Source organism: Mustela putorius, unplaced genomic scaffold, assembly GCF_011764305.1.
Source record: "Mustela putorius furo isolate JIRA1106 unplaced genomic scaffold, ASM1176430v1.1 tig00000281_pilon_pilon_pilon, whole genome shotgun sequence".
Lineage (NCBI taxonomy): Eukaryota > Metazoa > Chordata > Mammalia > Carnivora > Mustelidae > Mustela > Mustela putorius.
The window spans coordinates 5,065,326-5,209,504 of NW_025421343.1; the positions used below are offsets into that span (position 1 = coordinate 5,065,326).

The 144,179-nt window shown below is 44.6% G+C and overlaps 2 protein-coding genes and 2 long non-coding RNA genes across 7 annotated transcripts in view; 1 reads left to right on the forward strand and 3 right to left on the reverse strand.

Moving 5' to 3' along the window:
* The window catches only part of LOC106004788, a 13,809-nt gene extending 5,764 nt beyond the window's left edge, over positions 1 to 8,045 (reverse strand). For both annotated transcript variants that reach the window (XR_001177831.1, XR_001177830.2), the window contains exons 1-2: positions 7,782 to 8,045; positions 6,416 to 6,552 (exon numbers count right to left, since the gene is read on the reverse strand). This is a non-coding gene — a long non-coding RNA (uncharacterized LOC106004788). The remainder of the gene's footprint in view (positions 1 to 6,415; positions 6,553 to 7,781) is intronic.
* A 15,482-nt stretch (positions 8,046 to 23,527) lies between these two features.
* Positions 23,528 to 46,732, forward strand: LOC123391750. The gene is made up of 3 exons (XR_006606449.1): positions 23,528 to 23,651; positions 32,708 to 32,772; positions 46,606 to 46,732. It is a non-coding gene; the product is annotated as an uncharacterized LOC123391750 (long non-coding RNA).
* Positions 29,194 to 30,567, reverse strand: LOC101686984 (vacuolar protein sorting-associated protein 26A-like). Its single transcript, XM_045079075.1, has one exon. The coding sequence runs from the start codon at positions 30,491 to 30,493 to the stop codon at positions 29,501 to 29,503; it is 993 nt and encodes a 330-aa protein (XP_044935010.1). The 5' UTR covers positions 30,494 to 30,567; the 3' UTR covers positions 29,194 to 29,500.
* EVA1A (eva-1 homolog A, regulator of programmed cell death) lies at positions 39,399 to 89,392 on the reverse strand. 3 transcript variants are annotated; one of them, XM_013051196.2, is made up of 5 exons: positions 89,191 to 89,392; positions 88,736 to 88,969; positions 64,955 to 65,077; positions 57,516 to 57,629; positions 40,549 to 40,684 (listed from the first exon to the last, which is right to left on the reverse strand). In XM_013051196.2, the coding sequence occupies exons 1-4, from the start codon at positions 89,342 to 89,344 to the stop codon at positions 57,523 to 57,525; spliced, it is 618 nt and encodes a 205-aa protein (XP_012906650.1). In that variant the 5' UTR covers positions 89,345 to 89,392; the 3' UTR covers positions 40,549 to 40,684; positions 57,516 to 57,522. The 3 variants fall into 3 exon arrangements, with proteins under 3 accessions (XP_012906649.1, XP_012906650.1, XP_044935011.1); XM_045079076.1 differs by lacking the exon at positions 40,549 to 40,684 and having other exon boundaries at positions 57,460 to 57,629; positions 89,191 to 89,391; XM_013051195.2 differs by lacking the exons at positions 57,516 to 57,629; positions 64,955 to 65,077 and having other exon boundaries at positions 39,399 to 40,684; positions 89,191 to 89,390.
* Positions 89,393 to 144,179: the final 54,787 nt, after the last annotated feature.

Sequence of the window (144,179 nt, forward strand, 5' to 3'; positions counted from 1 at the left end):
TTATCCTCAGTGTTGTTATTTATATTTAAAACTCATATTTTCAGGGATCATTCCCCTGCCCCAAACAATTTTGATAACAGGTCTGGGTGAGATGGATGAGTGTACCCTTGTACTATGCTTTCTTTCTTTCTTTCTTTTTTTTTTAAGATTTTATTTATTTATGTGACAGAGAGAGAGAGAGAGATCACAAGCAGGCAGAGAGGCAAGCCGAAGGCAGAGGATTAACCCACTGAGCCACCCAGGCACCCCTGTAATATGCTTTCTTAATTATTCTTATGACCACTCACATCTGAGAACCACTGACCAGTGCACTCCTTCCCTGAGCTCTCCTTTCTTACTACTCAGCCCCTTGCTACTCATCTATCTCAGTCTCAGTATTGTTCCAAGAGCCATAACTTGGGCAATGAAACCAAATATGCCAGATGTATTTTCAGCAACTCCCACTCTTCCCCCCCAAAAAAGGTGTAAAGGAAGAACCCAAAGGTGCAGAGTACAATTTCATCATGGTATGGATTTCACCAGGTTAAAAAGTCACTTTATCTTTAGCCATTAAAAGTAGATGCAGAAGGTCCCCCTACAATGGGCATGCCTAAGTTCTGCATTACTGTAGAACTGAACTCCTGTGCCTTCCTCTTCTTGTGTGTTTCTCATCTTCTGTGTCTGACTGAAACCACCCAGCGAGAACCTCCAGGAGAATGCAATCACCAACTATTCATGGTGCCCTGGATCACAACAAGGAGCGGTTTTTTGAGTGGCACCTTCCTTTGACGCAGAGAGATGCTTCAGTACATAGTAGTGAATGCCTCCAAGCTGACTGGCATTAGGCCCCCCGACCGTGCCCTCACCCACAGCTTTGAAGTCTCTCGGGCTCGAGATGCAGCCCATGAGAAGCGTGCAGGTGCACATTCAATCGGGGCTTGTGGGGGACAATAGCTTCTGATTGGGAGGCGATCCCACCCATGTCGGAAATCGATGGTAGCATAATCAACTTTGTATTAAATGACAGCACCACTCCACCATTACCTTCCGTTCTGAAGGGATCAGTTTAATATGGAAAACACAAGCCAAAAAGCTTGAGAAGCCGAAATGTTCTGCCTGACTCTCAAAGAGGGGCTGAAGTCAGAAAACAGCTATATCTCCAAACATAGCCTGACAAGGAAGTCTCTGGATCAGGGATGCACGTTAACCTGGCCAGCAACTCAAGCTGCCAGCCTGCATTCAATACATGTCACGATGTGCCCACCGTGTATATAGACTTGCCGATCACACAGCTCAGTGGATTGGTACCAGGCGTGGCAGGCAATGCCGAGACCACAAGTCATTGTTGCTATGATTTACTGAGCACTGGTTCTATGCTAAGCAGAGCCTTTTACAAGCACCTTATCTCATTTAATAACCATCATGACAACTTCATGAGGTAGGTATTGCCATCATTATATAATCGGTAAGACCCAGAAAAGTTATGTAACATGGCCCAAATCACAAAGTTAGAACAGAGACTCTAGGTCCAGCTGGCTCCAGAATCATAGCTCTGTTTTAAGGAGATGGCTCAAAATGGAATGAAACAAACACACAACAACAACAAAAACGAATAGCTCTGCAGTATGTATTCCAGCATATAGATGGAGAAAGCATCAAACATACAAGGTACAAATGGTGGGAGTCGGTTTTGGAAAGGGCAGAGCACAAATTCTGCAGAAAGGGGAGAATCAGAGTGAGGGTGTAATCTGTACAGGTAGGAGTTGCCTACCCCAGCCTCACACTGACTTCAGCTCCCCGTTCCTGGATTTCCTATTTACATTCCTCCAACCACGTAATGTTCAAATTGATCAGTCAGTATTGAAGGTGAGACTTGAACCTTTCCCAAAAGTCAGATGTCGAACAATAGTAGAGAAGGACCAACTTCTGAAGGGAAGAATCTATGGTAGAAAAACGTTGTATATCTCCTTCTAAGCTAAAGGGGGTTGGGGGGATTGTTTGTTCATTTTATTTGTTTTGGACTGGTAGCTAATATATAACATAGCTGGGAACGGCATGTTAATCATGGCAAAAGTCTCATGACTACAAAATCCTTTTTAAAATGACACCCCAGGGGTTGCTCCAGACTTCTCTCTTTGTTTATGGACTTAAAATTTTTACTTGATATATTTCTAGACATTTGAGGATTTTTTTTAGAAGTTTATATTACCTTTAAAATTAAAACAATAAAATGAAAAATAAAAGCAAAGGATATTATTTAGCAAGTTCACCATTATATAATATATATACCACAGCTGCATTGGGCAAAGCTGTAAGACAGATAGAAATGGAAATGAGACGTATACTCTTCCTTTAAGGAACTTGATAATATTTACAATGTGTGATGAAGCAAAAATTCAATATTTTGTCCAAAGAAGCAATTAAATAATCTGAGTAGATATGAAGATTTGATGGTTATTTGAGGTCCTAATACTAATATTCTCGAAGTGCTTTTAAGCTATTCTGATAAGTGGATCTTAGGAATTGCCAATACTCTCCAGCTGTTTTTTACTGTTTCGTTTTATTAGAGCAATAAATTCTCTGCTATTGGTCTTGAAACATAGCTGCTCTTGAACAAAGAAGGCAGCAAAGAACTATTGAAAGCTCTTAGTTTAAATTCTTTGAAGTATGGCAAGACAGAACTCACTTTCTGATGTCTTACTGCTTTTTATAACCTAATCAGCAACAATAAGCCATCTTGCCCTCTGGTGATCAATTTAACACTGGGTGAGATCTATATGGTAACCAAAAAAAAAAAAAAAAAAAAAAGAGAGAGAGAGAGAGAGAGAGAGAAAGCTGACGTGCACATCACGATGGAGATGATTCCCCTAGCTAGTTCATACAATCTGTAACCAAAGTCAGGGTGAGCTTCTGCTAAGTTTAGGCGCTGGGAAGAGACTCCCTCATTTATATAAGGACCTTATTTATGAGTCCTTATTGTCTTATAGACAATCATTAAGAAGACTGCTTTGCTCTCAAATTATCTTCTGAATAGCTGCTGGAAATTTCACTATCAGCAATTTCTCCCCCTTTACATCTTTCCCCTCTGTTAAATTCAGGAATGTGAGAGCTGCAGGCAGAAAATCACAATCAACTCATTTTGGGTCAATAAACATGTATTGAATGACTCCTGTAGACCAACACTATGCTAAGCCTAGGAGATAAAGCTGAGTAAAATACATTTCTTTATTTAAGACCATATAGCCTAAGCAAAGATGTCTTAAAGCCAGCCCAAAGGGTTGCAAACAATTGCAACTCAGGTCCTTATTAAATAAAAATAAAAGTCTCCAGGCTCCATCCCGGAGATTCTGATTCAATAAAAGTTCTCCAGGAGATTTTGTCATGTCATCTGAGTTGGGATTCACTAGTCTAGGAACAAGATAAACATCCATAAAAGAAGTAATAATTCAGGGTTGTACATTCTACAGTAGAAGCATCTATAAAGTGCAGTGGAGGCAAGCAATTAATACTGAATGGGAGGGTGAGTGAGAAATCCATAGGTTAGACCCAGTATTTAGACTGGGCAGTGATGGATAAGTGGAGTTCATTGGCAGACAAAGGGTTTGGGAGAGAAGGGCATTCCAGACGGAGGGAAAAGCTTGAGTGTGAATGCTAAAGAGGGAAAATACTAGCATCAGTGGGCAATTCATTGCTTGCTGTGATTTCAACACAGAACAGTGGGGTATGGTGGAGATATAGACAAAGGGGATAAAACTAAGGGAGAATTAACTGAGAAGTCACAGAGAGAAAGGAAAATGCATTACGCTATTACTTTAAAGGTGGAATTATCTGGGGGCCAGGTGGCTCAGTCAGTTAGGTGTCTGACTCTTGACTTCGGCTTAGGTCATGATCTCAGGATCCTGAGACCAAGCTTTGTCTCAGCCTCCAAATTGGGCATGGAGTCTGCTTAAGATATGTGCATGCTATCTCTCTCTCCTCTCTCTCTCCCTCTGCCTCTACCATGCCCCTGCACATGGATGTGTGCCTGCTCTCTTGCTCTCTGTAAAAATAAAATAAAATAAATATAGAAATATTCATGTGTTTATTCATTCACTTATTCACACAACAAATATTTATCAACCCACTGTTCTCATACTGAGCATTTTGTCAAATAAACACCTCAGGTCAGTAGAGGGGAGAATAGAGTCTTTTAACACAGGAAGAGAACATAGGATGCTCAAAGATGACCCACTTCAGCATTTAAATTCAAATTATTAAAAATATTGAGATTAGAGACTCAAGACTGGAGATTCCTGAGATGTGGCTACTTTGCACTAGAATTTAGGAATTGAAATTATGTAATGCATGTGAAAATCATGCTACATAAACATTAAGGTGGTTACATTTTCATATAAGAGCAGAGTGATGTGTGACGTGTGAGGGAAGGTTGGTCCCAAGACAAGTTACTTGCTAAAGTGTTTATCTGTTCCTTGTGAGGCAGTTTAGAACCATGAACTTAGAGGAGCAGGAGTTGCCAGTATACATTGTCAGAAAAAGAAGAAGCTTCAGGTATGACTTTTGGTTCTTTAATTAATTATCACAGAAGTCTTCCATTGAGGGTCCCAAGTCATAGCACTAACTGCCCAGAAAATCTCATTTGCTCCCAAGTAAGAGACTTCAGCCAGGGTATTTATGCTCCTAACCATCTACGATTCTTTCTTTTTCTTTTTTCTTATTTGTATTCTGTTTTCTGATTAGAACTTTTCGGGGGTACTTTGTTTTGTTTCTTTCTTGCCTTTGTTTTGTTTTGTCTTAGCTTGCTTCGTTGAACTTTTTTTTTTTTTCTTTGTGAGGAGACAGTGTATAGACTTGATTAATGTGACTGATGATCTGGACAAGTGAGGTCTCTATAAGCCCTTCCTCTTCTTCAGGAGACTTGGGATGGAAATATTTCAAGGAGGAGAGATTCTCAGTGATTAAGGAATAGAGCTGTGCCAGTGTCTTTGTCACTTTGGGCTACCAAAACAAAATACCATAGACTAGATGGCTTAAACAATAGAAATTTATTTATTTATTTATTTATTTTTTATCGTTCTGGAGGCTGGAAGCCCAAGATCAAGATGTCATCTTGGTTGGTTACTAGTGAGAGCTCTCTTCCTGGCTTATAAACAGTGGCCTTCTCCTTTGTGTCTTCTTAGAAGGACACTGATCCCATCATGGGAGCCCCACCCTTATGACCTCATCTGACCCTAACCACCTCCAAAGGCCCCATCTCCAAATACCACCACGTTGGGGTTAAAGCTTCAGTGTATGAATCTGGGGGTGGGAGGGACATAATTCAGTCCATAGCAGCCAGTAAAACCCTTCACTAAAGTCCACTCTTATGCTGCTGCTATGGCTGATGGTCCAGGGTGCTTATTATATAGAGGTCATCTGGGCTGTGAGTCTATCACAGAGATGCTATAACCAAATTCACCATTATATTAGAAAATAAGCTTATAAGGCAGTTGTGAGGGCAATTACAGACCCAACACCAGAGGTGGAAGAGTAAGCATCGCTATAAAACTTCATTGTTACCTGGAACACCCCTCTGACGCTTGCTTTAGCACTTTCTTAATGTTGTCATATTTTGCAGCTTTCTGCAGAGGTCAGGTCAGATCCATGACAGTCAAGGGGTAGGAACTTGAAAGATCACGCCAGTGTTTCCTGTTCAACATAGTGAGGTCCTTCCCACAGCCTTGGCAGGGCCCATGGATGTAAAGATGGTGTCCCAGGCAGTATCCCAGCCATCATGATAATTTTCCAAAGGAGGTAGCTAAAGCTTTCTATATGGCAGTAATAGCATGAATATGGTTACCATCCTCCCACAATGCCGATGTTGTCATGGCAGCATCAGCAGAAGGGGCAGAGATGATAGCCCTTTGGAGTCTATCCCTGAGGTGAGCCCCAGCTTTCTATAAGGTAGTAAAGACACCAGTGGACCCCTAAAGACACTAGTGGACCCCTAAAACTATTTAGCACCAGCATCATCCCCATTTGATATTATAAGGTGGAGGCATACTTCCCATTGATCTCCAGCTTCGCAGTCCCCACTTAGACAATGGCATTGAATTTGCATGCATACAAGAGCTACAGATCATGTGGTTGAGGCCAAAGAGAGTGACCATGTTGCTTTGTCAATGTTGAATGCAGCTCTCTCTGGTGATCCACGGCCAAATCTGCTTATTCTGACCTTCATTACCATGTCTTAGGGATGCATTTGGCACTACATAAAAAGGCACAGCTGACTGTTGAATGAGAACGTTTTTTCTTAAGGAGGCAAGATGGCAACATGATTCCATGCACCTAATCTCTCCTCTGTCACATTCTCAATGACATAACAAGAGAGGAAATCATCTGGTTCAGCACTGAAGCCCAGCGGTGTGTGCCCACAGTGCTAGACACCTGAAGTACTTACTCAGACGTACTCTGCAGGAGTCGTCCTTGGGGACTGACATGAGGCCCTCAGAGCAAAATGTGGTGCAGTTCCCTCAGGAACTGAGCAAGCAGCTCATAAGAAGAGTGTTCCACTTGTCCATGGAGGCCGCTGAAAGGCTTTAACCAAAAGAGCGATAAATTGGGTTCCTGTTCTTCAGAGATTAAGAGACTGGTTAAAGAACTGAACTCGAATGGTGACAGTAGAAATGGCATAAAGGGAAAGATTTTCCAAATGCATTAAAGGCACAATGATAGGATTTGTTGTTGGAATGGGCGGTAAAAGCAGCTGTCTCCAGGTGGTGGAACTGAAGGATTATTGTTAGTCACCTTTTTTTTTCTTTTTATAAATTTTATCATTTTCTACAGAAAACATTGATTATACCAATAACTTGTAAAAAACTAAAAAAAGAAAGAAAAGAAATCTTCCTGAATCCACTAAAAAGCAATAACTAGATTATGTACTAGGTAGCTCCTGGAGAATTAACTTCCAAATAAGAAACGTCCTCAAGAGAAAAGCAAAACAGATGAAACCGGAATAAGACTGCTGGCATGCACAGGTGGTAGGACTCTCGGTGTCTCTGTGTTTGGCTGGGGAGTGGTTGTCACATTTTTTTTTCCAGCATTAGAATCCTTTCTTCTCAGAAAATCTACACAGAGGCCTTGTATATAGCAGAGATCACAGGAGCATTGCTCTGATTGAAGGGGTAGGAGGTCCTGAGCATTTCCGCCTGAGGTCCCTCTTCCTTATCTCTCTCCCTCCTCAGGAACAAAGGCCAAGGCACCTCTGAGAGTGAGAGCCACTACTATTTGGCTTTTTCTTTTCATTTCCTTGGCTTTAGGGATTTAAGCGGAGGCAGCTCTGTTGGACTCATGTGATATGAGGTGACAGACAAGGCTGAGTGGCAGCGGGCTTCAGCCCATAGCTGATCACAACAGCCATATTGTGCACCGGCTAGAATAAATGTTATTTTGAAGGCCGTTCAACACTGGTTAGAAAGATGCCGTAAATGGGAAACAATAAGAAACCTTTTATCTTTCAAAGACAGCAAAGACAAATGAGAGATGAGAACCTGACTCGCAAGCAAAACGTCTGCCTCAGGTTGGGCTCAAACTCTTTTCCTTTCATCTTCCGTTTGAATCCTTACCATTGCTAAGGACATCCAACAGGTCACGGTGCTGAGAGAGGAGGGCCAGTGCAGAGAAGGTGAATGGGCTGAGCCATGCACCCCGTGGGGAATCACTACCTGTCTGTCACCACCCAGACGATGAAGGGACATAGTCGTTCCCACCACATGGAGTTTGTGACTCCCTCTGAAAGCTTATGAATTAAGGCTGGGGAACCATACCTTTTAGACCGATGTATCAGGAACATGGCGAAGAACAAGTTCGTGGGAGAACAAGTTAGGAATGTCTTATTTCTCTACCACTCACTCTTCTCCCTCCATTCCCAGGGCTTCCATGGTGACTGTCCTACTCCTGGCCAGAGATGATGATGCCCCAGGGAGGCAGAGCACAGACCCCAGCAGCTGGCCGGCCGATCCTAACATCTTACCCCCACGCTGGCTCCTGTCTCCAGAAATGGCAATCTAACCGGTGCCGGGCCTCCGAGTGCCTCACACTCGGACACACTTACATTCTTATCATAAATTCTTTTGTACTTCAGTTTCTGGACTTGAAACCACAAACATCAGCTAATCTTTTCCAGGCAGCTAAAGAGGTAAGTGTTGAGACTTTTATCTTGTTCTTCAATAGATGGATGGATAAACAAGTCCTGGTACATCCGTGCGATGGAACACTGTACAGCTATAAAAAGGAAGACACTACTGATGAGCACATTCACTCAAGTTCATCTCAAAGACATCATGCCGATGGAGGGAAGCCAGGCCCAGAAAGTTGCATACTGTAGGATTCTATTTATACAATGTTCTCAAAAAGACAAACTACAGTGATGGAGGTTGCCGGGGCTTCTTGCGGGTGGAGGTAGGGCATGGCTACAAAGCAAGAGCACAAGGCAGTTGCGAAGGCTAGGAAGAGGCTTGTGTTCTGATTGTGCTCATTCTTACACAAATTTATATGTGTACTGAAACTTGCAAAATTCAAAAAGAAAAAAGTCAGTCTGTATGGTACTTTTTAAAATAAAATTTTTAAAAAAGATTTTATTATTTTTATTTATTTGACAGACAGAGATCATAACTAGGCAGAGAGAAAGAGGGGGAAGCAGGCTTCCCGCTGAGCAGAGAACCTGATGCAGGACTCAATCCCAGGACCCTGAGATCATGACCTGAGCTGAAGGCAGAGGCTTAACCCATTGAGCCACCCAGGCGCCCCTAAAATAAAAAATTTAACCACTAAAAAGACAAACTTTCTCGTTTGCCAGGAGAGATGGCTGATTCACCAAAGGTAGAAAGTAGAAAACATTAAAACAGCTCAGAGGCAAAAAGGTAGAAGAAAGAAACCAGAGTCCTTTGGGGTCCAGTTCTTCTGGCTTATTCTTTTTCTTGGCTTCCATGAGACACACTTACATTCTTATCATAAATTCTTTTGTACTTCAGCTCGTTGAGTTAGGCTGTTCCATTAGTAACCCGGAATCCTAACTCATTTAGTCAGGCTCACTGGTTCCATGTCGCATTCCTTGTTCTGGAGCTGGAGGTTAGCATCTGTCTCTACAAACGTCACAGTAAACGGATGCCTGCCTTACAGAGAATGTCCCCTCAGAGAATAGGTTTTACTACATGAATCATAAAACCCACATTCCAAATTGCTGACTCATGAAGCCCTAGCCCTTGCCCAAAAGCCTCTCTCCCTAAGGTTACCACATAATGCTGTGAGTGCTCATTAAATCTGAGACATTTTTAAGTGACGTTTATTGTTATACACAGTTAGCTGACCTTATAGGGGGTAGTTTCCACCAAGCATGCCAGAAAAAGTCCCATGTTACTAGCTTGCTGATGAAGTTTCCTTCCAGGGAGATGGTGGGGTGAGGGAAGCCCAGTGTTCATACAGACCAACTGTTTTTCTTTTCTGATACCCAGAAGTGACAGTGATCTGGGGTACCCAACTAGCTTATGTTATTCCTCATGGAGATCTATTCTATCCTGGCTTTAATTCCACTGGAGCCAGATGCAGTGAACTATCCCTTATTCAGGACTACAGTAATTCAAAGGAGAAATGGGTTTTAAAGGGTGAGTAGGAGTTTGGCATGCTTCCAAGTGAGGAAGGGCTCTCTAGACCGAGGGGACACACACTTCAGTGGTGTTGGGAAACTCATGGAATCTGGGACACGCAGGGGTGCAGGAGAGGCAGGAGTCCCAGCAGGAGCTGGAACTTTTTCCTGCTGGGAATGCGCAGCCAAGTGCAGTTTTGCACACTTTTGCATTCCTCCCACTGGCGCCAATGTCGATGACTGATGAAAGATGGGCTGAATCTAACAGGAAGAAGGTCTACTAGGAGCCCGAGGCTGTAAACCAGGTGAAAGAATGAGGAAGGGCCAAGTTGGAAAGACATATTTGGAAGAGAGAATTGAATAGGTGGTGACCAATGGGGTCTGTGGTTTAAAGAAGAGACCAGGATGCTGCTCCCCTTTATGATTTGGGATCACGGGTGGATGGGGTATGATGTGTCAAGGAGCAAGAGGGAAGACAGGTAGAGGAACAAGTTTGGGTAAGGTCAAGTGGGGATGAGAAATACTGAATTCAAAAGGGAAGCTGTTTCCTCTATGGAGACAAAACAAATAAATCAGTAGGGAGGTCTGTCATTGTGGGAATATTTATATTCATAAGATTTATATTACAGTAGAAGCTCTCTTAAACAATCTCAACGAATCAATAGCTAGACCAATATTCCCCATTCTCTTTGTAAAATAATCTGACCCATGCTCAGACTGTCCCATTACTTTGTAAAATGCCCCCCACCCATTGAGTTGTGAACTTACCATGCATCTTTGTTCCTCACCTAACTCTACTTGTTATTTTATATCCACTGTAATGAAATATTCCATAATCTGATAAAATGTCATTGCAAAAAGAAAAAGCTGAATGTTTTAGAAAGATTCAATAAAGAAAAATGGCTTTAAAAAAATGAACGAGGTTGACTGAGACAACCATAAATTACCATAAGGAAAAGTGAACATCTAGAGGGAATGCATACAAAGGTTTTTTGCAAGCATTTCTTGGTTTTCATTCCCCTCTGTAGAAACTGAAACTGGAAATCCCAGGTGGTGCATTCGAAGTGTGATCTAAGCAAAAAGACCAGGTAGAATTCTAATCACTGGACCCAAGTTGTTTTAAAAATCATCATTTATTTATTTTTTTTTTTTTAAATGAGCTCCACACCCAATGTGGGGCTTGAACTCACCACCGTGAGATCAAGAGTTACATGCTCCGCAGACTGAGCCAGGAGCCCCTAAAAGCCATAATTTTATATTGAATATTGCCATGTGAATATTTTTACATTTGAAGTCAACCTAAAATGTTTGAGCCCGCATCGGGCTCTCTGCTTGGCAGGGAGCCTGCTTCCTCCTCTCCCTCTTTGCCTGCCTCTCTGCCTACTTGTGATTTCTCTCTGTCAAATAAATAAATAAAATCTTTAAAAAAAAAAAAAAAAAGAACCCCTCACATCTACGTCATTTTTCTCTAGCCGCACTGCCCTTCTCCCACTTCAGGCCACTGTCAGCTCTCTCCTGGATTACAGCAACAGGCTCCTAATTGATCCCTCTGCTTCAAGTCTGCTCCAGTTCAATACTTCCCCTTCCCTCAAAGTAACCTTTCTAAAATCTAAGTGTGATCATGTGAATCCCTTGATGAGTTTCTTGATTAAATTTCTATGGTTTCCCTTTGTTCTTATGTAAAAGTCCAAACTCCTTACCATGGTTACAAGGCCCTGTGGGGTCTCTCCTCTAATTATGGCTCCAGAATGAGATATTGCCACTTCACTTTCTACTTTAAACTCCAACTAGAATAAACTTCTTTCCTTTCTAGGGACATACTAAGCTTGCTTTCTCCTCCTGGGATTTGAGTAAACTCTTTTTGGAACTCTCCCCTGCCCATCCTACTCCAGCCCCCAAAGAAGTATCTTCTCCTGGATTATTTTCAGTCATCTACTAATTATCCACACAGGCATCACGTCCACAAAACACCCTCAGGACCCCCATCCTGTGTTCCTAAGAGTTCCTCAAACACCCTGCACCTTCCTTCCCACGCACTTGTCACTCTGTGTTGTGATTATCTGCTTATGAGAGCCAGAGTGATGTCTTTTTCACACTCTGCTCCCAGCACCCGTTAAAGAGTACTTTCTCCACAAAGGATGTTGAATGAGTGATTGAAGAAAAGTGGGCTGGCCTAACAGTGGAACCTCCATTTTTGGAGGACAATCTCCCTCACTTTCCTTGGAAGCTTTACTTTCTTTAGTGCTGTTAATACTTATGACTCTAGTACTTAGTACTCTAGTACTGAAAAAGCTATTCCCAACAGCCTACAAAAGCTACATATCCTGAAATTTACCCTCATCGTTTACCATTTTTTCTCCCATAAAAATAAGGGGCTTCAGCACCCTCTTTTGGTATATAACCAAGTCAGCCATGAGCTGGAAATGACAAGTTTTTATTTTATAACCCTATAATAAAGCCGTCTGCCATCGATTGGCCTATGGAAGGCATAGGATTTCTTCTAATCCAGGGAACTGTATTTTCTGTGAGAGGAACGGAAACATTCTTGCATGCATTTATGTATTTAGTGTGAACTAAGCACTTACTGTGTGCACAGTCATTGATCCAGTCATCTAATAAATGGGTCTGTCATAAACAGTAAACTTACTTCTGTGAGTTAGACAAGGCATATTGTGGAAAGCTGAATAGCTTTTTGCCAGGGTAGGAATTCAACCCGCATCTTTCTGAGAATTTGCTGTAAAGAGAACTAGCCGGATAATGACGACTCCACATACAAAACCACAGAGATGGGTTTGTTCTCGCTGACCTAATCTTGTCCAGACTATCATCACTTCTCTGTTCCATGATCTTACTAACTGGTTTAACAAGACAGCCTAAATTAAGGGTTTTTAAAAATTAATTGCCAAACTTTTCTATTTTTCATGATCCTGGGATTTGGGGATCATGACCTGAGCTGAAGGTGCCCAACCAACTGAGCTACCCAGGCGCCAACTGCCAAACTTTTCAAGTACAGATTAACTTGGGCGGGGCGGGGGTGGTGGTGGTGAGGGGGTGGGGATCACTTGCACATGGCAACCATTGGCTGGAAAAATTGTAGTTGTCTTCTCTGAATGCGTCAGTTTCTCTCCTGTTCCCACTCAGCTGTTTCAGTGACTTTCAGATCTACCTATCCCCTGAAGGTTTTTAAGATTATGATCCTTTGTCTCAGGATAAAATCTAAAGTCGACATCACAGACCTATTCAACCTCTCCCCAGCTCCAGCTCACCGCTCCAGCAACATTACATCTGCATCCTAGTGTTCTAGTTTCTCTGAGTTCATAGAAAACAGCCACAATAGACCCTGCTTTTCCTATCTCTCAACCCATGAACATGCTGCCTTGCCTGCCGCCACCTGGGTGGCTCAGTGAGTTAAAGCCTCTGCCTTCTGCTGGGGTCATGATCCCAGAGTTCTGGGATCAAGTCCTACGTTGCGCTTGCTGCTCAGTTGGGAGCCTGCTTCTCCCTCTCTCTCTCTGCCTACCTCTCTGCTTACTTGTGATCTCTATCTGTCAAATAAATAAATAAAATCTTAGAAAGAAAAATGAATGAACAAGCGGGGGCTGGGTGGCTCAGTCAGTTGAGCATCTGACTCTTGGTTTTGGCTCAGATCATGATCCCAGGGTTGTGGGATTGAGCCCTGCATCAAGCTCCACAAATGGCAGAGGGTTTGCTTAGGATTCTGTCCCCAGCCCTTCTGCCCCTCCCCCGAACTCATTTGCTCTAAATAAATAATAAATAAATAAAATCTTAAAGAAAGGAAAAAAGAATGAACAAAGGATTTGCGAGAGCAGGGTTGGGGGAAGAAGCTCTGAGAACCAGCTGCAGAAAGGCTGCAGAATTTCTCCCCAGACAAGGCATTAGAAACACTACCCTGCATTAAGAAGCCTCGGAACTTAGTGCCTATCTGTGTCAAACCTGTGTATACACAGATACAAATCTGTGTATAGCCCGAGTCTACCATAGAATTGGCTTTAAAATAAACTTCTCCAATACAGGACCAAGTTAAAAGTACTTTGGTTTTGCCTGCTGGCTTTACATCAGTTTTTCACATTACTGCAGTGAAAAAGCCGACGAACAGCCTGGTGGTGTTTCAGTCATTACCATGACAGGTCACAGCAACACACATTCAGCTGCTTTGCGCAAAGGGCAGAGGAAAGCAGAAGGGGCAGAGACTTGGTGACAATTCCTCTTAGGTCAAACTAGGTCAAGATCAACTGCGTTATTAAACTTTTTTTTTAAACCAAAGATAAAAATTATTTTCTTTTTCAGTATATAATATGAAGATTAGTATTTCTCATCCTAAGTCTGGGCAGCAGTTGTACATCTGCCCAGTAGAGGGAGGTCTCTCACCAGCTTACGAAGACAATATTCATTACTTAGTAATGCTCAGATTTACGGGACGGGGCGGGGGGTTGGGGGATGAGAATAAGAACTTATAAAATGGTTTGATATAAAATCATGCCAACCAGGGTTATGGGTGGTTTGAAATCTGCCTAAATATAACAGACAGAAAAAGGGAACCAGAGCAACAGAGCAACTAATCTGGAGATTCTTACAAAGTTCTCTTCAGTCCAGGCTGTCTGGATTGTAGAAGGATGTTAACACATAGCCCCATCTGAGAGTTGAATGGTTAGCAAAGGACTCAGGGAATCTACCCTAAGAAGTTCAGGCTAGTTAGTTGTAGAGGATTTCTTACTTTCAGGGTTGGTGTGGCCAATCGTATTATTTTAATATAGAATATATCTTATGAATAAACAGTTTTAAGTAATGATGTCTTGGCTAACACCCAGGATTTTGAACCCATGCAACCTACAGCACACCACATCCAATACAAAGAAGAGGTCCGACAAAGGCAGGTTCTCCTCTACCCTCATCAGCTGACCCCTTTAACACTGTCTCCTGATGAGTTAAGCTAACTTCATGAAGTCCCAGACTGAGGTTTAGAACCAAAACAGGCTTCGTGGTTTTCCTGGTCCTTTCCCCCAAAGGGCTTAACCCTAAGTTTAGCCTTCTAGGCCTTGCTTCTCTAATGGCAAATAAAGGTAGGCCAGACAAAAGCTAAGCCCAAGGAAAAGGCACACCCAGAAATAGCAGGGACTGGCTCGTCCCTAAAGATGGGCGTGACTTGTCTAAATCATTAAGAGCTATAGGGATAGTATCTGAGGCCTGATGGATGTCCAACTGCTTATTCCTCTTAAAAGTGCTTGTGAGTCAACTTAAAATGATACAGCCTATGAAGTATGAAAAGAAAACTACAAAATAAAACAGCAATATCAACAAACACCTATCTAGTACTTGCTATGCCCCAGGTTCTGTTCTGAGCACTTCTCTCATGTTAACTAATGTGTTGCCCAGCACCCCTGTGGTACTATTTCCATTTCACGCTACAGCTGAGGAGACTGAAACACATAGTGGTCACTCTGCTAGTGAGCCGTAGGACCAGGATTTGAACCCAAGCATCTGTTCCTGAGCCCTTGATTCTGGGTCTCTAAGCCAGGACACCTCTCTAAAGAATGCATCTTTAATTTTAATATCTACAAACTGTATCATCCTATCAACTAGAAAATTGCTTTCCAACTCTAGAATTGGACATAAAGTACTGTTATTGAGGGATGTACAGGTGACTCTTGAACAACACAGATCTGAATGGCATAGGTCCACTTATACTTGGTTTTTTTGTAGTACAGTACCGTAAATGTATTTTCTTTTCTCTATGATTTTCTTAACATTTTCTTTCCTCTAGCTTACTTTATTGGAAGAATACAGCATATAATCTAGATAACATACAAAATATGTGTTACTTGACTACGTTATCAGTAAGGCTTTTGGTCAGCAGTAGGCTAATCTGCAGTTAAGTTTTCATGGAGTCAAAATTTGTATGTGGATTTTCTACTGTGTGGAGAGTCAGCACCCGTATCCCCTGCATCGTTCAAGAGTCAACTGAAGTACATTTTAGTAAAGTTTGATGTAGTAGAGAAGGAGGGGCTAAAACATTCACAGGTCTTAAAGGGGCTCTGACCCCAGGTCTTCAAAGCCCCACCTGCCGCAGTGGAGCCCTGGAGAATAAAGTGGCAGAGAGTCATGGGACAGAACTCACTGCCCACACTCGGGGCCTCTGCTCCCTGGCCCAGTAACAGCCTTGCTGATCGCCCTAAACTAAGGATTGACAAATTATTTCTGCAAAAGGCCAGACAGCAAATACTTGAGTCTCTAACAAGAAAGGCAGAAACAATTCTGAAGAGGAAAAACCTGAAGATATTTCTCTACCAGACCTCAAAACTGATCATAAAACTATGTCAATTAAGACTGTGTAGGGTTAGACAAATCGATCAATGGGATAAAATAAGAGGAAAAGACATTCCTGAAAAGTAACATAGGTGGCTTTGCAGAGCAGGGGGAGAACAAATGAACTAGTTAATAAGTGATACCAGGACAATTGGTTGTCCCTGGGGGGAAAAATGAAGTTAGATCTCTAGCTCATCTCAATGATAAAAATCAATTCTAACATGAGGAAAGCATAAAGAACAAAATTTTTCAACTTTTAGAAGAAAATGTAAAAGAATATATTTTTGTTCTCCAAGTAGGAAAGGAATCTTAAATAAGACACGAATAAAGCACAAATCATAAAGGGAAAGACTGATAAAACTGACTCCAGTAAAATAAAAATTTACATGCAACAGGAGACACCAACAAAATTAAAATTCAAGCCACAGACAAGGAGATTTACAAAACATATAACCAACGAAGGATTATATCCAGAATTTATAAAGAACTACCACAACTCAGCAAAAGTAAAATAGCCCAGTGGGGGGAAAGGGCAAGGAATATGAGTGAGTGTTTCACAGAAGAGAAACCCTAAATGGCTAATAGATATGTGAAAAGAATCCAGCATCACTAATTATCAGGGACATGCAATTTAAAATAACCAAGTACTATTTCAAATGCCAAAGTGATTAATTTAATAGAGTTGATAATATCATGTGTTATTGGCAAGGTTGGGGCAAAAGGGGAGCTTTTCTGAGCAGATTTAGAGAGTCTAAGCTGGTACAATCACTTTAGAAAAAAATTTAGCAATATCTGCTAAGGTTGAAGAGGCACAAAACTATGACCCCAAATTCAACCTCTAGGAATACACTTCAGAAAAACTCTCATACATGTTCCAAAAGAAAATATATAGGAGAATTTTTATAACAGTATTGTTTGTAACAGCAAAAAATTTTCATGTACATAAATGTACATGAATAGAAGAATGGATACCTAAATCATGGTCTGCTAGAATGGACTTTTTACACGGTGTTTAAAGTGAATGAAGTAGAGTGAGATGTCTCTAAAACGTAATGTTAATGAGAACGGGCAACTTGTGGAATAACAGTTTTAAAATAGAACAGTGATGTCTGGCTGGCTCAGTCAGCCCAAACTCTTGATTTGGGCTCAGATTATGATCTCAGGGTCCTAAGAATGAGCCCCACGTCAAACTCTGTACTGCGCATGCGGTCTGCTCAAGATTCTCTCTCTTCTTCTCCCTCTGCTTCTCCCCATCCCCTACTTGCACGAGTGCACTCTCTCCCTCTCTCTCTCTGTCTCTCTCTCTCTCTCAAAAAATAAATAAAATAGGGAGAACAATGCCAGACATTATTTGTGGGGTCGTCCTATGTGGTAAAGTGAAAAAACATACAGATGAATAATAAATTCAGGAATGCCAATTCAAGATGGTTGTTTTCCTGGTGAAGGAAAGAGGGATGGCCAGGAGAAGGGAATCCGAGGAGTCCTACCTCTTTCTGTTGGACGTCTGATACGGTTGGGTGCGATTTATCATGTCATTCTATGTACTTTTGTGTATAAGACAAATATGTTGTAATGAAAAGGATTTAAAAGAAGCCTAGGGTTTGATGTAAGGCTGCAAACCTTCAATCAAAGGCTTAGAAGGTCCAAAGTTTTGTAGCGATTGGAGGAAAAAGAAGTTCCAGATGGTTTTTGTCATGAATCAGCAGATTCAAGGATCAATGGTAGGAGCTTAGTGAAAAATAAGTCCTGACCCATGTCAGGGTTTGTCTCAGACAGTCCCACTTTATGCCCATTGTCTAGAGTGATTATTAATAGTTCCCCATTTCACTTTCAAAAGATCACTGATAGGGTCACCTAATAATAAAGCACCTTCAGCTGCTGTGCCTGGCAGATGGGTACCAGATATGGGACTTCCCTGGTAAGGCCAGAGGGGCTCATTAGATGAACGAAGAGCTGGACAGAAGAGAAATTCAAAAGAACAATAGTAGTAGCCAGTCTTCAATGGATCTTTTTTTTTTTTTTAAGATTTTATTTATTTATCCGGCAGAGAGAGATCACAAGTAGGCAGAGAGGCAGGCAGAGAGAGAGAGGAGGAAGCAGGCTCCCTGCTGAGCAGAGAGCCCGACACGGGGCTCCATCCCAGGACCCTGGGATCATGACCTGAGCCAAAGGCAGCGGCTCAACCCACTGAGCCAACCAGGCGCCCCTTCAATGGATCTTTTATCTGAAAACTGAAGACCTCAAGGTTTTCTCCTTTTTCTTTAGAATGATATCAGATTAGAACATTGGTCTTCAGCCTTCTAATCTTCTCAGAGACATAGCTGATAGAGTAAAAAGGCCTATAGAGTTAGCTCACAAACCAGGCATGAGCAAAATTATCTGAATAGCTTTGAAAAACAAAGGTATCTTGGTTCCAACACCACATTACCGATTTGAGATCTATATAGTTATGGCCACAGAATCCATATTTTCTCCACTCTTCCGGTAATTCTGGTACACATATCCATAGAATTTTGTCATGGATACCAGAGCTCTAACAGTTGTGCTACTTTAAATAGCAACTTATTACTGATAGCTAGTCTTTTATCAATTTAAATTTGCAGGTATCTGTCATAACCCATCCTCATCTCTTGCCTCAATGTAATGATTTTCCCATCTCGTTATTATACAGCTTGCAATGGGTGCCTTCTTGTGGATGGGTCTCTACCATTCAGAATTTAAAAGGGCTGGGACCCAGGGTCAGGAACATGGTGGCCGTGATCTCTCCTAGCCTTGATGAGGAGGCATGCAGGAGTACCTTGGGGACAATGCCAGGTCAAGGAACCCCTCCTCATTACTGGAGTCCAAACCCTCATGTCAAATTCCAGCCTTGGTCATTGGGTAGGGATTTCCTGCTGTCTGTATGAGGCAGGCCAAAATAGACTCCTTTCCCAAGGCCTCATGTCAGTTCTTAACTGGGTTTCTAAGAGGGTAAGCCAAAAATTACAGAGAGAAAATTCACCCACACTGCAGAAAAACTTATTAAGAAGTACTAAATAATTTTTAATGTTTTTTTGCTTTTGATTTTTTGGTTTGGTTTGGTTTCATTTTTTTTTTTAATTTAGTTTGATTTATCTCTTTGAAAAGCATCCTCAGATTTTGCCAAGGGTTTCCAGATTCCTTATTGCATATATTGAAGTCTATCTGAAAATAAGAAGAATGTGGTCATTAGTTGAATGTGCTACAGTCAGCAATGGAAGGTGCAGACCACTGGGGCATCAGCTGAGCCTGAGTGGTGGCCTTTTCAGTTTGAATTTTTAATTCATTGGCATTGGATTCTTGAGGAACTAGATGATATGGTGTAAGATACCTGGACTCTTAGAAATTATTCTTATCTAACTGTCTGGGGAATTGAAGAGCAATGTCAGGTGTATTCCTATGATGATTTTAGATATTTGACTTTGTTGGATAGTCTCATTTCCCTGTTTGGCACCTTTTTATTGTTTGAGGATTGGAAGGATGCTAAACCATGAGTGACTTATTTCTCAAAGGCCTCTGAGAAATTGTGTCAGGCTAGAAGCCTATTAGAAGACACATCATGTCCTAAGAGAAGCTTTTTTTCACTGGCCTGATCCAAACTGACTGATAATCCCTTAGAGGTATGGTTTTCATACCTCTAAGTATGATGCTCACCTTTACTGAGCATCAGAATCACATTATGAAACACTTGAACAACAGTGATGCCCAGCCCCACCCCAGTCCAATTAAAAGATATTGTCTGCAGAGGGGCCTTCAACATTAGTGTTGGTTGTTTTTTTTTTTTTTTTTTTTTTTTTTTTTTTTTTTTTTATAAAGTTCCCAAGTATCGTGGGGTAACTAACTGTCCTGGTATGCCTGAGATTGAGGGATTTCAGTATTAAGTCCAAGGTAGTCCTGGGCAAACCCTGATGAAAGTCACCTTAGTGAAACTAAAACTGCCACATGACCTTAGGTTCTTAGTATCTGTCCTGCTGTACCCGAGACAGACCTTTCAGATCTTTCTCACTAATGGGATTCAGAACTCCAGAGGATGGAGATTAGGACCTGGAACCTTCTGATGCTGTTAACCGTAGCCTAGATGTGAACAAGATGTTGAAAGAGGGAGTAAAGCTGGCCTAAGGAGATGGAGAAAACAAAGTGGGTCTACACTGCCTGAGCCAAGAGACAGAGGAGTGGCAAATTATCTGAGATTATGTGAAAAGAAAAGTGGTAAGGAGGGACTTTTCAAATAATATTTTTTCCTTCTTCTTTTTTTTCTAATTGCTTTTTATGAAGAGATTAGGGACCCCCTTCGCAGATCTGATATTTTGGGCTGTTTCCCATCTTGGGAGAGTCGGGTGTGTTTTGTTTCTGGTGTTCTGTGTGAGTCCGCCAGTGGGAACATCAGCTTGCGTGTGTGGTAGAGCCCCCGCCATCATCACATCCACCATCTGTGCCGAACTGTGGTTCACTGTGGTCTTCCCTGAAGCCCAGTCGGAGTGTTTGGAATTCATTGCACTTTGTTGTAAAGGCCATTTGGACATGTAGAAGAGGAAGCCTAAATCTTTTATTACGAAAACAAACTGTGAGTGTTAGGTAGATTTATAGAAAATGCAAATGTACGTGGGGTGAAGGTGAGCTAGATTAGGTATGTGCATCGAGACCCGAAGCTTCTGCCCCTGACAGCTAACGCCGGCAGAGGACTGCATCCCTCTGCCGCTTAGAACAGAGCCTTCCTTCCTGATGGCTGGTTTGCCATGCGCCGTGTGCTGCTCTTGCGATGTAGATAGATTTTTCTAATACTGCTATTAGCTAGGCACTGGGAAAGGAATCTCCTTGGTAGCGAGACATTAGAATCCACCACATGGATTTCCCAGGGCTCCTGAGCAGGTTCTCTATACCGCAGAATACCAGAATTACACCCCTGAGGGCAAGCAATTCTGAATCAGGACAAAGACTGCATTTATAGACACAACTCCGGCTTTTCCTGAAAATGCCTCTTCCCCTTATTAAGGGATATGAGTTGTTAGCCATTCTGGAATTAAAATTAAAAACAATAAAAGGAGACTTTTAAAAAAGTAAAGGGATACAAGTTGTTAGTGATAGGCAAAGATTAAACTGGGGGGGAGGGCTGGGCAGTGGGGAGGGACATTGTAAGTTACACAAGCTTCTGTGCAAATGTCCTTTGGTCTGGGCTTGAGACATCACATTGCTTGCTCTTATGATAAGTGCAGGCATCTGTAAAGCTTCCTCTTGTTCTGCGAACATGGCCCATCTCTGCCCTCCACCTTCAAGGTTCTGTGTCTGGAAGCCTACACTCCTTAGTGAAAGGAGTCCTGGAAATACTAAAGGAGATGATCAACAATATTTCTTGAGTTTGTATCATATTCTCGGCTCTTTTTATTTTCCTATGCATTAACTTACTTGACTCTCATAATAACCCTACAAAGTAAATGATAACACCCTCATTTTACGAAGGAAGCTGAAGCACAGAGAAGAATTTTTGTTTGTTGGTTTGGTTTGGTTTGGTTTGGTGCTAAATAGCCAAGAAGCAGAAGGGCCCAGGTTCAGAGCCAGGCAGCTCCTACTTCTGATCTCTGCTGGCTCCTGCTAGATTCCAGGGCCCTACCTCACATGCAGCACAAACTCAACTGCTGGGAGTGAAGGGAGGCAGGTTGCCCAGGCTGGTAAATGTCTGAAAGGTTGAACTTGGAGAACTGAGAGAGAGAGACAGCTAGTGGCAATCTCAGGGCAGCACTAAGGAACCACGCTTAGCCCAAGCACCATTCTGCACACTTGGATGATTTTCAATTGCATCGGGGCCCATATGTTAGAACAGTAAGATAGACAGTTGGGTTTCTTCAGACTGGTACAGTACACAGCAGACGGCATATACCTGGAAGGTGATACGACTTCTTCTTTCCTGCCCAGCACTTCATGGAACTTGGGGGAACAAACAGCCTCCATCCCAGAGGCCTGCAGCCTCGACAAATAGATAGAAGTCAGGTTTCCATTAAAACAAGATGTGAAGAAAACCCTCAGGAAAGAAATGGATAATATAGGATAATCTTTTTTATTTTTTATTTTTTTAACCTTATAATGAGGTATCCGCAGGGCAGCGTAGAAAGGTCTGGAAGGGAGAGTAAAGAAAGCAAGGAGTGTGCAGGATCCAGAGGCCAGGAGAGGGCAGCCCACCCAAGGGCTTGCCTCACAAGCTTGAGAGTATCTGGTGCCCTACAGATGCCCTGGGACTCTGGAGCACGGTTTCGTCCTGACCAGCTTAGACTGAAGTTCCAGGTGCTGGCATCCGGCCTGCAAAAGCTGAGGTGGGGACTGGTCGGGAGCCCAGGGGACACTTCTGTCCCTCATTGCCAACGTGCCTTCTTCCCAAGAACTGCAGGAAGGGTGAGGGTGAGACAGGGAAATTGTGGGAGGCAGAGAAAGCCCTGGGGAGAATGGTGCCTTTGGGCTGCCTACCCACATGCCTCAGTCCCAAAGAATGTAAACAGCAAGAAAACAGATTTGCCCTCTACTCAGTGCCATGCATATAGGAGTAAAAAGCTGACAACTGAGCCAATCTGAGACAATCTTGTAGGGACAGCCTCGCCTCTCGGTAAAACACGGCCCAGGCCTCTTTCCATGTCCCCCCAGAGCCTTCTCTGATACTGGGTTCTTTGGGCCTGCAAAAGGGGTGGTGCCGGCCGGGCTTTAATTAGTGCCTCCGAGCAGGACGGCCGTGCTGTGCTCATCTAGGGCAGAAGTCAGCCACTCTTTCACCTGTGATAAAAGACAGCCTCACCTGCTTTTGTTGTTTTTTTTAAACGGTTCCACAAATTGGTCCTCTGTTGAGAATGTCACTTTTGACCGGACCACCGTGGAACCTGACCCCATTCATCAATATTCTGCTCTCAAGTTTCCGCCACCAGAAGGCCGGGCAAGACGGCTCCAAGTGTGGTCTGAGGACCACCCACAGGAGACAGCCCCTGTTCCACGCCAGCCTTGCACTCCCTAGAGCTGGGCTGGGAATCTCCCTGTTGATCAGTGCACTCTCAGGCACATTCCAGTTTGAGAATCACTGTCGGAATGTCCTGACCCCTTTCCTGGCTCTTTAATTGACGGCTCCTTATTTCCTCCATAACGTAAGTCATTCGTTTACCAAAACCCATGAGAATGTAAGATCTAAAGGAGAGGGGGGGGATTTGTCTCTCTGTTGACTGGCGTATCCCAGATTCTTAGAGGAGTGGCACTTGCGTAGTAGTTGCTTAATAAATATTTCTTTGAATAAATAAAATGTTTTTTGAACATTCACTTTGTGTCAAGCAACAAACAGATCAGGGACTAAACAAGCGATTACAAAAAGTAAGGAGTATTATGATCAGGGGTGGTGAGAATAATACCAGACTTTGTGGATATGACTCAGGAAGCCACAGAAAGGAGGGCAAGATCAACACCCCTTCTTTATCTTTCAGGCACAGATGGCTCCCTCCCCCTCCCCAGCACAGATGCCTGAGACCTCACGCAGCCCAGAAGATCTGAGGGACTCAGAGGACAGGGATGGTGGGAGGCAGGCGGGAGGGGTGCCCCCTGTGGGAATAAAAGAAGGATCCAGTAGGGTATGGAAGGGCTCTACCTGGTCCAGGGAATGCATTGGTGATGGCAGAAGTCTGTTTCAATGGCAGCAGGAGGTGGGAGACTGTCCCAGTCTCTGTGGCATCTGAAGCCTCACCTTTGGGTGAGTAATAGTATTGGGGGCATAGTAAATGCCAGAAAGTGAAAGAGGGGGTGGGCTTGTTCAGAGCATGGCAAAGACGGGGTGAGAGGCTTATATTCATTCCCTGGTGCCACAAGCAGCTAGGCAGGTGGAAAGCAGACAGACGGTGGGTGAGAAGCTTAAGGCCAGAAGTCAGTGGGGGTAGGGAGCCAGCATGAGAGGGAAAAGGGACTCAAGCCGCAAGCGGCAGACCTGGTGTGGTCCCGACCCCCTCGTCCTCAGTTTTTCCCTCTGCCTTTTATTTGGTTCGCCATCTCTTCCTACAGGCGGGTTCTGTTCTTCTGTTCTGTTCTTTTATTTAAAAAATAAAAAAATAAAAATTAAAAAAAATAAAACAACCAGATTTGTCCTCGGCATTTAGTAAATTTGTTTCCTGTTACTTCTCCTTTCCAAAAAATATTTCTCTATTCTATTTTAACAGCTGCACTGCAATTGTTTCTATTCTTGAAGGCTGTCTTAAAATTTTTGGAAGTTTTATGCAGGCATAAATCATGAATAAATCAAGCCCATGTGTCCATTTTCTCCCACACAGCAATCCCTTAACATGCACTCCGACTACATTCATTGCCTCTTCTCCGACCTTTCCCTAGTCTTCATAATAATCCTTAGTTACTAGTCACCGCAGGCCCCCGCAGGCCCCTGGAACCTCTCATTCCCTTCATATTCGCCTTGATTTCCACTTGCTGGTCTTGCTTCTGGCTTCCACCTCTGCCCTGACCTCTAAGGTTAACGTTCATTGCTCTTCCCTGGCTCCGATGCCTCACTCTGCCTCCAGGATCCTCACCACACCAACACCCCTTCCCCCTGGAGAGGGATCAGACCCACTTTCCTTTCCACAAAGGATTCCCCCAAGGAAATTGAGCATTCACTTGGGGGACCTACGTGGGACTTGGTTCAGGGATTCTAAAGCTCTGGCCCCAAATCCCAAGCAAGGAAATCGCTTAAGCAAGGTCTCCCTTTGTGGATTTCCATCCTGCTGTTTGGTAAATGCCTGCTCGCTCATTCGCAACCAAGGCTTTCGAGCCCAGCACGCTCATCCCACTGTTTGACAGTTGTGTTTCCCAAACCCTTTGAATCTTAAATTAGTGTCACTACAATGTTATGATTCATTGCTCTAACTCTCGCTCAAGGTTGTGACTGTTTCTTTCAAGCAGCTCTTCCGTTAAAGTGGAAGACCCCCCCCCCCCCCAGAACACACGCATATGTCAGCGCAAAGCCCCAGCTCTGTGGGTGGTCCCAGCCTTGGGTTCCAGATACAGCTCTGAGAAGGGGAGGAAAGGAAGGTCACGCTTATTTATCTTTTCTGAAAACTCAACTTTCGGTGGATGTCTGTGCTTGTACACATGGGTTAGAAGGATTCTACTCTCCTTTCCTTTCACCAGGAGACTGTAAAAAATTTGAAAGCGTTACAACTGTCTGCATGTGATAGTCTCTCTGAGTTCTCCAGTCCCCAAAATGAACTTTATCTTAGTCCAGTTTGACTGACACGGAGCATGAAAACCATTCATTCACTCAGTAAATACTTGTTGAGGAGACTGTTTTGGGAGCGGGGAATACAGCAGTGAGATCCTTGTGGAACTTGTAATTCAGTGAGGAGAAAATAGACAATTCAATAGGTAAAAATGATATGATATTGGATTGTGCTAAGTGTTATAAAGAAAAATAAGAAGATACTTTTAGATAGAATAATCAAGGAAAATCCCTCTGAGGTATCATCTGAGCAGAGATCTGAATAAAATAGAGATTCCGACCCCCCCCCCGGCCCCGCCTCTGCTTTCCTTGCCCATGCAGACATCAATAATCAATCAGAGCCATCAACTCTTTTCCCTGGAGCCATACAATCCTCTTAGCAATCCAAACTATCAGTGCTTTTTGGTTGGTGTTAACATACATGATTAGGCCTGTTTTCCATCCTGTTCCAAAATCTCTTCCTTTTCTAGAGCACGGAGGAAAAATGTAAAATAGAGAATGAATCTGGAGACAGGTTTTGCCCATCTTTGTGAGCCTAATGATGTAAGATCGATTACCTTCCTCCATTTTCTTGTCATACACAGAAGATGTTTCTGTCCTTTTGCAATGCTTACTTTGTATATTTGAGTTTATAACTCAAGACTGTGGTATTTTGTGACCCATTTACGTCATAGGGCTCTGCAGCTACTTAGGCTGGTTCGTCCTATGTTCCAGCCTTAAATTGCGGATGCTGTTGTGCTAGAGGCACATTCTCAGACTTCAGACTTGAAGTACATTGTAAAAGACGTGTTTTCCCTGACAGAAATCCATTTCCTAAATAAAAACACTCCTTACATACATTGGCCAATTTTCTTTTTATTCGTTCACTTATTGAGCACCAACTGGCTGTCAGGCACAGAGTGTTAAAGGTGGGTAAGACACGTAATGTCTTACTGAAATCTTCTACAGACTCCAATGGAGGATAAAGTCAAGGCCTCTATAGGGGGAAATCCAAATCTTATCCTCTCATAACCTATAAATCCTCTCATCTCCTCTCGTAATTTTTTTTTAAGATTTTATTTATTTATTTGACAGAGAGAAATCACAAGTAGACGGAGAGGCAGGCAGAGAGAGAGAGAGGGAAGCAGGCTCCCTGCTGGGCAGAGGGCCCGATGCGGGACTCGATCCCAGGACCCTGAGATCATGACCTGAGCAGAAGGCAGCGGCTTAACCCACTGAGCCACCCAGGCACCCTCCTCTCGTAATTTTTAACACCCATGACCTTATAGATCACTACCTAATGAGAGCCAGTGACTGCTAGTTGCCAGCCCAGTGACAATCTTCATTCTATTTAATCTCTTCTTAACCCTGAGGACCATTTCTTTTTCTTCTCTCCAATTGTGTCTCTCAGTTCCCATGACTAAGCATTGTTCTGCCCTCTGTTCCCTCCCATCTTTCTCTACATTCTTTCTCTTGGGGACCTCAGTCCCTCCCAGAGATTTTTTTTTTTTTCCTCCCAGAGATTTAACATTGCTTTCATGCAGGTAAGTTTCAAATATGTATCCCTGGTTACAGCTTCTCTTCGGAGTTACAATCCACTAAGACACCATTCTGGAAACAGATTCTATATGTTTGAAGTCAAACACATCATTGCTGCATTCACCAGGGTCTTGGGTGCTGCAAATGACAGAAATCCAACTTAAAGTAGCTGAAATGGGGGAAAGAGGAATGTATCTCCCTACGTAGCCATAAGAGTCCTGAGCTAGATCCAGGAACTCAGTGTTGTCAAGAATAGAATTTCATCCTCTTGTCTTTTCTTTTCTTTCCCTTCCCTTCCCTTCCCTTTCTCTGTCTCTGTCTCTCTGTACTTGTCTCTCTCTTGTTTATGTCTGTGTTCACTCCCTTCTTTCTAAGTCAGGGTCTCTCTATTAGAATATGTTCATTTTAGTTACCATAAGCACCAGACTTACTTTCACTGCTTTAGTAAACCTAGAGAAAGAAAGAACTTCTCTTTCCCAATAATTCTAACGAAAGTCCTACAATTGAATTTCACTGGGCTAACTTGGGACACTGACCATCCTGTAAGCACTCATATGACGGAAATATACAGTTATGTTCACTATTGACCTAAGTCCTTGCAAGCAATGGATTGGATTCAATCACATGAACTGTAGTCTTTTATAGAAAAAGCGAGAAAAAGAAGAAAGAATGCTGGATAGGCAAAAGCAACAGATGTCAACTATAATCTACTCCCCTCAAAAACAAGTTTTTCCACTGACTCACTTTTTCTTTTTAAAGATATAATTATGTAAAAACGTTATTTAAACTAAACTGTATTCCTTAAGTGCTATTAATCTTACTATTTTATTGATATGGCAAGTTTATATCATTCAGATTTCAGCTTCAGACCCCCTTGGACTTCATCTTTTTCTTCCTTGTCCCCCACCAACAATCAGTCAGTTGTCGGATCTTCTTGATTCTGTAACCAAATTATTAGCCTTTCCACAAGACTCTGCCTTCTCCAATACAAATTCAATTTTTTGAAGCATGTGCTGATCATATAACCTCTGGTTCATAAATCTTTCCTTGCCTTCCATTGCCCAAAGACAAATGGCCAGTCTTATTAGCCAGCTCTCAAAGCCCAACCCTCCAGAAACTAGATCTAACCTACCTTTTAGGACTGAATCCCCACCACTTCCCTAAGTATGTGTCGTGCCTCTAGCTAACTGCAGCCTCTCACTGTCCCTCATTCTGCCTCAAGCTCTCCCTGGCTGTTGCCTATAAACAGGTTGTTGTCCTCCCTCTCTTTTGTCAGTGTCCTCACCATTTTTCAGGCTCAACTCCAGGACCTCCGTGGGTGTTCAGAAAGGAATTGTTATGTAATCATTTTAAATCATTTTGAATAGACAGAAGCCTGGATTAGATGGTCAGTTTCTGCTAATCTTGAATGATTGATTTCTGACCTATAAGATTCTCTCATATATGAGAACACCTCATGTATCCACAAAAGTCTTTGTTAAATAAGAAATAACGCAGAACTCTGGTGCATGAGACACCAACAAGGTGTAGGGGTAAGCATTACTGCTAACTGGGATGTAAAGATAAGGCTGCCCTTCCTACGGAAGAAGGCAAACACTATGTGTATATGTTGTTTCCCAAAAGCTAGGTGCTCTGCTTGAAGGAAAAATGGCTAATGAATATGTCCAACAAAGTATCTACTTGAAATGTGTATTCAGTTCTCCTTGTGTCATTGAGTCTTCATTCTCCCTCAGACTGAATGCTTCAGAGAAACAGGGGCAGCTCCAGGGCTATTTTCCCCAGCTGCTAGAATTTTCTAGCACTTTGTCTTTCAATCTTATTTCTATCATATATTCTTTGCAAGGCAGCCATTATATACTTTCTCACCTCCTCTGCAGACTCAATAGAGGACACAGTTCTCTTGGTATCTTGAACATAGTTAGTACCAGTAAACACTTGGCTGAAATGATACCAGTGGAAAGTCCAGAATCTATGCCAAGGAATCTCAGGGGTAATAAATAAATAAATAAATAAATAAATAAATAAATAAAATTGCTTTATAAACATTCTCCTCTTTCATAGGTTTTCCTCATATTAATAAAATCTTCAGATATAATCAGAGGTTATTTTATTTATTTGTTCATTCTTGCCAAAGAACAAATTTTCCCCTATTGGCAGTTCAAGAGCCTGGCAGAAACAATCAACACAATTAGTATTGCCTTCTGGTATAGCAACAGCAGTAACACCAGAATCGCCTCTGAATTACAAAAGAGCTTTTGGATACTAAAAACTTAACATTGAGTCATTCATTCAATGCATACTTACTGACCATAGACTAAGGCATAGCATTGTGCTAGGAATACTGAAAAGACAGATTTAACTGACCTCATAAAACCCAGAAATCTAGGAGGAGAGAGATAATTAAACAAGAAATTACTTGCCAGATACAGTTTAAGCACTGAGTTGTGTTAGAGCTGTTAAACTCAATGAACAAACTGCCTGCCTCTTTTTTTTTTTTCTCACATGAAAATCTTTAATGTTTATGTTTATGCATATCTGGGTGCTTATCATCAGGTCAAAGTATGCAGTTAAAAAAAAAAAAGGAAAGAAAAAAACGGCAGCTTAAGAAAGTTCCAGTGTTTCAAAGAAAGCGCTTTTTTTTTTTAATGTATATACATGAAGAACATTTAGTTGTATCATAAAATAAATGCAGCACTGTAAGATAAAGGAAGACTATTATAAATGGAGTTTTGGCCTTTCCCCCCCAACAAGCTGCAGCCATCTTTAACAAGCTGAACTTCATCTCAATGGACATAGGAGTTTTTTGCTTTTCTTTTTTTCTCCTATTCAGTTCGCATTTCGGGCTGTTCAGCAGATGCCTGTGACTCTGGTGATTCAAATCGCTGGTGAAAGTTTGTTCTCTGTTTCCTCAATTTTTCAGGAGCTTTTCTCCATAAAATGATCTCCTGCTGCTTGAAGTACCTTCTGTCTTCCTCATCAACAAGGACTAGATTCAAAAAGTACCTTACTGAAAATTTTTTGTTCACATCTCGCATTGTAGGGGTTGGATCATATCCTGCTAAAAATAGTCTTATTGGGATTGATTCACCTTTTACTGGTGCGCCATCCATTATTTCATATTTAGCAATTGTTTCTGTTTCTGTGGTGGTACTGGGTCCAATTCCTGTGATCTCTTTTTTGATCAGTTGCAACTCCATATGTTGGATTTTTATTCTTACTAATAAAAAGTAAATTTTTCCAACAATCACATCCTTTAGATGATACTTTGATTTATTATATTCAAATTCTATGTGTAGACAATCTTCAATGCCTACTTCCATCTTAATTGAGTTGTTAACATCAGGATATGTGGCAAGCTGGTGAACAATAAGATCATATTCTTTTATCAAGTCTGTCAGTCTTCTTACTATTGTCACTTTAAGAAAATACCTCAAGCGAACATTGGCACCGATGTAAGATTCATATGGCTTTTCAACTTGCATAAATTCAAAATCATAACTTCTGCTCTGAGTCAATTCTCCAGGCAAGGCTAGTTCTTTCACTAGGTTTACAAATTCATGAGTATTACTCTTGTCATTGAAAAGTTCAATTTGACCTACAAATTCAATTCTAATTCCTTGGTGCTCTAGCCTCTTTCCAGGTTGCTTAAAGGCTAGGTTTACCTTTCCTGAAACGGATTCTCCGTCATAGAAAAGATAGTGTTTTTCTACTTTGCCATCTTCAGTTTTCATTTCAGCCATTTTCCTGGTCTCCCCATCATTAAGGACAACATCAATCTCACAAATGGGTCCAAAAAAGCCTCCAAGAAAACTCATTGTCAGCGCCGCCGCCGCGTCCCCACCACTTCACTCCGCTTCCCTCAGAACTCCCAGTCACTGCCTGCCTCTTTATTTGCTATATGTCAAGGTTGATCCTTGGGGCTCTGTTTCAAATCCAGCCAGGGAACATCAGCATTCTTAAAATTTTCCATACTTTTAGGTTAGACAAAAGGGCAAAGCTGGGCATCCTGCATGTCAAGGGGCACCTTTAGCAACACGTGCTGCCTTCCTGGTCCCTAGAGAAATCTTGTCAGTGGTCCCCTTCACCTAGGAGGAACTGGTGGTGGTTGTGGGCTCCAGGCATCTTGGGAAAGGAGACATTGTGGGTCACTGTACTCACATGCAAGTTGGTTTAGAAAAGTTTTAAAACTCTTAGATATTTGGGGAGACCCTCCAAAAGTAGCTGTGAATTTTCATGCTTTTGTTTTCATATGGTTCACAAAAAAATTTTAATACTAGGGTCAATTTCAGTGTGGACCCAAATTTCTGAGAAAGCTTCAGGAATTCTATGTACTAGTGGCTCTTAGAAGGCCTGGAATACAAGCAGGAGCTCACTCCAAATTTCAGTTTTAATCTGTGCTTTGCATCTAGTTTTATTGATTTAAAGAAGGTGCCTCCCAAAGTGAGTTATACAGACCCCGAGGTCCAAGGACTGATAATTAGTGAACTGCAGAACATAATTTGAGAACAGTTATCTTAACAGATATTGGTGTGTTTAGTGAATAGTATTTTGTTTAGTGAATAGTATTTGAAATAAGGACCTAATTTTGAACTCTAAGGGCTGTATCTGAGACAAATGACTGGTTGCCAAGGATACCCCTGTGTGCAAATTACAGAAAACATAATGAACAGATGGATTCTTGGAGGGAGGAGGATTGATCTGAACCTAAGAGCAGGTGGAGATAAATACTCTGATTGGAAAAGAAGTCACAGATTTATGTGGCTGACATAAAAACACATCCTCATCATTTTAAGAGCCACCATCCTTTATCCCGTTCTGCCAATAGAGACGTCATTAGCCTTCGGATAGGTACTTGGTTGGAGGCTATTTGAAACCTGAGGCTAGCTAATGCAGCTAAGTCTCACCTCTCAGCTCTGCCAATCATTTACCTCTCCTTACTTTAGTCACATTCCCTTAGGCAGTTCTTCCTTCCCTAACTGATTATAATTGAGCTCTTCCTTGAGCGCCTTTGCCAAATGTTCTCCAAAACCATCAGTCGGCAATCAGCTATACATTCTCCACCCTAAACTTCCTCAACTTCACCTCTCTCTCTTACCCAGCTTGTCTATAGGAATTTCCTATCATTTTCTGAGACTCTACGGTGAAGCCTATGATTCTTCTACAGCCCAAGGAACACAGGGTTGATAAACATATTGTTTCTTATTGTTCCTATTGGTGCTGTAACAAACCACCACAAATGTAGTAGCTTAAAACAACACACATTTATTATCATATGTTCTGAAGTTCTGAAGTCCACAATGGGTCTTAGAGCTAAAATCAAGGTGTTGGCAGGGCTGATTCCCTCTGGAGATTCCTGTGGAGAATCGGTTCTTTTCCCAGCATCTAGAGGCTGCTGATGTTTATTGGTTCATGGTCACATCACTGAAAACTCTGCTTCTGTCATCATACCTCTCTGACTCAAACCCTGCTTGTCCCCCTCTTACAAGGACCCTGTGACATCAGGTTTACACAGATAATGCAGAATAATCTCCTATCTCAGTTATCTCCTTAATTTAATCGCATTTATAAAGTCCCTTTCATCATGTAAGGTAACATACTTATGGATTCCAAGGATTTGGACATGGATATCTTTCAGGAGTCATTATTCAGCCTGCCACAGTCCAGATGGGGATAGAATTCTGCATTTATCCTATTCCTTATCAATATTTCTAGCCCGTTCTTCTACAATAGTGTCCGCAAATTTTTTCCATAAAAAGCCAAATGGTAAGTATTTTAGACTTTGTGGGTCAAGGCAACATTGAGGCTATTATGTAGTACTTATGTAACTAACCATTTAAAATGTAACTATTGTAACGTGTAAAAACCATTCTTAACTTGCAAGTGGTACAAAAACAGGTGGTATGCTGGGCTTCGCCCATGAGCTAAAATTTGCAAAATTCTGCTTTATAAGCTCTCAGGAAGTACTTCCTTAGAGGCCCATGCCATTCAGTTAAATCACTTCTACTTTATCTTGCCTCTGTCACTTACAGATATCCTGGTCACTCTTCATTGATGAAGAGTGATGAATTGCCCACCTGGAGAAGTATTCAAAAAGGTAGGAAGAGCCACTTGAGTCGGGATAAGTCTAATTCTGCAAAATAACAGTAATATCCTAAAGAGAAAACATCTTTCTGTTTATATATCTCTCCTTCCTATCAAAAGTTCCTGGTGCAGAAATGCATTCTTCCCATTCAAGGTATGTGTTTATCCACATATCATCCTGAGTGATAACAGTTTTTCCATTTTGAGGACGTATATGAGCCTTGGTGTTATTACACAGTCTAAGGAATCAAATATTCTCTGTGAAAAGACCGGAGACTATGGATGAAAACACAAATTTGGGGGAGTACAAAGGACAGATTTTGGTTCGTCACCTCGTCTTTTTTTTTTTTTTTAAAGATTTTATTTATTTATTTGACAGACAGAGATCACAAGTAGGCAGAGAGGCAGGCAGAGAGAGAGAGAGGAGGAAGCAGGCTCCCTGCTGAGCAGAGAGCCCAATGCAGGGTTCCAGCCCAGGACACTGGGATCATAACCTGAGCCGAAGGCAGAGGCTTTAACCCACCGAGCCACCCAGGCACCCCCATCACCTTTTTGACTATGTGGAGCTGGTGGCAAAATTCTGACTCTGAACAGATTCCCAAATATGGGGCCTGGTCTTGAGCCCAGAGAAGTATTTCTTCTTAGAGTCTCAGAGGTTCCTTGTGTTCTTCAGAAGGGAGTCGGAAGGGAAGGTCATTTTTTATTTCATTGATGCCACTCTTAGGCCCTGATCTCTGACTACTGCTAAAAGGAAGAAAACAAAAAGGAAGAGAGAGCTAGAGAAAGAGACTTTCATATGACAGTTCCCTCTCTCAAGGACTGAACAGTGGTTTTTCCTATGGAAAGGAGATTTTAAAATGCATCTGAGGATTAAGTGCCTCAGATCAAGTGAGGCCAAGATGATCTTGAAAGTAGGAATAATTAAAGGATAGATGATCAAATGACTTTGGAGGCACAAGAAGCACACTCCCAGTGCTTAGACCTAATATAAAAGTTTCCCTTTATTTGGCTCAAGCCTGAGGGACTGGAAAATTGGCCATCAGTGAGGTTAAGAATAGCTATTGCAATTTCAAGAAGGAATACCCCTTCCTTATGAACCTGTAAAAATTGTGTATGACTCTCAGTGCTGGATTAAATGTGGGAAGTGCCCTGAGAGCCCTCCCACCTGGTCACATCTGAGTTAATGTAGAAGAAGAAAGAAGAGATTCTAAATTGGAAAAAGACATGAAAATGTTCACCTGTAGAAGAAGGAATAAAGAAGGCAGGTAAAGCAAACCTTCATAAACTTAAGAGAAATCATCTTTGTTGCAACCACTTAAGGCTTTGAAGCTCTGTAGAACAGGATGCTGCAATTGGCCCTATTTCCCATGCTCTGAGGCTTTGTGTTATTCTATTATTCAAAACTATCTAATGAGAAGCTACTGTGATCCAAGGCCTGCATGCATACTGGGAGTACAGAGGTGAGTAGGGTTATCGTACAACGGCCAGAGGCTTAAAGGCTAGGGCACATCAGCAGGTGCAGAAAAATCACATAAAGTGTGAGTGTGCAAGCAACACAGGGGACACAATGGAAGGTTTGATTCCAGCTGGAAAATGTAAAGAAGATATTCTTATCTCATGGTGAAAGAGCAATTCATATATTTAAAACTTAAAGGAAAACTCATGGATTTTCAAATCTACAATGAGGCTAACGTGAGGTCATGATGCAGATTCCCAAGCAAGACCTAGGGAGACTCTTACACTGAAGCCTAATACTTACCAGTACTAAATTTGTTAAATATTAAATCCAATCTTTAGGGCAAAGAAAGAATATACCCTGACCTATAAAAACTGATTTGGGATGGCAGACAATTAGAAGATTGACACCCTTTTCTGACCACAGTTTTTTTTCAACCACAATTTTTAAGAGGAGCCCATGTGTCAATGTGTGCTATTGCAGTAGAGGTTGAGAAGATGAGAAAAGACATAATAAATGAGCCTCATTTTGCTCTGCCCAAAGCTGATTAGAAGAGTAAGTCTAGCTGTTTTTATCAAAAGAGCCACTCTGTTAAGAATGATGTTGGAACTGTGAAAGCCATGGCAACAGGCAGGAAGTGCTGCCATTTTACTTCAACACAGTGAATATTAGAATGTATACATGTAAATAAAATATTAGGACAAAAGGGAAAAGGTACCATAAGAAATATAAATAAAGGTGAAAATATTTAGCATCAAGAAAGGCAGGAACAAGTTAACTTTGACTCTAACATGAATTATTACAAAGGGAAATGGATGAAAATGCTCAATGAATATAAAGTAGGTCTAATTAAAGCATAATACTTAAAAGTATCCTTTTATGGTAACAATTGTCAATAAATACTTAATAAAGGCCACATATGACAAGCCCACAGCTAATAATATACTCAACAGTGAAAGGTCAAAAACTCTTCCTCTGAGATCAGGAACAAGACAAGGGTGCCAATTCTCACCACTCCCATTCAACATAGTACTAGAAGTCCTAGCCAGAAAAATTAGGAAAGAAAAAGAAAAAAATGCATCCAAATAAGAAAGGAAGAAGTATAATTGTTTTTGTTGGTAGGTTGTATGATCTTATATATTGAACACCTAGAAGACTCCACCAAAAAGCTCTTAAAAGTAATAAACAGATGCAACAAAGTTGCAGGATTCAAAATACAAAAATCTGTTCTATTTCTCTACATTAATAATGAACCATCTGAAAAAGAAATAAAGGAAACAATCCCATTTACAATAGCATTGAATACATTAAAAACTTAGGAATAAACTTAACCAGGTTGGTGAAAGATCTATTCCTAGAAAACTATAAGACTTCAATGAATGATATTGAAAAAGACACAAGTAAATGGAAAGATATCCCATGGATTGGAAAAATAAATATTATTAAAATGTCTGTACTACCCAAAGCCATCTGTAGATTTAGTGCAATCCCTATCAAAATTCCAAAGGCATTTTTTTATAGAAATAGGAAAAAAAATAGTCTCAAAATTCATATGGAGCCACAAAAGACCCCAAATAGTCAAATTAGGCTTGAGCAAAAAGTAGAAAGCTGAAAGCATCACACTTCCTGGTTTCAAATTATATTACAAATCTAGTAATCTAAAGACAATTATCATATGATCTCTCTGATATGAGGAAGTTGGGAGGCAACATGGGAGGTTTGGGGAGTAGGAAAGGAATAAATGAAACAGATGGGATGGGGAAGGAGACAAACCATAAGAGACTCAATCTCACAAAACAAACTGAGGGTGGCCAGGTGGAGGGGATTAGGGAGAGGGTGGTTAGGTTATGGACACTGGGGAAGGTATGTGCTATGGTGAGTGCTGTGAAGTGTGTAAACCTGGCAATTCACAGACCTGTACCCCTGGGGCTAATAATATATTATATGTTAATAAAAAAGAAAAAATTATATAACAAATCTAGTAATCTAGTAGTAATCAAGACAGTCTGGTATTGCACAAAAAACAGACACAAAGACCAAAAGAACAGAACAGAGAGTCTAGAAATAAGCCCACACATATATAGGTAAGTAATATTTGACAAGGGAGCCAAGAATACTCAATAGGAGAAGGATTGTTTCTTCAATAAATAGTGCTGGGAAATTGGGAATTTACAGGCAAAAAAATGAAATTGAACCCCATCATACACCACTTACAAAAATTAACTCAAAATGGGTTAATGACTTAAATGTCGAGGTGCCTGAGTGGCATGGTTGGTTGAGCATCCACCTCTTGGTTTCAGCTCTGCTAGTGATCTCAGGGTCACAGGATTGGCCTTGTATTGGTTCTGCACTTATCACAGAGTCTGCTTGGGATTCTTTCTCCCTCTCCCTCCACTCCTCTCTCTCTTCCTCTCTCAAGTAGGTAAACAAATCCTTTCTAAAAGGACTTAAATGTAATATCTGAAATGGTGAAAATCCTAGAAGGGCACAGTATACAAGCCAGGTCAAGGATTCCTTCCCTGTGATTTGACTTGATTTGATATGATTTGATTTTTTAGATTTGATTTATTTCTTTAAGAGAGAGAGCATGAGAGGGGAGAAGGTCAGAGCAAGAAGCAGACTCTCCGCAGAGCTTGAAGCCTGATGGAGGACTCCATTCCAAGTCTCCGGGATCATGACCTGAGCTGAAGGCAGTGGCTTAACCCACTGAGCCACCCAGGTGTCCCATTTTTTTGTTCTTGTTGTTAGATTTCCTTCCCTGTGATTTTAATTTTCAACCTTGAAGCAAGGTGTTTCTTTCCTTTTGTGTCATTTTGGAATGATGTTAAGTCCAAAAGTGCCTAAGGTACACTTCCTGCCAGTATTGAAGGTTCAGCTGAGAGGGTTCAGATATGCCATGAGTGGATGGTGACCACCTGTGCCTCACAGTGCAGGAAGAGGCCCTCAAAGGAAGTTGGTGGGAGCTTCCTAGGGTAACGGTACTTCTAACAACTTCTCAGATGTTTGACTGTCAGCCAGTGCTTCTCTGAGGAACCATGGAAGACTAGGGAAGTTGGACAGAAGCATACTTTGTATGCTGTCCTCTGAGCTAAGTAAACAGTGAAACTGCCCTCCCCCCGTCCCCCACAACCTGTGAGCTGTATGGAAGCTCAGTGAGTAGCAATGAATCCAATACACTGTAGTGGTACACACAGGACATAGCATCACCTGAAACAGAAAAAAATGAGACCAGCAACAGAGAGAAGCAGAGATTAGAGCTGAGAAAGAAAGAACTTTTGGTAGCATTTCAGCATCTGGACCCCGTCATCCATGACGCCTGATCCAACCCTTCTTTCCCCAGTTATATGAAATAAATGCTCTTAAGTTGGATATTATTCTGTTTCAAATGAAAGTGACCCAAGGAAGAAACTGGAACCAGGAGGGACAGACCTAAATGTAGAACTGCTTGGGTCAAGATAAGGAAGGTAACAGTAGAAGTCTCCCTATCTTTGGCTGAAAAGCTGAAATCCTTGCTGTATGGAAGTGAAGCAGTAGGTCAAACTGTTATCTAGTATTTTGTGACTTAGAGAAATCCCCACCACCCTAAAAATAGGAATTTCATAGACTTGGTAAAGGCATCAGGCTATTGGGGTGAGAAAGCCAAATGACCCAGAACCTTCCCAAACACTTCCATCCTAACAAGGGTCATATCCTTCCCTGTTACCAGCTTTGGATGAATCCTGGGGTTGAAGGCAACACCTCATTCTTTCACTTTTCTAAGAGACAGAGACCAAGATGATGTTAATCTGAAGCCCAGGCAATTATTGCCTAGGACGGAAATCACAAGGGTGGGAACCCAAATTCAAAGATACTGATTTAACAAGATTTTTGGCCGTTGTTACTACCCAATGAGGCAACCCAAATTGATATAATCAGACCATCCACCAAGGTTTCAAGCCAAATGTATTGCCCCCTGGGCACACAGATTTGTGATTGTTCATTTCTTAAGACAGCCTTCCAAGCCCTTAGGGTAGACAGTGAGTTGCTAAAGCAATAGAGACCCCATCAGATCAAGTCTTCTGACCAACATTTCAGGTCCCATGATGACACCGATGGACACCAATGGAAATACTCCCAGTAGGAAGGCTCAGGAGCATCCAGACAGGCTGAATAAGGAACCCACTGCATATCAAGAGAAGGGAGCTGACAGAGATAGAAGGCCAGAGGATACTGCTTCCTTCTCTGTAACCCATTTCTAAGTGGTTCAGCCTCGCTCTCTTTTTTCCCTACTGACCTCCCTTCTCCATAAGAGGTGATCATCATTTATTTAAGTTTGTCACATTTATTTATTTATTTATTTATTTATTTAAGATTTTATTTATTTATTTCACAGAGAGAAATTACAAGTACACTGAGAGGCAGGCAGAGAGAGAGAGAGAGAAGGAAGCAGGCTCCCTGCTGAGCAGAGAGCCCGATGCGGGACTCGATCCCAGGACCCTGAGATCATGACCTGAGCCGAAGGCAGCGGCTTAACCCACTGAGCCACCCAGGCGCCCCACATTTATTTATTTTTAATTGTGTTATGTTAGTCACCATACAGTACATCATTAGTTTTTGATGTAGTGTTCCATGATTCCTTGTTTGCACATCATACCCAGTGCTCCATGCAATCTATACTCTCCTTAATACCCATCACCAGGCTAACCCATCCCTCCTCCCCTCCCTTCTAAAACCCTCTATTAGTCTCCCGGAGTCCATAGTCTCTTATGGTTTTTCTCCCACTCCGACTTCTCCCCCTTCACTTTTCCATTCTCCTAATGTGCTCCACGCTATTCCTTCTGTTCCACAAATAAGTGAAACCATATGCTAATTGACTTCCTCTGAAGGAGATTATGCTTAGTGAAGTAAGTCACAAAGAGGCCACCATCTTATTTCTAGCCTTGGGCACATCTATCCCATGCTTAACAACCACTCAGCCACATTGTAACTATAACACACAACACACAGCAAATGACAGGTCCCTGGTTAGTCACACAGGGGCCATTTCTTTATTCTCCAGTTTTTCCATTCCTCCCAGTTCTCAAGTTGTTGCAAGGGCCTGGCAAAAGACCATAGCCACCTATGAAAAAGGGCTGCCACTTAAAGTAAGTATAAAACAGAGATGGACATGAAACAAACAAACAAACAAAACAAAACAAAACAAAACCCTTTATGTAATATTTATTTATTTTTTTAATCTCATCCTAATTTTGGCTTTATTCCTCATCTCCCACTCTCATTCTTTTCTTGGAAATCCAAACTTGTTTGTTTTTTTTTCTTAACGTTTAAAATCATCATCATCTAGAGTCATAACAAAATTTCTTCTCTCCAAATGAGGGAAAACACAGCTCTTCTTATGCAGCATCTTCAAATATGCACGTTAATATATATTTTATAAACTATTTAAAATAAAACCCTTCATCCTTTGAGGTTATTGATATTTTCTAGCACACTGACACATCTCCCATAATACATTAATTCTACCCATTTTCATGAATGAGGTGGGAACTATACTAAAAAATAGGATTTTAATCCCTGAGGTGCCAGTTAAAATGGACAAGGTTGCCATTGCAACACAAGATTTAAAAATCAGCCTTAAATAATAATCATAAATCATGCTATCTGGATGAGTACCACCTCCATAGCATGGGGTCATTTAAAAAATTGCATTTACTGGGTTAAGTTCACCCTGCTTTTCCTAGCCTTCATGCCATGATAATCTTCCTTTTATAAAGGAATAACTCATAGCACTGAAGTCTGCAGAAACTTCTGAGATCCTCAGAAATCAAGAGAAACCACAGTCCTGTTTCTCTAATCTCCATCCACATTTCTGGAGGGGGTTTTTCAGCACCATTCCACGACCTGGAAAGGTTGATAAACAGGCTTGGTTTTTCTACTTCTCCGTTAATTTAGTCGAAAAGGAAAGCTGAGGTCTCCTGGCTAGAAAACGGGCATGTCCTGTTTATCTCTGCCCCCAGGACTTCAGCAGAACTGCGTTCGGCTCTGTGCCCACCCTCCCTGCGGACTCTGGCCCTCGCCGGCGGCTTCCTGCCCCGCGCGGGCTTCGGCTCCCACCACTAATAGTAGCGGTTCAAGCTCCTGGTCCCCGGAACCTCGGGCTGGCCATTCATCCAGATCTCCCTGATGATGCGCTCCCGCTCCTCCAGCCGCTGCGCGCGCTCCAGCTCCTCCGCCGAGGTGAACACGTTCTTGTTCAAAGTCCTTTCAAAGCGGCGGTGTCTCCTGACCGAGATGTCAGACGCCGTGTCCGAGCTGCCATCCTCGCTGTCGCTGCTGTCGCTGCTGCTCTCTCGGTCCTGCAGGAACTTCTTCCGGGGACGCTGCCGGCAGTCCGTGTGGCAAGAGATCCTCATCACCAAGGCGGCCAGGGTGAGCACCAGCCCGATGCACACGCCCGAGACAAAGTACAGAGCTGCTCGCTCGGGATTTTCTGCAGAAGGAGGAAGAAGAGGCATTTGAGAGATGATGATTCTAGATGCAGGGAGCACCCAGGGCTCCCGGCTGCCTTGCACAGCTCTCATCACACCTCAAAACTCGGATGGTTACAAATACTGCCTTCCCATGGGACAAACTATAGAATGGATTCAAAACATAATTATCAACAAATGGTATAGGGCGTGTGGAATCATTTTCCTATAGTCTTGCAACTTTAAATTTGAAATAATTTCAGAATGAAAAGATAAAAGAAAGAGAAGTATTATTTAGGATGTAGTATAAGCAAGCAACTGTCCTTAGATGTCATTTGCTTAGGAGGTGTGTATGTGTTTAAAACCTATTTTTGCCTATAGGGAAAGATCCTTGGCTTCTGAATTTGTTCCTGCAACCCCTGAAGAACCTTTTAATCACAGATGTAAGCAGCATTTGGGGGGGAGCAACAAATTTATGGGTAAAATCAAGGATCAATGCCTCCTTTATTGTAACTATACCATCACAGGCCCAAGTCAACACATGTAGTTAGCTCCTGAGATGCCCCCCCCCCCACTTCTTAGTATTCCAAATCTTACCCAAGCCCTTCCTTTGAGGGCTGGACCCCATAATCTATTTCTAAAAAACAGAATATGACAAAATTGATGGATGAGTCTAAGATTAGGTTACATAAGACCGACTTCCAACTTGCTTGTGCGTTCTCTCTGGCTTTTCTCACTCCCTTGCTCTGATGAAGCCAGCTGCCATGTTCTGAGCTGTTCTACAGAGGGGCCCACATGGCAAGGAACAAAGAGTAGCCTCTGGCTAACTGCCTGCAAAGAAACGGACCATGCCAACAGCCATGTGCAGGAGTTTGGCAGGGAAGCATGCCCTCCTGGTGCAGGCCTGGCCTGACCCACACAAATAAGATAAGAAATGTGTGTTGTTTTGAGTCACTAAGTTTTGAGGTAATCTGCTGCGCAGTAATTGATAACTTATACGATCACAGTTGGAAAACCAGTGTCGGTATTTTGTGATGGCCTCATCTGATGACTTTGTTGGGGAGAAATCTGCGGTTTTCTTTGGTAAGAAAAGAAAATAATCATTCTGTTAATGTGCAGTATGCTTCGTGGGCCCACATCTCTGATGTGCTCCACAGGATGAGAGCCTTCGGGTGAATAGCCTTCCCTTTGTGGGTAAGTATAAGAACATAGGGGCATGCCTGGCCGTGGGTCCCAGGGCATGGTCAATCTGACAGGACTCAAATTGGCTTTTCAGCAAATTAGTTTTCCATAATCTCTATTCACTGGTTAGTATGACTCAAAACATACATTGTTTTGTGGGTTTTTAAAGAATATAAGTGGGATTATATATAATAACCTTTTTTTAATATTCATAAAATAGAATATTTCTTAGAGAGATTTCCAGATATGCCAACACCACTCTTTTTGACTGTTGCATAGTCTTCTGTAGTACAGACATATCAAAGTTTATTTAACTATCTCCTTATTACTATCACATAAATGGTTTATAATTTTTCAATATGATGAGCAATGCTAATGTCAAGATGATTGTATCCTTGTACACATCTCTTTATATACATGTAGAATTATTTCTTCAGATTAGTTATCTAGAAATATGGCAAATGCATCAAAGAGCATAGGCATTTTGAAGTTTTATGCATTCTAAATTGTACCCCAAAAAGGTTCTATCAGTCTAAACACAGCATATTGAATGCATGTGTTTATGATACCTCCTTCCCTCTGAAACTCCTACCAAAATGACAGTGATATGAATACAACAGACATAAATTATAGGTACAAAGAGGAGAGGCAAGAAGAAAATAGAAGACACTAATAGCAGATATGAGTAGTCAATAAACAATGTAAATGTGGTGAAAGCAGGGTGACATCAATATCATGGTGGTGTAATATCCCAACTTTTGGTGTCCCTTTTTTTAACAGCTAATTAAACATCCATCTACCAAAAAAAAAAAGTGTCTCTGTGGTAGTCTTCTGACCCAAAAGCATAAGCCAAGAAGCTCAGGAGGAGTCTCACCCAACCGCCTACCAGGTCATCCAGTAATAGACAGACCGCAGACAGACTTCAGTTAGGACTGTGAAATTAGCAACCACAACCCTGATCCTTCCCAGCTGTGTTTGGGGAAAATCTTGATAAGTGTTGACCTGGGCAAATACCCATGGATGAAACAGAATTCCAGCACATCACTGAAGGAAACAAACAAACAAAACAAGTTTGAAGGAACTTTTCCAGCAGTGTCCCTCCCTGCCAAATTGACATAGCACAGAACTGAACTATCCCATGGCACCACTCCGTGGGGGGAAAGGAGAGCAGTATGTGAGTGCCTGGCTACCCTAGCTGTGCTGGATGCTGCATGGGAAACCCATTTCCCTCCAGCAACACACAGAGTGCTAAAGCGGGACCTCCGTGACTGAGGGGAGGGAAGAAATTGGAAAGTGGTAAGTTAGAATATCAAAGGATTATAAAGGGACATGGTTTGTGCTGACTGAGCTCAGGATGTCTGGAGAAAGTCCCACAAGCCTCTGGGAGAACCTCAGCCAAGGATCTTCCTACCAGGCAGACATCCTTAATACCCCAAGTGCTAGACCCATACCTTCCTTCACTTCCCTTACTCCAGCTCCAAGATTGGCCTCAAAAATCTGGTAAACTGGAATGCTATCAGAAAAACAGACCTGGCTCTGTGGGCAGGAGAGAAACTACAAACTTGAACTGTAGCACCACCTTCTGGAAAAAAAAAGAGAGGTTTCCAGGAGCCAGCCAGGTGAGCTGTAAGATCCAGAGAAGACATAAAAGCTTAAGAATTCTGCCACAAGAGGGAGCAAGAAATGTGGAGCAGGTGTATAAAAACAAGGTCTGAGAGAACCCCATATACAATAGGACCAACAAACAATATACCCCATCCGAAAGGTAAAGGTATCCTTTACTTAAAAAGCAAAGCAGCAACACAAAATTACAAGGAACATGAAGAATTAAGAAAATGTGTCATCCATCAACAGACATTTCTGCAAAGAAGACATCCAGATGGCCAACAGACACATGAAAAAGTGCTCCACATCACATGAAAAAGTGCTCCACATCTTTATAAAAAATAAAAAATTTATATATAAAAAAAAAGTGCTCCACATCACTTGGCATCAGGGAAATACAAATCAAAACCACAATGAGATACCACCTCACGCCAGTCAGAATGGCTAAAATTAACAAGTCAGGAAACAACAGATGCTGGTGAGGATGCGGAGAAAGGGGAACCCTCCTAAACTGTTGGTAGGAATGCAAGCTGGTGCAGCCACTCTGGAAAACAGCATGGAGGTTCCTCAAAAAGTTGAAAATAGAGCTGCCCTACAACCCAGCAATCACACCAATGGGTATTTACCCTAAAGATACAAATGTAGTGATCCGAAGGGGTACATGCACCCAACTGTTCATAGCAACAATGCCCACAATAGCCAAACTATGGAAAGAACCTAGATGTCCATCAACAGATGAATGGATAAAGAAGATGTGGTATATGTATACAATGGAATACTATGCAGCCATCAAAAGAAATGAAATCTTGCCATTTGCAATGATGGGGATGGAACTAGAGGGTATTATGCTGAGAGAAATAAGTCAATCAGAGAAAGACAACTATCATATGATCTCCCTGATATGAGGAATTTGAGGCAAAATGGGGGCTTGCGGGGGTAGGGAAGGAAAAAATGAAGCAAGATGGGATTGGGAGGGAGACAAACTATAAGAGACTCTTAATCTCACAAAACAAACTGAGGGTTGCCAGGGGGAGGTGGGTATGAAGAGGGTGTCTGGGTTATGACATTGGGGAGGGTATGTGCTATGGTGAGTGCTGTGAAGTGTGTAAGCCTGATGATTCACAGACCTGTACCCCTGAGGCAAATAATACATTATATGTTAATAAAAAAAAATTCTGATTAGGAAAAAAAAAAAAAAGAAAAAGTGTGATCATCAAAAGAAAATCCTTGAATAAAAATTTCGAAGACATGAAATCTTATGATCTAGCAAATAAAGAATTCAAAGTAACTGTTTTGAAGAAACAATGAGCTACAAAGAAACATAGGAGACAATTCAATGAAATCGGAAAAAAGTACATGAACAAAATGAGATATTTCACAAGATAGAAACCATAAAAAAGAATCAGACAATTCTAGAGCTGAAGAATTCAATGACTGAAATGCAAAATGCAAGAGAGAGAATCTGCAGCACAGTAGGACAAATGGAAGACTAAATAAGTGACCTAGAAGAGAGTGCTTTTCAAATAACCCAGTGCAATGGGATTCAGTCAAATGTACAAATACTAGCATAATCAGGGTTCCAGAAGGAGAAAAGAGGAGGAAGGGTCCAGAAAGTTTATTTAACATATAATAGCAGAGAACATCCCCAAACTGAGGAGAGACTTTGACATCAAAGTTGACAAAGCTAATAGATCACCCTGTTACTGTAATGCAAAAAAACCTCAAAGCCACATTATAATGAAACTGACAACAATCAAAGAAAAAGAGTGCTAAATGTATCTGGAGAAAAAAAAATTATAACTTATAAAGGAGCCCCCACTAGGCTATCAGCGGATTTCTCAACAGAAACCCTACAGGCCAGGAGAGAGTAGAATGACATAGTGAAAATGTGGAAAAAAAAAAGTGAAAAGAAAAAAGTACCAGCCACGAACACTCTATATGGCAGTTATTCTGCAGATACAAAGCAGAAATAAAGACTTTCTCCATGAAACAAAAGCTGAAGGTATCCTGCCTTATAAGAAATGCTGAAAAGAGTTCATCAAGCTGAAGTGAAAAGATGCTAATTAGTGCCATGAAAACCTCTGAAAGTGTACAACTGTAAAGTGTATACTGTAGTTAAGTATGCAGTCAGATTTGGAAAACTCTAAATGTGTAATAGAATGGTATGTTAACCACTAAACTATAGTATAAAGGTTAAAGGAAAATAAAAGTAACAGTAACTGTTACAGTCTGTTAATGAACACAATGTATAAAAAGAGGTAAATGGTGTCATCAGAACTAAAGAGGGGAATAAAAGTGTGGAGCTTTTGTATGCAGTTGAGAAGCTCTCAATGTTCTACTAATGAGCATAATGTTAGCTATGGTTTGTCATATATGGTCTTTATTATTTTGAGGTATATGCTCCTTTTATACCCAATTTGATGAGGAATTTAATCATGAAAGGAAGTTGTATTTTGTCAAATGCTTCTCTTTCATCTATTAAGATCATCAAGGAAACATAGGGAGATGAAATCACTGTCTTTAAGAGATAGCTGCACTCCTGTATTCACAGCAGCATTATTTACAATAACCAAGACATGGAAACAACCTAAGTGTACATTAACAGATGAATGCATAAAGAAAATGTGTTATGACCTTAAGTACATTATGCTAATTGAGATTAAGTCAAAGTAAGACAAATACTGTATGATATCACTAACACATGGGATCTAAAAAAGACCTTCTCCTAAAAACAGGGTATAGTGATGATTAATAAAGGCTGGAGAGAGAGAGAATTGGGTATATGTTGTTTAAGGCTACAAATTTGCAACCAGTAGATAAATAAGTCCTGGAGGCTTAATGCACAGCCTACTGAATATAGAAAACAATATTGTATTATAGACTTTCAAGTTGCTAAGACATAAGATCTTAATTGTTCTCACCATGAAAAGAAAGATAATTAGGTGATGTGAAAGTAGTTAATATTACGATGGTAATCATACTGCAATATATAAATGTTTCAAGTCAACACCTTGTCACCTTAAATCTATACAATATTATATGCCAATTATATCTCAATAAAAATTGAGTGCTTGATATAAATAAATAAATAAATAAATAAATAAGCAAGAAAGCAGTGAAAGAGAATAAAACTGAATTCTGTCTCGTTGATATCCAGCAAAGGAAGAGGATTGAGGGAGCTCTTGCCTTGAGGAACTTGACAGTCCAGCAGGGGAGAAGACCCACCCATTCCCATACCAAAAGGAAGAGTTTCTGTAGAAACCTGAAGAGGGATCTCCAGAAACACAAAGGTGAGTGGAAAAGCTCAAGTTCAGATATGTGGGTCTGAGAAGGCTTTCCCCAAAGGATATCCCAATCCGGGCTTTCACCAGGATGGAAAACCACTGGGCAGACCAGCATTAATTTGCAGCCTCATCTCATCATCTTTTAAACACTACTTACCTACCCTGCTCAATTGTGGTAAAGGTTAAAGGGATTGCAGGTGACCAGCATAAAGAGATTATCCAAGATCTTGGCAGAGATAGGCATTCAATAAAAGATAACTCTATTTTTTTTCTTCCTTCCTCCCTTTCTCCCTTTCTTCCTTCCTTCCACGTTCTCTGCCTCCCTTCCATCCAACCCTCCATCCATCTAATCCATTTTCCTCATCCTCACTTCCTTCTCTTCTCATCCCACCCTTTCTTCCCTGTGAGTGTGTCTCCATGTTTTCTGCACCCTGCCCTCACCGCCCCGCTATTACACAGGTTAACCTTGAAGATGGTTACTCAACTTGATCCCGGGAATCACTATTCTCCCTCTAGCTTAACTAGTGCATCCATCCTGCTACGCTAACCAGAAAACATACTCTTTTACCTACAGCTTTCAGACAAAGATCCCCAGAAAAAAAGCCCCATAAAAGCAACGAGAGCGGGCAAGGGAGTTGACTGGGCCTCACTGGTTCCTGAGGAGATGACTCAGGGCTGATTTTCACAGCTGATATAATTTATTTTGTTTTTCTTCATCATGCTTCTGCAAAAATCGAAACTGTAGCTCTATCATGGTTGTTTTTTCTAGTCTCTGCTCCAGGTCACTTCCTTTTGGCCAATGATCCACCCTGGTCTTGGCCAGATCCAGACAGCTGTTAATTGCCCAGGAAGTAGAGTGGGGAGGGCTATTGTCAGTTGTTTTCCCTCAGTAAATAAAAATAAATGTATTGCTGTATCTAGCTTCCTGCAGGGTCATTGTTTTCATGGGCAGGAAGAGGCTCTATGTGGAGGTCCTGAGCTAATTTCATTTGCACCCTTGGAGGTCAGATCATGCCCAGCAGCATCTGTCTAGGCCTGATCAGCTGGTCTCTGTGCTTGTGTAACTGGTTCCCCTGCCTAGACTCTTGACCTCAAAGCTTGCAATCCTCCCCGCCTTTTTTAAAGATTGTATTTATTTATTTGTTTTTATTTTATTTTAAGAGAGAGCGAGAGCAGGTGGCAAGGCAGAGGCAGAAGGAGAGGGAGAAGTCAGGTTCCCTGCTCAGTTCCCCACTGAGCAGGGAACCTGACTTGGGACTCCATCCCAGGACCCTGGGATCATGACCTGAGCTAAAGGCAGACACTTAACCAACTGAGCCACCCAGGTGCCCCAAACTTGCAATCTCTTGATTGGAAAGAAAAATGTTTTGCAAATAGGTTTTAAAGAGAGTACTGGGGCTTTTGTAGAATCAGGAAGCATTCAGCATAATCTCTTCTCTGAACTCTTAAAGCATTGTTAGAATTCCTCTTTATGCGATTCTGCCCCTCCTCATAAAGAAGCAAAAACTCCCACTAACACTTCTGTCCTCTAGGAAATGCTGGAGAAAGCTGCCCTCCTTCTCCCAGCCCTGGCTTGTTCTTCCTCGGGAAGAGGGGCTATGGGAGCATCGCTCCCCCACTAGGCTGGCTCTGGAGGATTCTCTTTCGCTTCCGCCTCTTTCATCTTCTCTTACCACCTGTCCAGGCCATAAACACCCCCAAAAGAGGGCTTCCTTTACCTTACCCATCATCCTAAACCACCCTGCTCACCTTCCTTCATCTACAGCAGGAAAGACCTATGGTCCTATGACCCTAGGACTAAGGGGAGCTTAGAAGCTTGTAGAAGGCCCTGAACATTCTCTGCCCTGGTGTAACCAATGGTGCACTTGATACCTTATTCTGATGCTTTTCTGGTTCCTTGAGTCTGGAAGGGAGGAAGAATATGATTAATTAGCCCCTCTGATCTAGGCAGCACTTTATGTAGTTGCATGATAATTAGTTATATAATGACTATCTTTCCCATACAACAGTGAGAAATTTGAGGGCAGAATCCACCTGATTCACTTTGGATTTCCAGAACATCCAGCACATTGCCTTGCTCATTGTTTGCATCTCACAAATATTTACTGAATTAAATCATGAATATACAATTTCTAAAAGTCCAGTTAATAAACTTATCATATATGGATAAATATGTATATATGTGTATATACGTGTGTATACATATAAATGTATGTGTGTGTGTAATGATACAATATTAAAAGAGTAAGGGATGAAAAAAATTTATAAAATCACCTTAAGCCCACAACCTGAATATAACTACACACTGTGTAATGTAGTGAAGTGAATTTTCCTCTATTCTTTCTTCCTATCCTATAAATATGTACATATTTATTTATATTTACTTGGTTGCATTTTATGTTTTCATCTGCATACCTTTTTTGTTTGTTTGTAAGACTATGTTTAAAAGCATGGGGCACTTGGGTGGCCCAATGTGTTAGGCCTCTGCCTTCAGCTCAGATCATAGTCTCAGGGTCCTGGGATTGAGCCCAGCATTAGGCTCTCTGTTCAGCAGGGAGTCTGCTTCCCCCCTCCCTCTACCTGCTCCTCTGCCTACTTGTGATCTCTCTTTCAAATAAACAAATAAAATAAATAATAATAATAATAAATAAACAAATAAATAAAATCTTAAAAAAAAAAGACTATGTTTAGAAGCAGTCTTAGGTTTACAAGAATATTAAGAGGGAAGTACAGAGATTCCCCATAACCCTCACCCACACATACCCATAGCCTCTCCCCTTAGTAACATCCCCCACCAGAGCAGCACATTTGTTATAACTCAGGAAACTACACATCATACTGACACATCATAATCACACAGCATCTATAGTTTACATTAGGGTTCACTCTAGGTGTTGCACATTGTATGGGTTTGGACAAGTGCAGAGTCAGAGTACTTTTGTGTATAATGCTACTTCCTTTTCTGCTTGTTTCACGTGTTGCCTTGTAGTGCATTCTCAAAAAAGGAATCTTTGTGTTAGAGGGCATACATATTTTTAAACTTCTTGAAACATATTTCCAGTGGCTTTTCAAAAGTCATACATTATACTTTCTTGCCATCAGCTGCGTGTGAAAGTACTACTCTTATCAAACCCTCTCCAGGAGAGTATAGTTCAACTGCTAAAATTTATTCTAATATGATAGGTCAATAAATGGGTTCTTTATTCCACAAAAATTTACTGTTAGTCTACAGTGCCTTTCAGGCTAAAAACACAAAAGTTCTCACTCTCAAAGGATGACCAGTATAAAGGGGAATAACATGAAACAGAAACTACGGTACTTTCTTCAAACCCCAAATTTGTGACTATCAATAGAGTTATGCTGGGTTAGGCTCCCTCACTGCTAAGAGACCACCTCTCTCAAGCCATTCTCATAGGAAAAAGTGATTCCTATTCTAGCTGACTATTACATAGTTCACACCGCTGTACTTACTGTTACACATTCAAAGAATATCAGGCGATAGGCATTAGGAGAGTGCATGATGTGATTAGCACTGGGTGTTATATGCAACTTATGAATTATTGAACACTACATCTGAAATTAATGATGTACTCTATGTTGGCTAATTGAATTTAATTTTTTTTAAAAAGGAATATTGGTTAAACGAAAAAAAAAGTGACCCCCAGCATATCTGCACTGGAAAAAATTACTGTAAACAAAGTTAAAGTTCTTGGCATTTGCCAAAATTATGAAAAATATTTTAAATAAGCCACAGAGACAAAGGGCTAGTATATAAAGAACACCTAGAAAGAGCATTAAGAAAAAAAGACCAACAACCAATAAAGAAAATGGGCAAAAGGTACGGCCAGTTCACAGAAAAAGAAATACAAATGGCCCTTCAATGTATGAAAAGCTGCTCACCCAAAGTAGGATTTAGCACACTGTGGCTCAGGGGCCAAACCTGACCACTATGTGTTTTGTTGTTGGCACACAGCTGCGCCCATTCATATACATTCTGTCTGTGTCTTCTTTCATGCTAACAGCACAGGAGTTCAATAGAACAGAGACTGTATGGCTCACAAAGCCAGAAATATTTATTATCTGACCCTTTACAGAAAACATGTGCTGACCTGTGACCTAGAGGAACAGAAATTAAATGGCATTTTGATGTTATTTTCCATTTATCAGATTGTCAAAAATCCAACAGTTTGAAAATAGTTTGCAGGACCTTCTGATGCATCTTAAAAAGAGTAAATGGGTAAGTAAAACTCCTTAAGTGGCACTTTGGTGATATTGACCTTAACTCATAATTTATACACTCTTTGATCCAACAGTTTCACTTTTGGGAACTTACTCTGCAAATGCATGTGAACATGTATGTCTGCCCACAGGATTTATTGCAACTCTGTTGCCCTGCTGGAAAAGATTTGAACCACTACCTCTGGCCAACAGAGGACTGGTTAAAATTATGGTTCATCTGTACAAAGGAATAGTATATAGTCATCTAAAAGGAGGAAGCCCTCTATACACTGAATACCATCTATAACACATCTTTATGATAATATTTTTCAGTGAAGAAAGCAAAGTACAAAAGAGTACAAAGTACAAAATGCTAGCTGTGAATTAAAAGGGGGTGAGGATGAGATTAGATGTTCATCTTTCTTACCTGCGCACAAAGAACTCTGGAAGGATGCAGAAAGGCCTGATGATGGCTCAAATGTGGGGACTGGATAGAAGGGGCAGCTTTATGACTTCTTACTATATATCCCTTTATATTGCTTGATCATTGAGCCATGTTAATTCACTGATTAGTTGAGCACCTAATAGGTGCCAGATACTATTCTAGAGGCTGAGGAAAGAAAGAAAAATCTAAGTGTTCCTGGAAGCTTATATTCTACTAGAAGAGACAGTAAATAAACAAGACAAACAAATAAAACAGGGTATACGTTAGATGGCAATAAGGTGATAAGGAGAAGAAAACAGTAAAAATAGGAAGGAGGATACAAAGTGTGAGATGTGTGCTGGAGGAGAGCAGGCAGGTGGAGTGACCAAAGGGAATCTAACCAAGAAGGTGACTTTTAAGGAAAAAATGAAAGGAAATGGAAGAGTGACCAGGAGAATGTATTATCAATTCAAAACATTAAATAAAAGAGCAATCATTCCATTTAATCTTTCTAGCAACCCTATTAGAAGTTATTTATGAGGTTATTACTATAAATGATATTTGTATCCTCATCATAAATTATTATATTATGATCCCAAGGGGTTGCTTGTACAGAGTTGAGACAAGAAATGTTAACCCCTCCAATCCCAGTACTGAGATACAGGGAAACAAAACATGTGTGAGGAGTACATGGGTGGCACCTAAGCCAGGGTTGGGGAGTGAGGAGAGAGGATGGCAGACCCTGAAGACTGTGAGGGCAATGGCCCCTCCAGGACTGAAGGGAAGAATACTTGGAAAAGGAAATGGCTGCAAAAAGCAGAGATGAGAAAAGATGCAGCAAGTGGTTTAAAATAATTGGAGTGAGGTCTTGATCAGGGAGCTCTACAACTAAATAAGAGCAGCAAGAAGTCAAGTTCAGACACTAAAAGCCCTGAGAAGCCCCATAAGAAACTGCAGATTGGATAACTCACAGAATCCCCTTCTCTTCTCCCTTACTTGCCTCTACAGCGTGTTTTCCAACCTCAGCACTACTGACCTCTTGGACCAGTTAATTCTTTGTTGTAGCGAGTTGTCTTGTGCATTATAGGCTGTATCTCCACCACTAGATGCCAATAGCAGCACCCCACCCCCCCACCCCAGTTGTGACAACCAAAGGTTTTTCCAGATACTTCCTGCAATCCCCCATAGGGCAAAATCATCCCTGGTTACAAAGCACTGGTCTAAAGGATGAACAAGCTTTGTCATTTTTGTTTTTTTTCAGCTAGATGGTCATGTAACACAGTTTTGGTCAATGAAATATGAGATCTATTGGATTGTCCTTCCTTTTTTCAACCATCTTGAATGAGAGCAAGAGCAACAGCAGCCCTTTGCAGCCATGAGATGATAAAATTAACAGAAAGGACATGAGAATCACAGAGATGGTGGTCCCTACATCTTTAAGCCAACGCACCACGTGCCTCCAGACTTCTTGTTATGAAGGTAAGATAACTCTATGTGTTTAGGCCTCCAAGTTGAGGTTTTCTGTTATTTGCAGCTGAAAGCAATCCTAACTATTAAACCATACAAAAGTATCTGGATTTCATCCCAGAGATAATTAGGATCCACTAAAGTATTCTAAAAAATAAAAAAGAATAAAATCATCAGACCTACAGTTTGGAAAGATCATTTTGCCACAAAACACAATCTTTGCTATGAAGCAAGATGGGAGGCAGATAGATCATGGAAAATGCCATTATGCAAGATAAGCAAAAGCAGAATGGGGCTTGGATCAGATCAATTAATTCAATGATGGTGGGAATAAAATGGAGGGGTCACATTGAGAGACACTGAGAGGCAAAATGGACTGACCCTAAGCAACTAGATATACACAGTGAGTAAGATACATCATACTTCTGGCGTGGGTGATGCCCTACATGGTACGTAAGAGAAAGAGCAACTGACAGAGAAAGACATATTCCATTGCAGCCAGGTTGAATCTGAAATGATTATGGCACACACAAGTGGTAACTTTCAGGGCATTTAGATACACAGGTCTAGAAGTCAGCAAAGAACAAGGGAGTGGTAATTTGTAAAATATATGTAGGATATAATTCTAAATTTTATTTTTTTAAAGATCTTATTTATTTGAGATAATAAGCGGGGGGAGGGGTAGAAGAGAGGGAGAAGCAGACATCCCCCTGAGCAGGGATCCCAGTGCAGGGTTTAATCCAGGACTCCAGGATCATGGCCTGAGCTGAAGGCAGACACTTAACTGACTGAACTATCCAGGCGCCTTAATTCTAAATTTTAAATTTCAGTAAAATAACATTATTTATTACAAAAGTGGTATCAATGAAGTATAGAATATTTAAACATACAACTAAGCAAAAGAAATTTAAAAATACACAGACACATTTATAAAATCCCAGCATCCAGATATAATTTGCAATAAAATGTACTTACATATACGTGTGAATATACAAACATAAATAGCCCTATACTGCACAGGCTATATGGTTTTACTCACTTAAAAACACACCATAAACATCTTTCTACTTCAATTAATATTCACCTATTTTTCTACTTCAATTAATATTCACCTATTTTTCTGATTTTTTATTATATAAACAGTTCTGAGATCAATTGTCCTCATAGTAAAATTTCTGTCCATATCCCCAGTTATTTCCTTAGAATAAATTCCTAATTGTGGAACTTCGGCTAAATGGTATACATGTTTTTAAGGTTTTTGATAGAGGTTCGCAAATCACTCTCTAGAGAGGCTGTAGCAATCTGCGTTCCCATAATACTGTGTGCAAGGACTCATTTCCCCACACTTTCTGTAAAACTGGAATTAAATACATAAGCACTCAAGTCTTAAAAAAAATTATAAGATAAAAATGTTAACCTCGCTGTTGCTTTTATTTGGCGTTTGTTTAATTCTAGAACTCGGGTGGTGTATGTTTTATCAGCAATTTGTAATTTCTCCTTGGCAAACTGCTGATTCTCGTGCCTTCTCTACTATTCTTTGGGACACCGATCTTCTATTGATTGGTAAAAGCTTTTTATATGTTATAAATGTTAACCCTTCTTCATTAAGGCTGCATTTTTCTCTTAGTTTGCATTCGCCATTTAATTTTAGGGTACATTTGGATAAACAGGTATGTAAAATTATTAGAATTGTCAAGGTTTGAAATGGCTGTTGTGAAGAGTGGGAACGAGATGGCAATCAGAGACTGAAGTACTACTTGAAAGGCTCAGCTGAGGTTTGATGCCATGAATTTCTAATGGCTTCAATCTGCAAAGCTGTAGCAGCATTTGGTTACTTCAGCTCCGAGGGCAAAAGGGGAGAAAGTGGGATGTACTTCGAGTTGTTTTAATGAGGAACTGGACAAAGAAGCGAGTTGTGTGCATTAGCAAACACCCTGCTGACTCCAGAAGACTGCTTGAGATCCTCTCTCTCCCTCCCTCGGCCCCTCCCCACTAAAATAAATAAATAAGTCTTAAAAAAAAAAAACAACCACACACTCAAACAAAAAAGATGATATAATTTCTGATATTTGCTTTAAAATAAACAAGTAGGGAAGAGAAAGGCTATTGATGGGTTGATGAGTCCCATGGGGTTCATTATGCTTTCTACCTACTTTTGTTTATGTTTTAAATTTTCTATAATAAAGCATTAATATGCATTTATTAAAAGTATGCTGCTGAAATGATGGACCACGTGGACAAAATAAGAGGCAACTGATGCTCTGGAAGAAATTAGGAGGAATCAGGGGCCTCTGCGTAGTTGAAGACCAGATTCAGCTGAGTGAGAACATGAGAGAGCCACAAGATCAGGACATTTTTCACAATTTTCTTCGAACATATTTATTATTATTGCCTTCAATCCATTTGTTCGATCTTTTTCGTTTAAAACAATTATTTTTCTATCTGTTATATTCACCTTCATATTTTAAATTCTCTTAACTCATTTTCTTTACAGCTAGGATTGTTACCCATCACACTCAGAATTCATTTTCAGCCAGCAAGTCTATTTACTGGATCTAACCCATTTTATTTTCCATTTCCATTTCCTTGAATTCTCTTTCTATTTCATCCCATATTTTTTTAAAAGGAGCATTATCTCCCTGTGTCCCAACCACTATTTAATTCTAGAATATGAGGTGGGAAGGAGAAAGGTTGGAGGAGGGGGCAGAGAAACGGGGCCATGCCCTCTTTCAGCCCTAGCAAGATCACAAGACACACAGTAAACACCAGACCATTCAATGAATTACCACATTCAATGGTCACTACTCAGGGTCATGCCGGCTGAAATGGAAAACTGCCAGGTACTTCCTGTGCCAAGCAGAACTCCAAAGTCCAGGAGCCCGTATGCTCTCACCCAGATATGTTCTTGCAACAGCTGGTTTGCAAGTGTCCTTGGAGGCTTTGGAACCTCCAGGTCCTCCCTGCCACCACTTCATTTTGGGGATATATTCACTAAAGAGTTGAGAGTAAACATTCAATTATTTGTGAAACATGATACCAGTACAGCCTTGAAGAAGGGGCAAAGCTGAGATTCCTCTGATGTGCGGTTGCCCAGGGAAGGAGGCCCCGGAGACCAGACTTCCTAGGGAGGTGAGGAGTTGACTGATGGCCAGGCCTTTGATGACCTAGGAAGGGTGAACCCTGGGCCTTGAGGTCTGTGCAGACGACATGCTGCATCTTGCCACCCCTGAGAAGACCTTTCTAAAATCAGGTTGCATGTCATCTAAGATCCTCTCTCAAAAAGAAGCCATTAGCTTCCTTTATCCTCAACCCTGGCTCAGATTTGCCACTGTAAATAGAAATGTTAGGTTTTATATCTGAACTCTGAGGTCACTACATACCAACCCTGGCTAGAGAGCCAGAGAGGAAAATCAGTCCTCTGATTAGAGGAATTCTAATCAGAACCTCAGCCTCTTCCTTTTTATACAACATCCAGAGACAATAGGCAAAACAAAACACAGTGAAAGCAAACTATAAAAAAAAAATTATAAAAGTACCCCTGGGACTAATATTACATTATATGTTAATAAAAAAATTATTTAAAAAAAAAGTAGTAGGCTCCAAAAGACATCATAGAATTATATGTGGATTTTCCACATAAGCACCATATTTCCACCCAGTTTTGTCATAAACCAGCCCCTGACATCAAGGTTGCAGGAGATGGATTTATACTGTGGGGACCCAAAAACTAAACCCATTTTTAAAAATATATGTCAATCTGTCATCTGAATGTATATTTGCACTATACTCTGATTTTCTATGTATTTAAAAACTCAATCTTTGTTTGAGGAATATCATTTAAATAAATGATAAAACTTGAAGAATGTTTAAAAAAAAAAACTCATTCAAGCAGCAGAAAATCAGTTTGGTCATTGAAACCATTGAGCATTTTCATGTATTTTTTTTTTTAAATTTCAGCTTGATTGAGGGATATTTTCAGGTATTTTTAAATGGCTCCTCTTATATAAACAGCATCTGTTCTCAAAAAAGGATCTTGAAGAGACAATCAGCCATCTTCCTAAGAGCATATATAAGTTTGCATTAAGGAAGGGACAAATAGGCTCTCTCAGACTCACATGTTTTTGTGTCTCCATGTCTCCCAGGAGGTTATCACACATCTCATACAGCCCCACAAACACAGCCCACACACAAGCACACGCACATGCAGGGGAGCGCGCATGCGTGTGTGCACTGGGCAGGACTGAGAACCACTTCACGGAAAGGAGCAGGGGGAGGCTACTCCAAGAGTTTCTCTCACAGGGAGTCAAATACATGACAAACACACAATAGCCAGCCCCAGGCTACCTCATTCACTCACGTGAGCACAAAGGAAACCAAACATCTTTAGCAAGATAAAGTTTTTAGAGTCCTCCCACACCCCACACCACCACCCACTGCCAAATTAGAGAATGCCAAGCTTAACTTTCAGACCAGAAGATCTTTCATCTCAAAATTGGGCACAGCAGAATCCCTCTGCTACAACCACGTAACATTTCTCTCCTGAGAACAAGGCCACTGATGGCCACCCAGGAGATAGCCTCGGCCCTCAGCCCTGGCCCAGCCAAGACTGGACAACTACCTGAGACAAAGGAATAGGCCGCTAGGATGTTGCTGAGCAAAGCCATGTCCACGCACTCGGTAATCAGCAGCTCCGTACGGCGGCAGAAGGGCGGCCTCGACGTGGCATCCAGAGGAAGCCTCCTGGAAATGCTTGAGCCCGATCAAGGCGGCACCTCCCTCTCTTCTCTTCTGTTTGGGAACACAAAGTGAGTGATGAGAACACATTCTGCTTTCCTGAGGCCGTGTTCCAGGTACGCTGGACTCGAGAACAAAGAACCAGTCTCCTAAATGCCAGCCAGCCTTTCCAGACAGGGATCCGGGCGCTTGTCCCTTTTGTTCTAGCCCGCTTCTTGACTTTCAAGGAAGGAGCAGTTCCTTCCATTTATGTTCTTTCCAGACTTTCCCTTTTCTCTTCCCCATCTCCTCCCCAGTTCCCCTTTAACACTTTCCCCTCACCTTCCCTGGAACTTTTTACTGCATTCTGTCTGGCTCGCCTCTTAGGCACAGCCCATCATTCACTTTAATCACTCACTGTAACCCCAAGTGGCAGCGCACTCCTTTCCTGGCTCTGCTTTCTCCAGCACGGACAGCACTGGTGTACTTTGATCACTTTGCCTCATCCCACAGATCACCAGATGGGTGTCTTTGGCAGTGGGTCAGAGCTGGCTGTTCCAGAACTACCAAAGTGGTTCCGGTTCTTAAATGCCCACAGGAACTTGGGAGCTTGAGCCCACTCTCTGCCCCCAGTTCCATGACTCCACTTGTGACCATGATGGGCCAATCACACACACACACACACAGACACACACACACAGACACACACACAGCCTGCAGAACCGTCCCACCAGGGTTCAGAAGAGGGACTTGGTTGCTCCATGTTAAGCGGCTCAGCCTGTGCTTGACGGAGCACCTCCTCTCCCAGCTGCTGCTGCGGCCGCTCAGACCCAGCACTGTCATTACCCAGTTCACCCAGTGAGGCTCTCGCTGAGATGGAGACGGGAAGAAGCAGCAATGACCTCAAGAACTCCTCAGCTCTAAACTAAGGACGGGGAACTAAGTCACAGCGAGTGGACGGATGTCAGGATGTGGAAAGCTAAAGAAGCAGAAGGCTCCAGTCCTTGGAGAAGACACAGGTTCTCAGGTGGGACACGGTCTCAATAACGTGGACCACACAAGAGGGCCAGGGGAACTGCAATTCCGCAAGTGAAGAGACTGGGTCACAACAGAGAAGACAACTCAAGAGGAATGATGGCAAGGTCCTTGGAGCGGCTAGAGGCCCAAGAGTAGCAGGATGGGGGCGCCTGGGTGGCTCAGTGGGTTGAAGCCTCTGCTTTCGGCTCAGGTCGTGGTCTCAGGGTCCTGGGATACGAGCCCCGCATTGGGCTCTCTGCTCGCGGGGAACCTGCTTCCCCCTCTCTTTCTCCCTGCCTGCCTCTCTGCCCACTTCTGGTCTCTGTCTGTCAAATAAATAAATAAAATCTTAAAAAAAAAAAAAAAAAGAGTAGCAGGATGAAGAGCTGGAGCTTCAGGAGCTCTGAAAAGGGGCCCGCTGCTGCTGAGGGACTCTGCTTCTCTGGGCCAGAGCCCCAGGCCTTCTTCAACAAGCATATGAGTTCTTAAAAGGTCACAACTCTGTGATGCAGGTGAAGAGTTGGAACCGCCACTCTGAGTTCAGACACTATTCTGCAGATGTGAGGTCTTTGGGACCAAGGAAGAGAGTGGAGTCACTGGAAAATGTCTGAGGATGTGGTGGTGCAAAGCTACTTCGGATCCATTCCCTTCTATCATTCCCCACTACTTCTATAGCATAGGTCTCACCATTCCATTTCTGGGAGGTTTGCCACAAGGCACACCAAATCCTTCTGTTAACGCCTTCTTCCTGCTCAATCTAGCACACGCTCTCACCAACAGGGTCATCTCCATAAAGTACAAATCTAATTACTTTACTCCACAGCCCAAACGTTCAACTAATCCCCATTATACTTTTTAGCACAAAACACAGCCACCTCCATAATATCTGACCCCTACCTTAGCTCCTAATTCATCTTCTAATCGAGTCTACACCCATACACATATGCACAGAAATGTAGGCATACCTAGTGCTCCAACATTACCAGCTTACTTTTAGTTCCCCAAAGACACCAAGTTCTTTTATCTTTTCATGCATTTGATCACGCTTTTCCTTTTGCTTAAAATGCCCCTGCCTCCCCTTATCGGTTTGGCAACATTTCCTTTAAAGAAATTCAAAAGTCCTATAGCAATCTCAAATCCCAATGACTTTTTTTTTTTTTTTTCAGAAATAGAAAAATCCATACTAAAGTTCATATGGAATCTCAAGGAATCTCAAATACCCAGGAGAATCTTGAAAAAGAACTAAGTTGGAAGTCTCACACTTTGATTTCAAAATTTATTACAAAGCTCCGATAAGCAAAACAGTGTGGTACTGGCATAAAGACGGGCATGTGGACCAATGGAATAGACCAGAGAGCTCAGAAATAAGCCCTTACCCCTTGTCAAATGATTTTCAACAAGGGAGCCAAGACCATTCATTGAGGAAAGACCAGTCCCTTCAACAAATGGTGTTGAGAAAACTGAGCTTCCACATGCAAAAGAATGAAGTTGAACCCTTACCTTGTATCATATTAAAATTTAACTAGAGGAGTGCCTGGGTGGCTCAGTGGGTTAAGCGTTTGCCTTCAGCTCAGGTCATGGTGTCAGGTTCCTGGGATGGAGGCCTGCATCAGGCTCTCTGCTCAGCCGGGAGCTCGCCTCCCCCTCTCTTTCCGCCTGCCTCTCTGCCTACTTGTGATCTCTCTCTCTGTCAAATAAGTAAAATCTTAAAAAAAAATCTTAACTAGAAATGGATCAAAGTTCTAAATGCAAGAGCTAAAATTATAAAACTCTTAGAAGAAAACACATGGGAAGAGCTTTATGACATTGGATTTGACAATGATTCCTTAGATATGACACCAAAAGCACAGGCAACAAATGTTAAAATAAACTGGACTACATCAAAACTTAAAACTTCTATGCGTCAAAAGACACAATTAACAAGGTGAAAAGGCAACCCACAAAATGCAAGAAAATATTTGCAAACCATATATCTGATTGGAGGTTAATATCCAGATTATATAAAGAGCTCCTAGAATCTCAACAACAAAAAACAACCTGATTAAAAAAAATAAGCAATGGACCTGAAAAGACATTTCTTCAAAAAAGATACGCAAATGATCAATAAGCTTACTAAGGAACTACAAATCAAAACCACAACAAGATACCTCCTCACACCCATTAGGATAGCTAGCACCAAAAAAAAAAAAAAAAAGAAAGAAAGAAGGAAGGAAGGAGAGAAAGAAAGGAAAAGGAAATAACAAGTGTTGGAGAAGATTGAGAGGAATTGGAACCCTCATATTTTTGATGGGAGAGTAAAATGGTCGAGGCACGATGGAAAACAGGGTGGCAGTTCCTCAAAAAATGAAACCTAAAATTACCATAAGATCAAGCAATTCTATATCTCGGTACATGTTCAAAAGAACAGAAAGCAGGGACTCAAAAAGATATTTGCACACCAATTATTAATGAAGTATTAGTCACAGCAGCCTAATGGTAGAAGCAACTGACATTCCATCCACAGATGAATGAACAAAATGTGGTGTGTGTATACATATATATGTACACACACACACACACACACAATGGAGTATTATTCACAGCCTTCAAAGAAAGGAATTTGTGACACATGCTACAACATAGATGAACCTCGAGGATACGCAAATGATCATTTGCTAAGACATTAAGCTAAGTGAAATAAGCCAGTCACAAAAGAACTGTAATGAACAGAAACACTGTATGATTCCACGTATGTGAAATACCTACAGTAGTCATATTCAGAGACAGAGAGCAGAATGGTGGTTGTCAGCGACTGGGGAAAGGAGCCATTAAGAAGTTATTGTTTAGTGGGTACAGGGTACAAAGTTCCAGTTTTGCAAGATGAAAAGTATTCTGGAAATGGATGGTTGCACAACAGTGTAAATTCACTTAATGCCACTGAACTGTAAGTTTAAAACGGTTAAGCTAATAAATTTGTGTTGTGTGTATTTCAGCACAATTTTAAAATAATAACAAAAATAAGGTGTTCATGTGGTACAACAGTGAATTTTAAAAGTGTTGCTCCATTTAGGGAATCCTGCAAACCAATTCTGGTTTTAAGTTAACAGAAATGGTGGTAGAATTATTTTATACTGATATTAAAATTGAAGCAAATAAAATTCCAATGTATATCTACACATAAATGTAGTTTAATTTTAAATTAAAAAAGTTATTTCACTTTTAAAATTGGAGAGTAAATAATTGTAATCTACCACATTTAGAGATTAAGAGGAAAAACATATCACACCACCAGATGCAAAAATGTGTTTGTCTAAAATTTGATAAAAATTCATGACTGAGAGGGAAAAAAAGAAAGGTCCACTGCAGTGAAGCTCTACACCACCCAGACCTTTTTCTTTGGCAATCAAAGTATCCAAATACTCTTCTAATATAGCACCCACGATACGGTAATTGAATGATCAGTTTACAGGTTTTTCCCCTAGACTGAAGAGGCATCTGATGTATCCTTGTCACTTGAAAATCTAGCATGGTGCCTGATGAAATGCTGGTTGGCTGAGAAACAAATAGAGCATTCAGGCATGAGCTTTATATGCATAAGTCTCTGAGGGTGTTTCTAAACAGGTCTGAGTGTGATTCACCTAGACGACCAAAGAATACCAAGGCTGACAGGCTCTGAGTGGGGTGCCAGGCAGAACACTTTGTCAGGACAATGAGAAGATCACATACAAGATGGAAAGTTCACTGTGGCACAGAAATTCTTCTGAGTCATGCCCCAGGCACTAACGGGGAGGGCTGCAGGAGCCAGAGGTAAGAAGAAGAGGGATGAAGAAGACAGGCCAAGGGTAAGGAAAGGTAACCTCTGGATGATCCATCCAAAGGAGTGACCAGGAAGATCCTCCATAGTCGGTCCACGTGGCACAAGTCAGCCTAGAGCAGAGGTCAGAGCATCTCTACTATAAGGGCCAGGGAGTACCTATTTCAGGCTTCATGGGCAATGGAGTCTCTGTCTCAACTCCTCAGCTTGGCCATTGCAGTACAAAAGCCACCACAGCCAAAATGTACACGAACAAGTGTGGCTATGTTCCAACAGAACTTTATTTGCAAAAATAGGTAGTGGATCCAGTTTGGTCCATGGGCCATTGTTTTCAGACCTCTGGTCTAAAAGTCTTACTACTTAAAGTATGGTTCAAGGACCAGCATCATTGACATCACTTGGGAGCTTGTTGGACCTACATAATCTTGGACACCACCTGAGATTTTTAGAATCAAATTCCCATTTTATAAAATGCCCAGTAGAGTTTGCAAAGTGCTCTACCTGACCTCTGTGATCCCCTTCAGCCTGAGCACTTAGTGCCTCCTTTATAAAGCTGACCTAGAGTACAAGGGCGAGTCCTCACCAGCCCTGCTGCACAGGCAGTTCTCCAGGTGGTTACAGGACACCTTAGTGAGGAGACCAAGACAGAGGGAGGGCAGGGCTTGGAAGAAGAGATTCTGCTCAGGACAGCATGGTCTTCAGAAGTTAGAAAAGTGATCAACACCAGAGCCAAACTCTAAATCCAAACCTTCTCCTTGACTCTCCCTTAATAGAGATGAGAAGTCCAAGTAGCTCTAGACACCTCCCCCTGGTGATCTGCCCTATCATTAAAACCTTTTTGCATCTCTTACTGTGGTGATGAATTTTATGAGTCAATCTGACAGGCCGTGGGGTGCCCAGATTAAACATTATTTCCGGGTGTGTCTGTGAGGGTGTTTCCAGATGAGGTTAGCATTTGAAATTGTGAACTCACAAAAGCAGACCACCCTCCCCACTGTGGGTGGGCATTATCTAGGCTGCTCAGGGCCCAATGGAAAGAAAGCTGGAGGGAGGAGGAATCTGCCTCCTTTTTCCTATCTTACTGCTTAAGTTGAGACAGCTCATCTCTTCTTCTCCAGCCTCAGTTTAGACTGTCACCTTCGGCTCCCCTCATTCCCAGGCCTTCAGACTCGAACTGAATGATACCACAGGCTCTTCTGGGTCTCCAGCTTGCAGATGGCAGACCCTGGGACTTCTTATGTATCTCCTAGTGGTAGGATATATATTCCCTACTGCTTCTGTTTCTCTGGAGAACAATCACCAATTCACCTACCAATATGAAGGTGAGGGGCATGAAGCACTCGTCCACCCCCAAGTACAATTTTGTGGTCTGTTCCTCAGGGAAGTCCCTTACCGCTGGCTAGCTCCTAGAATCAGTGATTCTCAACTTCGGGCAGTTAGCCCCCCACAGGGGACATTGGCTATGTGCAGTAACATTTTTGGTTGTCACAACTGCAGTGGGTGTTAATACTGGCATCTAGTGGGCAGTAGGGAAGGATAGGCTAAACATTCTACAGCATACAGCCTAGTCCCTCACAACAAAGAACTATCTGGTCCAAAATGTGAATGTATCAAGGTGGAGAAACCCGATTCTAAAACAAACATCATTACTTCATTTACCGGTCTAAGTGACTCTCAGTGTTTGTGAAGCATGTATGCATCACCAGTACTGTTGGGACAGTGTCAGAGAGAGGGCTGGCAGGCCTTGATCAGGACAGGAGTCCAAGCTCTAGGCCAGTAACTCAATATTCCCAGTGACCAGAAGAGCTCACAGTAACAAAGCCCTCAAGGGGAATACATCTACCAGTAGCAGTTTATTAATTCATAACTGGGGAGTCAGCTAGCACCAGAGCTAAAGCAGGTCCTCTTGTAGACAACCGGATCCTGGGGATTATCTTGGCAAGGACAAAATTACAACTATGGAGCTGCGTATTTTCAAAGCTAGGGCTTTCTCCTGGTGATAACCCATTGGATTAACTCCACACTACTTAGGGGAAGTCATGCTTAGAGGACACTCCAGGTCCAGTCAACCAACATCACAGCACATTCTCTTTGGACATAACCCACCAATTCTTACAAATCTTACTCTCCGATGGCCTTCTCTCATTCCTGACTCAAAGCTCCTTCAACTAATTACTGACAAACTGCAACACAATTGAAAAAACACAGCTTCTGTCCATCACTTACATCCCATAATTTTGTGTCCCTAAACACACGCTGGTCTCTTGATGAAGATGACAGCCTATGAGCACCATCTCTTAGATGGAATGGCTAATTATATGCATTGGACATTATTTTCACTGGCTTCCATTTTAGAGGTAACCTCACTCCCAGTGCTGCAAAATCATATTCTCTGGAACTCTGAGTCCACACATTTATCTTGCATGTAATCACTGAGTGTATAAAATGAAATGTGCCCAAGGCTGACAGATTTCATCTTATACTTCAGTAGCAGCAGTGAGTAGGCCCTGGTGCATAAGCTGCTGTGCAAGTGACTATCTCATTACGCAGCATGCAGAGGGGGGTAAAAACTCATTATCCCCTTAGCTACCTGGGGAGGGATGTGCTGTCAGGAACAGAGGATCATCTGGCAAATACAGTTCATCCCTGGTGATTCTGGTGCCAAGCAGTAGAGGTTCTGAAACTTGGTTGGCCCCAATTGGCTTCTCAGGCTCTGAAAGAAAAGAGAAATGGCACACACACACACACACACACACAAATCAGAAAGCCATCACGTGCTCAGAAGATCATGTCATGCCTTAGACCTAACATCGTCATGAACCCAGCAGAGAAACCCAGGCAAGGTTTACTTGGACCTCTGAAAAGATGCAGTAGCATCTCCTGAGAGGGTAAAGCCTGCTGCCAGAGTTTCATACAGAGTTTGAGCCAGACAGCCAGAGACACCAAACTCCCAAGTTCATAGCAGAAAGGGAAGCAAGGGGTAAAAGACCAGCGGTGCAGGCTTCCTCTTCCCTCCCGCAGCCAAAGCCCACAACCACAGCTACCGTGGGATGTGTCCACGTGGCCCCTCATCCGTGAAGTTTTCAGGCCAGTCTCTTTGGAACAGGAAGGGAGGGAATTTGGCTCCCAGACAGCAGTGCCTAGATGGCCATGAAAAGAAGTCTCACGCAGCTCTGTGTAGGCACAAAAAACCCAGAAGTGCTGATGCGTGGAATCCCACAGCCAGAGTCGCAAGGCCTCAAGCTATGTTCAACCCAGCTGGGGAGGCCACCAGGGGCCTCTGAACAACTAGATCTGCACAACTTCTTGATGTTGCCAGCTTCACGGAAAACTGTATAGAAGGAATGAAATCCATCCCGGAGCTCCTGGGGCGCTGAGCAGTCCCCCGGCTCCCCTTATACACATGCGGTCCTTTGGACACACTTCTTGCTGACTCCTGCAGCATCTGACTTCTGCTTGTTTCTCCGTGTCTTACAGATACGTGTCCCAGCTGCCTCAGCCTCACAAAGGAATTGCGGCACCTTGCCATCTCCATTTTCCTGGTGACGAAATTAAGGGCAAGAACGAAAAAAGAAACTTAAAGCACAGGATCGATAGTTCTTTAGAGACTCGAGCACCAAAGCGTGGAAACAGGTCTTGGAGACCCACTCACCCTTCCCTCTACACTAGCGAAAACCACTCAAGAACTGTCCCCAGGGTGGCCACATGGCATCTGAGAGGCAAAGGCTTGAATGGAAAAAGAGCTTCCAGACCACAGGATAGGAAGAGGATACACGTGGTAGAAAGAAACCTGCTTTTCTCCACAGGACTGATAAACACCGGTGAGTGACACATCCAACATACTAGCCTGCCAGCCACTTTGCTTCCTTTGCTGCCTCCAACTTCCCCTCCAACGTAGCAAACCATTTCCAGGGACACATCCTGGACCTCTGACATCGAATAGGGGGTGCGAGCTCCTTAAGGGCAGGGACCATGTCTTCCTTCTGCTCTCTGTTCCCAGGGCCTCCCACAGTTAAAATCACAGAGCCAGTGTTGAGAGACTGTGGGTGACTGACTCACACTCAGAAATCCCACTTTCCAACCAGAACCTTCTATCTTCTACTTCTCTCACCCGTGGAGTCAAAGGAACCTCTCTGAGACCTCAGACTTCTTATTAAGAAAATCTTTGGGATCTAGGACTAGGCAAAGAATTTTTTAGCCGTGACACCAAAATCAAATTCCAAAGCAAGGAAAATTGATAATTTGGATATAATCAAGATAAAAAAAAAATTTCTTCTGTGTTAAGGGGATGAAAAAAACAAACTATAGAAATGGGGGGGGTTGGGAACTAGGTGGCTCAATTGGTTAAGCGACTGCCTTCAGCTCAGGTCATGATCCTGGAGTCCTAGGATCAAGTCCCGCATCAGGCTCCCTGCTTGGCAGGAAGTCTGTTTTTCCCTTGGACCCTCCCCCTTCTCTCTCTCTCCATCTCAAATAAATAAATAAAATCTTTAAAAAAAAAAAAAAAGTGGAGGTGGGGGAAATTATTTGCAAATCATTTATCTACCAAAAAGAATAGTATCTAGAATATGTAAAGAAACTTCAAAAATAGTGACAGCACCAAATGTTGACAAGGGTGTGGAAAAATGGATCACTCATACATTGCTCATGGGAATGTAAAATGGAACAGCCACTATGGAAAAAACAATTTAGCGATTTCTTCAAAAACTAGACATGCAATTATCATACAACCCAGCAACTGCATTGCTCCTGGGCACTTATCTTAGAGACATGAAGACTTAGGTTCCCACAAAACCCATATAGATATTTATAGAAGCTTTATTTGTAATAGCCCCAAATTGGAAACAACCCAAATTTCCTTCAATGGGTGAATGTTTAAACAAACTGGTACATCCATAACATGGAATACTAATTAGAACAAGAAAAAAACAAACCAACTTTTAACTCATGCAACAACCTGGAAGAAACTTCAAAAAATTATGCCAAGTGGAAAAAAAACCTCAATCTTTGATTGAGGTTGTGTATTGTATGACTTCATTTTTATAACATTCTTGCAATGTCAAATTACGGAAGTGAGGAACAAATTGGTTTGGGGAGGGGATGGGGCCAGAAGAGAAGTGAGTGCAGCTGTGCAAGGCAACAGAGGGATCCTGGTGGTGAGGGGAATGTTTTGCTTCTTGACTCTATCACAATGAACATCCCGGCTGTGATATTGTACTACAGTCCTGCAAAATGTTATCATCAGGGAAACTGGTTAAATGGAACACAGGCTCTCCCTGTGATTTCTAACAATAAGCATATATATCTAAAATTGTCTCCAGAGTCATCCTGAACCATAATCTTCACATTAAAGTTTAAGAAGAACTAATCTAAAAGACTCAACCAGGACATCAGGGGAAATTCACAATTCGTTCTTAAGAGCAACAGTTGAAGGGAAAGAGAAGATGGTGAGAGTTTTCTTCTACAATATGAAGGGATTATGTAGGAGAAATTAGATTTGGTTCATGTGGCACCAATAAACAGAACACAGGCTAATGTCAGAGAAGGCGCACAAGCTTCAGGACTGATCAGACCTCAATTTAAAACCAAGCTCCATCCGCCCCTATCTTTAAGACTGGTCAAGTTAGCTGAACCTCCCTGACCCTCTGTTTCCTCCTCATTAAAATGAGGCTGGTTCCTACCTCAATCAGTCAATCAATCAGCATCTAAGCAGAGAAACAGAAACTGTTTCAAGTATTGGCAACAGAAGGAATCGAGTGCAGGGAATGGATTGCAATGATGAAGATAGACGTACAGGTGGAAGGTGATGGAGAAGCTGAGGGATGAAGCCTGACATGATAGATGACAAAGTCAAGAGTTAAAGAACTTCTCAGATGGACATCATTTTAAAAAGATGAAATTAGTTGGCATAAGGATGGGACCGTGAAGCAATCAAGAGATCAGCAACAATGGGCTGCAGGGACAAAGGGAGGAGGCATGTTACCCAGGAGCCAGGGTCACCAGGAAGAATCTGGAATCATAGAAATGTGGGCACTATTAGAAGAGATGCTTGAGGAAGACAGAGAGTGAGGAAATACTCTGGCTTCCTCCATTCTCCTCTAACCTCCCACTGGTGCCTCCATAGGCCAAACCCAGCAGGAAACCAGAGCACCCTGGACTCTGAGAAAGGCGGCCTCCTGGTCAGACCCCGCTATTCAGGGCAGAACAGGGATCAGAAGGCAAATAGGCCCAGGTCTGGTCCCCTCCTGAGGTGTGTATGAGAATACAGAACATGTTGATGCCTGGCACACAGTAGGTGCTCAATAAATGGTATAACTAACTTGTATGCACCAATGTTGTATGATAAACATTTAAAATCACATTTTCTCATCACTTTATATCCAAATACATAGCAACACAAGCCGGGCTATCTGACTCACGCCACGTGCACTCTACCAAGAATGCTTTTTTTTTTTTTTTTCCCTCCAAATGAGCTACATATCTGAGAAATGCAAAAAGCAGCCCTGTCCTAAAGTTTCATTGTATAAAGCAAATGTTGAATTTCCACAGCTGCTGGCTTCAGCCTACCCAGAGGAATAGTTTCAGTGAAATATTAATCTCTGAGAAAGCCACACTGGGGTAAGACTGCACAGTAATTCAAGCAGCATGTGCAAAATTTATTTAGAGTTGGCCAGGAGTGGTTTTAATTATGTGAAGTCTTCAGAATGAGAAGAAAGTGACTGAAGATGTTTGACTAAATCAGTCCCAGAGGCCCTGGACGCTCCCAGATCCCTCCCCAGTTTCAGTTTATTTCTGCAGGCCCAAACCATACACACAGGGGAGGCTCCCAAGAAACCGGATGATGGCTCTGCCAGAACCCGGATGCAGCCAGCAGCAAAACCCACCAAGACAGGAAGCATCAGCACCCACAGGGCGGAGACCTCCCCGCAGCATGAAGGCCAGGTGTCTGGCTGTGGGAGGATAACCAGGGTAGAACAGAGGGAGGGGTGAGAATCCAGAAGGAATTTTCAGACCCCAGGGCACAGTATGAAAGATGCTTTCATCAAAGGTCGCGGGTGGGTGCCAGGCGCCGAGTGTGCTGTGTGCCTGCTGGACACCTCCCGTTTCCTGGAAGTCACTTGCTGAGGTGTGCTATTGGACTTGAAGTAGCACCTAGGAGTGGAGAGAGGGGCAGGACCCAGCTCTAAGGACCATACACGCCCTGAAGGCTGGGCCTTGCAGACAGCAGAAGGGAGCCAGTCATATGGGTCTTTAAAATGGTCACCAACCATTCCAAAAAAGTGGAAGCCACAAGGTGTCCCCTAGACTGGTGGGACAAAGAGAAAACCCAGGAAGTTATCTTTAGAGACTGCCTTTCAGCCTCTGGGTTCTGTCCACAGACACCAGAGCTCTGGCACCAGCCGGGGGGGGGGGGGGGCGGGTAAGGAGGCAGGGGTTTCTGTTAGTAAGAACATTAGTTAGTAAGAACATTAGTTAGTAAGAACATAAGAAAGGGGATAGGCATTTGAGAAGGAAATGAGCAAAGGCTGGTCCTTTGAGGGGCTAGGGATGGACACCAAGCTTCTCATCATCAGCCTGAGGTCAGTCCATCAGGGGGTCAGTATTTGGTGTCAAAGTGGGGCTGGTCATCCTCACCAGGAGGAGAGGGGACAGGAGCCTGACCTCCAAGGAGAATCCAGAGCTGAGGCTGGACTAGGGGAAATGGGAGTCTCCACTTGGATTTGCCAGATATCTCTCCAGCCCAGCACGTCCTAAATCCATCTCCCCGCCCACACGCTTCCTCTTTTCTCTACAGTCTGCATAATCCCCTGAGCCTCCCCGGTCACTCCGGATCAGACTTGGGGGTTATGGTGGGCCCTTCCTCTCCCTTGTCCTGGAAATTCTACCTCCTATCCCTTCTGACTCTCCATGCCATCTGCCACTTGCCTGACTCAGAAAAACCTCCCTTTCCTCCCTCCCCCCCCCCCACCCCAACATCATACACTGGTGCCAGGTTGAGCACCTGGAAGCCGTGTTCTAGCAATGCCGCTCCTCTGTGCTAAAATCACCACCTACACAGTCACATTCCTTCCAACACGGCCCAACGTCCAAGCAAATGGGAGTCATTCCCTCCCTCATATACTTCCCCAGGGGGTCTACCTCTGGGTTTCACTGTGCTGAATGTACTTCTCCACTTACTGCATTTCTGAGTCCTACCCATCCTTGAAGATCGACATCACCTCACCTCCCGTGAGGACTTCCTCTGACCCACCCCTGCATATGTAATTGCTCCCTCTTTGGGACTCCTGTAACCCTGCATGCCAATCTTCTGCATATAGCTGAAGTGTGAGCTTTTAATATTTTGCACTAGGCTACAAGCTCTTTGAAAAGAGGGGCCTTACATCATATTCTCCTTCATGGAGGAGGCACAGGAAGACCCAGGAACACTGAGTTTGGCCAGAAGGTATGAAATGCAGTGTCTGGGGGAATCCCATTGGAAAGGAAGGCTGGAGGCGTGCAGTGATCCTGGAGCGCTAACTGCTGGTGTGTGGGAGTCCTCAGCTGATGTGTGCCCTGACTGAGTAGACCAAATGGAGAGGAGAAGGCTCACTGACAACTCTGGAGGAAAGGAGCCTGCCAGTGTCTGCTGGAAAGAGAAGAAACAGTCACGGGGACTGTCAGGAAGTCATAAGAATCACACTGCGTACCGCACTGGGCAGGAAAAGGATTCCAACCCTGTGGGTCAGCCACACCAGCATGTGCTTGAGTAATTCTGACCAAATCCTGCGTGGCTTTCTCTTCAGAATGGCGAGTAGGACCGGACAGGCTGGCAGACTTGTGGCTCCTTTAAGGAAGCCCATGAAAGAAGGCAATCCACTTGCCACTGTATTCCTAAGCAGTATTCCTCAAGCAGAGACTTTGGTCCACCACCGGTAGGGTCCCCCAAGTCTAGTCTCTCTGAGGCATCCAGAAGTGTGGGGACTCACAGAAATCATGCCCCACCAAGGAGCACGCAAGTGGGAACAAGAAGCATTCCTAGTCCTCTGGTCTCCGCGGGCCTCCTGGCCCCAAGCTGAGTTCTTGGTCCACTACAATGATTAAAACCAGAGCATCAGTCAGAAGGGCGGAGCAAACACCCTGATGGCAGGGAGTCTGGAAGTCCAGTGCCATCCCTCAGGGAGCTGCGGGAAAGAGAAATCCGAGGTGAGGCAACACCAGCCTTCCTCCGCAGGAACCGCGTCGATCCTTGGGGACGCGGGCAGCTTCCCCCTGAGACCCTCCTGATGGCTCTTTGCCAGGGGGAGCTGGTCCCACAGCCACACACGACCTGCTCTGTGACAAATCAAGTCCACACAGACAAACGCTGAGCATCTGGAAGGTGAAAATTCCTGAGCCGGGCAGACATCTCTCTGACTGCAGCAAGGAAGCCTGCCCCAGCCCCACAGCCTCCCTGACGCCCCAGCGGTCTCCCACCTCACTCCAAGATGCTAGGGCTCAACCGAGGAGTTCCAAAGGTTCTACACATGTTTGAGTCCAGCTACATTTTTTTAAATGTTTTTTAAACCATAAGCAAATACAGTTAAGTGTGTGATAGGTCAAATGTGAGAGATCACAGACCTCAGGAGCTGCAGGTTGATATGCCCACTTCGGAAACAAGGTTCTCCTGCCCAAACCGTGCCTATGTTTGAACACATGTAGTTAATCAGGAAAGCCGCAGTTCCAAAAATGTCTTTTAACCATCAGACCCAAGCAAGTCTCCTCATGCTTTAAAATCATGTGTGCAAGGACACTCCCACCACCCTGGCTCATGTGGGCTGTGCACAATTAAATGTCAGGCAAGCCTCAGGGGTATGCAGAGAGTGCACGCTCTAATAAAGATATAATAGTGCACCGTGCAGTAACGAGTGATCGCACAACACGCTGCACCGAGGAATGTGGGTAGCACTGATGCTTGTTTTATTCTTAGAGTGCTTGGCAGGCTTTTAAAGCTCCGACTCAGAGGTGCCTGGGTGGCTCAGTCGGTTAAGCATCTGCCTTCGCCTCAGGTCATGATTCCAGGGTCCTGGGATGGAGTCCCACATCAGGCTCCTTGCTTAGTGGGGAGCCTACTTCTTCTTCTCCCTCTGCCTGCCTCTCCCCCTGCTTGTGCTCTCTTTCTTGCTCTATCTCAAATAAAATCTTAAAAATAAAAATAAAGTGAAACAAAAATTCCAACTCAGTAATGCAGGGACATGCTGTTACCATTCCTTCCTCCTATAGGTGACAAAGTGAAAGTGAGAACTGAAATTTGGGCTCAACATGGCAAATGCATCTTTTTATTTCTTTCTTTTCTTTCCTTTTTTTTTTTTTTTTTTTGCTGTGTTAAAGGCTTTAAATGATACTAGAGAGAAACAGGCACTGAAGCTGTTGAAAATAATTTTAATAACATAATATTTCATAATGATACAACATGTTTTTCTGTCAAACAAAGATATAAATTGGTTGAAGAACCTGTTTATTCCTTTCAGTTAGCTCCTTTATAATTAAGGAATGAAAACAGTTGTCACATAGTGTTTGAGTCAATGTTAAAACCAATTTTTCCTATATTCCTCTTTCAAGGTTCTGGGTCACCTTAATCAGAATAACCTGAATCTGCAAAGTATCCTATTTAAAAGTGTTATTACTTCCAATGTTGGCAGTCACAATTTTCTCAAGGCCTTACAGCTAATACAAAACACAATGATGTATTAATGGCAAGGACACTTTGAGGCCGCAACCGTTATCCCAAACCTTCCATTTCAAATTTTCATGTTCATCCATCATAACAGTCTCATTGCTTTCATTAATTAACTTTATATCGTAAGCTAGAATTATCACATAAAATAACATATACAACAAAATACTGGTTTTTTTTTTTTTTCTGTTTCACTCATGGATAAGCCATTTAAACTCATTTAAAGAGTTTTAATGCTAAAACATTTTTTAAAGTTTTTTTTTTAAAGATTTTATTTATTTATTTGACAGAGTGAGAGAGCACAAGCAGGTGGAGTAGCAGGAAGAGGGAGAGGGAGAAGCAGGCTCCCCGCTGAGCAAGGAGCCCAATGCAGGGCTCACCTCAGGACCCTGGGATCATGACCTGAGCCAAAGGCAGTCGCTTAACCAACTGAGCCACCCAGGTGCCCCTAAAAAATTTTTTTAAGTCACTATGTCAGTCCATATGTAGGAGAAACCCAATATATTCAGCAGGAAGGGGTTAAAGAAACAGATCTTCAGTAGAAGGCAGAACCTAGCGAGTTGGTGTGCTTCTGCAGAGAACCCAGGTACAAATTTGGGGTTCAAAAAGATGATTATTGAATTAATCAGTGTGGCAGAAATGGCCTGTCCCTCACTCCTAATACTGGGAAAGGGAGGCGTTTTGGAAATGGAGACCCAGAAAAGGTCATGGAGGCAGTTTTGCTTGTTCTCGAAGATCCATCTTCCCCAAGGAAAACAGGTCTTTCTTTGTGGGAAGCAGGGCAGACCAGAGATGAGATAGTGAATGGGTATCCACCTGTGGCCACTGACCAACAGGGTCAGCAGAGCTGAAGCGTCGGCATAAGGGAAAGAGCATCAAGAGCCCTGGGCTTGTGGTAGATGAGGTGGTCAGACATATGACTCGGGGGAGAAGGAGTCCAGAGAAAAAGGGCAGCTGGAAGTGAGCAGAAGCAAGACACAGACTAGGAATCATTCACTGGCTCATTCACTTACTCATTCTCTGATTGAGCATCTAGTAACACAAGCAAGCTACTAGAGGCTGGGGTTACACAGATAAATAAGCTTCCAACAGCGTCTCTCTGGGGGAGGGGAGTATTGTTCCCAAAAAGGTCCTCCCAAAAGGGAGCAGAGGGAGCAGAGAGAGGATGGGGGGGCACAGTGAAGAGGCAGCCCCAGATGTGAGTCTCAAAGAAGAAACAGGAGTTAATCAAGCGGCTAATAGTGAGGATGGGGAAGGGGGAGCACATTCCAACAGAGATGGCATTCATGTAGAAAGACGGGATTTGAGACGGAAATCTATGTAGCTGGGGAACAGAGGCGGACCAAAAGGAATGAATCACAAAGTGAAAGGAAAGGAACAGCAAGAGATGATGCTACTGAAGGGGCCTGGCGTGCTCTGCGAGGGGGCTTGGACTCTTTCCTGTAGGCACTAGGGAGCCAAAGGAGATGCTGTGCTGGGGACCGCACAGTGCTCAGAATCTGCACGCACACCGCCCTTCGCAATCGTGTCACCCCATTTGCTTGTGTGGCCTCCCACAAGAACTCCCTGAGAGCAGAACCTGGTCTTTGTCACCTTTTTCATCTTTACATCCTCGGAACCTAGTGTCGTGCCTGGAACGACAACAGCGGAGTGCGGCAGGAACTCAGCATGTGCATCATATGAACCAGTAAACGAATGAGCAAAGGGCAAAGTAGGGAAAGCAGAGCCCAAGAGGACAAATGCAGCTGACTATGGTCTCAAGAACACTGCCAAGGCAAAGGCTGAGACGTCAGAATGGGAAACCATCTGACATATGATAAATGAGGAGACACTAGAGACGAAATCCCTATGCCCCCATTAGCATACAGAGGAGGCATACAGAAAGATGACCATAGGTGAAGAAATCTTGGAGTGGGATCCGTCACCTTGGCCTCGGGAAGCAGTTCTCAACTCCTGAGCTGTGTTAGGGGTTGAACTGTGTCCATCAGAAAATAAATAAATAACTGACATGGTGAAGTCTTTAACTCGGTACCCCAGAATAGGACCTTATTTGGAAATAGGGTCTTTGCAAGGTTTAACTAAGTTAAGATGAGGCCATTAGGGTGGGCCCTCATCCAGTATGACTGGTGTCCTCATAAAAAGGAAAGACAGAAAGAGGGAGACACGCATAAAAAGGGGACACGCACAGAGGGAAGATGATGTGAAGACACAGGTAGAAGACGAAAATGCTACAGGAAGTTACCTGGCTACAAGAAGCCAGGGAGACACCTGGAACAAACGCTTCCCCTGTGGTTTCAGAAGGAGCATGGCACTGCTGATACCCGTCTGGCCTCTAGAACTGTGAGACATTATGTTTCTGTTGTTCTAAGCCATTCACTTTGTAGTGCTTGGACATGGCAGCCCTAGTAAAGTAATACAGGCTGGTGGTCAAAACAGATCAACGCTTGGGGCAGACACCTGTGTTAACCCCCAGAAGGCATCTGCCTCTCCTCCTTGCTAGAGGAGCCCCACTTCTGTTTGTGTCCATCCACTGGGGCCCAAGGCCTGGGTCCTATAATTGACCCACGTCAACCTTGGTGGTCTCTTGCCATTCCACTTACCATGTGACCCAATTCTGGTCACTACATCTCACTAAAAGGACTGCTGTATATACAGGACATAATTCAGCTGTTCGTGGATCTGTCTTCAATGTCCTGTTTAAAATAGTCAAGGCAATGGGACGCCTGGGTGGCTCAGTGGGTTAGGCCGCTGCCTTTGGCTCAGGTCATAATCCCAAGGTCCTGGGATCGAGTCCCGCATTCTGCTCCTTGCTTGGCACGGAGCTTGCTTCTCTCTCTGCCTCTGCCTGCCACTCTGCCTGCTTGTGTGTGCTCGCTCTCTCTGACAAATAAATAAACAAATAAAATCTTTAAAAAAATAAAATAAAATAGTCAAGGCAGAAACAGTGTCTAGCCGAATCTGGACAGATACTAAACTAATGATCAGTGGGGTTTCTAGACAACCTGATGGAGCTGGTAACTGAATTGATTTCCTTGACCACACCTTATCAGGTTTGTCCTTTCAGAGGCTAACCTTGACCTCTTGGGTTTAAACCTGTAGTTTTCCCTTATCTGATACTATTACCTCAATGGGACAAACATCTCCCGGTATCTACATCAGCCAGTGAACCAGATGGTATTTTAACCTAGGCACCTACTTTCAGGGATTTCCTCATCCATAACCTAAGGCCACACCGACTTCTCCACACGGTAACACGCACAGATCATCCGGCTAGACCTGTACGTCTGGGTTTGAGTTTTGCTGCACGGCCTTTTTGGAACACAGAAGCTCACCCCCAGGTTTCTGCAGCTTAAACACACATCCCATCCTTGCCGCGCCAGAGGCTAATAGAAAACCGTAAAAGGCGGAATAGGTCTTCACAGGGACAGAAAGAGGGAGAGGAGGGAGCTGGGAGACTCAGGGAGTAGAGCTTTGTGCCACACCCCGCAAGGAGGGGAGAAGACTACATTTGGAAGGGCACAGGCACATCTGACAGGAGACCTGGGTTCAATCTCCGCTCCACCACGTGCCAGCTCTGTGACTCTGGGCAAGCGACTTCAGATTTCTAAGCTTCACTTTGGAAAACAGGAAATACAACTTAATATCCTAAAGAATTATGCTTAACAATGAGGTCATCTATGTCATGCCCCCAGCACGGTGTCTTGTGACCAGCAGGTGACCTCCCAGGACATATGCCTGCTTCTGAGTCACACACATAGAATGTCTGAGATTTTTTTTTTCTTCACTGGAAGAATTAGTCCACTGAGCATTAAAGAAACAATGAGACATGTTCCCATCAAATGGGCCATGCAATTCTGTCACTTTTACCTCGAAGCATGTCACAAACCATTTCTCCCCAGGATCTCTCATCTAGTTACCCTGAATTAAAGCAATGGCTCCTAACCAGCCTCCCTACCTCCATTGTCTCCCCCTCCTCCAGTCCAACCTCCAGCAGGCCACCAGGATGTCATTCCAGAGCAGGGACTGGTAAACTACAGCTTGCAGGCAAATCCAGCCCGCTGCCTGTTTATGTGTTTCAAGTTTTACTGGAACAGAGTGACGCTCGCTCGTTTATGTCTGTCTATGGCTGTTTTGGCCACTCTGTTGGCAGAGCTGAGTAGCTGTAACACAGACTGTATGACCTGCGAAGTTTAAAATATTTATTCTCTGGTCTTCGACAGAAAAATTTTGCTAGACCCTTGGTAACTTGTTCTAGAACACTCCCCTGGGTAACTCACCGCTCTCTCCAGTCAATTGCCTCCAAGACAAAGTCTATGTGGTGTGAGCTGACCCTTCTCTATTCTCCCAGCTCACCTCTCGTTATTCCCCCCTGCAACCTAATCTCCATCCTCACTGAATGAGCACCCTCCAAACACGCCAGGTCCCCTCCCCAGAGCAACTCTATTCCCTTTCCATTTAGAAAATTTCTAACTACTCCTCGATATTCCTTCCTTTATGAAGCCTTCTAGCATTGCCCCCTCAGCCCTATCCAAAGGCACTCCTTCCTTGGAAATGATATCCCACCGATAAATGGTTGTATACACTATGGGTCTTCCTATCTGTCTTCCTCACTGGTCACCCCCACGCTAAACTTTCTTCTCTCTCTCTCCCCCTCCTGGAGCACTCTGTTCTTTCCCTGCACCGCATTTACCAAAGTTTGTAATCATGCATTTCTTTGTGTCTTTATCGCTTTAATGTCTGTGCCCTAACAACTGTGAGCTCTAAGAAGGCAGCAGCTAGGACTTGGTGGATTCAACACCACATTACCGTTGTGTGGTCTGGAGCCAGCCACACAGTGGTTGTTGAGTTTGCTGAATAAGCAAATGACTAAACAAATAAAAAAAAAAAAAAAAAGATTTTGCTAATAAATCAAATGCAAATGAAAAAACCAAAGACATCAAAACTGTTACTTTCTGAACATGCAGGATCCTGCCTCTCAGACCCTTCAGGTCTCCCGTGGCCCAGAAGGGTGGGTGGGTGACAGCAGCACTGGTAGCTGTGTGGATGTTTGGATCATATGCAAACCCTCATTCCTGGAATCAGCATGCAATGTGTACATGGCCCTTTCCCATATCAGTAAATTCAGATGCTGTACAACTGGAAGAAAGCCATATATAGGATATAGACTGAGTCCACGTTTGCACTGAACTATTCGGAATCCTGGCCATTCCTTCCTGAAGAACGTCCTCTACTCCTTGTCTATTGAGGAAAGATCAGCAAGACTCCGAGAGCTTTTTCCCTCTGTCTCTAGGGAGAGTGACCTATGTGTCCCTCACACTCATACCCAGCCACTGTGTGAGAGACCCAGGTGGGACAGGACGGAGAGGGGGTTAGGCTGGAATGAACCTTCCCTGAATCACTCATACCGCATCTTCTAGAACCAAGGGAACCATCAAAGTTGAAATGTGACTCTTGAAAGACACACTATTCACTTTTCTTGACATTCAAAGCTCAAGTTCAAGAAGTTATTCAGCTGAGTTGCTGCTGCGTGTGGGGAAAAAAAATATCCCAAGGCCATTTCCTGTGTGGCCTTTCTCATTCTGGACAGCGCCTCTCTGAAAGTCCCATCCATAAAGGCCTTCTGTGAAGGTAAGTGCATTTCTCTGAGATGTATCCAAGAAGAGCAAAGACGCCATTTCAACCAAGGCAAATTTATGAAGTTGGCAGCTGAACCCTAATTCTAGCCTTGAGCCTTTGGGATGTCAGCACTGTGAACAAAGGCAGAGCTGAATTTCTTGTTTAAGTCAAGCTTTTAACCCTCTGTGGCATCTACCTCTGGTCTGAACAACAAAAGAATCCTATGTATTAAAACACAGAGATTGTCTTTGGCTCTAGATAAATGTATCTTCTCAGGGCCTGTTGGACCTGTGTCCTCTAAGCCTGGTAAAAAGCATTTATAAGGAAATGTCAGTCTTGTTTATTATTAAGAACTTTAGCGGCAGTAGCCCAATCACCTACAGTCATTCTAAGTGTAGGGTTGTCACCCCAGCAAATCACCTGATAATGCGTCTTCCAATTTCTCTAAGACCCAAGCAGCTCTTTGTCTCCTTCTGCAGATTCACCTCCAGCCCTGATCTCCTTCTCCAGCGCAGTGTGGGAATGGGGAAGGGTACTGGCTTTGAAATGGACGAGAGACACGTGACGTCGGGCCCCAGCGCACTGTGCTCTCTCACAGACTATTTCAAAGACAAATTCAGTAGATGATGTATTACACATGCATCTGATATGATCTGGATCTGACCACACGTGATGACTCACGCTGGGCCCTGTGAAAAACATTTTCTCCACTGCCCCTACCAAAAGCTAAAGATCTGAAACACCTATCAGGAGCTTCATGAGTGATTTCCAGCCATTCACATGGAAGCTTTCCAGAACATGGGGAGAAGTATTAAAAATCTGTGTGAAAAAGAAAAATGACACAGAGATACTGCTGCCGATGTGTATAGTGCATTCACAGCCACTCTGTGGGGCCCACTCTGGCTCTGTCCCTCCCCCTGTATATAGTAACGGGTCTTTCCATCTCTGAAACACTCCCTCTCTCCTGGTACTTCCAAAGCCAAGCTTCTGGAAAGAATTGCCTGTACTTGGTATCACTACCTCCTCACCTCACATTTGTTCCTTAAGCCTCCTCATCTTTCAAACTCCCCTCACCATCACCAATAGCTCCCTAATTCCCAGATCCATGGCTATTCCACTTCTTTTCTTAGTGGACTTCCACGTCACTTGATGTTATAGATTCCTCCCTCCCGGACTCTCTCCTCTTCCACATGGCAGTCTCCCATCTCCTCCTGCCTCTCTGCCCAGCACCTCCCTGTCGCCTGCACTGGGTCCTCCCTTTCCCCTCCCTCAGAGGCCACCCACTCTCGGAGGCAGTCTGGTACAGACAGATAGCACAGGCCCGGATCTGACTGCCTGGGCTAATATCCCAGGTCTATTACTTACAGCTGTATGACCTCGGGCAAGTGACGTACTGTCCCTGTGCCTCCACTTATTCATTTATAAAGCAGGTACAATAATGGCCTTCCCTGGCAATGGCTGTTGAGAGGATTAAGGCACATGAAGTACTTAGAACACACAGTAGAGACTCAATAAGCATTAGCCATCATAATTCCTCTTCCCGTGCTCTCTCTCTCCTTGGGCAACTGAGCCATACCATGACTTCCTCACCTCTTGTTAAAAGTTTGCCCTTGAACCTTCTTTTTTTTTTTTTTTTTTAAAGATTTTATTTTATTTATTTATTTGACAGAGAGAAATCACAAGTAGATGGAGAGGCAGGCAGGCAGAGAGAGAGAGGGAAGCAGGCTCCCTGCTGAGCAGAGAGCCTGATGCGGGACTCGATCCCAGGACCCCGAGATCATGACCTGAGCCGAAGGCAGCGGCTTAACCCACTGAGCCACCCAGGCGCCCACCCTTGAACCTTCTTTAAGACTTCTCTCCTGGGGGCACCTGGGTGGCTCAGTGGGTTAAAGCCTCTGCCTTGGGCTCGGGTCATGATCCCAGGGTCCTGGGATCAAGCCTGGTATCAGGCTCTCTGCTCAGCAGGGAGCCTGCTTCCTTCCCTTCCTCTCTCTGCCTGCCTCTCTGCTTACTTGTGATCCATCTGTCAAATAAATAAATAAACTCTTAAAAAAAAAAAAAAAAAAGACTTCTCTCCTGACCATCAAATCTACAAACCATGTGCCTACTACACATGTCTCCCTGGCCATCCCTAAAATGCTTCAAGTTCAGTTTGTCTGAAACTGAGCTCATCATCTTTCCTGCAAATGCTGCTCTCCCTGTCCACAGCCCCACCTCCCTCTGCTCCACCCCCTCCTCTCTTTCCCCCTGCCCCTCCCCTCCTCACCATGAAGTCTCCTAATGAATAGCACCACTATCTTTCCTCTTGGTTGTCCAGGCCAAAACCCCAGAGTCATCCTAGACTCTGGCCCTTCCCTTACTCCCCCGCGCAATCAGTCACCGAACTCTGTCAACTTCATTGCCAAAGTATTTCTTGAGCCTGTGCCCAATTCCCCACCCTTATGGCCAATGTCTCTAGAGCCTCATTATTTCTCACCTGGATGACAATAAGTAACAATAGTATTAAAAATAACTTCCACCACTATTATCACATACTGATTATGGCTCAGTCACGGAGATAGACACTTCACCTACTTCATCTACATAATCCTGAACATCACCCAACCATGAGGGAGAACTTGGGAGTCCCTGTCTTCAGATGAGAGGACGGAGGCACAGAGAGGTTTAACAGATAGCCTGTTACACAAAGAAGCAAAGACGTTGTGGGGCGGGGACGCAGGCGGAGGTCTGTCTGACTCCATACACCGGGCTTTTCCCCACTCTTGAAAACTGAATGGTGTCCTAACTGGTCTTCCTGCCCTCTATCTTATTCCTCTCCGATGTCTACTCTATGCCAGAGGGGTCTATTTTTACAATGAAACTCTGACTTCTCTCTGTGTGAAATTCTATAGTAGCTCCCCAGTGCATACAGAATAAAATCTCAATTCTTCAGCAAGACTCTTCCTGATGTGGTCCCTTTGCCCGTTTATAGATCTGCCTCCTTTCTCTCCATCCATACTCACTCCCTTGCTTTCTTGGAGCACACCCTGCCTGCTCACCTGGCAGGGCGGTCCTTCTTCCTGGCCTCTCTGACTGTGATGTCCTTCTTTTCTCATCAGCCTGGATCCCTCCGTCTCAGCCTCCTGGACGCATGTCCTCTTGGACTCAGCTGCTATCCAAGCCCGGTGTAGGTGCCCCTCCTCTTGATGGCTATCTCACTCAGTGAGTGAGTCTAGCACAGAATTTTAGAGGCACAACAGTCATTGACCGAGCACCTACTATATGTGAGAGCTCAAGGCAGCCTCCAAGGATTTGGGAATCAAGAAGACATAAGTCCTGCATTCAGAACACTTGCTTTAATGAGAGAGATGGATAGCAAAATACTGTATTCCTATCTCTGAGTGTCCTGTGTCCATGCTGGACTGCTGAGGCTCTTGAGCAAAAAGAGTATCTTGTTCTTCTCTGTGTTCCCAGGCCCTCACACTGGTGCAAAGGGTGTCAGCAAACACTGACAGCTTCAGCTGAGCAGACACAGCAAAGCCACAAAGCTGTCTCTGTGACCAGGCAAGCCTACACCCCCAGGGACAACCTTCACTTTCACGGGCATCTTTTCCAGACTCTAAATGTCCAAGTCACTGTTTTCGGTACCTCTGCAACACCCTCACCCTGTTTTGACACACAGCAGGGTCTAATGCTGGAGAACTTCAGGCTGACCATCCCTGCTCCATGTAACTGACCCATGGAGAGAGTAAGGGACCAGGTCCACGTAGTAGAATAGTGTCAGTACTGACTCCCCTCCCAATGCTCATTCTGTCCACCCACAGGTTCACCAGCACGTCTCACTGGAGCAAGGAGAGGAGCTGCCGTCAGAGCGCGCTCTCCCAAGTGCACAAAGGATAGGAGCTTCCGGAAAATGATGTATGTGTCTTCCAGTAAGAGACCCCCTCCCATCCCTTCCCATGGGCTGCTGTGGCCTGTCTTGACAAGGTGAGCGAGTAAAAGGACCCGTCAGCTGTGTTTGTGGAGGTGCCAGAGGAAGACAGCTTTAGGCAGACCCTTTTGATCAGGGGTCCCTGCGCAGAAACAAGATCCCCCGACATCTGTTCCCTGCGGCTACTGACGGTCAGAATGACACGGGCAGAAGGGCACAGGGCAAAGGGGAAGAAGCTTACGTTACAGCAGGTGTTTTGTAAAAAGCCTTCTTTCCCATACAAGTTTACGGTTACTCTTCTGCTGAGCAGCATTTCCGCCTGCTTTCACCTTAGAGGACAAAGTGCAAGCTGCCTGGATGATCAAAGACGAGGCGGACAGCCGTTTTGATCCCCAGAGCAGAGAGCTTACAACTGCTGCCTCAGACAGCAGGCAGGGGAGAGGAAAGGGGATAAGCAAGAAGGACATGGTCATCCCCACCCCCAACCCACCCCGCACAACCCACACACCTGGTCTTGCCTTCTTGCAAACTAGATTTCCTAACAGCATCTTCAAGGATCACATGACCGTCCCCAAACTGTCTGGGGCCGTGGTGAAGGGCTTGGAGTCTGGGGGCCTGATGGGATCCCAGGTTTGCCTGTCATCTGTGGGTGGGATCCCGATTCCTCCTCCAACACCCATCTCAGAAGGTGGTCGTGAGGGGCAATGCCAGGAAAGCAAGTCAAGTCCTTATCAAGGGGACTGACACCTGCCCCAGTGGTTACTATTGCCATCACCTACCAGCCACTTGCCCTGGGGTGACGCTGCTCCTCACAAGCGACCACTGCCCCTTGGGTTCTGTTCCTTGACCCTATAATAGAGCCTGTTTCTGCGCCCCCGTGCCTTCTCTGTCGCGGCACTAGCACACTGTGCTGTGTTGGCTGGGTTTCTTGTCTGTCTCTCCATTCAGGAAAGGGCGTCTTGCAGGTCAGGATGAGTCTTACATGCTAGGGCATTCATCCACTCGTTTCTCTTTTACTGAGCACCTCCTACATGCTGGGGGCGGGGGTCACTGATGGCGAGTAAATGAGGGATGTCTTGGGATGACCTACAGAAACACTTATATCCAGGGTCCCATCAGCAAGCATATGTACCCATCATCTGTGGTGAGCCTCTTGCAAAAGACTCTGGGGTCCAAGAGCACTGCAACTGTGAAGACAGCTCCCACCCAGGGAACTTGGCAGCCCTGGAGTCTGATCTAGGAGGTCACATGCTGGATTTTATGTAAAACAGAGCTGAGAGACAACCCCCATCACCCTTCTCTCTCCTTTCCTCCTCCCTCCCCGCTAAGTTCAGCAATTGTTTCAGCCTTTTGGATGCTGTAAAGGTAACATTCAAAACCCAGACTCAGGAGGGGCCATCCACACAGTTCATCAGCCAGAGCTTTGAAAAGAAAACAAAACAACCCACAACCACCAATGCAGCTTTGTTTGTGACTGAGGTTTCTTTGCTTACTGGAGACAGTGTCCCTCCCACGGCCCCTGGGCTCTGGTCCCATTGCCCTGAAGGAATCAGGCCAATAGAGACAGGAGGGAGAGCCATCATTCAAAGAGCTCAGTACACCTGAGCTTAAAATTCCCCCTCCACTGTCTCCCAACAAAGAGGAACAGACTCCTGCCCGGCTGAAAAGTTAGTTACCCCCCGACCAAGGCTCCATTACCAGCTCCCATCTCTTCACATACCTTGGCCTCTGTCAGTACCTTCCTTGGCTTTGTACCACATACATGCAGTTTCCTGTCTGTCACACCCATGCTCAATAGTCCCCCCAAACCCAACAAGCTCCTACTTCTCTATTAAGACCCAACTCCAATATCCTCTTCTGTCAGAAATCTCACCTCACTCCATAGTGGTTGTTGCCTTTTGGCCCCCAATTCTCAGCTCTTATCTCTTCTCCACTTGTTGCACACTGATGATCTGTTCGTGTATCCCTCACACATTGCGGACTATGACCATGATGATAAGGACCATGTCCTCTTCATGTTTGTGTCTCTGGCAGCCAGCACCAGCCACTCAGCCCACGTGTAGTCCAAACCCACCCTGACACTTATGATCCCATCTAATTTAGTCCAAACCAAATGCCCCTTACAGCACCAAACAGATTTTCACCTAGAGGCCAACAGTGGAAGTAGATTTCACGGGGAACACAGTCCAAGACCAAAACAGGGAGAGGTAGCTTTCCCTAGAAACAAACCCAAGCAGGAGGGAGCTTCATGAATCTGCCTGCTGGTCAGTGACGAAGGGCTACTCAAGACGGCAGCCGAGATGCGATGTTCTGGGCCTCAGTGAAAATGCAGGGGATGCCCCAAAGATGTTGAGTCTGACCTTACCGCAGTCCTCAGCACCCAGGGGAATCTGTTTCTCAGATCAGCCAGCTGCTGGCCCGAGAGAGGTGCTAATGCCAGGAGACAGTAAGAGTGTGGTGTCTGAAAGGGGGGAGGTAATCTGAGGGGTCTCTAACGGGTTGATGGATAGGAAGATTCTCACCCTGCTGTATCCTAAAAAGCAACTTTATCAGAGTATTTCTGTGACCCCTAACAAAACGCAAGGCCTTGCACATACCAGGTAACCTCATCCCACTGAAGTCTGGGGGACAAGCTGCCAAAACAAGCAAACTCAGGGGGGCCATAGGTAAGGTGAGTGGGTCAGCTGTGGAAGAAGCCAGAACACACAAACATGCGGGTATCTGTGCAAGGCCGTCTGGCCCACAGAGCAAGTATCTAAAGGAACAGTGAGGAAGGGGCTCAGCTTTCAAAGGCAGTGCTGCGTTCACGGCAATACTAGATTCCAAGTCGGTGGAGTGACCACCTGTAAACCTGGTATCCAGGATCACACACAGCACAAATAGGAGGTCAGTGACCAGTTCCAAACCCGGTTCCCCAAAACCCTGTATAGGGCATTAAATTCTCTTAGCAGGTTTTGCCTTTATTATATAAACGGTCCTTATAAAACTTGAAGAGAAAGCGCACTCTGCATCTGATCAGGATAAGGTGGAGAACCCGGAGGGCGCCACGGCCCCCCCCCCCATCACACATTCATTGATGGATTTCACCGTACTTATGTGCTCGCTGCACACCGCTAGGGGTCCGGTCTTGGGAAGGGCAAAGTTGGAGTCCGTTCCTGACCCCAAGTCTAAATCTCTCTCTCCCCCTGGCAGGTGAACTCCACACCCTCCTCCCCCAAGACCTCGTGCTCTTCTGACCCTAACCTACAGCTCACTTACGGCTGCATTTAGCATCAAGTTTATTGGTGATGACCCAGAGGACTGATCCCAAGGTGCTGTCTCTCTGAGGCTAGGCTCCAGGCAAGGAGGAGAGGAAAAGAACAGAAGCCGTGAAAATCATGGCACAGTGGTAGATCACAGGTATGGTAAGGGTGGGAAATCCGACGGACTTCGGCTCTTAATGAACACACACCATAAACCTCAGCCCATCTTTACCGAGCACTTACTCTAGGGGGAGGACCGAGCTAAGGCCTCTACCTACAGAGCGTGAAGCGTGTTGTGTGCCACAGTCCTCACGTCTGTGTGAGTCCTGGCCCTACCACTCATTAGCTGACTTTGTGCCAACAGCTGAGCCTCTCTCTGCCTCTGTTTCTTTGTTGGGAAAATAGGGCAATACCAGTTCTAACTTTAAAGGCTCACTGGGAGGACTGAATGAGTAACAACATAAAATGCTAAACTCGAACCCGGTCCTGGCATGGATGGAGTGGCCGTCAGTATTATCTCATTAGTTCGTCACACCAGTCTGCAGGGGTGACAGATGATTTCTTCCTATTATACCAAAGAAGGCTTTGAGAGACTGAATCAGCTTGCTCAAGGTCACAGAATTAATAAGGGGCAGAGCTGGGATTTGAACGCTGGCAGCCCACAAGCTTCACCACCACCTCAAGTCCAGCCCTGTGCTAGGTTCGAGGCACCCAGAGACCAGTGTGAGGATGAGCAAGGGATCCCTATATAGTCACCCCTACAGGGAAGAAATATTGAAAGATAAAGGCAGAGGAGGGCCTGCGCTGAAGCAGCAGGGAGCGAGGAGACGGGAGCTCTAGTCTCGGGAGCTCCTCTCAGGAGGAGCCTGGAGCTCTAGCCTCAAAGAATGATGAGGAATGTGCCAGGGAGGAGGAAGGGAATTCCAGAAAGTCAGGACCCAGAATACCAAACTCCTAAGTTGGGTGGTATGCCTGGCACCTCCAGATGTGAACTAAGGTAAGGCTGGGAAGGTAAGGTGAGGCCTTACCATGAACAGCCGTGTGAGCCAATGCCGCAGGTCAGATGTTACCCTGCAAGACAGCGATTCTCAAGCCTGGGTGTTTACAAGAGCTGGCTTTGGTGCTTGCAAAACATGCACAGCTTCCCACCCCTTCTGTTAGCCCCGGGGGGCCAACAACAGTATTAAGACAAAGTAGTCCCAGGGCCAGCTGTGGTTTGAGCAACATAATTCTGGCAGTGGACTGAGAGGAGATTTGGGGACGGGGCTGGTGTAATCAACCTAACTGGAGCAGAAAAGAGGCTGAGAGCTGGGCACAAGAGCACCCCTCACGAACCGAGACATGACGCCAGGGTTTCTCCACCTCAGCACTACCGACGCGTGGGGGGCTGGAGAATTCTTGCTGTGGGGGGCTGTCCTGTGCCTTACAGGCTACTCAGCAGCATCCTTGGCCTCTGCCCACCAGATGAACAGCATTCTCCCCCACTTACATGCCGACAGCCAAAAATGCTTCCAGACATTGCCAGATGTCACTTGGGAGGCAAAAATGGAAACCCTGGTTGAGAACAACTGCTTTAAATCCTCCCATCCCCACTCTACAGATGAGGAACTCCGGCTGCAGAAAGAAAGGTACAGGAGGGCCTCAGCCAGACTCCCAGGCTGGTGGTCCAGCTCCAGGGCCTGGGCTTTAGCCGCTGAGCTGAACTGCCTGTCTGGAAATAACTCTGGGGCAGAACTGTGTATTTTTTGAGAGACTGGCTGATGAGAAGAGGATAAAAGAGTGAGGTTCAAAGGTGAAAACTCGGTGCTTGCCGCTGAACTGTGAAGACAGTAGGTACTAAATAAATCATCTGGGTGAAAATAGGCTCGAGATGCATTTGCACAAAAAAGAAAAAGCTTCTCCACGGCATGAGCCAGCGGGAGATGGCCGGTTCCTGCTCACTCTGGATCGAGAAAACCCTCTATACGTCTAGACATGGGATGTGTGGTATAAACCAGCTGGTACCCAGATCCTGGCTGGGCCCCTTCCCAACTGTGTGGCCCTGAACACATTACTTACCCTCTCTGCGTCTCATTTTGCCCGCCTGTAGAACAGGGGGAGTCCCTACTCAGAGGCTAGATGTGAGAACTCAGGTGGTATAATAAGAGCAAGATGGCAAGCTTGCACGACGCGGTTGGCCCTCCTCTCCCTCAGAGAGGCATCATCATCACCTCCCCGCCTCCCTCGCGCCTAGGATCGAGTACTCCCCCAACTCCTTTCAATCCTGGGGAACCGGGGGGAGAGCGGCAAGGAGCTGATTGCGTCGCTCTCCAACAGCAGAGCGTCCCACTTAGGCTTTAGGGGGCGCCAACAGTCTTTCCACTCCCCAGTGCGCGCTGATTTCGGGGTCCTGGGGGTCGCCAAAAGCGCACGGCGAGCTGGGTGCCTCCAAAAGGAGCGAGATCCGTGAGTTTAAACGCGCGCCACAGAAATTTCGGGCAGGTCCGCACCCGGCAGGCCTGGGCTCAAAGGCAGTTACTGCCGTGGGCCGACCCGCTTAGCCCAGGCTCCCGTGGCGGGGGAGGAGAGAAGCGCCGAGATTTGCGCAGGACCCGCTCTCCGAAGCCAAGCTGCAACGGCAGAGAGCTGAGAGTTTGCGGATCGAGAAAAAGAAACGGGGCGGGGGTAGGGCGTGCAGAAGCAACAGGAAAACAGGAGGAAGAGGAGGCAAAAAAAGAAAGCGCTGGGAAGCAGAGTTCCCTGGGGCACCCAGCCTACAACACCTGGGCAGAGGGTTCAGGAACAAAGCAGCGGCTTCAGGTCAGAAGTGCTCTGGGTGTTTCCGAAGAGGGGGCGCTCCGGAGAAACCCAGGTCGGCTGGGGATGCCTGGCGTCCCCTGCGCCCTGGGCGCGCTCTCGGGCGCCGCTTACCTTCGCCGGGGCCGCCGGCGCGCACTTCCGGGGGCTGCGCTCGGGGCGCGCCGGGCCAAGCCGGGGGACCCGGAGCGGATCGCCGAGGGGAGGAAGCAGCAAAGAAGCGCCCCGGACTTGGGACGGCAGTGACGCCTCGGAGAGAAATCCCAGTGAAGGAGCCGCCGGGGCTGGCGCGGGGCGCGGGGTGCTGGCCTCGGCGCTCACGGGCGGTCGCACCGAGTCCCGCAGACGCTGGAGCAGCGCGAGTCAGTGGGAGGAAAAGGTTGTCTCATTTCCTTCGGTCTCCCCCTTCCTCCACCCCCTCGGCTCCGGACCTGCCCTCCCTCTCCCCCGCCCCCTTCCCCAAGCCCGCGGCCCATGTGGGCGCTGGAAAGACGCGAAACCTGAACGGTGGCGGCGTGCGGCGCCTCCCTCCACGCCAAGTTAGTTTATGCTCCTCAACTCATGCCTACCTCCGCGCGCTTCAGACCCTCTCCAGGGCCCCGGAAGGTCCCGGGTCGGCCGGCCGTCTCCACCCTGTCCCGGATTTCTAGCCTTTCCCCCTGCTGGGACGAGTCCAGATTTGAAAGCAGATCTCCGAGCTCTTGCCAGCATCCATCCTCTCATTCCTGTCCCGTCGCCTGCTTTGAGCCCCTATTAAACCACCCAACCCAGACAGGATATAAGTACTTACTTTGTTAATTTTGATCGACTTTGTTTTGTTTTGTTTTGTCTTGTTTTCCAGTGGGGTATTTAAACCTGATGCATAATCTGAAAGGAATGTTCATTTTGATCAGGAAAGCTGCGGAGGTCTTTGTTTGGCCTTGCTCATTCAAAGTTGAGGTTTTGTTTGTTAAATTCAGCAAGTATTTACTGAGAGCCTGATCGACATTGAGCTGGGCGCTGGAAACGCAGAACTGAACCAGAAGGGCAGGTTGTTCCTAGACAGTCGTCGTTGGTGACGAGTAGAAGCACAGAGGAGGTCCAGGGATGCTGTGGTCTCTTAAGAGAGAGGTCGGGGACAGAAAGAGCGTTCTGTGTCATAAAAACAACATGGGTAGAGGAAAGAAGGAATGAGAAAACCCTATGAGGAGGCCGTATGGCAGAGAATGTGGCCAAAGCGGGGAGCGGTGATGGGGAAACAGGAAAGAGAATGTTGAATCAGTCCATCAAGAATGGGTAAGAGCTGCAGGGAGCACTGGGGTGGAACTGACAGGACCTGGTGACAAGAGCTGCCAGGGGCAAATGAGAAGATGAAGGGAAGAGGTAACTTCCAGACCTCAGGCTGGAGTAAACAATGATCAGAATCCGGGATGAACAGAATCCAGGATGCCCTCTGGAGCTACTACCCAAGGGTGTCCCCGAGATTGGCAGTATTAACACCGATTGGGAGCTTAGAAATCAGAACTTGCCAGTCTCATTTGACCTACTGAATCAGAATCTGCATTTTCACAAGATCTCCAGAGATTCAAATATGCACCAGAATTTTGGAAGCTCCTCTCTCTATACCAGTGGCCGTACACTGGAATGACTGTGTATTAGACTGCAAAGCTTTAAAAAACAGTATGAGACCCTTTTCGCAACCCCCACAAATGCTTATTTAACTGGTTCGGGGTGCGGCTCCAACATCAGTATTTCTGGAATGCTTTCCAGATGATCTAATACAGTCAGAGTTGAGAACCACTGTTCCAGACTCATTCGAGAGCTACTTCATTTAACCTTGAAATGCACCTCTTCAGAAAGGAAAAGAACACCCACGTATAAATGAAAATAAAAGGGGCGCCTGGGTGGCTCAGTGGGTTATAGCCTCTGCCTTTGGCTTGGGTCATGATTCCAGGGTTCTGGGATCGAGCCCCGCATCCGGCTCTCTGCTTCGCGGGGAGCCTGCTTCTTCCTCTCTCTCTCTCTCTACCTACTTGTGATCTCTGTCTGTCAAATAAATAAAATAAAACCTTTAAAAAGAAAAGAAAAGAAAATATAAGACTAGTTATCTCACTCTCACACAGAGAGAGGTGACTGGTGTGCTGGAAAGGGCCCTTGTTCCCTAAACTTAATCAGGAAAGCAGATTCTAGCCTCAGATGGTCCCTAAATTACTCTCTGTGCTTGGGCATGTACTCCCCTCTCAGGCCTCAGTGTCCCTATCTGTAAAAGAAACACCTGACTAACTCCAGATTCCACCCCCGCCCCATCCCCTGCTTGCGCGGTGCCAAGAGCTTCTCCTAACTCTCCAGCTTTATCTGTAGGCAAATGGAAGGCGATGTTGACAAGTGGGTTTTCGTGGTTTTCGTCTTATGTACACCGGCCCGTGCACAGCCATGCATGAACACGAGGGATCCAAGGACTGTGTGCTGAGCGCAGGGCCACACACATAATTGGTAATGTGTGCCAAATATACGAATAAATAAGTAAGTGCACTGATGCCAAAAGATGGTATAGACTTACCGTATCTGGCCCTAATCCAGGACCTATTCATTTGTCCCCCTAAACTGGAGGAAGGACATTTGGAAATACTCAGACCCGTGAACCTAGCTTTGGATTTAAAACCACGGCTATAAAGAACTGCTAACATTTGCTGACTACTTCGTGCACACCAGGCCTTGGGCTAAATACCCTGCTTGGGGATCACCTCATTTCATGATAATGAGGAAGGTACTGGGGAGCCCCTGCACCCCAGCTGGTCGTAGGCACCACAGACATAGAGGGACGAGAGCTGCTGTCCGAGGCACCCCCCGCCTCTGGTTGTGCAGCTCAACAGAGGAGGTTCCAGAGCCCTCTTGAGGGTCTTCCATGGGTGATTTTCCAGAACATACGTCCTTACGTAGAGGGCGGCTTTGAAGGAATGGCTTTGGAGTGACTTGGCCCAGGGGCCTACAGAAGTAGTTGCACCCAGAAGCTACCCCAGGCAGCCTGCGGGCTAGGCCTGAGAGTTCTGGAAGCTGCTGGCTTCATGGACAGATGTGCACCTTTGCGTGTGCGTGCGTTTTCCACGGACTAGTGTCTCAGCAGCCAGACCCCGCACCCAGCCTCTTCACCTGTATTTCCTTTTATCGTCACAGCGTCTTGACAGATGAAATTCTCCTGTTTGTTTATTTTATAAACGAGAATACTGAGGCATCATGAAGGGAAGCTCTTTTGGTCCCCGCAGCTCCCCGACTGCCGCTGCTACTGCTGTCCCCATCCCCCCCCCACCCCTCCCCTCCCCTCACTCTGCCCCTTCCAGGGAGAAGAGAGTCCTTCAAGTCCCATTCATTTGTACAGTGACACATCATCAAACCCCTCTATGCCTCATTTTCCCACCTATAAAATAGTTGTCCGTGATTGCCTTTTTACCAAGGCCCTGTGTGTGGCTTGACACCCCACAGCCTGAGGGCAGGTGCGGGGACATAACCTGTAGACTAAGAGAGATTGAAAGTAAGTGGGGCTTCTGTCCCAAGATGAGAAGTTCCAGAGCTTCAGTAACAGCACGACTATCATAAAGGAGGAGCTCTATTTTCCATCTCTAGGAGGACATAAGGAAAGAACAGCATTATACCCGGGCGCCTGGGGGGCTCGGTGGGCAAAGCATCGGCCTTCAGCTCAGGTCATGATCCCAGCGTCCTGGGATCGAGATCCATATTGCTCGGCAACCTGTTTCAACTCTCTCTGCCTCTCCCCCTTTGCTTTCTCCCTCTCTCCCAAATAAATAAATCTTTAAAAGAGAGAGAGAGAGAGAGAAGAGGAAGAGGAGGAGGAAGAGGAAGAGAAGAGTATGAGGCAGCATTTTAGCCTTTAGGTCAGACATGAAGAAGAGGCCTGAAGCCCCTGTGCTAGGCCAGGGCAGATGCTCAGTGGCCGCCTTGCAGAGCTGCTCTCCTGGGTCCCTGAAGGCCTCCTGGACTGGCCTGAAGGGTGGAGGCGGATGAGAGCACAAGACAGGGTTGAGATCCAGAGGACTAGCTGGCCAGAGGCTGAGACAGGAGGGTGTCGTGCACACGCACAGCGTCAGCTCTAGTTCCAGCCAGTAGTGTGCAGTTAGGAAAAGAAAAAGGTTCATCCCGGGAAACCAGAACCCAAAGGAACCACGGTATGGTCCAGCCCTGGGCTGTGAGCCGGGCTCGAGTGTGAGCAGCCTCACTGGTGTGGCTGCCAGCAGGCCTGGCAGGCCTGGCAGGCCTGGCACAGACTCTCCTGGTCCTCCCTGGAGAGTTCACAGGGCCCCCAAGGCCCTGGGCTCAGAGCGGGGCTCCACCACCCCACACCCTGATGCCGTGGGCTACAGCTCACCCCACTCAGGACCAGGTCCCTTCTGTTAGCCCAGAGGAGATGTGGTCATTTCATCCATCAGTGAGGGGGGCTGTGACATTCCTTTGACAACATCGTGATGCCAGGATTGGGTAGGAGGATCCCTATATCTCGGTCCTCGCTGAGCCCCATTCATTCGTTTCTGTTTGGCCAGATCCCCAGACACATTCCTGCTGCTGCCCCTTCCCAGACTCCCATCGGTGTTTCTAGAACAGCAATATGACCGTTTTACACAAAGTTCACTGTGACAAATTTTTACCACTGGTGTTGCCTCAAACAAAAATACAACCTCAGACTTTGATTATCCTCATTTTATTGATAAGGAAACTGAGGCCCAACACCTAAAGGAAGACACCGAATGAAGCTGAGCTACTAGCTGACCTGGTGAGACCTTCAGGCTCCTATGGCTCTACCTGAAAACAAGCTGCAATGAGGTATGTCCTGATAAGTCCTCACCCCAAACCGGTGTCCCCATGTAGCCAATGTACCTATCCATGAGCTCAGTTAACTCAAGTTCCTGGAGACCACTGGCCCTTCACAGGAAATTGCCCAGACACTGTAGGCAACCTACACTTGACACTCAGACCTCAGTTGGCGAGTGTTTTAAAATAACAATCTGGACTTCAGACCAGACCAACTGAATCAGAATCTCGAGAGGTGGGCTTTTTTATTTTTTCTTTAACTTCTACAGGTAACTAAAATATGCAGTCAGTTTTAAGAACCACTTTTGTAGGATATGCAGAGACAAAATCTAGGTCCTCACAGGTGAGAAGTTTGCAAAACAGTAAGTAGCTCAGTTGAGTAGTGGATGGTTTCCAAAAGTCATCAGGAAAAGGAAAATATTGAAATCACTCCCTTGTCTGAAGCATGTTAGGACAATTCCAAACTGACAAAAATCCCTGGATTTATCTCAGCCTTGAGTGAGTGAGGTCATCCCCACATGGTCAAGGGTAGGAAATCTGGTTCTGTCCCAAGAAAGTACAAATGATTGAAACCAGAATCCTTGCCCCTTTTCCTGCGGCACTGCTATTTACAAGAAGCCTTCAGAAGCCCAGCACTTATGAATTCCAGAAGTAGTAAATGTTCTCCAGGAGCGTCAGAGCAAGGCAGTCGTGTAAACCTAACAATGAAAGACAAAGGAAATTGCCTCATGGCCCACTGAGAGGCTAATGGATGTGCAGACAGAGACACCAATGTGTCACCATTAATGATGTCACTCTGGGAAAATCGGGAGGCCGAGATTCTTTTTTTATTTTTAAATGCTCTGCCCTATGGTCATTTCACATTTACTCATCTTACAAAAGTGAGCATGAAAAGAAAAGGTGCACTTGTTTAAAATAATAGTTTAGAGAAGCAGGATGATTTCTTCTTCTTTCTTTCTTTCTTCTTCTTCTTCTTCTTCTTCTTCTTTTTTTTTTTTTTTTTTTTTTTTTTTTTTTTTTTTTTTGAACCTACTGTCTCACTTTTGCCATTACATTCCCTGACAAAGTAATGGGATATCTGTGCAGGTCCATGGATACTCATTTTACCAGATGGCATTTCAATTCATTCATTCCATTCCATAACAGCCTGTCAAGATGAAACCACTCCTTTGATAGTATTAGCTACTAACACCTCCCAGACACCGAATGTCGGAGAATGCAACACCGAACACGTCCAGGCCAACCTTTCACCAGCTTTGTACAAGGTCTGATGGATGCTTTTAATCACCAAATCAGTCAGTGTTGACGGTTATGTTCCCTCTGAAATTCTAGTTTCCAGATGCAGACAACCAAATTATAATATCCACAGTCCTGGGTGCCTGGGTGGCTCAGTGGGTTAAAGCCTCTGCCTTCAGCTCAGGTCATGATCTCAGGACCCTGGGATCGAGCCCCGCATCAGGCTCCTTTCTCAGCAGGGAGCCTGCTTCCTCCTCTCTCTCTGCCTGCCCCTCTGCCTACTTGTGATCTCTCTCTGTCGAATAAATAAATAAAATCTTTAAAAAAAAATCCACATAACTGGCCTTCCTCTTCCTTTTCCCCCAGTGAAGTTTGACCTGTACACAGGCATATGAGGATATGCTGGGCCCACCAGTCATGGTTTCAAAGAAATTTTAATAGAACGAAAAAACCCCAGGGAATATAAGCCGTACAGATGGGTCCCCCTCACTCCTGCCCGCAGCATGCTGATCACCTTGCTTCAAGTGCTTTGTGCTCAGAAGGGATGAGAGCATGAGAAGCGAGCATCAGTGAAGCTTGGTCTCTCTTCTGTTTCAAAGTGGAAGCTTCTCTCCCATTGAATTATTTCCTCCTGGGCCCCAGTCAGAAGATTGGAAGTCTTTAAATACTCTTGGCTCAACCACTATATCTTATTCAGAGTCCTGGAGTAGAAATCAAAATATTTCTCTAGCTAGTGGCTGATGCCCAATACAATCTTACCTCTGATAAATGATGGGTCTTGAATCAAAACATATCCACCAGTTAAACCATAAACCTAGCTAGTATAAATTTTGCATCTTTTTCCTCCCTCCGTTTTCCATAGGGAGATTCTCATGCACAGGCTGACACGTCCTTTCCATTCTTCATCTCGGCCAACAGGGTCAAATAAACATGAACAGAACTTTAATAAATCATCTGTACCAACTCTCTCTCTCTCTCTAACCAATAAGAAGCCACTGTAAAAGTAAGAGTTTTCGATTATAAAAATGTGAAAAGATGGAACTATGAAGCATGCCTAAATGAAATTGCTAATAGTTAATCTCGAAGACAAGGCAAGTTAGATCTTTTGGCCACTATATTTTGGCCGCTATATTTGACCCTAAAAAGTTATCTAGAAAGCAAATATCTTTCTACTTTTCTGTTGAAAATACCATGGACTCATTATGAGACAGAGACATCTTACTATAATTTTAGACTCATGACCTATTAAAAAATTATACTTCAGTTGTGGCAAATAAAAAGTCACATTTTTAGAGGAATAAAAAACAGTAGAGTTCCGAACAAAGTATAAAGTTTAGCTCAGTCAGTTCTGTGTTGGACTCTTGATTTCCTCTCAGGTCATGGTCTCAGGGTCGTGGGATCTAACTCGGCATCATGCTCTACGGCCAGCTTGGAGTCGGCTTGAGTCTCTCTCTACCTCTCCCTCCCCTGCTCGTTTGTGCGCTCGCTCTTGCTCTCTTTCTCTGAAATAAATAAGTAAATGCTTAACATTTTTAAATTAAAGCAGCTCAACCTACCGGCATCACTGAACCGGACACAGAGTCCCCTTACAAGACTGCCTGCAGCGGTTCCAAAATTCCTCCAAGATTTGCTTCCTGTGATCAAAAGGTGTGAGCTTTGGAAATTCAGAGACAAATTAGAGTGAGATGGTCTGAAAGATAAACGGGCAAACACAGGACAGACGACAAGACGTACCAGCTCTTCATTTCCCTGAAGAGATCGCACTAGCCAGGTGGATGGTCAAGGGGTCCCGAACTTCTACACACCCCGCAGCACATCCATTTAATCCCTTCTCTGGTCCATAAATTTCATGGTAACAAGTTCTGGAACACTGTGTCCTTATGCACAGGTGTGTTAGATGCAATCGGACCAAATGGATGGCAGTCTGTTCATTACCCCGGTGCTTAAGTTGGAGTGATTTCTATTATTAAACTGATACTTGCCACCAGTGACCCATCAGTCCTCTGTATCTGGGCACAGCAGATAGAGTTTGAGATCTACTTTGGGTGTGCACGAGGAGTGTAAGACTATGGTCCTAACAGAAGAAGAGATAATAAATGAAAGGCTTGATTCATTTGCTTCACTTAAATGTCCACACCTGGCATTCTTTAAATTAGTGAGTTTGATTAGTGTATTTAACATACAATCCATTTGCTTTATTTTTAGTGGTTTACTGCACTTCTCAGAAGCATAGGGTTTACTTGTGATAAGATGGGCAAGGAAACAGAGCTTGAACCCCCCGGGGCACATGGGAAGTTCAGTCAGGTCACGGGTCTTCGCTGTGCTTTAAGCCCCTGCTTGCCAGAACTTTCTTCCTCACGCTACTTCCTCTTCTCTTGTCTTTGATCTTCCCACTGCCTCCTTCCCTTCAACCCTGAATGTGCCTGAACCTGCTCTATCATTTAAAGCACATTAGTAAATTACTATTAAATGAACCTTCTACATTATATCCCCATGTATTGATACCTTTCCATATATTTCTTTTCATAACCAAATGTCTCAAACAAATGGGTGTGTTTACTTATCATTACTTCCTTAACCTCCATTCAGTCCTCCACTCACTGCCATCTGGTCTGTCCGCAGCCCTCCACTGAAACTGTCCTCACCACACACATCACCAACAGACCCCAAATGTCCAACTCCAGGGGCTGCCCCCAAGCTGGTGTTGCTAACCTCCCTGCAGGGTTGCCCACTCTTGGCCCCTTCCCTCTGCACACTCTTCCCCCCCCCCACTTCCACACTTGTCCCTCTCCTACACCCCCTCCTACCTTCATGATCCTTCCTCCTTTGTGATCTTCCTTAGCTGGTTCTGCTTCCTCAACGAACACATCTTATCCTCATCACTGAAATCCTTCCGGGTCTCCCACCTCTTCCAGGATGATGTCTAGATTCCTTGGGCTGGGATGCAAAGCCCTCTGGGGCAGCCTCTGCCTGCTTCTCCCACTCATCCGGTAACAACCTGTCACGCTTTCACCGGATCAGCCTCTTCACAGACTCCCAAACATGTCATCGCTGTTTCACGCTCCTGTACCTTTGTACAAAATGTTCTCGACTCCACCCCCATCTTCCCCTGAGGAATTCCAACTCATCTTTTAAGACTCAGAACAAAGGTGAGCCATTCTGCGAAGGCTTCCCTGCCCCCCCCCCCCAATAGAGGCAGCTTCCCTCCTGAGAATCTGCAGCCTCGGGGACATGTCTCCCTCGTGAGCTGTGAGCCGTTGCCTCACCGGGATCCCGGTCCCACCAGCACGGTGTGTGCTTGTCCCTCTGGCTCCAGAGTTGGGCACCGTGCCCAGCACCTAGCAGGGGCTACTGCATGATAAGGGTGCAAGAGACAACCCATGCTTGTTTTATTTCTTCCCATTGAATTTGATTTGCCCTGAGCTTCCTACTCTCCCCATGGAGAAATGCAACCTCAGTCATTACTGAGGCATGCCAGCTTCCCAGCGCCAGAAGAAGGTCCCTGGTGACATAGACCATTAACGCAGATGCAAAGAGGGTCCTCCAGACACGGTCCATACTTGTCACCACATCTGGGTTTATTGTCCAAGCCTGCATGGAACCTGGAGGCAGGTTCTGTCTGCTGAGGCCTGGGCCTTGGAACTTTTTCCCCACAGAGGTTCCCAAGGTCACAGCCCTGAATGTCTAGTTATTTCTACAGCCCCCCTCATCCCTCCTGCCCCAAGCAGTACCCATTGTCGGTGCTGTGGGAAAGCAGAGTCCAGGTGTTCAGATGTCATGAACACTCCAGTGAATCCATCCTTAGTTTCCTGCTCAGGGACTCCCTTAGCTTCCAGTCAGGATAAAAACCCTCAGATAATCACAGCCACCCCTACCCCCACCACACCCCCTCTCTTCCCACCCCCCAACTTCTCACCCCCACCCCCAGCACAGAATAACACTGCAATGCCCCTCAATGAACATAGGCAGTAAGGATGTCTTCTCCTATCAGAAAGTCTGTTTTCAAAGACAAAGGCCCTCCAAAACAAGGGCACACCAGGGTCTTCCCACCTTCCTGAGGCAGAGGAGAGAAGAGTACCGCAAAAAGAACAAGACGTAAAAGAACATCTCAATAAATGATTCTGCCACACAGCCTTCAGTGAATTTGTTTCATCACTTAATTAAAAGTAGAAATGTCCATGAAAAACAACAAGAATGAACTTGCTCTCCCAAAGAAAGACACGTCCACCGGGCAGCCCTCCTCATTCAGACGAGGTCTCCCTTTCCTTCCTCAGAGAAGGAGGCCTAGAATCTCTGAGGTCCTCCCGTCTGCGGCCCAGGACACCGCTCACATGGCCCCGTTTATTGGAGCTGCTGACTTGGACTGCTGACACGGGCATTTACAGCCCCTGCACTAACCCACTTTCTCTCATGGATGATTTTAATCTCTTTAATTTTTGCCCAGCCTGGGAGAAAACTGAAAGCTCGGCTGGGAGGGGGTGGGAGACAGAAGTTGCAGGTCAGGAGCAGAGTGGTGGTTAAACCCTAGGGGAGGAAGCAAACGCGTGTGTAATCCTTTCAGGAAAACAAGCATTACTGGTGAGGAGAAAGCTGCCAATGTTACTTTGTTCCAAGAATAAATAGCACATTTTCCCTCAGTGTTTGCTTTTCTCTCTTTGATCCCCTGAAACCCTCTGGAAATGCGTGGCCAGCATTTTTTTCTTCCCTCCGAGGCTGTGGACAAGGAGCCACACGCACTCTCTGGAGATTTCCTCAAACGGAGGCACGAGCAGAGGCCCCCAGGAACCGCTGGAGCCCGCAGGCCTGTGGAAGCCGAGGACCTGGGAGTTTTCAACGAGGCTAAATCACTGCAAATATGCCACGGTGTTTCCAAACATGTCATCATGATGCCCGGAAGCTGTTTCAAAGGGAATAATAATTGAGAGGGTCTAGGACCAAAGCCACTGGGAGCCGTGAGGGTTTGGGAACGGAGAGAAAACGCAGAGCTGGTGTGAGTTAATGTTTAGCTTTGGCCCCGAGCGGGGGTAAATGCCTGCACACAGAGAGGCTGATGAGAACATGCCCTTGCCATGGGGAGTTTATGGTTCAAATGCTCTGAAAACCACAGTCCGTAGTTACAGAGTTTTCCCCTCTTTTCCCAGATAGCTTCACTCCAAGGGAGTTGTAGGCAGGCCAACACCGATGAAAGAGGAAGACAGGCCCTGGTGTCAAACAGACCTGTGTTCAGTTCTGGTTCACCTGCCGACTCTGCGTGAGTGAGGCTGGTACTCGGTTTCCTCATCTGTCGGAAGGGAATGATAATGCCCATCTTATAGGGTAGGCAGGGAGCACCGATAAAGTGATAGCATGTACACTTCGCGTGCTCGACCCCAAGTAGTCAATAAATGTCATTTCCCTTCCCCCACTGTCTCCACACAGTATCTCATTCACGTAAGACACTATTGCCTAAGCACTGATGAATGGTAAGACCTGTACCAGGTAGACACAGAAAGCCAAGAAGTGGAAACACCCACTCACTGGGAAGCCACAAACAACGTTAGTATTCAAGTCTGGAGGTGTCAAGTAACGGGTACATGTGTTGTCACAAAACTGTGCAGGAGGCCCTAGTCAATGGCTGATCCTGACAGTCTGTTCCAAGGGTCCCCCAGAGGGTAGAGGTATCTGAGGGAAAGCTTTATGGGGAGGAACAGAGAGACAAAGAGCAACCAGATATATTTTGGCAATGAGAGTAGACTTAGGCTCCTTAGGATCCCCTTAGGGGAATTTGGGGAGACATTTGGACAGGAAATTGGGGAATACGATGATGCCAAGTTCTTTGTCACTATTCCTATGGAAAGATAGACTTTACTTCTCCTATTCTTAAATGTGGGCTGGTTCCATGACTGATTAATAAATAGAATATAACAGAAATATGGGGTGCTAGTTTGGACCTTAGCCTTTAAGAGAATCGGTAGCTTTTGCTTCCTGCTTCTTGGAACTTTTGTCCTTGAGACACTGTCTCTTAGAACCCAGACACCATGCTGTGAGAAGTGCAAGCCATCTGTAGAAGCCATGTGTAGGCTCTTTGATCAAAGCCCCAGCTGTGCTCCAAGCCAACAGACAGTATGAAGACTAGCCATGTGAACAAGCCATCTTGCATATTCCAACCCAGTCAAGCCTCCAGATGCCTATGGTTGATACCACATGGAGCAGAAGATCCACTCAAGGAATCCCAGTCAACCCAGAGAACAATAAGAGACACTAAAATGGTCCTTGCTGTTAGATACAAATTTGGAACTGATGTTTTATATAAGAAGAGATCATGGAGAGGCGCCTGGGTGGCTCGGTGGGTTAAAGCCTCTGTCTTCAGCTCAGGTCGTGATCTTGGGGTCCTGGGATCAAGTCCCGCATCAGGGTCTCTGCTCAGCAGGGACCCTGCTTCCACCCTCCCACCCATACCCCACGCCTGCCTCTCTGCCTACTTGTGATCTCTGTCTGTCAAATAAATAAATAAAATCTTTAAAAAAAAAAAAAAGAAAGAGAGAGAGAGATAGATCATGGAAACAGGAAAGTACTTATGGGAGGCCTTGACTGCCAAACACCAAAATGTATCCTTCATCACCATCATCACCACCATCATCATCATCAAAACTATTAGTAAATGATCACTATGTGCCAGACACTATGTTATAAATTCTTAATATATTCTTAAAATGTAACCAGTTGTTAAATTTATGTGGTAGGAACTATTATTCTTATTTAAAAGTCAACCAAATGAAAATTTAGAAAGCTTTAGAAATTTGCTCAAGATTATACAGCCATAGAATAGCAACGATGGGATTCAACCAGTCATATCTGACCACCCTCAAACTTGCTGTCTTCTTGCTGCAGGAAGAAAAGGCAATAGGCACGCTGATGATCTGGAGAGACACAAACAACCTTTGCAGCTGGAAACTGGCAACCAGTTTGAAAAACATAAGCTGGGGTACCTGGCTGGCTCAGTTTGTAGAGCGTGTAGCTCTTGATCTCAGGGTCATGTGTTCAAGCCCCACACTGGGCACGGAGCCTACTTAAAAAACATGCACACAAACACACAAGCTGCCTGGGCTCATCAAGATCCAGGCAAAAAAATGGCCATGAGTCTAACTCCATTATTCAGTGACTGCATAGGCACTTACGATGATTTAGGAAGCATAAGAATGAAAAGTTTTTAAATAAGGGGTTGGTCAGGAAAATAGAAGCCGCTTGTATTAGTTATCTCCATCTGCATAACCACACTCCTCCCCACAAAAAAATATTAGAGGCTTATAATAACAATAACCGTTTATTATTTGTCACAGTTTCTAAGGGCCAGGAATTTGGAAGTGGCTCAACTGGGAAATACCAGCTTAGGGCCTCTCAGGAGGTTGACTGGGGTTTCAGTCATCTGAAGACTTGCCCGGAACTGGGGGGATCCCCGCCAAGGCAACTTCCTCCCATGTCTGGCAGATTGCTGCTGGTTGTTGATGGGGTGTCTCAGCTCCTCATCAGACAGGCCTTTCCAGAGGGCTCTTTGAGTGTCCTTTGGACTTGGAAACTAGCTTTCCCCAGAGCAAGTCTTCCAGTAGGTCAAGGCAGAAGCCACAATGCCTTTTGTGACCTAGTCTCAGAAGTCACACACCATCCCTCCCACCTACTCGAAGGCTTGCACAGGCCCATCCCTGACTCGGGCTGGCAAGGACTGCACCAAGTCATAAAGAGTGGGAGAAAGCAATCACTGGGGCTGTCTCTGGGGCTGGCTACCACATTCCTTGACCTAATCTAAGTATGAAAGACTTTAAACAAGGACATTTGAGGCTTTCACATATGTTTGCAGGACAAGAGAGCAAAGGTCAAGGAGGCTATTTGTGATGATTTCAGCCTGCATCACCATCATGAGAGGGTCTGAAGAGCTTGCTTGGTAGCTGCTTCAAATATGAGAAAACTTTGAGAAATTCCTACCATCCATCTTGGCCAGCAACTCTGAAGCAAGAGATTGTCTATTGTCTACTGTTGGCCATTCTAGCAAACTACTGTCTCCAAGAGGTTCATTCATGGGTGAATAGCCCTGATCTGCTGAGAACCTCAGGTGGGTTTCCAGTGGGTGTGGGTTCTCCCACTCCTCTGCCTTCCAATCTCATGCAAATGCCTTTCATTGACTGACATTACCCTGGGAACACAGAAGGAAACTCTAAGAAATATCATTTCTGGCCTCTCCTTCCTGGTGCCGGCAATCCATGGGGGAAAGCTGGTGACAGTGATGCTGTGCTGCCCACAGATAGTCCTGCCAAAACTTTGGGGGCTTTTCAGTCAATGAAATTTGCATAATAATTCTATGCATTTTGGCTTGAGATTCTCCCTCCTGCTCCAAAGACAGTAAAAACAGTTTAAAATTTGGTGGTGGGGGCACTTGGGTGGCTCACTTGGTTAAGTGATTGCCTTAGGCTCGGGTCATGATCCTGGTGTCCTGGGAGCAAGTCCCACGTTGGGCTCTCCGCTTGGCAGGGAGTCTCTTTCTCCCACTGACCTCTCTCCTCTCATGCTCTCTCTCTCTCTAATAAATAAATAAAATAAAATAAAAATTTTTTTAAGTAGGACAAGGTATGCTCACCAACAAGGTAAACACTTCCATGAATGAGAAAGCAATCAACAGGGGTGAAGCCCTAAACCTCTGGATTCAGAAATGGACAGAGAGGGTTAGAATTCTACCCCTTCATGGGTGTTATGGATTGAATGTTTGTATCCTCTCAAAATTCATGTGTTAAAACCCTAATCCCCATGTGATAGGATTAGGCATCGAATCTCTGAGAGTTGATTAGGTTTAGCTGAAGCCAGGAGGGCGGAGTACCCATAATGGGATTGTGCCCTTACAAGACTAAGAAGAAAACCAGTTCAGTCGCTCCAGGAGCACACAAAGAGGTCATGTGAGCAAACAATGACAAGGCAGCCATCTGAAGCCGGAAAGCCAACCTTCACCAGGAGCCCAATCTGCCAGCACCTTGATGTTGGACTCTAGAACTCTGAGAAGTAGATGTCTATTGTTTAAGCCATCTAGACTATTGACATCCCAGTTTGACCTAAAACAAGGAAGAAGGCTACCAGAAGCTGAGACCACACTTAGGATTGTGGCTTATTAAAGTGAAATATCTATGGCCTTGTTCCAAGTGATTGTCACCCATCCACATTTTGAAGAAGAGAAAGGCCTTCCTTGTATTATCTCCTCACTGAAATCCACAGCTTTCTTATATTAGTTCCATCTTCTTAATTCCCACAAATTATTTCATTGGATTTACCAATTAATTTTACTAGCTTTGCCTCATTTTTTATATCCCATGTCTTCAGTATGAATTTGCTTGTCTTTTTGCTGAAGTACATCCTTTAGTAACTTTCTCCAAGGGTCTATGAATGGTAAGTGCTTTTTAGTTTTCTGAAAATATCTTTATTTTCTCTCCTCTTGTACAATAACTTGATTGGGTACAGAATTCTAGGTTGGCAGAAATATTCCTTCATAACTTTAAAGATGTTATTCTCTTCTGGCATCTACAACTGCTAATGAAATGTCTTTTGTCAGTCTAACTAGTTTTTTCTTTTCTATTAATTGGTAACAGTTTCTCTTTATATCCTTCATGTTCTAGAGTTTCCATTAATATATCTAGTTGTGAGTTTATTTCATCCTGCTCAGAACCTTGTCTGCTCTTACAGTCTTTTTTTTTTTTTTAAAGATTTTATTTATTTATTTGACAGAGAGAAATCACAAGTAGATGGAGAGGCAGGCAGAGAGAGAGAGGGAAGCAGGCTCCCTGCTGAGCAGAGAGCCCGATGCGGGACTTGATCCCAGGACCTTGAGATCATGACCTGAGCCGAAGGCAGCGGCTTAACCCACTGAGCTACCCAGGCGCCCTGCTCTTACAGTCTTAATACTCATATTTTTCTATAATTCTAACATTCTATTGCTTCTAATACTGATTTTTTGCTGTATGCCATTTTCTTTATTTTGTACATCTTTATATTCTATTTCATTTGTGTTGGAACCTTTTTGCCTGCCTTCCATGTCATCACATTCATATTTTTTATCTCTTTAGCTCTATTGCTTTCCATGTGATTTCTATCATATTATATCCCAATTCACCAATTATCTCAAAAGAGTTCCTAGTCTAGAGCTTATTCTATGTATTGATTTGTACTTTAAATTTCAGAGAATTTCCTGACATTTCCAGGATTTCTGATTCTTTTTTTTGTATTTTATGTCAAGATTTTCTTATGTTCAGGATTCACATCTAAAATGTTTTTATTTCACAATCCCTTGTTCTTCTTTATGGGTATTATCAAATTCCTTGACTCTTTAGATATTGTATTCATTTGTTTAATAACATATATAGAGCTAGCATGTATTATTTTAAGATATATATATATAAAATATATACCTTGGAAGGTAGTTGAGTAAAAGTCAGCCTTCCAGCATACAATAGTAAAAGAGAAAGGAATTCAAATTTATTGTAATGTTTTACTTATTTTAAAAGGGGGAGTTTGGGGCACCTGAGTGGCTCAGTGGGTTGAAGCCTCTGCTTTCGGCTTGGGCCACCATGGTCCCGGGGTCCTGGGATTGAGCCCCTCATCGGGCTCTCTGTGCAGCGGGAATCCTGCTTCCCCCTCTCTCTCTGCCTGCCTCTCTGCCTACTTGTGATCTCTGTCTGTCAAATAAATAAATAAAATCTTTTAAAAAATAAAAATAAAAGGGTGAGTTTGACGGAAGAAGTTGAAGATATCTGGAACAATATTCTTATCAACTTAATCTATAAATTCTATGTATTTCTTTTTTTCAAAAAAAGATTTTATTCATTTTATTTGACAGAGATCACAAGTAGGCAGAGAGGCAGGCAGAGAGAGAGGAGGATGCAGGCTCCCCGCTGAGCAGAGAGCCCGATGTGGGGCTCGATCCCAGGACACTGAGATCATGACCTGAGCCGAAGGCAGCAGCTTAACCCACTGAGCCACCCAGGTGCCCCAATTCTATGCATTTCTAATCAAAACCTCACAAGGGATTTTCATTGCAATTTGTCCATTTCTAAACTGCATATGGAAAAACAAAAAGCCAAGCTGTAGCCCAAATAATTCTGGAACAAAGATCTTACTTTATAAGCTATATATGTATACCATAAAGTAAGATAGCCAGAATAACAGCCCAGAGATGGACAAACAGATCAACGGAATAGAATAAAGAGTCCAGAAATAGACCCAGTATAAAGTAGATATATAAATTCCTTGCTATAAAGTAGATGAGACATTATAAATCATTGAGGGAAAAGACTTATTTAATATATTGAACTACGACAACTTAATTTCCACATGGAAATTTTTGTAGCTAAAACAGTACCATTGAATTTCCATTTAATGCCATTCAAAAAATAAATTTCAGATTGACTGAAAAATCATAGTATCTATATGACCTTGGAAAGGGAAGGGCCTCCTATACAGAATACAAAAAGCAAAAATCATAAAAGCACGATTCGTTTGATTAAATCAAAACTAAAGCTTTAGTATAATAAATCCACTTTTTGAGAGGGACCAGCGTTCCTTCCTTGTATTCACGGAATAAGATGAATGGATGATTAGCATATGAAATACTAGTACAGGGAAAATGAAACAAAATAACACTGAGCTTCCATTTAACACTTCTTAACAGCACAAAAGCTGAAAGTCTGACATATTCCTGTCGGCTAGGATGAAGAAAAACAGGAATTGTCAAAACTGCAAATGCAAGTACAATTTGATTCAACCACTTTGGAGAATTGTTCCAAAAAAACTGGAACCCGGAAGTTGACAACCCAGTCATACTAACCGTAGGTTAATGCCTCAGGTATAGTCCTGCCCCTGTGTTCTAGAAAAGAGTTCTGTTTGCAGTCATAAAATATCGAAAACATCCTAAATGCTCATCAGAAGGAAAATAGATAAATACTGACAGGAAGAAAAAAATAAGAAAATTAGTGACTGAATTATATTTTATATATCAGCAAAAACAAATTTCAACAACAATGTCAGTGGGGAAAGTTGCATAACACTGTGTGTCATATGAGACCATTTCTGCACACTTTATGAAAAATAATTATATATTGTTTGTGGATATATATATATGTATGTACATTTACACATGACAGATTCGTGGTAGTCCTTTCTTCTGGGGAGGAAAGGAGGTGAATGGAGCTGGAGATGAAAGCAAGAGACAGTTCAACTTTATTGCAACATTTTATTTCTTTTTTTTTAAAGATTTAATTTATTTATTTGACAGAGAGAGAGATCACAAGTAGACAGAGAGGCAGGCAGAGAGAGAGGGGGAAGCAGGCTCCCCGCTGAGCAGAGAGCCCCATGCGGGACTCGATCGATCCCAGAACCCTGAGATCATGACTGGAGCCGAAGGCAGAGGCATAACCCACTGAGCCACCCAGGTGTCCTGCAACATTTTATTTCTTTCCAAAGAAAAAGAAACTAAAGCAAATAGGACAAAAGCTCTCCTTTTATTTGTTTTTGGAGTTCAGCACATTAATGTTCATCCTCTGTGGTTCTTTTGTATTTTTTCCCCAATAGAGATCAAAGACCTATTGCCCTTCTATCAGAACGTGTGAATCCATCAAAATGTTTTAATGTTTTCCTGTGTTCTTATGTTGAAGATGCACTAAGAGTCAAACAGAATAGCACTGAAGCTGGGCTAACCTAGAAGCCCCAGAGTTTGTAAGAGAAGACCACCATAATGGAGTTGGCAACCCAGAGGTGGTCAGAGCCATGCCGAATGCCACCAACCTGTCAACGTCGGCTGCCTTAAAGGGGTCTTCTTGTCCCCAGAATCTTTCTACCTCCCATGCTGACCATGGCCATGACAATCCCTGGCCAAAACTTAGGAAAACCAGACCAGAGCTTCAGAGAGTAGAGAGCCAAGTGATTCATAAAATTTGCAGCCTTACTAACTCTGAAACTTGGAACATGCATTCTCCCGGCAGAATTCCCTCAGAACCAGGATTGGTAAGGGGTACTTTTTTTCTTTAGCAAAAGCTCAGCCCCATGGGATTTCATTACCTAATCTGGATGGTTCTCAAACTCATTCTATACTAAACTCTAATCCTAATTGTGCTAGCAATGGTAAGCTGGTCCCCATGAAGTTAATTCTCTAGGCCCACATCTCTACCGTGCCAGTTTACCGAAGGAACATGCAGACCGTGATCAAGGAGGTGGTTATAGTTCCCAAGAAATCAAAGTGGAGATGGACCAAATAACATCCAAAGTTTTAAACAGGGGGAAAGGTGGATCCCAGGAATGATACCAATTAGATGTAGTCTAGAGCCTATTCATGACTGTGAAATAAAAATATGATGTTATGAATGAAAGGCAACGTTCATGTGAGTTTGGGAATCAGGCAGACCTTGAAGGCCAACCTCACCTTTTAAGAGAAATACAAAGTTGAAAATCTGCTTATCTTCCCTGAACCTCAGTTTCCTTTTCTGTAAACTGAGGTCATTAATACTTATTCCACGGGACTTTTTGTGAAGATCATTAAGTTGTGATGAATGCAAGACAGTAAGCATGGCACCTACACCTGCCAGTTGCTCAACAAAAATTAGTGATGACGATGGTGGTGGTGGTGGTGGTGGTGGTGGTTTGGAGCCATTGAGAGAGAATGCAAACATCATGCAGGACGGGGAAAGATATGTTAGCAGTTGTTCCAGACTGATTTCTTTTACTGTTTAACTTGGGTTAAATAAACGAAGGAAGTACCACCATCCCCAATCTGTCTTCATTCTATTATAGCAGAGTCTTTCATTATACTATATGTTTGTATTCAAAATGATATGTTACCTATGAGGAGGAATCTTTGGTCTGTTAATAACCATACCAAGGCACCAATTTTGTTTATGACCAAGGTGCTGCCTCATTTAATAGCTTACTGTTTTTTGAAGGTTTGGGTCAATTCATAGTAAAGACATTTAAACATTTAGGCCTTCCTAGATTTGAAATTAATTTACCAGATTGGGGCCATCCGTATTTTGTTGAAGATAACAACTGTACAGCTTTCATTATCACTTCCCCTAAGGAAAACATTTTAATTTGATTTAATCTCTCCCTCAAAGAAATTAAGTACTAAGGAATACGATTTTGTTAGGTGAGGCTGAGCTTTGGAGAACCATAAACCACTGTCATGTAGAGATTTTTCCACTAATCACTCCCATTGAGAAGGCATGGGTTAAGATAGATCAATGACCCATGCATTTATTTTATTTGAACAGGCAATATTCAAACTCAGAGGATATCATAAGCATTTCCTCATGTTATTACCAACTTTTTATTTGGTATTAACACTTTATTTGAACAGACATTCAGTCTGAGGCAACAAAGCGATCTAGCTGCCAAAGGAGGGATCATGGCCATGGGCTGTGTGTCCCAAAGCCAAGTGCTGAAGACGGCAACTCTACTGTATTGTGTGTCTGTGAGACTTCTTGAGTTTTGATCCAGTGCTAGACAGCAAGCCACCAGTGAGATTTGGACAAGCTGTAAGCAATCAGAGTCGTGAAGCCTTGCCAAAGATCACACAAGGAGCAAGATCATGTGAGGAACCAGATCACAGGAGAAAAACTCAAGGGACCCAGAATGACCAGACTGAAGAAAAAGGAACGTAAAAGGAACACGATAATTACATTCAGATATTTAAAGGAGGAAAACAGGAGCACCTGGGTGGCTCAGTCGGTTGAGGATCCATCTCTTGGTTTTGCCTCAGGTCATGATCTCAGGGTCGTGAGATCAAGCCCTGCGTTGGGGCACCGTGCTCAACACCAACTCTGCTTGTCCCTCTTCCCCTGATCCTGCTCTCTGTCTCTCAAATAAATGAATAAATAAAATCTTTAAAAAATAATAGTAGAGGAGAAAAATGGGAAGGGGGGGATTGTGACTCAAGAATCCTACCCACAAGGTTGCTGTCTATGAGTCAGAGTCAGGGAGACATTATTAGCAATGCAATGACCCAGAAAATACACAACGCAGCTCTTTTTCTGAATAAACTACTACGACCATGTTTTAAAAGTTGAATCTTAAAAGCTATATTCTGGATTGCACCATAGAACACAAAAAAAGACATCTGGAAAAAGTCTATACTTTACTCTTGAGTGTGGAACCAAGATCAGTTTCTTTCGTTCAATATACCCTGGGTCTGTAAGAGGTTAATTCAGATTTCCCTCTTTTTCTCTTTTAAATATTAGAATTTCATGCTGGGGAGACTTTTTCTGGAGTTTTGAGTCTAGTTCTAGGCAGCAAACTACCAGCCTGAGAACATAACATTTAATAGCCATATGCACAAAGATGCCCGTTATATCATTATGCATACACGTTAAAATTTGGAAACAAAACTATGGGACTGTTGAATGATGATCCGTCTCTGTGATTCCATGTGTTGAAGCCATTACACATGTTTATGAAGTTAGTATTACCATAAGGAAATGTTTATGATGTAATACAAAATGTAGAAGCTGGACACCAATCTGAGTAATAGCCCTAACGGCTGGGCAATTTAAGTGCAGAGGAAAAAAAGACACTCAGAATGAATACTCATTTTCTCTGGATACTGGGTTCCTTTTCTTTCACTCTAGTTTTTGTTTTTCCTCAAATAGGTATTGTATGACTTCCATAATAAAAAAGAAAAATTCCATAAAAAGATTCAAGCTAGTTTCATTACGTAAGCAGTTTAGAAGTCAACCTCTCCCCTCTCCCTTAGGCTTTGCCTGACGAGAGAATGTTGAAGGGCTGTGAATTAACATCTAAAGATTGCACAGCATAAAACCACTCATAAGGACTTTTTTAAGAACCTGAACTATGGCTTAATCCATTAGAGCTGGGAGGAAAAAAAGTCTGCAGTCACAATGGCTTAGAGGAAAGAGGACCAGCAAGATAGACAAGGAGGTCCAAGATACCTCAACTGGATAGGAGCGTCCCTTATGTAAAGATGGAAAACATGAGCCGGGAGCGTAGGGGGATTAGAATCTGTCACACATCTTGGACAAAAACCTAAAATTACATTTTAGGGCAGACAAATGTTTGTAAAATAAGTATGGCGATAATCCCAGCTGAAAAGCGTATATTTAAGGACGGCGTTCATCCAGAACGAAGATGTAAGTTTCATTACCAACAATGCGTCATGCAACCATCCCAAAAAGACCTATAAAAAATCCCAATCAGGGGGCTGAAATGCCCCAGGCAAAACACCAAGCACAGAGGGATCGCACTGGATCGTGGACAGCCTTTGCTTGGATGGGCCAGTCGTTCCCCAGCTGAGGGCTCCTTACAGAAGGCAGATGGAAACAGAACCTCAGGCACAGAAATGAAAAAGAGCATCATCCCATTCATATGGGGGAAAAGCCTGGCCAAACGATACCAGCACCTGCACCCATCTTGCACAATCATCCTCGGGCACCGAAAAGTCCTGAAACTGGTGGAGAGCCGTCGTGAGTCAGAATCCCTCCAGAGAGACCTTGCCTAGCTGGGCACTTTATTTACTAGCTGGGCCACAGTCGGTTGTGAGCGGCAGGTAAGTTTTACTGATCTTCCATTTGTTAGCCAGGAATACGGGCTTTTTAGCTCTAATACCAAAACAAATAAACACGTTTTATTTTGTTTAATTTTAGTTTTTAAAGGTTTATTTATTTGAGAGAGAGAGCATGCACGAGTGGGGGAGGGCAGAGGGGAAGGGACAAGCAGACTCCCCACTGAGCTTGGAGCCCAACGCAGGGCAGAGCCCAGGACCTGTGCTGGAACCAAGGGTCAGTCGCACAACTGACTGAGCTACCCAGGTGCCCCTTAAAACATATTTTAATAAATTCTGTTTCCACAAAACATTTAAAGGCCTATTAAGAGTAGAAGTTTAATTTTATCCCTGTTAATTACAGAACTGGTATCAACAGGCTAGGAGTTATCAAACCTATGGAATATGGAATATATTTATAGTTTAGTATGTATATCCTATCTCCAAACTTCAGGATTAGGACTTCTTCCTGGTGGATACAATACACTTGTAACCCAAACAGTCAGACTGTTGGGCGCTAGTGTTCAGCCATTCTGAATATCATTTTTTTTTTTAAGATTTATTTATTTATTTGACAGAGAGACAGCGAGAGAGGGAACACAAGCAGGGGGAGTGGGAGAGAGAGAAGCGGCTTCCTGCTGAGCAGGGAGCCCGGTGTCGGGCTCAATTCCAGGATCCTGGGATCAGGACCTGAGCCAAAGACAGACGCTTAATGACTGAGCCACCCAGGCGCCCCCATTCTGAATATCTTGAAGTTTCCATCCCAAGCGCAGCTACAGAAACATAAAGGATGATTCAGATGCATTCTAGAAATCTGACACTTTCTTTTAACACTGTGAATTCATTTCCATCAAATATCTGCAATTTCCACAAATCTATATTCCCTCTGAATTCAGCACAGTTTGATAAAGGAAAATATGTACAATTTGAAACTGAATATCTTTACTTCAACAAATTAGGTGTCCTCTTGGCTTTTTACCCCTGCAGTTTCAAGGCTAGTGTATTCATGTCTTGTCATTCCACCAAGGATGTAAAATTCTCTGAGCCGCTGAGAGCCTGATAGACGGGGTATCTCGGGATATATTGATTTCCTCAAATTGGTGATAGGAGAACAAAGTCAGTTAACCTCTTCTGACTACTTTAAATAAAATAAACTTTTATGCTCCGCTTCAACTTACTCAAATACGTCTCAAACTACAGTCCTGAAGAAAAGTCAGCCCATTCACTTTCTCCATCTCATCATGTAAGAACACAGTTAACAACATTCAACAGGAGAAAATTTCCAGAGAGATTAATGGAAACTATCTTGCAGTCACCTACCTTCTCTGTTAACATACATGCAGAGGCCCGGTCTACTTTTCCTTGTGGTGGCCCATCTGTGACATGGGAACGGAATTTTTCCAAGGGATTGTGTATATAGGTAGGGAGGGGCAAAACACAGTGTTACCCCAGGATCAGATAGCACATCGAAACTCAGAGATAACAGAGTTGGTCCTTTCTCATTTTGTCCCTCACTCATAGACAGGGGGAGGGAACACAGGACCCGGGCTCTGGAAAAGGAGGAAGAGGGAAAGAAGAAATGACGGGCTGCTCACGGAGGCCCACTGTCCGTGAGCAGGATTTCCCCTGTTCTCCGGAGGCAAGGCCCAGTCAAGGATAAGTTGCAAGGGCACGTATTTGTCACAGGCATGAGCAACTTACAAAAATATTGCCCCCAGCCACAAGCCACAAAGCCAAGGCTGTTTTGTGAGATTTACAGTCTGTTTGTTTCTACTTCACTCAGCCAGGTTTGTTGGAGGACACTTTGGTTCCCAGGGGACTTATTAGTGAGGGCTGTAGACGTGTTGCAACTTGAAAACTAACTAGGATATGAATATGTAAATTACATCCAAAAACAATGGACACAGGCAACTCGTAAGTCAGGATAGGGCCTTCGGGTAAATTCCAGTAGACAATACTGTCAGAGAGAAATCCGAAGATAGATTTTTTTTTTCTCTTACACTGTCTGGGTTCCTTCCGTCTATCTGCTTCTATCTGTTTTGTTTATGTAAATAGTCTGGTGTAACTACGGCTAGATGAGAATATTTACATTAACGAGACAAACCCTCCCATCTTACCCTGTTCTCTCTTGCTCAAGAGAAGCATTTACTGTTTCAGAAGAATGTGCTGGAAGAGTGCCATGTAAATCAGGTAGGATGACTTCTGATCGTCTAATTCAAGACAGCTCACAGATTTCACATGGCAATCTTTCACCCCGAATTCTCAGAAAGTCTTGTCCAAGCTGGAAAGTAAGATGTACCATTAGCAGACCAGAAACCAAGAAAAACTCGCTAAAACAGGGAACACAGGTAGGATTGGACTGAAGAAAACCACAACAACCAACGTGCACACAGGAGAGGGCACCTACAAAAGGCGAAGCAAAAATAGGGCACAGCCTACCAAGAGGGTAGAGTAGGAGGGTCCTGTAATCACTAACAGGGCCTTTTTTTTTTTTTAAGATTTTATTTTTTTGACAGAGAACACAAGCAGGGGGAGCAGCAAGCAGAGGGAGAGGGAGAAGTAGGCTCCCCGCTGAGCAGAGAGCGCAATGTGGGGCTCGATCCCAGGATCCTGGGATCATGAACTGAGCCGAAGGCAGCCGCTTAACTGACTGAGCCACCCAGGTGCCCCAACTAAAAGGGTTCTTATATAAGCTTTCACACTAAGAGCCACAAGCATGTGGAACCCTTCCTCCTCTGCTCTATCTTCCCTTGCTCCCGCCCATGCCTCCAGCTTAGATGGATCCTTGGGATCAGACCGCAAACAACCGGAGCTATCTGTGCTTATCCAGGAGCCACGAGCCTGTGTACCGGCAGAGAAGCAGACTCTTGCCTCAGGCAACTCACAACCCCCAGCCAGTATGAGGAGCACTTCTAGCAGCAATTTGCTCCTACCTAGGCATGCCTTAGGCCCACTTGGGTATAAACACAGCAAGCAGCCGGCGATGCGGCGCTCTCCTACTTCTCACCCTGTCCTATGCAGGCCAGTGAGCAGGTAATACATGCATCGGAATTAACAGACAAGAACATACACACAGAATTGCTCACAGTCACAAAACATGTGTGCCTCCAAAAAGAGCTACCAGACACAAGAAATACAAGAACTTGACTAATGGATAACAGAGGCAATGAGGCAGCTGGAAAAAACACCCCCAAACAAAGTTGAAAGAAATAGTCAAAATCATTGCAATGAATATGATAGATAAAGGAAGAGTAGGCAGAAAATATAAGGAACATCAGTAAATCAATAAGAAAAAGATAAGCAGTCCAATAGGAAAATGAGAAAAGATTCTAAAGAGGTGATTCATAGAAATAAAAATACAAAACCAGTTTAATTTCACTGTTAATTATAAATGCAAATAAAATATTTTCATCTTTGAAAAAAAAGTGCCTTAATATAAGTGATGGCAAAATTAGTGGGATATGGCCATTTTTTCTGTAATGATCTGGTCACTTGGAGGGAAATTAAAGAGTATCTATTAAAATTAAAGTTCCAAGATATTTGGTGAGGATGAGGAGAAAGGGGAACCCTCTTGCACTGTTGGTGGGAATGCAAGCTGGTGCAGCCACTCTGGAAAACAGTATGGAGATTCCTCAAAAAGTTTAAATTAGAGCAACCCTATGATTTTGTGTGGGGTACAATACCCCAGGAATTGTACTTCTAGGTATTTATCCAAAGGATACAAACACAGTGATTTGAAGGGGCACCTGTACCCCAATATTTATAACAGCGATGTCCACAGTAGCCAAACTATGGAAAGACCCCAGATGTCCAGATGTCCATTGACAGTTGAGTGGATAAAGAAGATGTGATATTGATATATATATATATAGAGAGAGAGAGAGACAGAGAGAGAGAAAGAGAAAGGAGGAATATTATGCAGCCATCAAAAGAATGAAATTCTTGCCATTTGCAATGATGTAGCTGGAACTAGAGGGTATTATGCTAAGCAAAATCAGTCAGAGAAAGACAATTAGGATTTCATGCATATGTGGAATTTAAGAAACAAAACAGGATCATAGGGGAAGGGAAGGGAAAAATAAGTTGAAAACAGAGAGGTAGACAAACCATAGGAGACTCTTCACTATAGGACACAAACTGCGGGTTGCTGAAGGGGAAGAGGGTGAGGGGCTGGGGTAACCGGGTGACGGGCATTAAGGAGGACAGCTGACGGAATGAGCGCTGGGTGTTCTACACAATGATGAGTCGCTAAACTCTACCTCTGAAACTAACGAACTAAACAGGCAAAAAAGAAATCGAAAGTTCCAGAATTTTTGACAAAACCATTCCATTTTTCTGTATAAACTCTAAAGAAACAGTCACATATGTACACAAATCACATAGAAAGATGCTTGTGGCCACGCTATTTGGATACAAAATCTTAGAAATGACCTTAATGTCTTTAAATAGAGAAATCATTAAATATACTATGGCACATCCCTATCATAGAAAACAATGAGATTTCTCTATTTTTCACTGACATGGAAAACTTTCTAAGTATGTTATTAAGTGAAGAAAGGAATTTGCAGACAGTAGGTAGATTCCATGTATGTAAAAAAATAAAATCCTCAAATACTATATAATGTTACAGAAACATATATGGATGTAAACATGTGTATAAAAACTTGAAGGGATACACATATCACATATCACAATTTTGATAGCAGCAACCCACCCTGGAAAGCAGAATGGGAAATGGGAGTTAGCAAGGAGGGATTTCTGCATTATTTGCAATAATTGAATTACCTATTAACAATATATATGCATATGACTTGAATAAAGCAATAAAGCTTCTACATTCAGAAACCAAATTCAAACATAGGTCAAATAAGAAGATACCTCATTATTTGTTAAACGGTAAAATAAATCCACTACCCAGGATACCAGGAAGCATTGGAAACTCTGCCAATAAGACAGAAGAAAGCTCCTCCCAGGTTCCTGTTCTCCTAAGGGAAGGAATATGGATCGGTGGCTCGTTGCGGCTGCATGAGGGACTGCGTGGAGGCTCAGGAGACAACGCAGCACTGCCTCTCTTGGAATACTGGGGTTCTCAGCTTCTCTACTACAAGTAAGAGAAAAATCATCTCTGAAAATCAAGTCTTATCCTCGAGCACAACTTTGCTGAGTGTAGGAGACCCACACTCACCTCACTGACAAAAAAATATCTCACGCCAGTGGCTTTTCTGAAAAGTCAAGAAACGTGCCTGGCAAGACAGCCTTTTATTTACTTTTTTATTTTTATTTTTTGGGAGAAGGAGGCAGGGGGAGGGGCAGAGGAAGAGGAAGGCCGAATCCCGAGCAGGCTCCACGCCCAGCACGGAGCCCCACAAGGGGCTTGGTCTCACCACCCTGAGACCACGACCTGAGCTAAAATCAAGAGTCAACCCCAACCGGCTGAGCCACCCAGGTGCCCTGCCCTTTGTTTTTTAAGTTTTTTATTTTTGTAAGACAGCCCTTTGAAAAGATACTATTATATAGTGTATTTTATACATTTAATTAGATTTTTCATTAAATTGGTTTATGCCCCAGGAGTCATCCTTATCAGAGTCCCATGTGATAGGCAAACAAAATCCATTACCTTTCAACTGATAACATCATGTTCTCAACACTTACTCGCTGTTCTGAGTACTGACAGGTCTCTGACAAGTTTACTGGTGGGCAAAGTGTTCATTTACACAAGAATGGGAATAGATCTTTGGAATTGTAAGTCTTTAACGAGAAAATTCAAATTGGCTATGGGGCATGAATCTTCCCAGGAAACACAGAAGAGGTTTCGGAATGATAAGCCTACCATCTCTGGCTCTATCATTTGGCTAGCTAGATGATCTTACACTAGTCTTCCCCCAAATTTCAGGGGCTTCAAACAATAACAATTTTTTCTTGCTGATATCAAATGTCCATTGTAGGTCAGCAAGGAAGCCCCAAACATTCATTGTCACTCAGGGGACGATGCTGCTATAATAACCACCAGACATTGTCATTCACAGTACAGGTTAAGCAAGAGAATTCTGGAGGGTTTTGCACTTGTAATAAGATGCTCTGGCCCAGAAGTGACACATATCACTTCTGCTCCTTAACCAGAGTTATTTACATGGTCCCACTCCATCACAGGGATCCAGGAAATGCAATCTTATTCTATTACAAGAGCAGAAAGTCATAAATATTTAGTGAACAACATTAATGATTAATGGATTCCTTCCTTTTATTTGCACACATAAGCCCAGTCCAGCGGCATCAGAGACATCCAGGCCAACACCAAGTTAAATGAAGGGTAAGTATTTTAAGAATTTGGAATCCCCGTGTTCGTTTAACTGGAGAAGAGAAATAACTCATCGCACCCAGGAATTTTAACATAAATGGAAACATTTCACTAATATCTAGTCTGTGCACATAGGTGATGCTGGGACATTTCTCCTAATTGCAAACAATTCATGATCAGTGACCCCCAAAGCTGGCTGATCTTCAGAATCACCTGGGTAACAAACAAGTAAAAATGGCAATGTCTGCGTCTCACACCCAAAGATTCTAATTCAATAGATCCTGGAATCTATCTACAGAACCCCCAGGCCCCAGGATTCTCAGGATCATTAGATTTGGTAACTTTTGTTGAAGGCATTCAAATCCATCAGTCCTCATGCAAGGTAACGCACCAGCCTTCCCAACCTCACAGACCATTCAGACTGGTGAGTAACCAGGGCGACCCAAAGCGAGCCGTGAGCAGCACAGCAAGAGTGGAAGGTGTACCAGCGGAGGGTGAGAATAACACCCACTATTTGGTCCTTGTTCTGATTTTCTGTTGCCGCATAGCAAACCAGTCCCAAACTTAGTGACTTAAAATTGCAACAAGCATTTCGTCTGCTCAAAATCTACATCTGGGCAGGGCTCTGCAGAGACAGCTGTTTCTGTTCCACATGCTTCCAGGAAGGAGTGCTTGGCTGGACCTGAAGTTGGCCCCAGAATGTTGAGTTTCAGCAGAGACTGTTGACTGGGGACCCCAGCTCCTCTCCATGTGTGTCTGTAAGGTGTTACTTGGGCTTCCTCATGGCATGGCATCTGGGTCCCCAGAGTCCATGTTCACAGAGCAGGAAGTAGAACCTTCTAGTCTCTTAATGCTAGAGTCCAGAAACTGGTACAGTGTCACCTGGGCAGCTTTCTATAAGCTAAGCGGTCACAGAGCCTGCCCAGACTCGAGGGGAGGGATACAGTCCTCCTCTCAGTGGGAGAAGTGACAAAGGATTCTCAGCCATCTTTAATCTGACATTGTCCTCGCACTGCCTTTTAGGCTCAGGCTTCTCACCTGTGAAATCGGATAGTCAAACCGGATTATTTTTGAGGGCCTTGCTAATCCCCAAAGGCTATGAGTCACTGGACCTGATGCATAATTTACTGACAGACAAAGAAGCCCAGGCTTCAAGTCCGTGCCCTTTGAAAACTGGCGCGTGGGGACAGCTGAACAGAGCCTGACAGACAGGCTGGGGTCCCAGAGCATCCATGACCCTGGGCACTCAGGCTCCTCTGCATTTCCCACTAAACTCACTGCTGCTTTCCTTCCCAGAGCCAAACTTGTGTCCTAATTCCTGAAACCTGACAGCAGCTGCCCTGAGGACATCCTGACTGTGCTCACCGATCTTGCCCCATCTCTTGGGCAATAATCCCCAAGTTAAACATGCAGGAACTGAACAAGGAATCTCAACGGGAGGTAGGCAAAACTCACACGCACAACAGTAGGTGGGCTCTAGTCCCAGGCGGTCTAGATTCAAACACCCCCAAAGCCGCATTCTAGCTGCGAGGACTTGGGGAACATGACGTCATCATTTTAAATTCCATATTTGTTTTAAAGTGCAATGATATAGATAGCACCTGTCTCGCAGAGTTATTGCAAGAGCTACTTGAAATAATGCATATTAAACCCTTAGCACAGAACCCCATCCGTAGCGGGCACTTGGCAAATATTAGCCATTGTTTTTATGAAGTCATAATGCAAATAGTCACTGTGGCCATCATTTGTCATGCATTTTGCAGAACCAGAGGACATGGGTCTTGCTGGAATGAGCAGTGTTAGCCCAGGACCACTGATCTGCAGTAGGCCTGGCCACTGGTGGCCCAAGTCCCATAGGGAAAAAGATAAGGGGACACACAAGCGTCTCACTCCTGTTCATTTACTGATGACACACCTCACGTCCTAGGCCACCCAAGCCTGGAGATGTTTGTTGGGTGTCTACCATAGGCATATCAAATGCAGGGACAAGCGAGGACACCTTCCGGACCCTGGGCTCAGTCGCTCTGGTCTTGCTCTAACTTTCACTCTCACAGTCGAGAATCTGCAGCTTTCTCTGACACCCCAGAGGCGGCTTTGCAGCCTTTCCAACGGCTGAGTGGGTGTGCACGAGGGGAGGGGCAAGACTGCATAGGCTCTGGACAACACTTTTATGGCCATATGGGAATATTTTGGTGATGCAGTAAAGTGTTATTCCTCAGTGTTATTACAAAACTGCCAGCTCACTTCTGGAGAAACACAAAACACAAACAAGCCAGCCTTGTTTGCTTTATCAATGCTGCACTGTGTGCTGAGCTTAGAGAGGCGGCTGCCCCAGCAGCATCTCGGAACGTCCCCACGGACTCCTATGGGGGATGGCTGCAGGGCTCCAGTGCTTCCTGAGTAAGGGAAAAAAGCTGTGTCAGATGTGGTGCGGAGATTCAGGCGTGAAAGAACTGGCACGCTGGTGCGTGAAGACCAGCGCCCAGCAAAGGAAGGACCCAGGCCAGGTCGGGGTTGGTCACTCCCACAGAGTCCCTCACACGCACACGTGCACACATGCACACACACAACACACTCCTGCCTGTGGGAGCCTCTGCCCTGCATTCCTCCTTGACCTTGAGCTTCCTCGAGGTTTCTCTACTCAGGCCCCTCAGCTGCTCATTGTGATGACCTCATGCTGTTGTCTCTTTGCCGGCAGATCCTAAATAAAGATGCAGCCCAGGCATCTCCCTGGAACCCCTACTCCCGTGTTTCCAGAGGCCTCCTGGACGTCTCCACCCAAGGTCCCATGGCCCTTCAAACTCGGTGCTGTGTGTTGAATCGAGTCTCTCCACACCACCACCGCAGAAGACTCTGTGTTGAAGTCCAAACCCCAGTACCTGTGGATGTGACCTTCTAGGGAAATCGGTCTTTGCTGATATAATCAGGTTAAGATGAGGTCATGGTAGTGGGCCCTAATCCATTATGACTGGTGTCCTCAAAAGAAGAGGAAAATGCCCCAGGAAGACACACAGGGAGAAAACCAAGTGAGGACAGATGCAGAGACCAGAGACGCACCACCGCAAGCCAAGGATACCAAGGATCACGGGCCACAGCCAGAAGCTGAGGAGAGGGAAGGAAGGACGCCCCCCAGAGTCTCAGAGGGAGCCCTGCCGATGCCTCAAGGCTGGGCTTCCACCACCTAGAGCCCTGAGAGAATTCCATGTCTGTTGTTTGAAGCCACACAGTTCAGGGCACTCAGCAGCCCTAGGAAAGGAATCCTCTCAATGTGGCCCACACCCAGTTCTCGGCTTTTCTGCCTTTCTCAGGCTTGCTTCTCTTCTGGGTTATCTGAGTCCTAATAAAGAAAACAAGCTGCCAAATCAGAAATTTGACTCCCCCCTCCCCGTCCTCACGCCAGCCCATCAAGCACCCCGTCATGTCAGCTTGACCCCCTTTTACTGCACCAGTCCCCGTGCTGGCTCAGCTGGAGCCTTCCCCAGGGGAAGACTGCGTTGACCGCCCTCCTGCTGTGCACCCTGGGCCAGTGGCCCTTCATCTGACATCACCTGTGCCCCCACTCCACATCCTGCTGGTATGATCTAAGCCCCCTCATGTCACACCCCGGCTTCAGCCTTGCTCCGTACTGCCCCCTCTGAACCCTTGACTCCCAGGCTTGGCCCACAGGGACCTTTGGGAATGATCTGTTCCAGGACAACGGCCTCCATTTATCTTCTTTCGTTTAGTCCTTTCCCCAACCTTGAACTTCATGCTTGCTGAGGTTTTCAGGCTCCCATGTTCTTTGATGCCTCCGTGCCCTTGCAGGGGCTTGTCCTTGTGCCAGAAACCTCACCCCTTCCCCTTATTTCCTGGTAAATGTTCGTTCTTCAAATCTTTGATTAAATGTTTTCTCACTTGTGCAACCTTTCAGACTTCCCCTGGGGCAATTTTGGGCAGCTTATGTTCCCTCAGTCCTATCATGGTAATTATCTTCTTCTATTATAACTGGGCTGTTTGCATGCCTGACTCGGCACCGAGCAATCTTGAGGACGCAGACTATGTTTTGTCCTTTGTGTCTCTAAGGCCTGGTGTCCATTCATTTGTTCCATCCTGATTTCCTCTTGGATTTAGTACCTCCAATGAGCTAGACAAGGTCCTGGGGATACCATGACCAATGCTACTCCTGCCCACTGAGGAATTACCGTCCACTGGGGATAAAACTAAGTTCACAGGTGACTAAGGGGAAAGCCCACAACACCACCAGGGACAGGGGTAGAAGGAGCTATAGGAATCGGTAGGTGGGTATTTTGCTGAGCCCACGGAAGGAGACCCAAGGTGTGTGTGAGAGCAGAGTGTTTCTGGGGGTGCACCTGGGTGGCTCAGTGGGTTAAAGCCTCTGCCTTCGGCTCAGGTCATGATCTCAGGGTCCTGGGATCGAGCCCCGCATCGGGCTCTCTGCTCAGCAGGGAGCCTGCTTCCCCTCTGTCTTTGCCTGCTACTCTGCTTACTTGTGATCTTTCTCTCTGTCAAATAAATAAATAAAATCTTTAAAAAAAAAAATGTTTCTGGGTCTGCACAGCCGGAAAACAGAGGGGGAAAGGCACAACAGAGGGAAAAGAGGATGGGGCTGCCTATGGACACCAGATCCCAGGGGCCTCGTAAGTCCATTAAAGAGAGCCGACTCATCCTGAGGGCCCGTGAGTCTTAGACGTTTTTTAAACACTTTGCCCTTTCCCCCCTCCCCTTTAAAATTGCCTTTATTGGGGGTGCCTTGGTGGCTCAGTGGATCAAGCCACTGCCTCCGGCTCAGGTCATGATCCCAGAGTCCTGGGATCGAGTCCCGGTGCATCAGGCTCTCTGCTCAGCGGGGAGCCTGCTTCCTCCTCTCTCTCTGCCTGCCTCTCTGCCTACTTGTGATCTCTCTCTGTCAAATAAATAAATAAATTCTTTAAAAAAATTGCCTTTATCCAATTGCTTTTAATTAAAAAAGCAAAAACATGATTCTTGTAATTAGCATAACAGCCAAAGATACAGAAACAAGAAATTAAAAACCACTCTGTCTCATGCCTCTGCCTGGAGGTAACACACGCAGTGAACATGCTTCTCGACACTGGAATAAATACACAGGACACACGGGCATGGGTGCTAGGTTTAATGTGCTTTTAGTCAATTTTTTTACAAAAAGCGATCATACTATACATACTTTTCACAACTTGCTTTTGCTCTCAATGTATTAGCATCTCCCCAGATGAATATGTTGACAGATCTCTTTGTGGCACGACATACGGTCCCGCAGCACGCGGGCGCCATGTTTATTCCGCTACTTTATTGCTGATGGATGACTATGCCTCTCCTGATATTTTGCCGCACCAGACAGCGGTCCATAAACCTCCATGTCCGTCTGCTCTTGGGTACCAGTGTCTTTATATCTACTGCAATAACTGCCCAAAATGGGGTTGCTGAATCACCGGTGGCATTTTGAAGTTTGATAAGCATTGCCAGATTCTTTTTCCTGGAGGTTTCAGCTGTTCATATGATCAGCAAGGTGTAAAAGTGTTCGTCCTCCTACATGCTCTCAGGCACAAGATGTTATTGGTATTTTTAATTTTTGCCAATCTGACCAATAAATCATCACCTTTGACTTTCTCTGACCAATCCTTTTTGGATCCACTTAAATCTTCATTTTCTCTTCTGTGAATTGCCTGTTCATGTTTTTTCCTTACGTGCCTATTGTTTTTTGCCATTTTATTACCAGTTTATATGAGCCTTGGGTAAAGTAAGTATAACATCTTTTCATATAGTCTACCCACATTTAGCTGAACCTACAGTTTGCCATTTGATCTTTCTTATGGTGTTTTTTTCTTAAAATTTGAAAAAAAAAAAACCTATAGAGACACGCACCCTCCTTTTCCTCTTTCAGTTTTGTGGATTTCCACAATTATTAAAAATTTCCCCTCCACTCCAAAGTTATAGCAGTTTGGAAATTTGGAAAGTGAATTTTCCACTCGATTTTCCTCAAATATGTTACATGTTTCTTTGTTCACTTACAGTTAGATCTTTAAACCAAACCCATCTGAGATTTATTACTGTATATAGGAGCAAGAGATAGGAGATGGTGTCTACCTTGGTTTTTTCTCCAGATGGAGACCCAGTTAGGTCAACACCATTTCTTGAATCCATCATTTTTTTTTTTCCACTGAATTGAAATGTCTCCTTTATCAAATTTTCCATATGTCCACATTCCTGACATCTAGCCCATTCCCTGAGCTATTTATTCATGTGCCAAAATATATGTTTTCAATGACAATGACTTTATCTCAAATTTTATTATTTGGTTGAGGTAAATGTTTCCAATTTTTCTTTTTCAAAATTACTTGTCGAAGTCCACAAGTGCTCTATTACAATCACAGGCCATAATTACCCTTTTTAATTAAATTCCTCTGTGTTTCAAAGAGGCTGTGGTTGACAAAGTCCCAGCAAACCTGGCTGGTTGCACGAAGGAACACGCAGTCACTCACACAGCCTCAGTCACAGCAGACACCCTTGAGATCAGTCCGACAGGCCAGTTCTTGCCACCAGACTACCTGAAAGTACCTCAGAACTCTGGACCTTGCTTGCTTTTCTTCCCTTTTCCTCGGGTTCCAGGAACCACTTCACCCAGATCCTAGCGGCAGCCTGTCCCTGCTCCCCTTTGCAACTCTGTCCCACACCAAAGGGCTGCCTGCTGGGGGCTTTCCTTCCATTCAGAGTCCTACCCAGTTCCAGGCACAGAGGACCAAATCCCTGCATGGCTAGCTGCCCCTCCCGCAGCCGCCCAGGGGGTTTCCACAGGCCACGCTGCTTTCAGCACAAACGCTCTCCTTCCAGCAGATGTTTCCCTGCTTCCAGACCTCCCTTTGATTTCTCCCTGGGGCACCACTCCTGACCCTTCCTGAGGTACAGTCACGCTGGGCCCCTCCTCATAGGCACTGCTGATGGTAGCAGGAGGAACATGTGTTATGGTTGGAACTATGTTCCCCCAAAGTTTCTACCTTAAAGTCCAACCCCTAGGGCCTCGGAATGGAACCTGATTTGGAAATAGGGTGATTGCAGATGTAATTAGTTAAGTCATTAGAGTGGGCCCTCATCCAACAGGACCGGTATCCTTGTAAAAGGGGAAATTTGAGGCTCAGAGGCACAGCACGGGGAGAACACCTTATGAGGATGAAGGCAGAGACTGGGGTGGTCTTGCTCAAAGCCAGGGTGTGCCAGAGACTGCCAGCAAGCACTGGAAGCAAGGAGAGAAGCTGGGACCGGAATCTCCCTCACAGCCCTCAGAAGGAATCCCCCTGCTGACACCTCCATCTTGGATTTCTAGCTTCCAGAACTGTGAGAAGATAAACTCCTGTTCCTCAGGCTACCTATTCTGTGGGACTTTGTTACAGCCACCCTAGCAAACTAATACCCCCAGGAGACACAGCTGACAGCACCCTGCCTCCCCTCTCTCCATCTTTGCTGGGGTCGATCCCAACAAGCTTCAAAAAATGTGTTTTGTGCCACAGTGACACTGGTCCCAGAGCTTCGCTCTCAGCTGGGAGGGAAGCCCCTCAGACCGCCCATGGCCACCCCCAGCCTAGACCCTTCTCAGAGGCAGGATGAGGGCTGTGACTTCCTTGGGGGGGCAGTGGAGCTCAGGAGGGCAGCGTGGTGCCAAGCTTCGGGAGCTGGAAACTAGGAGTCAACAACAGCTCTACAAACTGCCTAAGCCCAGCATGCTGGGGTTTCCGGGACTTACCCTCTAGAACCTTCCCACTGTCTCTCTGACTCTCCTGCACAGGATCCTCACTCTCTGACATGTGTGGAGATGACCTGTGGGATAGGACTGCGTCCAATTATTCCTCCTGCCACCGCAGGGCCTGACCCAGTGTCTGCCTCACAGCAAGTCCTTAATCTCTGTTTATTGCATGGATGGATGGATGGATGGATGGATGAACAGATGGACGGATGGGTGGACAGATGGACAGTTGGATGGACAAATGAATGGACAAAACAGGCAAGGGGATCCCTTGGACTAAACTTCCTGTGGTACATGATTCACCAAAGCAGCTGTGAAGTCATGACCTCACGTTGCTTCTGGGAACCGAGTAAGCCATTGAGTCCCTGAGGATCCCTGTTCTTGCCACAGGGACCCTGCGTTCTTTCTCATTCTCTCTGGGCTGAAAGTCTCCCAAGTGCCAATCACCACAGCAAGGCTTCCAAGTTCCCTTCTATTAGTGCTCCCTCCTGGCAGCTCTTTACAACACTTCACAGAAAGGAGGTTTAAATAGCCTCTGGCAAGTCTCCCTGGAATTCACAGCCGCCACCCCCCCACCCCCAAAATCTACCAAAAGATTCAGACAAAACCTAACGAGGAAACTCTGCATTTAAAAATGGATCTCTTTCCCTGGCGCTTCAACAGCTTCTTCTTTTTAGAAAGCACAGGATCATCTTGAAACAACTGCCCTAGCTAAGGTATGTGAAGAAACAAAACCCTGAAGCTGATGTGTCACTGTATTCCAGAAATTTCCACAGATGGGAACTGCACTGTGGAGAGTGACTGCCAGAGCCAGGGAGAGACTGCAAGAGACACTGGGGACTTGAGGACTGGAAATGGCAAGAAAAGTGCCCTGAGCTTGGCCCAACTTGGCTCTTAAAGAGAACCCCAACACTCATTAACCAGCCCTAAAACCTGCTAAGTGAAAAAGAAAAATAAATGAGCTCATTAAATCCAGAAGGAAGGAAGATCTGGAGGCTTAACGGAGGAAATTCCCAACACCCAATTGGAAAAACAAGGGGGTGTGGGACACAGATTCACAGCCAGGAGTCGGGGCTGGCCCCCCAGTGAGGGGGTTGAACCCTCCATGGAGGACTGGAAACAGGCGCCTGCAGAGGAAAGCAGGGCTCGGAATGCAGCTGGCTGGGATGGTCGGTGTGGCTTACCAAGTCAAGCAGTCCAGGTCTTTGGTCACACCAGTGGAGAAGCCAGTTGGGAAACACCGGGGGAAGTTCCAGGAGCATGACGAGTTTGGTCCAGACTGCCAGACTGCGGTCACTGCCCATGACCAACACGGCCTCTGGTTTGGCTTCGTAACGCTGCTCATCGCTTCAGCCTTCCCTCCGTTCGTCAAGCTGACGGAGGACGGGCCATCTGAGTGCGGGCACCGTGCCATGTGCGCCTTGGGACCTGACCTGGGCTCGCTCCCACCACCCTCTCTAGGTGCTGGTTCCTGGCCCAGTTCCCTTCCCCCTTGACCATGGACTCCTTATTCTTCAATGTTTGGGGCGCATTCCCCCTCTTTGCTTTCGTCTTGAGTAAAAGAGAATTCTCCTCCCAACTTAGCAGTCCTGAATAATGTCCTCAGCACTGGGGCCTGGGCGAGAACAACGGGAACACAGATGAGGGAGTGCCTAACTCCACCTGGATGTTAGGGGAACCCCAGGGAAAGAAAGCCTTCTCTCGCAGAGGAGACAGACTTTCCCCCAAGGAAGCAGGGTAGAGGGCACAAGTAGCTCCAAGCAAAGGAGCAGCGGGAGCAAAGACTGATATGCGAAGGGGATGCACATTAATGAGAAGCCCACGTGCTACCAAGAAAAAGCAGTGGCCACGTTCATTCTGTGCCCTTTGTTCCCTCCCACTCTTTCTGCCAGGGACTGTAAGTCAGAATGATTTTCATGGCTGACTCATAGGCCAAGCCATTATTTGTCTAACCTTGGAATTTCACAAGGAACCTGAAACATGGCAAGATCCATTCCCAGCTATCTCCTCCTTGCCATCCTCTTCCAAGGTAGACCCCATTCTGGAGAGGCAGCATAGCGTGCTAGGGCGAGAAAATAAACTGTAGAGTCCTAAGATCTGAGTTTGAATCCCAATTCCACCAATTACTAGCTGTGTGACACTGGATTGGTTACTTAACTTCTCTGAGCCATACTTTCTTTATCTGTTTGGGGGGGGGTGAGTAATAAATACTAACCAAATAAACTGGTCATGCGGATAGAAATAACATATGCAGAATACCTACCCCTCCCCCTTCCGCCACCACAGGGACTCTGAGTTATGCCCATATTCAAAGATGGCAGCCGCTCTTATCCTGGATTGTGGGATGTATCAACCCATCCTGCTCCCCTCAGTGCAGGCTCCTACTCAGGAAAGTTAAGAGGTGGCTTAGTACTGGTGGGACATCAGCACTCAAGGACTTCCATCTCTGTAACTCCGGGTTCCCCACTCTGCATCTCCACAGAGTCTACCCTTTGCTCTTGGATGCTTTAAACATGAATTGCCCTGCATGAGCAAGCCCTTGGAATTTCAAGTCACTTCCTTAAGGGCAAGAGGTTGGACCGCTGCACCAATTTCAAATGAGCTCCCAGAGGTTTGCTCTGAAGGTCAGGGCTGCAGATTGTTCTAGATCTTAAAGCATGTTGGACACAGTTTTACTTTGACGCAGAGTGACTTACAAGAGGGCTGCCGGCGAAAGATTAAAAGATTACACTTGTAGTCCCTTGCTTTCCTGCGGAAAGTGCCAACTTCTCTTTTTGGCCTATAGACTGAGTCGGGAAAACTCACTCGGCCTTCACGGGCTGTTAAGCACAGGTGGAGGGGAGGGGAGGGGCGGGGAGAGCTGGGGCATCCTGAACTCCCCTAACGAGTCACCGAGGGCACTTTTCTGCGAAGTCTAGATGGATGCCAGTAGCCCCCTGTCCAGACGGGGAGGTGGTAACAGCTCGCTTTGTGCGGGGAGTGGAAAACAAAGGCTCGCTAGGATTCCCGGGAGGCTGTGCGGCCCTGGGGCTCCTGGGACCAGCTGGCACCTGGACGGCGGCTGTGAAAAAACACTGGAGGCAGAGCTCAGCTGAGCTGCAACCTCGTGAGCTCAAGCGGGGGTCACCCCTGGCTGAGGTTACGGCTAAGGGAATGGGGTCATCCTCCCAGGGAGAACCTGAGCGGCGGCACGCGGACGCGGACAAAAGCCGCTTTGTGGACACTGAGCGTCTCTCGACGGCGCCACCGTGTGGCAGCGCCGGGCAACGACAGCGGCGGCCGCGGCGGATCCCAGGGCGGTCCCGCGCCCACCCAGACCGACCTTCTCTGACTATCTGGGACGGACGAGACCGGGAACCTCAAGGAGGTGCTGATTTTCTGTTAAGTACGTGCAGGTTGCTTGCCATTCGGTGGAAATACGAGAGAGATAGGCTCACATTTACACAGCAAGTTTGTGGCGCAATCTTACCCACTGCCATTCTCGGCTGGCTTTAGCCCTGGCCAAGAGCCTCACCTAAAAATTGATGACTTAAAGGTGATCCTAATTGAAGGGAATCAAGACTGCTTAGACGTTAGGGCTGTCCGATTTCCCCACGGCTGCGCGTTTCTGACTCTCAGAACAGACATTTAGTGAGGGTGGAGGGCCAGAGCAAAAGAGCAGTGTGTGAACTTCAGGGTGTCTGAACTTGACATTCCAGCTGCCAGTGCTTTCAGCTGCAAGGTAACAGACCAGGCCGATGGGACTTTTTTTGTCCTTGTCTCACCGGGCCCCACAGAGTTGGGTGTGAGCCAGCTCTCTGTATCTAGAATTCACAGAGGAAATCTCCTCCAGCAGGTTCTCTGATCCCTGAGCCCTGTCCCCGCATTCAGAAAACAGAAGGGTCTGTGCCCCCGGGGCGGGGTGGGGGGTAGCTGTGAAAAGATTTCTTTGCAGGGCACTGTGGCCAAGTGCCCATTTCCTTTCAAAGGAGTGTTGGAGGGGGCGGCTTCCTCCACTCAAGCCTGACCAGGGACCTTCCATGGCTGCACCAGGCCATCCCCACTGTGTTCCCATAGACTGGGGGTACAGGAAGTCCTCTGAGAGCTGAGGCAGCCTGGGCAGCAGGACAGGACAGGACAGGAGAGGCTACACAGGACAGGGCTGTTTTCTTAGGACTCATCTGTGAGGACCTGCAAGTGTTTCTGAGGACCCAAAGAGCCTGGCCAGAGGGGTGTTAAACTCTCTGGGAAAGCAGAGCCTCAGAGGAGGGGGAGACCCTAACAGTGAGATTCTGTGCACAGTGGGCCACCAGTGAACCAGGGGCTCCAGGGAATGACATCCAAAGAGAACACACTGCCCACGTCACAGGGGCTGTGGTGATAGGGAGTCCCCGGGGTGGTGTGGGAGAGGGTTTCTGCAGAGTCCGTGAAGGCAGGATGAGTGAAAGTCTTAGCTTCGGATATCTGGCCCCTGACAAGGCTCCCTCAGCCACAGTCCCATGACAGGAGACCCTGTCTTGACCCCTAATAATCTTGCCCCCAACCAGTTGCCACCCTTCACTTGTAAGTTGTGGGGACAGGAGCTGAGAAAGTGAGAGGCTGACACAGCAGGTTTTCACCAACTTTCTGCTACAACTAGGAGGAGGGCACAAGACTGAATGCTGAGTTCCAGTCTGATTTTTTTATTATTATTACACAAATTAACCTTTTTAACTGTTTGAGTAAGACTGTTCACAACCCCAGTGACTGCAAGACAGTTACTGCCTAAATGAGAACAAAAAAGCCAAGGGTCCAAGGCACATTTTAAAAGGATGGTAGAACAAAAATAAAAAATGTGTTTTGATGATGGCCCACTTGGGTTTGTGCAGCATAGAGGGTGCAAGATACGCAACAAATCTTTACCGGGCCCTCTCTCTGCACCGCGCCCTGCTGGGGAGCTAGAGCCTCTATCCTCGAGAGCCCCTCACCCCCGTCCTGTTAGAGGGAGTCTGGTGCCTCCTGTGGGACACTGAACAGGAACAGGAAGTCGTCCAGTGCGTGGGCATCTCCACAGCCTGGGTGCCCTTGAGTTCAGAGGTCCTTGAGGCTCCCTCGCTCTCTCTCTCCTCCTCTCCTCACTGAGGACTCCATGGTGATGGCCTGCCCTGTGAAGCTCTGCCGAGCTCTGGGAGGACACCACCCTCCGGGGACTGTCCTGAGCCTGGCAATGCTTTTCAGGAGGGGATGCGGAAGTGGCAGTTCTGGGCCTGAACTTCCCTGCTTCTCCCTGTGGCAGCTGTTCTCAGCAGTCCCTGCCCACTGCCATCCCCGACCATCTGCACGGTACCAGCGCCTCTCCTCAACCGTTCCCACCACCCCTCCTCTGCCCGTGAGTGTCCCATCCCCCGTCCAGGATGCAGTCTTCTCGGGACCCTGACCTGGCTGCGCAGTCACCTCCCTGCTCCTCTCCCGCTTCCAGAGACAGATCAATCAGCAGTGACCCTCATCTGCAGTCCCTCTCTCCTCTCTCCTTACATCCTGCCCTCGCTAGACGTGGGACCGTGTTCTGCTCCTCATTTTACAGGTGACAGAGACCCATCGTGACAGGTCACGGTGTGGAGACTGAGTAGCAGTGTCAGAACGAGAAGAGCGACGTCTTTGGGACATTTGAGCTAAAACATGTAGGATGATCAGAGTTAGCCAGATAAAAGGAAGATGGGATTGGGAAGGCCATTTCAGCGTGGAGGCTGCTTGAAGGCAAGGAACCAAGAAAGATCGTGCTCAGTCACCTACCCTAATTTCTTCACTAAGACTTTAGGTGACTTTGATGCCCCCTCACCGTGTGTGGCAGAAGCCCTGTCTGCCTCCACGCTGTAGAAAGCCCTGATCCCTCTCTGGCCTCTAGTGGGCTCCCAGCGCTCCTGGAGCCTTGCACTTCTCTCTGCACAAGGAGGACAAATGATTTCACCCTTGGTGCCTCTGCACCAGCATTTCCCCTTTGTTTCCTAGCAAGATGCAGCCCAAATGTCAGCTGCTCTGGGGACCTATTTGACCTTCATGGACTCACACATCCATCCTTCCCTGGACCCACACACGTTGCCTTCACATGTGCATGTGTAGATTTGTCAACAGCCCCAGGGACTGTGAATAAGGTCCCTAAGAGGTCAGCTCTGGCCACTGCCTGTATGTATCCCCAGTGCCTGCGCCACACCTGGCACAAAGCTGGTATTCGAACAACTAGGAGAGGGTGAAGAAAAGGGGAAGAGAGGGAAGAAGTAGCCAAGGTATGTCGATTTCAAGGTCACACCCTTGGGAGTATTTAAAATACTCATGCCTGTTGGAACTCAGAAAATCTTGTAAGGTTTCATTAGGAGAGAAGCACACCTCACTTCTGTGGACATGAATTTCGTTTTCAAAACAAGATAAGGTGACAAGGGAATCTTCTATGCTTTTTTTTTTTTTTTTTTTTTTTTTTTTTTTTTAACAGGTTTGTACTGCATTTCAGGAGCTACGCCCATAACCAATGCATCCTCAGGAAGATGAAAAGTCTGTGACTTTCCCACGTTCATCTGCTCCCAGAGGCCACTTCAGCCTGGCTCTGAGATTTCACTGCGCACAACCCACGTCGACTTTTAAGGCTCCAAAGGGTACTTCTGCTTATTTGCTTTTCTTGCAAAATACCCAGATTAGCTTTCAAAATTGCAGCTCCGTCTAAGGCAAATAACTTACAAGAAAGGCAAGGGTGGGTCGCTGAGTAATTATTACCTGGTTTGTCCCCAGCTGCTTGTAGCTCGGTCCCATTCTCCAGCCCAGCTCTGCTTATTTTCAGAGTTGTTGGGTAAATGGCCCTGATGTCCACCAGCAGGGTATTGGCCAAGTACATGGTGGGGCAACCACAGGGCTTAACACTCAGCAAACATTCAGACTATGTTGAACGCCCATGTTTGTTGACCAGGAGAGTGTTCCTGACATCTTGTCAGGTTGTTGCATACATGGTTCTTTATGAAAAAAAAAAAAAAAAAAAAAAAAAAAAAAAAAAAAAAGAAAGAAAGAAAGAAAAAGGGATCTGAAATCTGAAAAACAAAGTATTTGTTATTTTTTTGTTTCTGTAACATTCAGAATTGTAATAATGAAGTCAAACTGCTTGTGGAAAAGTGATGATTTTAAAAATTTAAACTTCACAATAGAAGCAAAAAAGATTAAATATATATTCGAGTTAGTTTATGCTGGGTCGTATGTATATTACAAGGTATTATATTACAGGGGAGATTTTACAAGGTTGGGAGGCCGACATTCCCCAACTTTTGTCCCCTGGAAAGGTGCCACTCCTGTTTTAAGACTGAGCTCAACTGCCCCACTTCTGAGGACTTTTCCTGCCTAACTCTGTATAAATGCCATTTTTGAGCATTTATGGCCCAGTCCATGGCCCAGTCCCCTGGGCCACCCCCTACACCCCAGCAAACACTATACCACTACGGTTTTCTCATAGCACACTCGGAGCCCTTGTGAGGGGATTCTTCAGCTCCTGGTGGATTAAATAACGGAGGACCCAGGGCACTGATGTGTGATGTTGGGCACGTCATGGCTTTTCTATAAATCTCTGTGTCCTCATCATTAAAATGAGGATCCCTGTGCCCATCCCAAGAGTTGCTGTAAGGATTGAACCAATGCTTTGTGCACCGAAGAGCAGGGTAGAGATCAGGGGACTGCACAAGGAGAGCGTATTGGACGACCAGAACCCAAAGTCCACGCCCCAACATAGCCGCTTCCAGCCCACGCTGCAGGCTGTTGGCGAATGAGACAGAGAGTTCCATTAAAAGTCATTTTGTCCAAGCCGTGGGGGGAATGGTGGGCCTGTGTTAAGTGAGAATGTAAGGGTCCTTTAGCTTCCAGCCCTCCTGCAAGGTCTCCACCAGAGGGCAGTCTAAACAGAGCCAAATTGGGCCTTCCAGAGCCTGGAAGAACACCGTTTGTAGAACTGGGTTCCCATAGCTAGCCTAGGATTTTAGAGCAACACGACTATTTAATTTTTGTGATTTTTTGAATGGAAAGTCTTCTAACCTGTGCCGTAAGTCAACATAACACTGTAACAGGCTTTCTTTTCTAAAATTTTTATTTGTGGATTCATTTGAGAGAGAGAGACTGGCGGGAAAAGGCAGAGGAAGAGGGACAAGCAAGCAGACTCCCCGCTGATCATGGAGCCCAACTCGGGGCTCGATGATCCCACAACGTTGAGGTCATGACCGAAGCCAAAATCAAGAGTCACACGTGCAACTAACGGAGCCACCCAGGCGCCTCTTTAAACAGATATTTATAACCATTTCGTTAGGCTCACTATTTTTCTTTTCAGGTATTAAAGTCATATACAAACAGTAATGATAATTAATATTGACTTTGGCCTTAATGTGTTGCAGACACCATTCTGAATATCGTACCTACGTTTGCTCGTTGAATCTTCATAACAATTATAGGAGATGAGTTTTATTGTTATCCCCATTTTCCATAGGAGGAAACCGAGACCCAGAGAGGTTACGTGAGGTGCTCAAAGACACACAGCACAACATATAAACCCTAGCACTGTGGCTCTGGAACCCACATGCCTTACGTGACAGCAGGCACACTACACAGAGGTCATGATGGGGAGAAAAGCCGGGTATGGACTGGGCCTTCGTTTCTTCTTCCATTACGAAATGAACATGTACATATTATAGAACACATTGAAAATAAAGGAGAGGGGGAGGAATTCTAGATCTACCAACCAGTGTAAATACTCTCATTTATTCATAACACCTGGCAGGTAATAGAACAATTACATATACCAGTAAAGCCATCCGTTGGTGTAACTTGTGGTAGCAAAGGAAATAGGGCAAAAAGGTTATTGTTGAAGAAAATGTCCCCAGTGTGTAGTAAAAATCTAGCCAGACTACACTGTGTGTCTCCCCTCCCCACCCTGCAGGAGCATCACGGAGAGGTCCCAGCTGCCCCCATAGGCACGCTTTTGATCATCCTTTAAAAGCCCTAAAGTTCCCTCTAATTCCCTCTCTCCCTGGGTGTGCTGAGAATTCCCTCGCAGTCTCTGCAGGAGGCTCTCTTCTAGCTGAGAGGCAGCTGCTGCCCAAGGCTGTCAAGTGTGAACGAAGATTTACAAAACCACTAGGAAGGAACCCTCCGGGCCCATATGGGGAACGCGGTGGTCACTCCTAACACTGCGCTCAGAACTTCTCCCTCTTCCTCAAGCTGCCATGGATTTGCTTTTGCTCCATCCTTCATGCATCCACTCTGTGAATGTTTATGGTGTAGCTCCTGGGTCCCAGGCCCTCTGCCCTCCAGGGCACCCGATGGAGATGAGAAGGGTGAGACCTCTGGAATGGGGCATGAGCCGGGGGAAAAGGGAGGAGGGACCATACACAAAAGGAAGAGCGCAGGAAAGGCAGGACACCTTTGGGATTGGGGCCCCCACCTTCCGGGCTACTGATGAGGGCGCACTTGCCAAGAGATGTTTCTGGCAGCAAGGGCTGGGGCAGGCGCCCGTCCAATCCATGGTGGATAGGGAGACAGGGTTGGCCCCCCCTTGGTCTTGGGATTTTCTCCCAACTGCGCTGAGCAGCCAGCGAAAGGACGTGAACAAGATAGTAATGGGAAGGAGCACAGCGTCCTTGCCCTCAAGGAATTCGCAATGGGGTGATTAGATCATGAACTTCAAAAACTTTAATTCAGTCTGGGGAGAATGATGAGATGACCGAGATCTCACGAATATTTTCCTGGAGGGCTTGTGCAGATACGACCGTGTTGACAACTGCTTTGAGAATTCTGAGTTCCATTCTCTGGCGGTGGCTCTCTTCAGTAAAGACAGAAACAGCAGGTCAGGGGATATATTCCTGCTCTGGGAACGACAGGAGCAGAATGAACAGAGTACATAGGCCAACGAGGAGAAGGTCCGCCTTCAGTGTGAATGGACGCAGGTGATTCTCACCGTAAATTATCATTTCTTTCTCTCATGTTCGCCGGCAGGAATCAAGAAGCTTCATGACTTACTACATTTGTTCATTTGTCATGAAGTATTTATGTTTCATAACACCTGCGTGTTTGACATTGGACATTATCTTTGGGCTCTTAGTCCACGGGATGGCAGTCCACAGCCCATGGGCCCAATCTGGCCTGACCCCTGTTTTTCTACCCTGTTTTTCAACATAGGTGTTTAACCATGTCTTTTATTTGCTGTATTTATATTTCTTGCTTTTATTTGCGATATTCTGTACTCTGTATTCTGATGTTCTGACCTTGGCGGCCTGGCCTTCCCTGAGTTAGTATTATGAGAATTATAATATATGAGAATTATATATTAATTCTTAGAGACAGTAAACAAATGAGCATACTTTTCAAATGTAAACCAACCAGTCCAGAGCCTACAGCCCCAACCACCCCCTTTATAGGGCTTTCACACTCCCGGCCACAGTCCACCTGACCCCATCACCCCAGCACCGAGTACTCGATAACCAGGACAGACCCTATATCCCTGAGCCTGCTGAAATTATTCACACTAGCGAGTCCTAAACCTGCTTACCCTGACTCACTCATTCTTTCCCACAGAAACCACAGTAAATGCTTTTGCCTACAATTCCCCACATTCCTCCAGAGTGATCGTAAAGCTTCCCTGTGTGTCCCTCCAGCCCATGGCATGGTGGGCCCTGGCCTCTTGGGAACTATGAGTAACAAACTATCTTGTTAATGGCAATCATCTGATGTATAGACCTTATGAGACCTCTAATTTTCTATTAATGAGATATATATATATATTTTTTTTTAAAGATTTTATTTATTTCACAGATCACAAGTAGGCAGAGAGGCAGGCAGAGAGAGAGAGAGAGAGGGAAGCAGGCTCCCCGCTGAGCAGAGAGCCCGATGCAGGGCTCGATCCCAGGACCCTGAGGTCACGACCTGAGCCGAAGGCAGAGGCTTTAACCCACTGAGCCACCCAGGCGCCCCTAATGAGATATATTTTTAAAACACCATTAGCTAAGAATGGCTTTTACATTCTAAACGGTTGAAGAAATCAGAAGAAGAAGATTTCATGACACCTGAATATATATGAAATTTAAATTTTATTGGAATCCAGCCACACTCATTTACATACGATCTGTGGCTGGTTTTTTTGTCCTACATGGCAGAGTGGAGTAGTTATGACGAACACCTCATAGCCCACAAAACCTAAAATATTGATTGTCTTCACAGACATAGCTCGTTGATCTCTGTAATGTGACCCATAGCTATTTTATTTGCCCATTGAAGCTATGAACTTGTATCAATTGATTCATTGCTTTCTGTATGGTGTAGATCCCCTCATAGTTTGAAAGATTCAGACTCTCTGGCCATCGCTTTCTTCCTCGATCTACCCCCAAATGCCCGAGCCTTCAAGGTTTGATTTTTTAAAATTATCCACAATAAGAAGAACATTTTACTGCAACTCAGAACATCCAAATAGATAATAGAAACAAACTGCATGAGGCATTATTCATCTTTATAATGGCTGGATCACTTTGATGGTTTCTGTTTTCTTCTCCATTTTTAAAATATACTGCTTACAATCTATTGTTTTCAAATCCTACCCATGAGTCAACATGCACAGTTTAATTAACATCATGAATCTAACTGAGTCCAATCTAAACAATGCTAAGCATTTCTCTTATACATGCTCTGCAGATGAAGACAAATATAGAAGTGAATCATAGCGATAAAGCCCCCCCAAAATAACATAAATTTAAAAGAATACTCTAGAAGCAAAGAGGAGAAATAACTTTTTTTTTCCCCTAGAGCTGTTGGGCAGGGTTTCATAGGGCAAGCAAGATTTGAATTTAGTCTAGAAGCATGGTCAGGAAATCCTTGTAGAGAAGCAAGAGAAAGGCTTCTGGGGTGCACTGAGGGGTTCTCTGGACGGTACTGAAGCGGAAAGAGTGCGTGGATGTGTGGTCCCTTCATTGAAGGCTTCTACATGCTCTACTTGCAGCCAGCCCCCATGCCCTGTTGCCCCCCTACTGCTTATAGTTTTAAACCGAGTGTGTTGTTTCCTTCCACAACTTGAATTCTTCGCCCAGACCTCATGCAGAAAACAGTGGAGCCATGTGGCCATCTCATAATGGAATAAACATGAATGTTTCCAGGAGTATCTCGGGAAGTCAGTCTGACGGTGAAGCATTGGTAAGAAAACAAGAGCTGTGCGGGAAGAGTGCCAGTCTTCGGATTCATGTGAAACAGATAAAGCTTATCCAGCTTTAACTCAGTTTCTCTTTGGAAACCCCGCACCACCAGTAGCACTGCTGTTCCATCGGAAGAGCAGAAATTGAATCCCAATATATCCCAGTCCCTCCCCACCCCTCCTGACACGTGTCTGCCTCCTTGTGGCAGTTGAGAGAATTGATCATCGATTCCCCCCTGGGGGATGACGGCCAGCTCACTGGCCGCGCAAGTCCCTTTAGATCTCTCTGGAGTCCTAACACGCTTTACTCCCCACCAACACACCCAAGCACTCCACCCAGATAACATAATATAAATATGAACAAACGGGCCTCTTTGGCTTACAGCCTGGGCAGCACCGCTGCTTTGCCCTGGGCGCGCAGGTGGTCAGTCTCCGTCTACAGGCCCTTTAAGAGCCCAGTGTCGGATCGCTGATCTGCGCAAGCTTTGGTTTTCAAAGCTAGATGTTTGGGGGCTCATCTCTCAGAGGCAGGCCTTAAAACTTAGGGTGCTGACGTGGGGTTGGAACCTTTCTCTCCTCAAGGAGAAGCTCCAGATTTCGAGTTCCCTGCCGGTGGCTGGTCGCTGCCCTGGGGGTAAGGTTTATGGCAAGATTGTGTCCGCACCCCTCTCCTCTTTGAGGTGATTTTCTTCTCATTTGCCCAATGCACAGTCATGTTCAGTTAGCCTTCAGGTTGTTTTCAGAGGAGTTTCTTTTCCTACGCAGCCCGTGGACTTGGTACGTCTGTGGGAGGAAGCCAAGGCAGGATCTTCCTATGTCGCCATCTTGAACCATCAAAAGGTATGTGTGCCTTTTCTATTTTCTTCAATGACTTTGTAATTTTTCTATTAATTTCTTTAACCTCAGGAGTGTACGTCTATGATTGGTTATGGACCTATTTCAACCTTTTCCCATATGAATAGACACAATTCATTGAGTAGTTCATACCTTTTCAAGTTGATTTGAATAGCCATCTCTTTCATATACTCAATTCCGAAGTCAAAAGAGATAACTTGGCTAGAGACGCAAAGGCGGCAGAAATCGACATTTACATGACATCTGGGGCTTGCAAGTAAAATCAGTCTCCAGGGGGCTAATATATAGAATCACCAGAGGTCAAGAAGGGCACTGAAGAGACAGTTGAAGGAAGACAGGCAGAGATGTGATGTCGGCTGCATCTAAGGCCCTCCGAGGAGCCATATTCCTACCCTAGGAGAGTATAAAAGCCTCATCAGGGCACAGGATCTCACCTCCAGATTTCTCTCAGGTCACCCCTGCTGGTTCCTACAGTTCCACTTTCCCCCTCGCTATTCCTGGGTCTCTGGACAGCATTAAACTCCTTTCTAGCGCCATGTGTGGGAGGAGACCTTGGTTCTTACAACGAGGGGGCACTGACATGTCACAAGCTGAAAGTCATAGAGTGCTGGAACCACTTTTCACAAATGCACAGCTGTCCTTCCCCAAATGCCAATAGCCTCTCCTGCCTTGAAAACCCTTGAAAGAATGTTCAATAAGGAAGCAAATGCACATCTACTGAAGAAATGATGAAGACCTAAGCCAGGGCAGCGGCTAAGGATCCAGAGGAGGGGGTGGGTATAAGGAATATTTATGAAGTAAGACCAGCGAGACAAGGTCTTGGTTGGCTGACCCAGGGTAGGCAAGAGGGAGGAGGCGAGGAGGATTCCAAACACTGTAGTTCGGGCCACTGAGTGGCTGAATATCTCATCCATCAAGGTAAGAATAGAGAAGCGGATCTGGGTAGGTAGGAAATGATCAGTTCAGTTTGGAACATGGTGAATTTGAGGTCCCTGTGGGAGATTGTATGAGGACGCCCAGCCAGCCAGGAGTCTCTGGACATGTATGAAACATATGGAGAAAAATCCCACACGAGAGACTGAGCGGGAACAGCCAGCTTTAGGGACCAGTGGCGCTCAGGGACTAGTAGGATCTGTGGGTAACAACCCGTCAGCACACACGGACCACTGGTCATTCTAGGTCAGTCATGCCTCCCCCACTGAAGCTTGCCTATGGCTTTGAGGATCCTCTGGATGGATAGTCTGTGGCTGATAGTCCCGGCTGCCCCAGGAACAGCATGCCCTTCCTGATGTGAGCTGGACCAAGTCTTGGCAAGTGCAAGTTTAATAACTCTAAAACCTTCATAGTGCCATCTCTCCTGGGGAAAACAGCAGGGGGAGGAAAGATAATAAAATCAACTAATCATCAAGTTACATCCCATGTGGTTGGGTGGTTGGGGAGAGGCATTTAAACACAAACCCTTCTCACTTATCTCTACCTGGGAGATACATATGATGCAGATTACAGTTTTTGTCAATGTCTCATAAAGTCCTCAGCAAACCTAGCTTCACGCTCCCCCTGCCTACACATGGCTGCATGAACTCCTCCTGCAACCGAACCCTGGGCCTGCCACTAATCCCTTCACAGCGGCTTTGCCGACCTCCCATTCTCGTTCTTCACCCTTCCTGGGATGTGTCAGCAATGCCGAGTCCAAGGAGAAAGGCTTCTCAGAACATGGCTCCCAGCAGAGATGGACAGGCCTGTAGCCAGCTGTCAGGCCATGATTTGAGATTAGAAACGCGTCCGACTCTGAGTTCCTGAGAAATCTACTCAGCAGTATTCAGGAGGATAATTTCTTTGTTCATTTCCTTTGTTTCTTTCACGTGTTCTTCTGACTGGGGGGAGGGGTCTCCTTTCTGCCGGCTTTGAACACCCTGATGCTTCCCTCTACCTGTCCCTTGTTCATTAGCCCCCCAGTCTTACATGAAGGAGTTGATACTGGATTCTAAGACCCATCTTTTCTCTCCCGTTGCCATTACTATTCTCTCCCCAACCTCAAATCAGACCGGACCTCCAGGATGTAAGACAGGTCTTTGCTGGACCTTCAATTCAAAGAGGGATTTCCCAAGGGAGTGGCACGTCCATCAAATGGGGAAGATTGGACAATTTCTTGCATTCACAGTTTGTATTTATTTTAAAATATCTTTGCTTAGTTTTTCAAAATGCATCTCTCTCGGCACCTGCATCAAATTCTCCTGGAGCACCCATTAAAACCACAAATTTCTGTGTTTCTCCCCAAACCATTCAATCATATCTCTGAGGCTGGGACTTACAAATCTCCAGGCTGAACAAATATTTATGCTGTTTCTTACATACCCAAGACTTGAAAACCATGACTAGAGGCTGAGAGTTTGGATGATAAAAAAATCATCCAGTCTTACTTAACTCAGCCTCAAAATTTTCTGAGTAGTGCGATGCCTGGTCAGATACTCAGTCAGATACTCGACACATGCAGTAGACTGGATCGCTGGTGGGGGCCATGGCTGGAGTTGGGAAGGGGTAAGGGCTGGCGTTCACCCTCAGATTCTCACATGTTCAGCAAACTTTCTCTCCTCGAAGTCCCAAAAAGCACAGATTTGGGGATTTGACAGCCTGGCTTGAATGAAACTCTCATTTTGCTGAGCAACAGGGACTTTGAACTAGTCATTAAACTCAGCGTTTGTTCGATGCCTGTACAGGGAGCAGTCACCCCTAACTCACAGTTTTTGCAAGTGTGGTCATGACCTGAGGGCATTCCCTTTGTTGACTGATGTTGAGGCCCATCAGAGGAAAGGGCTGGGAGTGGCATTAATTAATTACTATTTAATAAGATTTCTGCCCATTTAAAGATGGAGGTATTCACTACAAAATTCTGTCTCCATAATCCACAGCCCTTCATGTCCTTTTTGATAAATTAATGGAAGGACTATTAGTGCTGTAGGCTAAACCTAATGGCTTGTAATTGACTGTGAAATGGGATTTTGCTAATGAGGAACTAGGAGATTAAAATTTTCATTAAGAAATACTAATCAACAGAGTCCAAGAAGTTTTTTCTTGAAAACAAAACACACACAAAAAATCTTGTTTCAAAGTGTTAGTGTTTGCTAGGAGAGTAGGTCACCCAGGTCGGGGACAGTGACGTGACCACCCCATGAACGATTATTTCTAATGTGTGTTACTGCTATTTCTGGGTCTCTAGCTCCCTGGGTACCAGGACTGAGAGGAGACACTGAGAGGAGACAGCTGGGTTGGCCTTTGCTGTCCGTGAGTGGCCACTTTCTTCCTTGGGAAAGTGGGAGGGAAACAACACAACCCAAGTCGTGGTCGTCTTCTCAGATCCTGTCTTGGTTTATTTACTTAGTGATTCAATCTGAGTATTTTCTTCCTTTGTAAGATTATCCAGAGAGAGGTGGATGGTTTCTTGTATACTTTCTGCTCAATTCATTTTCTGGTACATTTTAAACACCACATGTGCATCTTTGCTAATAATATCAAGATATACAAACACAGTAGTTACCCCTCAAGGATTCTACACAGATCAAGCAATCATTTTTTTCCACAACTTTAATTTTGAAAAGTGATACAGCATCTTATTTAGCAACCCCCCCACCCCGCAAAAATCACATGACATCATTGACCTCCATCATAAGGAACACTTGGTTTAAAAATACTTACTTGAGGGGCGCCTAGGTGGCTCAGTGGGTTAAAGCCTCTGCCTTCGGCTCAGATCATGATCTCAGGGTCCTGGGATTGAGCCCCACATCAGGCTCTCTGCTCAGCAGGGAGCCTGCTTCCCTTCCTCTCTCTCTGCCTGCCTTTCTGCCTACTTGAGATCTCTGTCTGTCAAATAATAAGTAAATAAAATCTTTAAAAAAATATATATATATACACTTACTTGAGATTTTCTTGGGTTTGGTTTCTTGAGAGCAGAAGCATGAGCTCTCAGTGCCTAGCAGAAGTCCCAGTATGGTAGCATCTCAAAATATATTTAATAAACTAAATGAAAAGGAAATAATGAGTAGATGATGGAGCAACGTAAAGATCTCTGAAAGATGACAAAGTGTGAGGAGCAGGGGACTTCTGAGCTCAGAATTGAATGTGCTGTTCTGCTGTAGAGATCAGTCCTTATCCGAAGCCACTTGGGGCGGAGTGGCTGAAATTTGACAGCACGCTGGTGGCAGGCAAGAGCTTGGAAGTGGACAACCGTGGGTCTGTGAGGAAGCTCCCACCGCACTCTGAGACAAAGGACATTAGCACCATCTCAGGGGGCCCCTGGAATCTCATCCTTGAGATTGGGGACATGGAGACCCCTCAGGGACCCTCCCTGAGTGAATCATCCCAGTCCCAAGTAGTAGGGCCAATAATGTATGAGGAGTTTGAGCTATCCCTCCCTAACAGGAGCGTTTGTGTCACGGTTTCAAAAATATGATCCCCTGAATTAGATGTGTGACTCCAATGGTTGCCCATAAACCTCCTGCAGCTGGATCCACTCTGAAGAACTAACTTACCAACAAAGTTGGTGGGAAATGTAAGTAGGAGGTATATTTTACTCTGTATTTATTTTTTTCAACTTTCCTATAATAAGTGCTATTGGGAGGGGTAATCTTCCATCACGGGTGTCTGGAGCCCCTGCGTGTCTTACTGGGCATGCCAAGAATGCGAAGCTCCGACTGCTCTTTATCCAGATCATTGCTCAGAATTGAGTTTGCAGTAAACTGCTTTGAGGGATAGGGTCATGTCTCACCAGGACAAAGAATAGGCATGTTTACTGTTTGCCATAAAAGCAAAGGATTCCCCCAGTTCGCTGTTCCTGAGCTGCAAAGCAAATCCGTTGTGTTGGGGCTGATTCCACGTTAAAACCTGTTAAACCCATAGGGCCTTCCTGGGCCTGCTTAGCCAGAGTGACTCCATGTTGCCTAGATAGCCATCTAAGTAGCCATCTAATACATTTTTTTTTAAAGATTTTATTTATTTATTTGAGAGAGAGACAGTGAGAGAGAGCATGAGCGAGGAGAAGGTCAGAGAGCGAAGCAGACTCCCCATGGAGCTGGGAGCCTGATGTGGGACTCGATCCCGTGACTCCAGGATCATGACCTGAGCCAAAGGCAGTCGTCCAACCAACTGAGCCACCCAGGCGTCCCCATCTAATACATTTTTAAAGTATGGGATACTGGTTTTAAAATATACTTATGTTGCCCAAAGCAGTACTTTCCAGAAAATTTGTCCAGTTGAAGACTCTAGAACTGCCTGTGAAACAGAAATCTCCTTCCAACTGGAGTTCATATTTGCGTGTGTGTCAGGGAGGGGATGACATCCTTCCCTAGCCTCCTGACTGATCTAGTCTTCCGACTTCTTCATTTATATACATTGTATCTTCAGGGCTCAGTGCAGTTCTCTGTCCTGCTGGGAAACTTTCCCAACTGGCCTAGTCTGGACAAAATGCATGTTGTATGCCTCCATCCCAGCAGCCATCATTCTGTACTGTTGTGCTTTCTTCAGAGGAAATTATTTCTCTATGTCCATGTCCGTGACTGGCTCATAGTAGGTGCATAATATCAGTGGCTACACCAAACATCCAACACGTGTGCTGTGTGACCTCTGACCCGTCATCGCTCTCCTTTAAGCCTCAGCTTTCTCATCAGTCAAGCCCATGATATGGTGAGATCGCTTACCTAAGTGTCTTAGGCATATTAGTAATAAGAACAGGATTAGTTAGCAAAGGACTGTCTGGATTATCAAAACCTGGTATACTTACTCCAGGGTTTCTTCTCCACCTTCTGTTCTGGGGCGTTTGCAGAGCCTACCATTCACCTGTAAAAACACAAGCCTTCGGGGACGCCTGGGTGGCTCAGTGGGTTAAAGCCTCTGCCTTTGGCTTGGGTCATGATCTCAGGG

What these genes read in the sequence shown, in the direction of transcription:
- LOC101686984 (XM_045079075.1), bottom strand. Translation starts at nt 30,493, where the DNA reads ATGAGTTTTCTTGGAGGCTTTTTTGGACCCATTTGTGAGATTGATGTT.
- EVA1A (XM_013051195.2), bottom strand. Translation starts at nt 89,344, where the DNA reads ATGAGAGGATGGATGCTGGCAAGAGCTCGGAGATCTGCTTTCAAATCT. An exon ending in AGGGTCTGAAGCGCGCGGAG is followed by an intron (nt 88,970 to 89,190) that starts GTAGGCATGAGT and finishes GCGCTGCTCCAG; the next exon opens with CGTCTGCGGGACTCGGTGCG. An exon ending in CGCCGGCGGCCCCGGCGAAG is followed by an intron (nt 40,685 to 88,735) that starts GTAAGCGGCGCC and finishes CTCCTTCTGCAG; the next exon opens with AAAATCCCGAGCGAGCAGCT.